This window comes from Rissa tridactyla, chromosome 7 (assembly GCF_028500815.1).
Source record: "Rissa tridactyla isolate bRisTri1 chromosome 7, bRisTri1.patW.cur.20221130, whole genome shotgun sequence".
Taxonomy (NCBI): Eukaryota; Metazoa; Chordata; class Aves; order Charadriiformes; family Laridae; genus Rissa; species Rissa tridactyla.
The window spans coordinates 31,543,540-31,654,480 of record NC_071472.1 but is presented as its reverse complement, the minus strand read 5'-3'; the positions used below and the strand labels follow the sequence as shown (position 1 = coordinate 31,654,480).

At 46.9% G+C, this 110,941-nt stretch overlaps 1 protein-coding gene across 2 annotated transcripts; it reads left to right on the top strand.

Annotated features, from left to right (window-relative positions):
* The first annotated feature begins 44,248 nt into the window (after positions 1-44,248).
* On the top strand, positions 44,249-110,423 carry KLF7 (KLF transcription factor 7). 2 transcript variants are annotated; one of them, XM_054209200.1, is made up of 5 exons: positions 44,249-44,259; positions 44,504-44,762; positions 76,920-77,532; positions 95,241-95,364; positions 102,278-110,423. In XM_054209200.1, exons 2-5 carry the CDS (start codon positions 44,661-44,663, stop codon positions 102,327-102,329), a joined length of 891 nt encoding a protein of 296 aa, XP_054065175.1. In that variant the 5' UTR covers positions 44,249-44,259; positions 44,504-44,660; the 3' UTR covers positions 102,330-110,423. The 2 variants fall into 2 exon arrangements, with proteins under 2 accessions (XP_054065175.1, XP_054065176.1); XM_054209201.1 differs by lacking the exons at positions 44,249-44,259; positions 95,241-95,364 and having other exon boundaries at positions 44,346-44,762.
* The last annotated feature ends 518 nt before the right edge of the window (positions 110,424-110,941 follow it).

Sequence of the window (110,941 nt, the reverse complement as noted above, 5' to 3'; positions counted from 1 at the left end):
GCTTGTGGAAATTTGCTGAGGATCTGTGGTGTTTGGCGTGGAGCTGCTCCTTCAGAGCTCTCTGTCAGCTCTCCTGGGGTGTGGGGGTAGGTGGGAACCCAGGCAGTGCCTGATCTCGGCAAAAAGAGGGTGCAAATGCTGGACCTCCTCTAGGATGGGTTATGGCTTCATCTCAACTCTATTTCACTCCTGCTCCTACAGGGAGCGGACACCTCCTGCCTCCTGGCTGCCCCCATCTTCTCAGAGAGATGAAGTTTTAGGTCAAAAGAAGGCAACTCTTGAAATTCACGTGTGCTTTTTTTGACCATTGCAACTTTTTCTAGCAGTAGATGCAGTGCTGGGGCACTCGCTTCTGCCAGATTTTCTCTCCCTGTGCCTCAGAGGAAGGCACCAGTTTTAAATCCTGACTTTATGTGATGCAAGGCAGCAACAGCCTTTTTCGGCAGAGCTCGTCTCTGCCACCCTCAGCCCTCTCCTCATTTTGGGGGGAGGACGCGGCTGCACGTAAGGGGATGCTCCCATCCGAACCCCTGTGCTCCTCGCTGCCTGGGGGAGCTGCAGACCCTCAGCTGCCTCTCCGCTTCGGATTACCGCCAGAAAGAAGGGAAAAGTGTAATTTGGCATCCTCACGCATTTTATTGGTGAGCCAAGATAATTTCACCCTGGTAAAACACGTCCATCCATCAGTCCCTGGGCCTCGGTGGGGCATTCTCGCTGAAAGACGCGACGTGGAGAGATGCCTCCATCAGTCCGGGATGTGTTCATGGTGGCGCGTGAGCCGACACAGCCTGTCAGGTACACGACAGGGCGCAGAAGAGCCTGAGAAATGATTTCATATAGACCACTTGGAAAACAGTCCCCGGAGCAGCCTGGATGAGAAGGGATCCCTCGGGAGCGCTGGGAAATGAGCCTTCATCTGTCAGGGACATCTTTAGGAGAAGGTGGAGACGGCCGTGGGCTGCCTCCTGCACTCCCCGGCTCTGACGGGGGGACCTGTGGATGGGGACGGGTCCCTGTGTTTGGGATGCTGCCTGCACTGGGAACCTCCTAAATTGAAGAGGAGGTAGAGAGGGGATTTATTTCCAAGGAAATTGTGTCCAGAAGGTGCAGGGCCACCCAGAGAGTCAGCCCTCCTCCCTCAGCCCTTCTCCCCATGGCCCCCAACCCAAAAGCTGTCAAGATGAGGGGGGGATGTCTTTTGATTAAGCCAGCATGGGAGCACTCGCTAGCTCTGGGGTCACCACCTGCTTTTGGAGAAAAGTTAAGTGTTATTGGGAAATAAAGAAGGAAAATGCTAGATGATTATCAGGGAGGAGAAAAAGGTTACAGTAAAAAAGGGAATTAAGAGAAAAATAACAAGTGGACCATTATTAGGGAGGGAGATGCAAAGAGATAAGGGGCGGGGGGGACACACAAACAGCTAGTACAGTATATTAGACTTTGGTGCGGATGTAAGTATAAAATGCTCCACAAGTCCTGTAATTGAGAAAATCCATCAAATGTCCTGACAGCTGTTCCAGCATTTCCAGGAGCGATAAAACTTGAATTTATTTCACTTCTGGAAAAGGGGCAGTATCACCTTCTGGCGGCTTTAATGAAATGCCATAAAATTCGAGGAAAAACTGTGCTGTAAAGTAATAAAAAAGGGCAGTCAGCAGCAGGTTGTTTGCTGAAACACTGTCGGAGGGGACGGGCAGACCTGCTCCTGATGGCCACGGCACCTAACCCGCTGGCCCTGGGGGATGCTGCGTGCCCTGGACCCACTCCCTGCAGCTGGCATATCTGCAAGCGGCCGGAACGGAGCCGAGCACGGATGGGTCTTGGCCCTGGCTGGGATGTGCTGAGGTCACGGAATAACCAGCGTGTCCAAGGCTCAGGCAGGGCTGCAGAGGACCCGGGACAGGCGTGTGTGGCTTCCACCTGCTGCCGGACGGTCTGGCACCTGGGCCAGCTGGGAGCAGAGGAGGGCTGCCAGTGCAAGCACCGAGGAAATTGTTGTAATTTTGCTTTTTTGTGTGTTTTTTTTTTTTTTTTTAACTGTGTCATTTGGTGACAGGAGAAAATGTCGTTGCTGCAAAACACCTCCCCTTGTGTGATACCTGCTAGGCAGTGTTCTTGTTTTCCTATTTAATTTGTTAATTGAAACTAAATTTGTAATACAACATTTAACTTATTTGAAGACTCCCAGACTCTGTAATTTAGCCCTAATTTTTTGGCAGGAAAGCACACCTTTTGCATACATCTTTCTTTTTGGCTCCCCATCATCTCTCACATAATTGCTGAGACGGTTTCCTTCCATTGCCTAATTTTGTGTAAATGCCGCAGGCACCTTGGGAGCCAGCGTTACTACCCCCAGCTGGCAAATATTATGGATCTAGGTAATATGTTTAAACAAGAGTGGGAGGAGACGTCTAAAAATAGAAGAGAGGGAAGGAGGGGTGCTGGCCGTGCGGAGGGAGCCCTCTCCTCCTCTCGCCGCTGGCAGGGGTCAGGAGCAGGGGCTGCTGGTCACACCTTGCCTTCCCCAGGTGACACAAGACGAAAGTGGCCAGGAAAGCAGAGCGAGAGTCACTGTTTTGCTCCCAATGAGGGCTTAGCAATGTAAAATCCTCCATGCCAAACAAAAAGCTCAGGGTAAGGCCATAAGAACAACCTGGCTAACGCGTGCCCCAGTTGTCACGAGCAGTAAAACACTCTGTGTGACGCTGGTTTCTGCTCCGGGACCCCCCATGGCCATGGCCACTGCTGTGCTTCTGTCCGCATCTCTCACTCCCAGACACCTCCTCTGGCTGGTGAACCTATGGGGAGTAACTGGGACAGCTGTACGGGGTGAGAGGTCTGCACTTTGGTCAGGCTGTGGTTTCCAGTAGCTTGGGTGGAGGATGGACCGCAGGAATCATGTGGGAGTGGGAGTCTGCCGGAGGGGGATCAAATCGCGAGGGGCATCTCATTGCCGGGGTGCACGAGGTGGGGCTGCTCGTGCGCTGCAGCACGGCAAGCGCTTCCCACCACACACCAGAAAACAAAGACAGACACAAAAAGGTGTTTCTGTGAAAGGGCTACAGAATTCCTAAGTGGGCTTGTCTTTTCCCATGCACCGGTGTATATTGGTCAAATCGGAGAGGCTGAGCCCTGCTGACAAATGCCCGTGCTGTTCGCTCTGCGTTCCCAGCCGAGTCCCCGCTGCTCGCAAGGGTGTTGAAATGAGCAAGGGAATGATTGCCTTCAGCTGGCGATGGGAATTCGGAGCCTTTTTTCCCCGATAGGTGAAATGCAGGTTGTGGCTTTGGCTCTCTTTCCGCACGCTAAAATCCTGTCAGCGTGTGTGGGGGGAGGCAGGGCCAGCCTGTGGTGTCCGACTGGGAGTCACAGCCTTTCCTAGACTGCTCCTGGAAAAGAGCTTTTCCCACAATAAGTACTCTGAGACATCCCATGACTTCCAGTAGGAATTATTTGAGTGTCAGGGAGGGGATTTCCCAAGACTTCGGTGACAGCGTATTAGGGGCTGATAGTAAAATCCCCCCAGGCACGAGCAGGGCAGAGCTAACCCCCTCAGCGAGGATCAGTGCCAAGCTGGCATGGCACCGGCAGAAAATCCGGCTCCTGCCCAGCCGTGGGAAGGATCCTTCTGATTAACGCAAAGTCCAGTTTTCTGCGTGAAGGTTCCCATGGCAACCAGGCTGCGAAGATTAAATATTTAAAAATATGGAAGCGACGCCGGCATGCGAGGTGAATGCAAGAACTTTGGGGCAAGCGGCGTCTCCGTGCTCCATCCACGCAGCCGGGTTGTGGTCCACACCGGTGTCCTGCAGCCCTGACACTGCCACTGCCCTGCCCATCGCCCTGCCCATCGCCCTGCCCATCGCCCTGCCTGCCAGCAGCGCTGCCCACAGCCTCCGTGGGGCACGTCCCCCCTCTTCACACGATTTCCCACAACAGAAACTGCAGGGCACGAGGCCACCCCCTTTCGGGAATTGCTCCCCTTGCTACCAGTGGTCCTTAGCAAAGGAAGGGGGAAAATGCAATTTAAACCAAGACCAAACCTTCCCCAGGCCTCTGCCCAGGGAAACATCATTTGTGGAGAACTTCAAAGCGGTTCCTGATAATTTGGGGTGGGGAGAGCAGACCAAAGAGCGCTCCTGATTTGCCTTCATTTTACAGCGCTGCTGTTGGAAAGCGCTGTTAAGTGAAATGCAAATACTCTGTGGGAAGTGATCAGTTTAGTGATATTTTGATGGAAGGTTTCTAATCCACTAGAAATGAGAAATCTGTTCTGACCTCCTTGTTTTGTTTCTGACATCCTGCTTTACCCGAAGTGCATCGCGCGGGTGGCACTGGCACTGCTCACCGCGCCAAGACCATTCTTCCAACTGGAACGGTACCCATCCCACAGTAAACCACAAAATACCGCTTACAGCAATGCAGGATCTTCACTGGGAGTCGCACATTTCAAGCTTAAGGTAGTCACCTCTCTTCCCACCAGTCAACATTAATTTATGGATACAGCGATTGAATAATAGTGGTAAAACTAAAGGAAAGCAGTGCCAGCATCCGGGCGTCCGCAGAGAGGTACAGATGGCCTCTCCAGACACGGTGGAGCTTTAATGGCACCACAGGTTCAGCTCCCATCTCTGGAAAAGAGATACCTCATTTCTGAAATCACTGGAAAGTTAGGGAAGTTGCGTTTTTAACGGCACCCGCCACACCTATATCCACGTTTAACGTTTCAGCCTTGTCTCTAAGGTAAGGAAAAGTGAGGCTCATTAGAGGCTCTTTTTCTAATTAGCTGCTGCAAACAGATTTTCTTTTATAAATGCCTGAATGTAAAGTTATTTGTGTACCTAATTTCTTTTTTATGTTACATTTATTTTTAAGTGTAATTCACTAAGGCTTAACATTTGTAATTCTTGCAGGGGCATTACAACCAACGATGCACATTTATTACAACCCCTTAAATTGCCGCATTTTATTTCCATATGCTTTTGAATTGCTATTGAGCTTGTTTTGTGCTCTTCCCATCGTTAAAGTGTATTATTTTATTGTACATAAATGGTAAATAATTGATACCTGCCATCTGGTGCTAATCATCCTGCCAGCCCTATGTCTCCACCCTGTCCTTCCATCCCTTGCTAGCTCTCCCCCATCAGCTCTTCCCCTTTCTTTCCCAGTTTTCTCCATGTCTTCACCCCTTTGCTCCCCAGAGGTGCTTGCAGTGATGTGCTGCTGAGAAATGCGCTGCCCTTCATCTCTGCTGAGCCCAAACCCTCCTCTTCCTCCCCTACCCCTCTCAGGGGAGGTGATTCCTCTGGGGATGCTCATCCCACCCTCTCTGCCCAAGCTCCCATCATCCCCATGGTCCGGCCAGTCCCATCACCCAGGGACCACTGGTGACCCCTGGCTGGAGCCGCTCTGCCCTGACACCGCTGGGCTCTGCTGCGTGACTCCTGCGGCACCCACGTGCCTCTTTACTCTTCCAGAGGAGGCCTCCTTGCCTGTATTTTCTCCTGCGTTAGCAGCCATGTGTACAAACCCGCAGGATACACCAACACCTGATTGCGGCCCTGGGTTTCTATCGGTATAGGCTGTGCTGGAAAAAGCAACTGGGCATTACGGTGGTTAATGGCAGCAAACGTCAAGTGCTGGTGGCTCCAGAGAGAAGCAACAAGCCAGAAGCCATGGTGACAAGGTGCAGTGACCACCTCCTAAGGGAACAACACGAAGTCCCTCCAAACCCTGAGGTTGCTCAGTGGTGAGGTACAATGGGCTACCTACACCAAAAAACACATTTGCAAAGCATCCAGTTGCCGAAGGCAAAGAAGGAAAAGCCCAGAGCTGCCTACAACCAGAGTGCACTTTCCATAAGTGAAGCAATTTTGTCTCTTAGCCTGAATGAAATCTTTCCAGACATAAACCTCTCCCTTGGAGGCAGGTTGTGAGGATGGAGAATTTCTGTCTAAATGGATAAAAGTTTGTCAACGCTGTGAGTGACCAAAAGCAAGGTTTTATAATGGGAAGAGCTGGGGAAAATTAGTAGCCAGCATTATTACCAGCCCAGCTGATAATAACAGCTTGCGCTGTGCAGATACGCGACCATCCGTGCTGAGCTAATTGTTGATAAAATCCTAGGGGTTATAATTAGCCCCGGTGGGACTCCTCGTGCTGCTGAGCCGAAGTGCGTACCTCCCTCTCTGCAGGGGGGAGCCGCAGGGCAGGGCGGTGGCCCCGCGCCCTGGGGGGCAGGATGCAACCTGGTGGAGCAGCCGCCGCCAGGCAGCACCGGCCCTGGAAGAGGGAAGGACAGGGGCGCTTGGGAATAGACGAGCCAGTGCTTCACCCCGTCCCCTCTTTCCCACCTTTCCACGTGGTGGCCGAAATGGGCTGTTAATGACAATTTTCCATTCCGTCCTTGCCAGAGCACGAGCCCTCCTGCTGCCTTTACTGCCTGAGGGACAAGGAGGTGTCAGGATGCTGTACCTGTCCATCTGTCCGTCTGTCCGCCCTGGGCACTGTATGCCGGGCACAGATGCGCAACTGCTCCTCTCTGCTCTGGGCAGCATCGCGGGTGCAGGCGTGAAGCTGCACGTGGTGCCCGACCCCTCCCGCAGCCGCTGGCACAGCCCTGGCAGTGTCCCTGGGGATGGAGCAGAGGTGGCCTTGGTCCCCTGGCAGAGCAGGTACCAATGGCACCTCGGCGGGTGGTGGGCTTTCTGCGTCTCCCTCAGTGCATATGTGTGGGCAAGTCAGGCCAATCCTCCGGTGAAACCAAAGTCTCTGCGTGGCCGCAGTGGGTGCCAGCCTGCAGGGACCGCCGGGGGATGGGGCTCTGTGGGCTTCTGAGGTGGCAGAAGAAGGGGAGAGAGGTGGGGAAGGTCTGTGTGCCAGCGCTGGGGCTCAGGTAGCCCCAGCTCTGTGAAGGGGAGGTCACTGCTGGCCGTGGGTCAGAGGCAGCAATCTGCCTCTGAATATTGATGACCGACGGTCCTCGGAGATGGGAAATACGCTGAAGGCTAAAGGCATCCCTCCTGATGGACTGATGCCTGCAGTGTGTTCAGTAATGAACCGAGCTCCTTTCCATACCGCCTGTATTTTAGTGCACAGGGAACAGCCCTACCAAATGTGCCTCGAGCAACCGACTCCCGGAGAGATGCAGATGGGCTTTACTCTGCCCTGAACACCCTTTTTGGCAATCTTGTTTCACTGGGGGACCAATCGATCAATAATTAAAACATGGGATCATTAAAATCTCATGGAAACCTTCTCTGAGTCCTCACAGTGAAATATATCAGCTTCTCTACTAACTACACCGCTTGTCCTGGTTTTGTGATGTCCCCCAAGCACGGTGATCCGACCACAGCATCTTGCTGCTGTGGACAGACGGTGACGACAGCCTCCAGGAGCACCAGTTGCTGGGGGCTCCCTCCGGGGCCCTGATGCATTTCCAGCATTGGTTGCATCATTTGCAGAGCGGCTGCGTGCGGGGATGTGCTCAGATAACGTGCATGCCGGCTTTTGTTTGGAAAACAGGGCGGTTTTAGTTACTTACATCCACCAGAAACTGGAAGTCCCAGGTCCCCTCACAGCTGAGCAATGCACCCACTGCAAGCCACCCAATGAGCAAGAGCCACCGTGACAGCCCGAAGTCCAGTGAAATCCCACCACGGCGGAGGAGAATTAAAGGCATTTTACCTGTTTGCTGCCAGGTAAAAGATGGCCTTGTAAGAGTTGAACCTGTAAGCTGGGCCCTTTTTTCTGTATTCAATAAATCTAGTGTTGACAGTAAGATGGCAGTTTTCCTACAGAAAACACAGACTTTTCCCAGGCGTCTAAATGTCAAAACACACCACACAGACTTTGAACCCAGAGTGCCCCCCCCAGCTCCCTCTGGCAGAGCAGAGCCCCTCTGCCCACGGACACTTTCCTGGGCGCACTCAGGCCTCTGAAACACTCTAGCTAAATGGCATTCATTAGTTCAGGGGAATTTCTTTAGAGGAAAAAACCCTGTACTGGAGCCAGGCGCCACCAACGTGTGATTAATAGCAAGTGGTGGGGTCTGCACTCGCCAGTGGGGGGGGGCCAAAATGCTCTTTCACTCCCAAATGTCTTTGGCACGAGCCTTGGCAGCTCTTTCTAAGCTTTTCCTGAAAACTAGCTGTCTTGCGGGATTAAAAGATGCTGCTGCGTCAACAGCTGTGCTTACGGGAGCAGGTGAGACGCAGCCCTGACGTTCCCAGGTTGTCCGAGCAAGACAGTTCCTGACCGTAGCTTTGCCTGGATGCTAATATTGGCTGTCGTACCACATCCTCTCCATCCCCTGGGAATGCAGGGGAGCAAGCTGCAGGGCAGGGAATACCACCCTCCTCCAGCCACACGGCCACAAGCCCACCCCTGCAGGTCCCCGCCGTGAGAGCCCGTGTCCCCGGGTCCCCGTCTGCGCCGCCCTGCAGCCTCTGCATCCCTGTGGGCCACGAGCATCCGAAGAAACGGCAGCCGCTGCCAAGGCTGCCGGTGCCCAGAGCTGGCACCGAGGCCGTGGACGCGTCCAAACCCTCCCACGCCCCCGGCGAGGCATCGATGCTGGCAGCGGTACCCGCCGGCATCGCAGCGCGCCGCGGCGACGTTGGCAGGGGCTAGTGTGGCAGCTCCCGGACCTGAATTTTCTCACTTGTGTCTGATGGGCTAATTATTATTGATTGACATTTTTGGAGTTTTTGGGGCACTTTGGGGGGGAAGAGCAGAGTGTGGGAAGAGGAATATGTTGACAACTTTTTCACATAATCCTTTCCAGCCCCCTCATTTTTCAGTCAGCCATGGAACGTGTCCAAATATCTGGGATTTTAATAAAATAAAAAGCAAGCGCATACTAACTCCTTTGAAAAATACAAGAAAGCTCACAAACAGCCGTTTCCCTCCTCTCCGGCTCCCGTGCCGCGTGGCTGGGATGGGTGTCCAGGGGGGTCTGGTGGTGATGTGGGGAGGCTGCCACGCCAGGGCAGCTCTCCTGGCCCTGTGGCCACCCTGCTTGGGTGCTCAGGTGGTGTTTGGTGTGAGCACCTTCCCCTCCCTCCACAGCCACCGGGCCCCACGACAAGGAGTATTTATACAACCGTCCTCTGCCCACACCAGGAGCTGCATGGCATCCTTGGTCCTTTTACGAGGGAGGGAACTGGTGGTTTTGGAGCAGCACCCCTGCGTGCCCAGCTGCCTAAAGCAACGTTTTGAGAGCCATAGCTGCTGGCGTGTATTTATCCTCAGCCCTGAGTGGAACCCCGCCAGGAGCTGCACCTCAGCACACACCATTCAGGATCCCCAACGGGCTTCAAGCAGGTTTGTCACAGGAGAAAAAAAAATAAAATAGCTCTTTGTATTAATAAGCAACAACCTACTTCAGCTTAACTGAACCGAAGCAAGCAATTGGTATTGCACGTGCTATAAAGATGTAGTTAAAGGTGGTTACAAGGGACAAATGATTGTGTAGTGGATACACGAGCATCGGCATACGCGATATCTACCTCAGCTGCTTTAAATGCATTTGCCCATGTTAAACCACTGCTGCTGGAGATTTTATTTCATTATTATTAATTACTACTATTCTATTACTAGTAATTATAACTGTCATATTACCTTTTCTAGGATGCAAACTTGTGTACGGTAAATACCTAACTAGACAGCTGGATTTTAAACTGGCATCAAATTTTCCTTGGAAATGGCAACCCGAACTGCCTGCGTGGCTGGGAGGCATCGCTGCGTCCTCCCTGCCACGGCTGCTGGCACGGCAACGTCTCCCAAAGATGCTCCCTTTGCGTGCTAATACCGCGAAGGTACAATCCAGACACAGCTGGAGCCCTGGCTCCTACGAGATATTCAAACCTCAGCCTGCAAACACACACTCTTTGTATTTCCCCCGGGCAGCTTGCTTAGCCTTTAGGCTCCCTGGGTTTTGAATTGACTCTGCCTTTTGAGTGGGAGTTTTAAGAAAAAGAAAAAAACCCCGGCAGGTTGAAAGCAAAGGAGCCGGCTGTGCTGACTAACCATTTTGATTTAAGGCGAAAGTGGGAAATACGGAGAGAAGAAGTGAAGCCCCTGCTTTGTGAGCAGCGCATCGGCAGTCAGCGGCAGCACGTGCTTAAAATGGATCCCGAAACCCGCTGTCCTCAGTTAAAGATTATTAATGTTACTTAACCTAAACAAGACCGGATGGGAAGATTTTCCCCCAGCATGGATTAGTCAGTCAGGAGAAAAACGAAATTCAGCAGAAATCCTCTTAGTCATTTTTATCACGGGTAGATTTTCACATCTGAATCTCAGCTGCCAATTTGCATGGATAATCTCAGATTAGCTTCAGTCCGTGGTTTATTTTTTCCCCCCTTCCTAAATAAACGCACTTTTGCAGTGACAAAGGAGACGAACAATTCTGTAGGAGAACGGCTGTGACATCTAAATAACAATGATAACAAAAGTCCATCTAAAAGCGAGCGGCCAGGGGCTTTTGGCTCCCCCCCCCCACTATGCATTATTCATAGTAGACAACAGGACCAAATGTGTACGCTCCCTGCGCAATTACCAGGAGAACATATTCAAAGACATATGCTGGTGCCTCTTAGTGAAAGGAGATGTGCAAGTACCCATTATTTACTAGGCACTGTTATAAAATCTGCAAGTTTGACTCCAAGGTTGCCGCTTAATTGACTCCCCCTGGTAGCTCTTGTCATCCATCTAATTCAAGCCATGCGAAAGCCTGGTTGTTGTTTTGTGTGTGTACAATACGCTGGCTGCTTTGGCACACGCTGCTGGAAAGAAATGTGGTTTGCATCAATTAGCCTTTTTTATAGCAAGGCAAGTGGCTGAATGACAGGGCATCTGAGAAGTAAGTAAAACTTCAGCGCTTCACTCAAAGCAAATCATGGCTGGGGTCGTCCGTGTTATCATCACAGCTGCCTTTGGCCCTGCTCCTCCTGAGTACAGAAGCCTCGATAAGGATCATCTGCTCAGCTTACTGCCTTCTTGATCCACTAAATATATTTCCTGTGAGAAAAGCCTTCTGTGGGATTTATTAAAATCAGCCTCCTCAAATTCATCTCTGCAAACTTCCTTCCTCTTCCTCCCGCACTGGTTCTCTCTGTGTGCCGTAAGCTGCAAGGATCTCTGCACTGATTCCTTTCCGTATCCCCTTTCTGGGCAGGCAGTAACCTCTGCGCACGTGGAAATAATCTTCCTCCAGTCATCCAGACCAGTCCAGCTGTTTTTCTCCCAAAGCGCATCCCCTGGCAATGCACGCCTCTTCAGAAACGACGTACCGATGGGTGGTGGCATAGAAGCACCACCAAAAGCACCAGAGGAGGATACTTTCCTCCATCCCCCTTCACAGTTGACATGAAGAAATCTGGGGTTAAATGACACCTCGGTGTAATTTATCCGTGTCTCCTCTCAGCCTTGCCCTCCCATTCAGCCTTGCACCAAACGGTGTTTCCCCCGGGCTGCCGTCTGTCGGGAGCGCTGACCTCCAGCCACGCTGGTGCGGCAGAGGCCAGGTAGCCCACAGCACCCGGCTCTCCCCGGAGGGACCCTACAAAAAATCAGCAGCAGACACGCTGAGGATGCGCAGGTATGGAAAGGTGGCACCTCTTTCCTTTTAAAGTGGGAATGCCCTAAAAAAGGAAGGTCAACAGTTAAACCAAGTTTTGTGATGACAGTATAGTACTGTTCCTTAGCTGGTCAAATAAATATAAAAATCTCTACGGAAGCGCTCATCCTCACTTTGAATAAGAAGAAATTCAATTAAATCAGCATATTTTTGAGAATTCATGTGAAATACACGTGCTTTTTTTTAAGCAGCCCTGCTCTCTGCAATGCTTTGGGAGGTAAAGCATCACTCCCGGCTTGCCTAGGCTGGGAGGAGCGACAGAAGCGGCGATCTGGTGTGCTTTCCACGCGAATCCTTAATGTAGACATGCTGCAGCACCGCAAAAGGGAATTGACTTCACTGCAAATGAAGCAAAGCCTTAAGTGCTTTGTTGAACAGCAGCCGAGCTCTTTGGTAATGAACAACAGTGACAAAAGAAATAAAGAAGCAAGCCGTGATAGCCTGATGTGGTTGCAGTGGAGAACCTGTTGTGGTGGTTGCTGGCGTGCGGGGTGACATGTGAATACAGTCTATCGCCACACGTTGCTGCAGTCTTTCACCAGAGGCTATTTTAAAAACCTTGAAGACTTGGCAATTAAGAGGACCTCTAATTGAAACAGAACAACAGTAGCATTTTAATTGCCATGCAGCCCCCCCTTCAGAGCATCGTGGTCTAGCAGAAACCCAAGGTTTCTACAAGCAGGTTTTTTAAATCATACAGAAGCCGTGTCATGCATGTGCTTTGCCTCAAGAGCAGTTTGTGTCTGCGGGGGAGGGACGAGTTACTCCACAACACCAGGGCCACACATAGGGGTAGAAAAGACACACTGCTTCAATGGGTGACACTCGCCCTGGAAACCACCGCGTTGGAGGACAGGGAAACCAACTGCAACCGCTGGGCGATTTAAAATGCGTTAAGACATGTTCTGGAGCCCAGAGTTGAGCCTCCTTAAAACAGACCATTGGCTGCTAATGATTAGCAGCCGGACAGGGTTAGGGAAAACCCACCGGTGTTGCACAAACTGGGACGGTGGTTGCACAAACTGGGACGGTGGTGTTCTGATGTGCCCTATGGTGGTGCTGCACAAGTTGAAGTCGCACCAGAGAGATGAACAGAACCAGAGGTCAGGATATTCCTTCCCACTACCCGGGTTATCCTTCGGCTTGGTGACACCGACACAGAGCTCTTCAAGGAAGGGGGGACGTTCATTCCTCCTATGGCTAGGAAGAGGAACACCCCAGGTAACATGCAGAGTGATAATAAGTGGGGTTCTTTACTTCGGGGGTGGCAGAGCACTGGAAGAGGCTGCCCAGAGAGGTGGCGGAGTCTCCATCTCTGGAGACATTCATGGACACGTTCCTGTGCAGCCTGCTCTAGGTGACCCTGCTCTGGCAGGGGGCTTGGACTAGATGATCTCCAGAGGTCCCTTCCAACCCTACCATTCTGTGATTCTGTGATTCTGTTTCGGCAGCAGTCTCACCCCAGCACAGAGACATGGCAACGCTGCGAGGACGGGGACCCTTCAGGGGAGGAGGGCGATGCTGGAGGCACCGGGAGCAGTGCCAGTGTCCCCTGTGGCGCGTGCCAGGGCCTGCCCTGGGCAGGAGCTGCTGGCAAATATATGTTGTAATATATTAATATACTTTTATAATTCCTTTCATTTCCGGGAGCCCCAAGACATGCCGCAGCAGATAATCCTGCTGATTAGCCGAATCAAAGCTTTGTGAGCAAAAACTGCACGCTATTTAGGGAGCTGCGCAATACGAAATCGATGTATTGAAAGAGCGCTCTCCCCAGCTGCTGTTCCACAGCCCCCCTCTGCTACCCATTTCAAGGTACAGTGACATCCAAAGAACGGTCGCGGTGGTGTTTTCCATTGCTAATTATCTGCTGGTTCTGGGCTGGATGGCGCTCAAGACATAAAAGACACTGTCCCTTCCCCGAGGAGATGAAGACCCAACGCATGGAGGGAAAACAAGGGCCAGGAGAGGAGGTTTCTGCTGCAAGACACCACACCTGGGCTGAAGCCGCAAATGCTTTTTAGGAACAAGTTTGCAAAAAACGGCGAGCAGGTGCCTGGCACGAGGGGGGAGAGAAAACACAGAACAGCGGATGAAGAATAGAGATGTTTTCCTCTACCCAAAAGCTGTATCAGGAGTCTTAATCTAAAACCAGCCGAAGCCAAACCCCTTGCTGCGACCTTGGGATTCGCCCCTTGTTTCTGCAGAAAAATCCCAACGTTGGGTGCTCCCATCTGCAGGTGGTTTCCCCTGCGCGTTTCAAAACTAGGTCCTGGTCCTCCTCAAGGGGAAGCAGATGGCAACAGTGGTGTCGGGGGGAGCAGCACCCTGCAGGACCCCCGACACAGCCTTTGCAGCACCCATGGGGGGGCACCCCCAGCACCCTTGTTTTCATCCCCTCTCGCCCCGGCAGCACCGCGGGAGCCTGATGCTCCGCTGCGGGAAGGACCTATTAGATAATTGACTGTATCCCCTGCCAAGGCAGGAGGCAGTCTCCTGACAGAGGCTGTAACAGATATTAAACATACTGCTCTTGATCGCAGCAAAAAAAAGGCCACTGGAGTAATTTTTTTTTTTAACCCACTAAGTAAAAGCTTTCTAGCTAATATTAATAGGTTTTATCTGATGAAAACGGTACATTCATGAGGGAAGGGCTTTTCTTTTTTTTCTCCTCCATTAAACTTTCGAAGAAATGTTTTAATTTTTTTAAGCTGTCATTGATTTTTTTTGTAAGCAAAAACGGACATGTTCAAGCAGAAAAAAAATCCATTTCATTGTAAACCAATTTTCATTTAGGAAAACATTTCAACATACAATTTCCAATTTGGTCTTGTCGCATCCTCCTTGTCCCGCTGTTACACAGGTCAAAGCGTTACTGCAGATTGATAAAGGTGCAAAAAAGTGAGCTTCTTTTAGTGATAATCGGAACATTTATATTTGTTTCCAGACAGTTTTATCTTCCTGCTTTCCTCTTTTTCCGTCAGCCCAAGAGACTAACGCCCTCATGTAGCTGCACAGTGGCGCCAAACCCATCACGGGGATGTTTGTCCCTCTCCCTCTGCCCATTTCTAAATGACCTCCTCAAGCAGACACGGAGCAAGACCTGTATTTGGGTGAGCAGGCACCAGCACCACCACTGCGGGTGATGACCAGCAAATAATTCCCCTGGTGAAACCAATCCCCTTGCTGAAACGCTGCCTGTCCCATGGTCACAAAAGCCACGGTCTCCTCAGCCTTGCCTGGCGGGGGGCATGCGGGATGTGGAGCCGGACAGGGGGACAGTGGGGGGCAGAATCCCGGCAGGGTCTTGCTCTCTCCAGCCCAGAAACATGGGATCACCAGCATGGCAAGTCACTCTATTCACCTGGATAACGTGACCTGCTGGGCTTTCAGACATGGCAATAAATAATAACAAATAAATTAATAATTATTATCAATAATAACAATAATTTTAAAGTAATAAAGTAAATACCAGCATTGCCGGCGGTGCCAGCACTGCACCTTTTAGCCCTGTGCACCTTGTGGCCTCATTAGCCCCAAATTATGTACAGCCAGGGCCATGTACGATTCAGTCTCCAGCAGCCAGGGCTTCCCGCAGCCTGCAGCCTTGGATGTATTTTGCAGTTATCTCCATTTGGTACCAACTGAAGGAAAAGAGGGAAAAGGTGAAAAGCAAGGAAGCGGGCTCCCGCATTGTTCGTCTCCAAAGGCGGGAGGGAAGCTGCAGCTACAGCCCGCAGGGGCACCGTCTGCCGTGAGTCAGCAACCAGCCAGATTTACTGCCGATTGATTAAATTAACATTTGTTATAAGCCAGGGAAGGGAGGAAGGGCGGGGGGAGAAATCCTCTTCACGGCTCTTGAATTATTTATGCCCTGGAAGCCTCCACACCTTGCTCTGGGCAGGCGGCAGCGACACAAGCTGCAAGTCCCCACGCGTGGGACAGGCTGGGCTCCCGCAGGACCTCCCGTCCCCTGACGAATTACAGCAACATGGGCTGGTATGGGGTGTGCAAGATGTGCTGCTCCAGAGGGCATTTTCCTCCCGTTATTTTGGCTAGGAGCTCTGTTTTCCCAACCATGGCGTGAAGGGTGATGGTAAAGCACCTCTGGGTTTCTAACCCAGTCTTCGCTGAGTGGCGCAAGAGGGAGGGCAGGTTTGTGTGGGCAGGGGCAGGCATGGGGGAAAAACCCAAGCTGAATTCCCACCAATTTGATGTGATGTTTTTTTCCCAGGTGCCAATAGCGAATCTGGATGGAGTCAGCTGGATGCTCTCAGATGTCAGCGACAGCTGCCTCCCTGTGCAGCGTGTGCCCCGCGAGGTGCTGATTTCGGGACTGGGCTCCTGTCGCTCTGTGGGGGCTGTCCGGGCTCAGCACATGCCTGGCGGGGAGGGGGAGAGAACGTGGCGGCACTGGCGAGAGACGTGTTACACAGGCAGTGCCTGAGCGGGATGGCCCTGCCGGGAGAGAACGTCCATGCAAATCTGGGCGCTCCAGCCACCAAGCCAGCCAGGAGCGGGGACCGCAGGTCTTTTGTTCTCGTGGCTCACGCCGGGTTTCAGAGCCAGCCCCGACGCAAGACCATAGCCCTGATCACAGTGGCCATCTATCTGCAGGGTTGGTGGCCGGCCTGAGTGAGAATCACAGAATCATAGAATGGTTTGGGTTGGACGGGACCTTAAAGATCATCCAGTTCCAACTCCCTGCCCTGGGCAGGGACACCTCCCACTAGACCAGGTTGCTCAAAGCCCCATCCAGCCTGGCCTTGAACACTTCCAGGGATGGGGCACCCACAGCTTCTCTGGGCAACCTGTTCCAGTGCCTCACCACCCTCACGGTAAAGAATTTCTTCCTAATATCCAATCTAAATCTCCCCTCTTTCAGTTTGAAACTGTTACTCCTCATCCTATCTTTGCACCCCCTGATAAAGAGTCCCTCCCCATCTCTCCTGTAGGCCCCCTTTAGGTACTGGAAGGCTGTTGTAAGGTCTCCCCAGAGCCTTCTCTTCTCCAGGCTGAACCACCCCAACTCTCTCAGCCTGTCCTCACAGTGAGGTGCTCCAGCCCTCTGACCATCTTCATGGCCCTCCACTGGACCCGTTCCAACAGAGAAATAAGGCAACTCTTCCCTTTCTGCTACAGACTAACATCCTCCGTGCAAACACCATCAGGATGCGTTTCCTTTCCGCCGTCTGACCCGCCCAACGGGGAGGATGCCATAAGTCCCTCATCCCCTGCAGGGTGACAGGCAAGAAGCACGCTCCCCACAGGGATGGGGACACATGGGGGGGACAGGAGAGCAGAGGAAGGAAAGGAAGAGCCACCAAGGTGGGAAGGCAGCAGCAAAGGTGACCCCGGGAGCAGTGCCACCTCCTGTCCTCATCAAGCCTTCCCGAAGCCCAGCCACTGTCTGTGCCTTTGCGTGGTCTCACCCCACAGCCCACATTGGCATGTGGGGGCTCCCTGGCCCCCCGTAGCCCCGGACAGCCCCCCCAGCTCTCCAGAGCCCCAGGCTGCCACGCAGCTCCCCAGCATCAGCAGGGCATCCAGCGCACCTGTACCGGCGAATAAATTTAGGTATTTAAACTCCTCGTTACGGTCAGCCATCAAATATTCATAGTAACAGATAAACGAGGAGAGGAGGGGTGAGCCTATTGCACAAGGGCTGAAAAGGGAAATAACTTTTTACAACCAGCCAATTAAGTTATAAATCTGGATACGTCCAGGATTTATTTAACGTGCTCTCTAGATGTAAGCACGCCACAGTTGCTGGGGGAAGCCACAGCTGCAAGCGAGGGCAGGAGGCGTGCGGTTTGTCCAGCCCTGGGCGAGAGCTGGAGTGGACAGTAAGAGGAGGGGGGGGTCAAGGAGGAGAGGAGCCTGGTGTGGGGTATGGGCAGAAGTCAGCGAGGAAACTGAGGAAAGCCCCCTCCACAGCCTGCAAGGGGACATGGGGGTGCATGGTGGGGGGATGGCAGCAGGGCTGATGCCTGCTGAGCCGGGGCACCAGGCAGGTCTCTCCTCTCCCACTGCCCAGCTTCATCCAACCTGCAGGACGCTATAATCCTACCTGCTGGGATTTAAGTTGAGGGGTCTATTTGCTACTGCGGCACAAGATGAAGAAGGTAGCAAAAGCAGAGAGATTAGCTCAGGCCACCTGGCCCCTTCCCACAGATGCCCAAAGGGCCATTGCCCAAGGACTGGTCTCTCTCCCCAACAGCCCTGCCATCCTGGTTTGCAGTGGTGTGGCTTGAAATACTGCAGGGAAAAAGCCACATCCTTGACGTGAAGGGATGAGACGTGGCACTAGGAAGGGACCACATCTGCTGGCACCAGCCAGAGGATGCCCGGGCAGCCCCTTCGGCCCTGACTGCACCGCGGGGGCGGTTTGGGATTCCCTTCTCCTCTGAGCAGCTGCTCTGCCTGAGCTCAACCTCCAGTGCCTGGAAAGACACCAGCAAGAAGCTGTTTCAGATTTTCAGTTACCAGAGACAGGGCGGCGCACGGAGGGAGGTGCCGCTGCCCTGCTCCCTGAACGGCTGGCAGGCACCGGCACCCGGCAGGTACGCAGCAGCCCCGGAGGTCATCAGCAGATTTTCCTCCATCACTGATAGGAGAAGGGGTGGACGGGGTGGGAAGGCTGTTCTCTCGCTGCACACCCCTTCCCCGGAGCCCTCTCCCCATCCCCGCTTTCCCCAGGTGGCTGTGCCCACTTTTCCCACCGGCCGGTGCAGAAGCCCCGCAGCGAGGGGGAGCCTTGGCGAAGCTCATTTCTGTGCAAGAATTTTCCCTCAGCCAGGCCAGGATTTTCCTAACCCCCAAAGGCCCAGCATTGTAAAGGTCAAGGCGTATCTCAGCAGCGCAGCGCATCCGGCAGGACGAGCGGATGCCTGGACCCCTCTCCAGTGGCCGGCACAGATTCCCAGACAATATCGCTTCGTGAAGCTCCAGGTTTTCTGCATCCCAGGGAGCAGAGCTGGCAGGGAGGGTCAGAGGCACACCAAGGGGAGTTCAGTCAGTGATGAAGTTTCCAGTCATATTCTATTTTAATGTTGAGATCCTCCATTTGTTCAATTCTTAAAGGTGACCCACAAAGGAAAGTACAATTTGGGCTCATGCCCAGTGTTCGCTTCCCTGTGCTGAATAAAAAGACCTGGAAGTAAGTATTTTTATAAAGCTACTTTTTGGCATTAGAAATGTGGATCCTTGCTTTACCTCAAGACTCTGGGGAGGCAAAAGGACTCGCATATGGTGCAGTTACAGAAACGATAACGATGTGAGCTGAGTGGCTGAGAGGTGACCAGAGCAGGCTGTTTGCTGCCCGGTGTTTCTGTTTGTTTTGTTATTAACATCACTTAATTTCAATGGCCAACTGACATTTTGGATAAAAAGCCTTTGTTAAAGCTGTAGCATCCTTCCCGCTACTATGGTAGGCTTTCCACAGCCTCGTCCTCCATCTGCTTCAGCAAAACATATTGACTATCACTTCCATCAGCTGAAAAAGCAAACAGGAAAAATTTTTAATAGCTTTTCCCCTCCACGACTTTCATCATACAGAAAAGATACCTATGAGACAGCAACACACAGAAGAAAAACCCCATTCCAGGCCCCAGGTGACCCCAGGGCCGCCCCGGCTGTGCCGGGCTCTTTGTTCTTCCATGAGCCACGGGCGAAGGCGAGTGCGGTCCTCCCATGAACACATCCCTTCCACAGCACAGGCACCCCCTGAACCCTGTTTTGGGGCAGGATTTGTGGGTATCATCCCATCAGAGGCCACTGGCATGAAGCCTGTACTTCTCTGTGCAGGCTTTTGTCTTGATCTGCATGCGTGTCCTTGGAGCCACATCCCCACCACCCCTGCAGGGACACCCCCACCCCCCTCCTCTCGCCTTTCTCTTATTTCCAGAGCCACTGTTAAGAGCCGGTGTAATTTCTGACCCCGGGTGTATGCCTATACAGTTGGCAGTAAAAACTCTCAGAGAATTTAATCACTAATAGAAATCCACTCCCTGTGGGGCTGACACCGCTCTTTGGTGCATTAAGGTTTTTCTTGTGCTGCCCCCACCTTTTCCAGTCCCTGCTGCTGGGCCAAGGCTACTGCCAGCCCTGAAGTGCTTGCCCCGGGTGTAGTGTGCCAGGCGCGCGGGCAGGCAGGGGGAGGGCAGCGGCGCAGGGCTGGGGACGCTGCTGCAGCTCTGCCTGTGCTGACTCACGCCCGCCGGACGCTCCTGCAAATCCCTCTGTTTCCTATGCCGCTGGAAAGGTACCAAGAGCATTAGCATTGCCAGACCAATCTCTGCAAAATAAGACAGCCTGATCCTTCCAGTAGCTCCTGTTACAGCCCACGACTCCCTTCCCCGTGTCCTCCAGCCACCCGTCTCACCCGGGCCAGGCAGCCTCCCTTCAGTGTGTGCTGTGCGCCCGATGTTCAAAGCAATATCCTTGGACCTTCTCCAAAAAAAGGCTTCCAGACCTGGTAAGCCGCTGCCATAGCTTCTTTACAGCCTGCTGTTGCCCCTCCCATGCTCCTGTCCTCCAGTGAGTGATGGCTCCTGCCTGTTTGACCCATCCCATGGCACTGCCTGGCCATGGGCATCACTATGTCCATGCAAGGACCAGACAGACAGCAAAGTGGCCTTCAGCAACACCAGAGACTCGGACGTTGGCCTTTTGTTGACACTTGCAAGCATAGGGAAGGCGAAGGCTGGCCTGTCCTGCACCCCGGGAGGCTCACATCCCACGAGCTCCCCTTCCCTTCAGCTGCAGGCAAGTGATTTATGGCCTCTGTGCCTCCGTTTCCCTGCCTGGGACCCAGACACGCATCCCTCCCTCTCCAGGCTGCTGTGACGGTGGCTGTGTTTAAAGTCTGAAGTTCCTGGACACTATGGCAACGGGTTCATACAAATACTTAGGGCTGAGCCACCCTTTGTTTGGGGTTTCTGGAGCTCTGGTGTGACTGATGAGCTCTCACCAGACCAAAACCATCTCGAGCAGACACTGCCGGGGCCAGGCTCCTCTTGACGTCAGTAGGATTTGGACCAGGGCCCATCTTTCAGAGGAGGCGAAGCCAAAGCTGCTTTTAAACCGCACTGCTTCTACTGACGGCAGTGAGGACAGAGCGGGGTGCAGGTCCACAGTGGCCCTGGTGGGGTCCTCCAGGGATGGAGCTTGACCAGATCCACTCACTTTAGTTCACTCCAGCATGACAGATGGCTGCTGGGACCACCACCTTTCCCCAGGTCTACTGGCTTGGGCAGAGCATCCAGCACTCTCCCTGGCCTGAGAGCCTCAACTCTTGCTTGGGAAGATGGGGCTTCCTCTGCCCAGCTCCTCAAGCATCGCCCATCATCCTTGCATGACTTCTGTTCCACCAAGGTTTCCTGAGGGGACAAGGTTACTGCCACCAGGGTCTGCTGACACCTGGGGACTGAGGGGGACTGAGAGTCTACAGAACCAGCTCTGGTTGGCATTTGCACTGTGGGAGACACCAGAGAGACCAACCACAAGACCCCATGGTCCCAGAGGTCTCTGAGTCAATACTGCAAATGCCAAATAACCAGCAGTTTGGGCTCTCCCAGGGTGTCTCCCCTTCCTGTTGGGCATCCAAGCATCTCCCTCCCAGTCTCAGTCCATGCTACAGCGTCAGAGACACGGTGAAGGTCTGTGGACAGAAAACAATTCCTTCATTGCCTCTTGTGTCTCCTCCGCAGCCTGCCCTCCCCATGCCCCAGGGCTGAGCTGCTCCTGGCTCTGGCTCCTGCTCTCCAGTGTTTGGTTTATACAGCGGCCTCCCTGTGGTCTCCCTCATCCAGAGGCTCCTGGGGCCTCCAAGCCACCAGCCCATCCCTCAGGCTGCCAGAGGGGCAGTGGGTGTCCAGGAAGGGCCCCGACCTGCAGCAGGAAGCCCAGTATCAGTGTGTCATGGGAAGGGAGCGCTCCTCTCCCAGCAAGGCAGCGTTCCCAAAGAAGCACACGTCCATATGCCTGGTGCTCACTTTTGCTGTCCCCCAGCAGCAGGACCCCTGTCCTGGAGGCGCTGGGGCTCAGCGCACCTCGGTCCCCTGCCGCCTGGGCAGAGACCACGCCAGCCGCAGTGTCCAGCAGTCAGGATCCAGCCAGGACAGGCGCGCAGAGCCGGGCTTTGGGCACGCTCCCCCTGCCCTGGGACAGGCAGAGCCTTTGCTGATGCTCCAGCCCCACCGCTCCAGGTGCTGGCCATGGACTGGTGGTGGTGTTGCTCTGGGCATGGCTTCCCAGCACCCGCTGCACGGGCTGATGGCTTTGGCTCCGGGCTTGCCATGTGCCTGGGGTACTGCTCCAGGCTGGAGGTTCCCGGGCAGGATGGCAGCGTAATTAACTGCTAATCTTCCTCCTCCCTGGATTTGTTCAGCTCCGCTAGGTCTCCCTGCTGCTGCTTCCAGGCATTTCATTGTCTCCCGGCTCCTTCCTGCTCACCCTCTTCTGTCCCAGGGCTGCTCTCCAAATCCACCAAAGCTGCTCCTTGGGTCTTACACTAATTTTAACAAAGGCTCTTCCTTACCCTGGGGATTTTGCTAGTGTCTCTGTCAAAGCTGCCTTTGAAAGCCTCGCTACTCACGCTCACTAATAATTTAGTGTTTGGCTTCTGCATGGCTTCCTACTGTTCTCCTGGCTCCACCGGTCTCCCTCCTGCTTCACTCGTCTTCTTCCTCACGCAGGTTGGGAGCAGGAACCAGTTAATATTTGATTTCCCCCATGACTGCTGTGTCTGGGAGGCATCGGGGGATCAGCGACAGCCGCCCAAGGAGGGAGCGTGAGCCCCCCTAGAGCTATTCGCAGCCCTCCCAGATGTCTCACTTCACCTCCTTTGTGCCTCGTGATGTCCTGTCCCCCCGTCCCTCCCCACACCCACCCCCCCAAGGTCTGTTCTCCCTGTTGGTAATTCATTATCTACATTTAATGCCTTGCTGACGTCCTCCCCTTTGTCTGATGGTGAAACCCCGACCAGATGTGAAGCTTCTTCTGTTACTAATGGCAAATCCTTTTGCAATAGCTGGTTGGAAAATGGGGAAACCATTTTCCTGAAATAAAAACTGAAACGCTGGACTCATTTTCATTCTGCGGGTCTCACAAAGGAACAGGTTTTGTTTGGCATTATCTCTACCTTTTTTCAGAAAATCACTCTTTGGAACTGTGGTTCAGAAGATGGGTTTGTATTGTCAGTACTTGTGTTGCAAAACGTTTCTCTTGCTGTCCCGGTCTAGTTACTATTGCTCTCATGGTCCACTTTGCCTCTGAAAAAAAAAGAAAAGGGGGCGATAGAGAGGGAAGAAAAAAGTGCAAATGCTCTGTTATGTGTTCAGACCTCAGAAAACTGAGGTCACTGGTAACATTCCCCAAAACACCATTTCCCTCTGTGCTGAGCACGCCTGGGGGGATGCGTCGATGGGCTCCAGGAAGGGGGTGAAGCGCGGCTGAGAGGAAGGTTTCTGGTTAGGCCTCAAATTGTGTTTTTATCATTTGGCATCATTTCCAGAGTGCTTCTGCAAGCTTCCTTGCTACCATATCCTTGCTTTGGGTGCTGCACCTGGGGAGGAATAACCCCATGCACCAGAACAGGTTGGGGGCTGACCTGCTGGAGAGGAGCTCGGTGGAAAGAGACCTGAGAGTCCTGGTGGACAACAGGATGACCATGAGCCAGCAATGTGCCCTTGTGGCCAAAAAGACCAATGGCATCCTGGGCTGCATCAAGAAGAGTGTGGCCAGCAGGTCGAGGGAGGTCATCCTCCCCCTCTGCTCTGCCTTGGTGAGGCCACACCTGGAGTACTGTGTCCAGTTCTGGGCTCCCCGGTTCAAGAAGGACAGGGAACTGCTGGAGAGGGTGCAGCAAAGGGCTACCAAGATGATTAGGGGACTGGAACACCTCTCTTAGGAAGAAAGGCTGAGGAACTTGGGTCTCTTCAGACTGGAAAAAAAGATGGCTGAGGGGGGATCTTATCAACACTTATAAATACTTAAAGGGTGGGTCTCAGGAGGATGGGGCCAGGCTCTTTTCAGTGGTGACCAGCGACAGGACAAGAGGTAATGGGCACAAACTTGAGCATAGGAAGTTCCACCTAAACATGAGGAGGAACTTCTTTACCCTGAGGGTGGCAGACCACTGGAAGAGGCTGCCCAGAGAGGTGGTGGAGTCTCCGTCTCTGGAGACATTCAAAACCTGCCTGGACACGTTCCTGTGCAACTTGCTCTAGGTGAGCCTGCTCTGGCAGGGGGGTTGGACTAGATGATCTCCAGAGGTCCCTTCCAACCCTATGGTTCTATAATTCTATAATAAGGTGTTAGGTTGTCCCATAGTGCCACCCCCACTCAAAGTCACCCTCAGCCAAATTATTGTCAAAATACAGCAGCACCGGACGCTACTCAGTGGCAGAGCTTTACAGCAGCAGCAGCAGAGCTGCGGTACCCAAGCAAAGGCCTTGAGAGCCTGCAGCCGGAGCCACGCCACACTGGGCCAGCATCTGAACGGCGACTCTGGAGCTGGAGGGATGCAGATAAGGTGTCAGCATGTGCCCCTTTCTGGTGAGCCAGCACAGACTGCACTTTCGTCTTGCATTTGGGCCGTGTGTGCTGGGATCTGCACCATCCTTTTCACTGAGACAGGTGGTAAGAGGAGATCCTGGACGGCAGGAATCCTGAGCACTGCCAGCAAGCTGGGAGAGAACCGTCCTCCCGACCAAATGCTTATTCTCGTCACTACAGATGTGCCTATCTATGTTTTTCCTTCAGATGCAAGCATTCATTTTTGCAGCTAGTCAGAAATACACTGACAAATGCCAGCCTGAAATGTTTAATCTCCTGTTCAATGAACTGTCACTGAACCAAAAAAAAAGATCTGCAAGGACATGCCTGGGCTCCTGGTGGATCTGCTCAGAGCCAGGATTTGAGGAGCCTCCCAGACTTGGTCGTGATATTCTTCCAGTTGACAGGAAATCTAGCTAGTTTTTAATTTTCAGTCTAATTCAGAAGGATTTTTGCTTTTAATTTCTGGATATGATTGCATATCCTGTGAACTGGAAAGCCTGTGCACCAGCAAAGCTGTGCATTAGGCCAGGGGAGGTTCTTCTGTCCTGTCACTTGGGATGAAAAAGTCAAGGAACTTATTCGATACCCCAAAGAGCTGAAACAATAAACAGAATATGCAAACCGCAGCCACGCAAGGCGGGATGAACACCTATGCTGCCCGAGAGATGCCATGGGAGCGGGTGCAGCAAGGACACTGGGTCACCACCATGAGATGGTGTGGGGTGGGAAGAGCAGGCAGACAGAAAAGCTGCGAGGGACGGCTGTGGAGAAGCGCGAGAGGAAGTGTCTGACAGGGGCTGAGAAGAAGGGAAGAGAGGGAGAGATGCGGGACCATGCACCAGCAAAAACAACCCTGCAGTCATGAGCAAAGACATTTTTCCTCACATGATTTTTTCCATGTGCAAGGAAATGTTTCTTTGTGAAGGCAGAGATTGTCAGCAAAGGTACTTCCCATTTTTTTTTCCCTTTGCCATCACTGTCTCTTTTGAAGGTCTGGAGCCTGCCAGGCAACGCCTTTTCTGCTCACCACCACCACCAAGGAGAGGTGGCCATACAAGGAGCGACTGACCGCAATGAAGCCGTGGTTCATTGAACTGCCCGACTCAAGACTTTTGACCTGGGAGGAAAAAAGCCCTGGAAACAGTGACAGCATCTTTACCTAGCTTTTACCCTGAAGCTGAAGGCAACAGCAAGGAGCACAGTGACAGGAACAACCAGGGCAGCCTCTCCTGGGCCTTCCGTCCCCTCACCTTGGCTCACAGATGTATTTTGCTCTTAAGAGCAGGGCTGGTGGGTCTCATGGGGTGAGATGGGCACTGCTGAGTGGACGGTGGCAGCAGGAGATGCTCTCTGCTCCCCTCTTTTTTTTCCTTCCCATTCTTTTTTTTTTCCTGGAAGCCTTTGCTGCTGAAGTGCCATCCTGGTCAGCAGGGGCAGAGCCGTCCTGTGTGCAGAGGTGCCACCGGCACGGGGCATGTGCCAGGCATTGCTCCTCCACTGTGCAGTGAAATAAAAGTAGGTCAGGAAACTAGGTTTGGCAGAGCTGAGGACTGGACTGTCACCTCACTTGCCATGGCTGTGGGAAGGGAAAACTGCCAGCGCCAGCCACCAAGCAGTCAGAGCGGGCAGCCCCTGCCCTCCCGAAGCCACGGCACCATGTACAGCCCTGCTGCTGCACCCGCCTCTGGCAAAGGATGAAGATCTCTGCAGGGACGCTTCAGGTCTTGCAGGTTCCCCAGCCACCAGCTGCATTTGCCTTATTGATAATTGAAGCAAACTCCCAAGCCCAGGGTGAAGGCACTAATTGCAAATGCCCACTGCCTCCCCCAGAGTGGCAGGGCAGTGCCCCGCAAGCCAGCACCACGCTCCTCTTCATCGGAGGGGTCTGCCACTGGCCACAGATAGGGGAACAGAAATCACCGCATGGGGCCCCCAAATATTCGACTTTGCCCTGTTAGTGAGGCAGAAAATCACCCATGAGGCTGCTGCCTCCCACAGCCGAAGGAGCACTCCTTTGTTTAAGACACTTTGTGCAGAGCCACCACGTGTGTTTCTGTGATGCCCACTCCAAAAGTCCCCTGAACATTTGGGGGCCTCAGGACGCTGGGCTCCGGGATGGGACTGGACTTTGCAGGTCAGGGCAGCAGAGAGGATTTCTAACTGAGGAGGATTTTCATCCGGGGACTGCAGGCAGAAGGGCTGGTGTTGGCACATGGTGAGTTTCTGGGAAGAGAAGTTATCTGTGATAAACCCCTCGTAAGGGAGGGAAGATTCAGACCTTGTCACCTGCAAAGCAACTCAACCTATGGAGACTGTGGCTGCATTTTGGCAAGCGAGGCCCTTCTGCGTCAGGTGGGGGTGGCAGTGGCTGGGGTTGGGCAGGGAGGAGCGGGACAAAGCCCCCGCTCCCCACAGCAGCTGGGGCAGGCAGCCAGAGAAACATGGACATGGCCGGCGCCTATTGAAACCCCCATCCCCAGCTGCCCCCCGATCCGTGGCTCCCCCTGTGCAGTCGCCCATGGAACTTTTCAAGGGGCTAAAACCGGTGCCGCTCCCTCCTTGCCCCCGGCTAATTGCTTTAATGCATCCCGAGGTGGCCGCCCTGCCTCCCTCCCACCAGCGGCTCATCATTTATTCACAGGGCTGAAACCCCCCGAGCAGCATCCCGCTGGCCGTCACGCTGTGGGGGGCTGATGCGGGGCGGCTGGCCGGCCATGGAGAAGGATGACATCATTTTTGTGCCGGGAGCGAGGCGCGCGGGGCCCCAGGAAAGGCTTAGCCCACTTATCTTCCGACGTACACCTACAATTTTCCCTTTCAATCTCCTTCCAATCTGGCTACTCCCACGTGAGTTACTAATATAGGACACGCAACGGGGCTTCTCCCCGCCTGGTCTATCCTCATCTATTTGACTAATTAGCTCAGTTTCGCTTGGGGGGGCGTGGGGGTAGAGGAGGGGAGAGGGGAAGGAAAAGGAGGGGGGGATCTTGTCCAAAATCCACCCTTCTGCTGCATCTTCCCTAAGCCTAGGCTGGTGGAGCCGAGCATGGTTCTGCAGGACCCGCTGCGGGGCTGGTGCTCGGTGGCTCTAATGCCACATCCAATGCCCTGCAAAACGGAGGGACACGTTGGCCCCTTCCCACCCACCCTGCCAAAACACCTGCCCACAGCAGCAGCCCTGCAGGTGCTGGGGCAATACTGTCCTTGCCCTGGGGACATTACAGACCCTGGCTGGTTGGTGAGGCAGGGCAGGAGGGGAGCAAACAGCAGAGGGGTACTAATTTGTTTTCCTCCTGCCCTCTCCTGCAGCCTGTCCCCATGGCAGGTCAGGGACAGACAGAGGGTTTTGGGGGATGTCCCCTGCCCTGGGAGGGAGTCCCTGACCTGCCAGTGCCAGGACCCACCAGCACCAAAACTACCTGCAGCCAGACCCGTGGCACGTGAGAAGCTTTATGAGTCGTTTGTCGGGGAACGAGTGGTTAATTACCATGTGCCACCGCTGTTAACCTCTGCAAATAAGTCTAATTATCACAGATTAATGAACAGAGCACAGGCACATCCGAGGAGCCGTCGCTGAGGGTCTTTCCAGGGCCATATTTCATTATCTTTCTGAGCACTGCTGTCCTGCCTCCCCCGCTGTCCCCCCCCAGCCATGCGCCCTACTGATGCTTCAGCTGGTCCCTGAGAAATGTGGCCCCACGGCTCCCGCGCTGCCACAGCAGTGGAGAGACCCCCAGGGGGGTACCAGGGAAGGCACAAAATCAGAGGCCCTGACGGCTCCCAGAGCTTGTCCCACGGATGTCAGCATGGACCTGCAAGGATGCTCGCATATCAGGGCCGTCTCCTCACACCGAGTTATGGGGAGCACCGTGACGTTTGGGTTATGCCTACCCCAGAGGCCCCAGCTCTTGCGGGTAAATAATCAGACGAGATCCTCCTATCTCATCTGGGAAAGAAAAAAAAACAAACAAAAAACCTTAAGTGTGTCATTAGCTCTCGTGGTTGCAGGGAAAAGCTCAAGCGAATCTCACGAGCTGAGAAAGCAGACAAAGGAAAAAGAGACCAGGGTTATTGACTTGTTTTTTTTTAAAAGCCCACTCCTTCCCCACCACCACCTTACGAGAGCCCGTGGCCAGGCAGAGGGGAGTCCTGGCACCCGCCGAGGGACAGGCAGCGGCGCAGGCAGACACCTCGCAGGGCACAGCTGCAGGACCAGGCTCAAGGCGGCAGGAACGGCAGAAGGCTGGGGATGGGTTGGGATGCAGCCTCGAAGAGAGGGGCATTAATAAATGATCAGATTTTACGATCATGTCAGGAAAGCTTACACTTCCAGCATTAAAATAAATAATGAAACATATTTTTTTTAGCTATTCTGGCTTATTTTCAGCACTTGCTGAATGGCTGATGCTTTGTTATGGTTGCTTACCCAGCACTCAAGAGCATCCTTTCAGATTTGAACCAATTAGCCCACGCTCACCTCCACGAGCGCTGCTACAACACACGCACACAACTGCCGTACTGAGGCTCCTGCACCAGCAAATCAATGGAGCCTTTTCTTGTTACCCTGCCTGAATTTAAGACGTCTCTAGCCCCATCTTCACGTGGTCTGACACTGGGGGGGTTTGCCAGCGGAGAAAGGAATTCTGCGCATGGGGATGTGCTGCCTTTGCAACCAGCATCTTACTGCCCCGCAGAAGAGCCCTGCTGGCCTCGTCCACGTCGGGATTGAACGTGTCCCATCACCTCCCTCTTGGTGGTTTTGCTGCCGAGCAGCGCAAATGCGTCCCCGGCTTCGACACGCTGTCACGGGGAGGAAACCAGCAGATGCAGAGGAAGCTGAATGGGCAAATGAATGTTAAAATAATTGGAACCACCATTTCAGACTTGATGAATATGTTGCTCAAATTACAGCTCTGCCTTGAAAACAAAACAAAACAAAAGCCCCGATGAATGTAACATTAATTTAATAATAGTGAAATTTGTAAATAATGTAACACTCATTTAAATGGTTGCTCATGCAAGATCTCTCGAGAGGAGAGTAAGGGACTTTATAATTTTGGGGCTGGGATGACACATGTTCTGTAAAACGTGATGTTTTATTCATCAGGTCCCCCAGGAGTTGGCAGGGCAGTGGGGCCGGTGGGGCTGGGACTGAGACACTCACAGGCAGCCCCCAGCCCTGCCACCGGCCCCACGTGAGCCCCCTCCTCCTCGCTTGTCCCTTGGGTTTACCAGGCACCGTCCCTGCCCGTGTCCGGGCGCTGCCGACTCCTCTGGGGCTCCCCCATCCCCAGTCCCGTCTCCCCCATCCCGTGGGCAGCTACAACACCCACACATCTCAGACGTCTCTCCTCCCTTCGCTACAGCATTTATTTAAATGTTTTTCTTATCCTTCACCCTCCACCACGAGGTGGAATTAAATTCACAGAAAAACAAGAAATGCAGTCCAGGGCCAAGCTAGTAATTACTATCAAACCCAGAGAAAACCAGAGCAAAGATACTCACTTCGACTCTTTGTCCCTTCCATTTTTTTAAGTTGCCCTTTATCCTTTTACTGCTGTGAGAGCCTATTACCAGCATCTACAACTTCCTTTCACCAAGGACCTCTGGGTTTTTCCCTGCCTGCTTCCTCTGCTTTATTTATTGACATATTCAATAATTCAGAGAAATCTTATTTTAAATGCAGAGGGCAGAACTCGCCCCCAGGTTTAAAAAACAAATCCTGTCACGTTTGGCAAACAGCTGCACACATAAGGCAGACATCAAACATATATATCCAAATATGTAAATTCAAAGAATCAATAGATACAGCATATTCTTTATTTTCATTTTTTATCCAGAAATAAAAGCTCACGCGTAACATTATCATAATATTGCCGTATTGATTTCCTTGCGGTAAGGAGCATCCTATGAGATGTGCCCCCGGCATAAGCTTTCTTCCCAGAGTGAAGGTCAGCCTGCAGCCACGGGGACTATTCTTATGCGACCGAAAATGCTTGACAGAGAGCTGATTTGCAGGGCTGGGCTCTAACCTAGCGCAACCAGCCTTCCTCCTCCTCCTCAACCCAGGAGGCACCTAAGTGCCAGCTCAGGGAAGCCCTTATGCACGGGGTTTTCAGTGCGATCCCATGGCACCCAGGTGCTTCCCCAGCGGAGACCTGAGGTCTGAGGTGGTGACACGAGGGCTGAAGCCTGCAGATCGGCACCCACCGTTCATTTGCCCCCCAGTCTATATTGATCCTGTGCACTAAATTTATTCTGCCCCAATATGCTATTCAGAACCTCTCCTCTTTTATAGCCTGTAGTATACTTATTTTTCACTTCCCTGGTGCCCACCACATTACACAAACTCACAGTTGACCAGCGCTCTCCAGCCATCACCTGCCATGTAACTGCCCAGGGCTGTTTGTAGATAATTGAGAAAGAAATGTAAAAGCACTGAGACGATTAAGATATACACAGCTGGTGTCACCAGGAACAGGAAAAAGGAGCAAGCACTGAGTACGTAGGAGAGAGCAGCCCGTGCTGTTTCATACTGACTCATCCAGGACCGTTTGCCTCCAGATGATGCCAAAGGCAAAGAGGCTGCACTGCAAAACCACCGGGCTGTGCCTCTGGGATTTCTTCATGCATTATCATTTTCATCTTGCTGCTGTCGGTTATAAAATAAACGTGTACATCGATACAGTAGTGGCAAGCAAGCGTCTGTTTTGAAGAGATGTTGGCATTGTCTTATAAATGTCAGCAGCTGAACAGCAGCAGGCTCCGTCACCTGCTACCACTTCTATCGCTTCCCTTTTATTAAAAATACATATTGACAATAAAAGCTCCAGCTAAAAAAAAAAAAAAAAGCCCCTCCCTCCCCAGAAAAAAGACCTTGCGCTGCTCTTCTTGGAAAATCTTTAAACATGTGCCCTGCAAAATGACCTTACACATCTTCTCCCCTCCTATGAATGCCATTGAAGTACGCTTTTAAAACCAGGCAGTAAAAAGTGGGGCTGCTGTAAGCAGTTTAATAGCGGTGCTTCTCACAGCCGCTGCCGCAGCAAATGTTTGAGCTTTCTAAAATATTGCACTTTGTCCAAGCCGCCATGGTCCTGGCCATGCCGTGCTGTGCTGTGCCATGCTGTGCTGTGCCATGCTCTGCCATGCCGTGCCGTGCTGTGCCATACCATTCCGTGCTGTACCATACCATGCTTGTGCTCTGCCATGCCGTGCCGTGCTGTGCCATACCATGCCGTGCTGTGCCGTGCATGCACATGCGGTCAGTCCCTGCCCCATCCCTGCAAGCGCTGCAGTGGTACTGGGCACGCACGGGGCTTGTGCCAGAGGCGGCAGGGATGGACACGGCCTGACACCAACGCCTGATGCTTCTTGCTGAAATTCAGGGGCGCTGAGCGCGGAGAGCGATGCTACCCCTGGCAGATGGGAGCCGGGCTGGAGCTGCTCCTGCAAGGCTGTCGCTCACTTCTCTGGGTGCCGGTGGCAAGGAGAGGTTGGAAGCTGACCAAAGCACTGTGGATGGCACTGTTATATTTTTACTACTGTATGGGTTTAAATTATTTTTTCCTTTTTGGTAGGTGAATTAATTTTTAATTGAAAATTATTTTTAAAAGTGGGAATCCCTCTCCTTTCTAGGTAATACAGGAGAGAGATTTTAGAGTAGAATCCCATGAAAGTAAATGGGCTTTATTTCAACAGTCCCTGCCTAAAGCCTCACTGTTTGAGTTTCTGTCTCTTTACTGCTTTCCTTCACCAGGTGTCTTGAGGAAAGAAGGCCAGCAATGTTTTAGGAGGGCAGCTTACTGTACACAGCCCACTGGGCGCTTCAGGCTCTCACGCATATCTCAAGTTTCCAGTGGAGATGCTGTTAAACAATGGTCATGCCTGCAGTTTGCATCCCTTTACACCTCTGTAAAGTCCCAAAGCCTTCACAAAAACCCTAAAGAAAATACATTGTTCAGGAACATGAGCACGTGAACACCGCCACATAAATGTCAATCACCACGAATCCTAAACATCGGCCATTTATAAACTATCCAACTGCAAGTCAAATTGTTTTATGGTTAGAGGAGCATTTAATATCCTATGAACAGTTTAAAGTTAGCATTTCGTATTCAGTGATTAATGGCACCATATTGTATTTCAATTACTATGAGATACTTCCCCGTAATAAACGATGACAATAATATTCACATTAAGTCAATAAAAAGCATCTTGAAAGTGTGATGTATAAGTGCCATTATCACAGCTCAATGTGAAAGCATCACACAACAAGTTAGCAACACTGATAACAGAAACCCCAGCACCCAAAGGTAGATGTTTGTGTGAAGCAGAGGTATTGCCCTCTAGCTCGGGAAGCCCTACCAGCTTCCTCACTTCATAACACTTCATGAACTCCAGCCTGGTACAACTTCATAAACTCCAGCCTGGGAGCTGATGAGATGGGCATGGCAAGCACAGACATCCTACAGTCATTTCCTAGGCACTTACGGCTGACAAGAGCTACACAACAGGTCACTCCAAAGCCTTTCATTCTCTCCTTCCACGTGAAACCTCAATAACTGAAAAGAGAAATTATTTTTGCTCATATTGTTTTAACCTGCTTGCTTGCTTTTTAATTGCTAACACTGATTTAACTTGAGTACCCAAGAGCACACCGACAGGAAACAGCTGCTTTGCACAGCCTCACACCTAGAATATAGTTGCATTCCCCATCAAGGAGTGGAAAACTGAAAAAAATAAATAAATGAAAAGCCAAGAAAACATTCAATTTCAATAAACAATGAATTGTTTTTGTCTTGGCATCTTAATTTGTTTCATTTGACTAAAATAAAAAGACACTTGGCTTAGATGTCAAAACACAACAGCATATATCAAAAATTAGATACAACATTAAATGCAATCTAGAAAAAGATAATGATAAATTAATAACTGTTATGAACCATGTATTTATAGCTAGCAGAAAATGTAGTAAAATGAGAAGGTGGAAGTAAAACATTTTTGCATCATGGAAATGACAATTCTGTCTCTGTCAAAAAAAGACATTTCACCATTATCAAAACAAAACAGAAAAGCCCAAATTATTCACTTTGACTTTCCTGTTGAAAACTACATCCAGATTGGCACATTCTCATGAAATGCCTGAATTTCAAATAAAGCTGCATGTTCTTCAGATGAAAATTCACTTCCGCTGGAAACCTTTGCAGCCACCCCTGCTGAAGGGCATGGGAGAGCAGGCGCCTCTGGTCACACTTGGCACCTCTGTCCCTCCGGTTAAGGATTCGGACACCCTGACTGAGACCCACACACTCCCTCTGCTCAGTGGAGGCTGGACTCAACAGTCCCCCTGTTTCTAAGGTACAATATAAGCAAATTTGTCTCCCCATTCCACAAAAAAGCAAGGCTCACCCATTGGTGCTACCACTAAGAAGCAAAGAGCAACGCACCAGTAACAGTGATATTTCATAAAACTTTACATGGACTTTTTCTTTAAAAAAAGAAAAAAGAAAAGAGAGAGAGAAAATAAAACATTTTTCTTTGCAGGTCAGCTTTAATGTACCTGGTGCGGGGATTGCAGGAGAGCGCAGAAATCTCGGAGGGAGCCATTATCCGTAGATCACCGCCGGGGCAGACCATAACGGCCTCTCCCGAGCTATTAGAGGCAATTGTTTCAATAAGCATTCATCCTGCAATCAATGGTAAGACAAATGGTGATGCCCCTCCAGACTCCCGCCAGTCTAGTGGGGAGGACACAGCCCTCGGGCGGCGGGTCCCCAGCGTATGGGAGTGCCTGGCCTCACCATGGTGGCCTGGCTGGTGAGGACCATGGCAGTGCTTGCCACGCAGGTGGGAGCTCGCCTAGCAGTGCTTCCCCACGCAGGTGGACCTGCAGTGGCTGGTGCCCTTCTGAGGCTGGGCAGCTGTAGCTGCCCACCATGGCCATGGGCGTGCTGCTTCTGCATGGAGGCGCCTCCACCAACGTGCTCTGCAAAAGCACTGCTGAGCTATGCGGTACCCTGCACCATGACCACGCAGCTGCAGCCCTGCATACAGACTGCCTCAGTGCTGTTTTATAAATCCCTGACGTTATGACCAGTGGCTTTTATTAAAACAAATACTTAGACAACTTAGACCTGGCTAGAGACCGCAGCACTGCCTCCTGGTGCCGCAGCAACCAAGGTCTGCGTTGGTCCTGCACAGACACATGTGGTGACCACGTGGGCTAAGCTGAGGACCCCATTGTGTTGAAACCCTCCCATGGTGCCTGCTCATTCTGGGACTCGGGGATCTTCACCCAGTTTCCTGCAGCCAGCAAGCACTATGCCTGGGGACATGCACTGTGTCAGCCATAAGGATCAACTCACCACAGTAACACCAATGTAACTTTATTAACTGCCTACTCTGCTTTGAACGGGAAAATACCAGCTGCTTCAACAAGCCTGTATTTAAGCTTTTCCTTCCAAAGACGGCTCTATTTTGTATTCCTACACTTCTCTACCAGCCTGTCCAAAGCAGTAACAAAACATGCACGACAAATACAGGGGCCGTGTGCCCTGACACACACTCTGTCCAAGCCCAATTTAAAGTGGAAATTACCCGTAGAAAACAAAGAAACCTCCATAGTTTATCAGTCCTAATCCAATCAATGCTGATAATGTAGATTACTAATAATAGTACGTAGCTCCCTTCAACACAAATCAAACTTGTACTGCTTACTGTACAGATGAGAGATGGAGGCCAACGTAGCAGTGAAATACAAATTGAGTCTCCAGGTCAAACCAGGCCATGTCCTGATCATACTGCTCCTTGCTTTTCAAGTTTCGTATTATTTATTTCTTGAAACACATGCTCCTACTTAAGCCAATGGGAAATTTGCCATTGACTTCAAAGGGACCCGGAGCGAACTCCTGCAGCAGTCACTCTCCTTAAGGAGAAGGACTGTGCATCCCCAGTTTTGGCACTGCACAAGCAATCCCGCTGGCTTATAAAGCCATGGTCAGACTTAACACCAAAAGTGCTGGGTGAAAGTTTTTGCAGGATTACTCTGCTAACCTTCATCATGGCAACTTACAAAAAACACACCCAAATTTGTGCAGAATTCAGTGAACAGATTCATAAAAATGATTAAAAAAAAATATGCATGCTGTAGTGGCTCTGCCCAGAAAGGGATGAGTCACAGTTTCTCAGGGCACTCTCTGCAGCAGGACTACATGCTTGAAAAACGCAAGAGGGCAGAGGTTCAGCCCCCACAGTCAGTCTCCCCAGCAGCCCCTGGTGAACTGAGGTCTACCCAGGGTGGAGGAGATGAAGGGTGGGGAGTTTGTGGCCAGGGCTTTTCCTTCTCATACAAACAGGGGAGGGCTCATTCCCCAGCAGAGCTGTACTGGCAGCAGGGGCAAGGCAGCACTGTATGTCACCCGTCCAGCCCATGCAAGCCCTTGTGATTCCCCTGTCAAAAACCCAGTGATGTCTTTGTGTACTGCCATGGAGAAAAAGTGATGTCAGAGAGTGAGGAGGCCGCTGAGCCTGCTCGCCTGCTTCCAAGAATCTGCAAGAGTTTCTGGAGAGACATATGTCTCCCTCTTCCTTTGCTCCTCCAAGGCTCTGCCTCTCTGTCTCTCAATTCCTGGTTTCAGAAATCAGCATGGATCTACCAGGCACGGTGGGCATCTGCCTTCTGCTTGGCAAAGCTCTGGCAGGAATGATGACATCCAGCACCTCTACCCTCGGCCACCCACAAACCAGGTCCCAAGGCAGGGGGTTGCAGACCAAGACTCTGATGTCCTCACCTACCACTTATCACACATGTGACCTTTTCATTTCCTTCCTCGGAAAGAACAACCTCCCAGCTTGCCTTCTGCAGGTATTTACCTCCCATTAAAAAGGAGAAGGGAGGTTGTGTTGGTGACTTCCTCTTTATAAAATGATTTCTCCCACCCCTTATAAAATAATCTCATAATATTCCCTGTGGCTTTAATAGTAACAGCCAATTACTCACTGGTGGCAGGCATTGCTACAGGTAGAAAGGACAGGGATGACAAACTGCTGGCTACCCTGCTGAGCACTGCCCCAGAGGAAAGGACAGTTCAGCCAAACTCCTCGAATTCCCAAATCAAGGTGGGCAGCCAGGGGTCTTCTCCAGCCATAGAGGGCTCTGAGGGAGCAGGTACAATAGCTACAGGCCAGTCCCTGAGCATTAATCTGCAATTTGAGAGGATACCGGGTTTATTCTGTGTTCTGACTTGCTTTGTGACTTTGGGCTAAGCTTTGTCTCTCTCACATTTAACCTGTGAGCTCATTTTGTGCAACCAACACCCCTGGATGAATGGAGCACTCTTGGTGTACTGCTTTTCTACCAGCAGCCAGGTATCCATCTGACCCAGTGATGCAGCGTGCAACATGGACTGAACAGGTATGAGATGCTCCACTGAGTGCTGCTCAGGCTACAGATAGAGCCATGCAGACCCTCAAGGGAAATCAAAGCCAAGGAACAAAGACTGTGGTGGGAGAGAGACCCAAAGATAACTCTCCCTCTTGAACAACATCCATTTTCCTTTCAGCAGGCCAGAGTTGCCCAGCAGAAGAGGGCTAAGCCCCCAAGACAGCTCAGTTGTGAGCAATTTTTTTTACAGAGTATGTCTGCAGGACCTTGTTCAAAGGTCTGTCTTTAAGCAGGGTGAAGGCTGAGAGAGGGAGAAGCTCTGGAAGCACAGCTGGTGTTGGGACAGGATGGGGCTGCCCAAGGGAAAAGCTGTTTCCACCTTTTTTTGTACAACAGCAGTCCCTGAAGAGATGCTCTTTATAGGGGGAAATGCTGCAATACCCAGGTGATGCCCCTGGGTCACACCAGCAGAGCCCAGATAAACCAGAGCAGGGACCCTGGCCCAGGGCTGAGTTTGGCTCCAGTCTCTTTGTATGAAGCCTGGCCACTGCTGTGGGGTTTGTGTATGCTTGTGCCAAGCTAGGTATTTTATTCTTCATGCACCTCTGTTGGGGAACACGAAAAGCAGCAGGCAAGCACCACCAGCATACCTGCATGCACCCAGCACAACTCGCTCTGGCAGGCGAGCTCGGAGCCTCAGCTTGCTTCCCTGCACTCCAGCATTTCCTTACTAATTCCCACACCCGTGTTTGCCTGAGAGTGCCACATCTTCAGCAGCTTCTCATAAGGAACACCACTAAGAGAGAAACCGCAAAAGGATGTGCAAACAGCACACTAAGAGAGTCTTGCAGCTTTCAGCTGAAGACAGGCTTTGCTTTCAATGCACTGCATTTCCCTCATCTGTGAAAAAGTTAAGGGAACAAAACCCAGCGATGCTGCTCTAACTCCTGCTTTCTGGAGAGCCCTCTCCTTCCTGCAGGCACCAAGTGCCACAGGTGTTTGCTGCAGCACTGGAGGAGAGCCATGCACAATAAGCCACCGATGCTGCACGTGCTACCTGTGCTGCAATGCCAGCTCTTCTTAAAAGGGTTCTTGCTGGCTAAAGCCAAGACAAACCAACGCTTTATCCAGAGTAATGTGTGTAATAACACAAGCCATTCCCTGCTCACTATCTGCTGAACCATGCCACCGGTATCTTCCTACTCTATTGTAAGGTCTCCTACAAATTACCTGAGCACAATCCAACTCGGTCATTAAAAGGCCACCAACCCAGAGATACAACACAGAAACATATCTTTCTCATGTCTGCTGACAGCCACACAGCATCTCCCAAGGCTGCTGGGACACCATTCCCAGGCCACTCTCTTCAGCAGCATTACTTCACTGCCAGCAGGAGTGTCTACAAAGTGGACGCCTTGGGTGGAAGCTGCAAGAGTCCAGCCTGAGACTCAGAAGTCTTCCTTGCAGCTCATTATTATTTATTATTTGTACTGTAGAAGTACCTGAGAGCCTACTAATATGATCAGAGACTGTTTATGTCAGATACTGAACACTGACAGAATAGCAATGGTAACTGCCCTTGCCAAGAAGTTCAGAAACATACAGATCACTTTGGGCAGAAGCAAGGGACTCAAAAGACAGCAGAGGGACAATTAGATCCAGATGGGTTCAGACCTCTCGGCAGGACCCAAAGGAGATCACATTTCCCACCAGTAACACCGGAGTTGTACCTATCTGTCTCTGGGAGCTTTGACCCATCACCATACCACTGTGAGCATAGCTGCAGTGCTCTCCTGGACAGCGCTGCTTTGCATTTAGGCTTTGAAAACTGGGAGACAGAGACCAATCCTAATGCTAACAGCCACAGCCATAAGATAAAAATGATTACAAGAAATACGAACACCCTACAGCACATGAACAAACCACAGAAGATGAAAACTCCTTCCCCCAAGTGGAAATTCAATCCTGTTACATGCTGTATGTGCTCGGTGCCTTTTCAGATCGAGGGGTCAAAAGCCTCCAGGACAGATCCAGATCAGGCCCTTCAACTATGATTTCTAACTTTCCCTTGAAGAATCAGGCTTTGTTTTTTGTTCCAGTCCAGAGGATTTAGCTGAATAGTTTCTGCTGCAGGATGGCACATTCTGCTTTCCCACCAAACACCTTCTGTGTCTGGCTGCACAGTCAGCCTGCACAGTCCACTGAGACTTTTTGATGCCCTGAACTATGATTATGGGTTAAACACATTCATCCCTAATCCAGGAGGGTGCTCGTTAGCTGCTCTGCAATTAAACTCATTGCAATGTCCGCAGAGCACTGATTTGAAAGGGAAGGGGAGCCAAATGGTGCCTGTTTTTAGGAAGGAGGGGAGGCATGGGAACCTGCTGTGTCACACTCTGGTCCCCCCTTCCATTGCCACAGATCTGAGGAGCGGCTGGTGGCTCACTGGAGGCCAGGAGGCACCTCCACCCAGGCAGGCCCAGCATCGATATCCCCCAGCCAGCTTCACAGCAAGTCCCCTCCAGGCAGAGGCAAGTGCCATCAAGGCTGATGGCTGCAAGCTATGGCAGGATGCTAGCAGCCATGCTGCTTCCCAAGATGGAGACGGGAAGGGAAATCATCTCCACACCCTGTGCCCTTGGGATGCTGTTTCTGGGCTCCACCTGCCAGAAGGAGGCGTAAAATGCTGAACTACCCTCCAGGTCACTGAAATGCTCCTGTGCAGGGACAGGAGAAGGATGTGGGGCCAACAGCAGAGGCCTTTCTCCAGGAAACTGAGGTCTGAGGAGGCGGCGAGAGGCTGGGAGGACGGGAGGTATTCAACTGCAGGAGGAACAGGGGATGTCTGGGGCCTGCAGAGGGATGCTTCATGCTGGGAAAGGAAGTTGTCTCTCTTTAGGCTGCTTGATGTTGATTGGGATTTTGGTTCTCATCAGCAGTGGACATGGACACAGATGCACAGACACATTTGGGTATCAGAAAGCAGCAACTCTGAACAGCAGGGTGGCTTCTGAGCTTTCCCGCTGTGCTTCTGGCAGCCTTTTTCCAGCCACACCACCTGGCCATAAACCACCACCACAAGTCCTTCACTCTCCCACCAATAGCTTTCTGCATCCACTCCTGGAGAGGGTGCAGCTGCAAATCCAGGCACACTCCAGTGGGCTTCTCAGTGCTCTTCCTGCCCTTTGCAAGGCTTTACAACCAGTGGCAACCCCAACCCTACCAACCTGCAGACACAGCCTCTTCCTCTCCAGGAGCGACACTGACTGAAGAACCAACACCTTTGAACACCCCTGTCACAGGTTTCAAGCACAAGGAAAGTTGTATTTGTTCACAATTTGAGATGGGGAAAGGAAGAGATGCAGCTGGCAACGTAACATGCAGAAGTGATGGTAGAAGAAACTGGTAGCCTAGACACCCGGAGAAAGTGCTTTAGCACTTTTGTTGACTACGGAGAAGACCACGGGCTTTAAGATGAGCTGCATACAGGGGATCTCACTGTAGCTATTTCATTGGTACCAAACGGAGTGTATCCAGTGAAATATTTAAACTATAAATTGATATACTACCTGATTGCTTTACGGCACCTTGTCACTACCCAAACCAGAGCAATGAAACACAAACCCAACACCCTAAAGTCCCCAGCAAATCAGCCTTCCCTGTTGGGTCCCCACTATCCACCCCTGGCCATTGCTCCTGGGGGCAGCAGGGCTGGAAATATCACAAGGGCAAGCAACCAGTGTGACAAAATTGTGATTCTGTGCACACCAGCAGCTTGCAGATACCCAGCCAAGCACAGGGGGTGATTCTGTGCTCCCAACTTGGAGAGGGCAGAAGAGGTTGTTGCCAGAGGTCCTGGGGCAGACAATGAGAAATTGAAGCTCTTCCCAGAAAACAGTGAAGTTACCTCTTCTCCTTCTCTAAAAGAGCAGAAGGAACAAGGAAACGTTTTCTTTCCTTTCACTAGGACTAACCACTCCCATTGCCCCCTGATGCCAGAAAAACAACGCCTTTTTCTCAGGTGCCAAGACACATTGGCGCTATTGCACAACCAGCTGTACTACCTGCCTGCATCTTCCCGACCTTACAGCAAGTCACAGGGACGATGAAGTTTGGGGTTGCCTAAAAAATCCTCTCCCTGTCCAGGCTATGCTCTTTACCCATTACGGGATGAATCTCTGCTACGGCCAAAATGCCTGTCTTTACTCCCTGCAGGTCCAGCCTGCACCCTTTGCCTGAATTTTTATGTAGTCCTCTGTGCCCTTGAGCCCAGCTGTGCAGCAGTGGGGAGGTATTGCTCCTCCTCCACCTCTGATTGTGTTGCTCTCCGTGATGGGTGGTGTGGTTGGTCTGGAGCAGGGAAAGTGGCTATCTGCCAAGAGTAAGGTCAGCACAGCCTGGGAAACGAAAGAGAGCTGGATAGAAAGTGCCTTCCATCACCTCTGGGTCAGAACAGGTAGATGCTACCTCAGGTGCTGGACCGATAGCATTACACCCAGCATATCACCACATTCATTTTTTGTCTAGACTTTTCTACTTCTGCCAAGTGACAACCCCGTTCTGCTTTCTCGACTGACCTCCAAAGCAGAATATCCAAGGCAATAAAAATGCAATGTCTGCCTGGAAACCACCCAGGCAAGCAGCCAGATCTGTAGCCCAGCTCTTCACCTCAAGGCTCACAGCCAAAATCCTGCCCTTAAACACGAGTCCCCCTGAAGCCAGCCAGAGCAGCAGACCAGTATCTGCTCACTGGATCCAGCCACCAGTTACAGTGCAACCTGGGCACAGGCTGGGAACTTAGCTGGTGTAAAGCAGCTGAGCTCCACAACTGAGAACAACCTTCACCCTGAGGGTGAAAGAGTGGCTGTTCCGATAGGACATGCATTCAGCAGAAAATTCAAGATAAGACAGACACGTAGAAAGATTTTAATTGACTCAAATGAGAGTTACTCAATAGCAAGCAGAGGTGACTATCAAGGCAGAGGGGACTCCTGGACTGACTGCGTACACCGAGCTTTGCAATAAACTAGAGCATGAGCAACCCACATGTTGCACAGACCAGGTCTCCCCTCACACCAGTGTTAGAGGGGAGCTTGGGCATCATAGCACTAAGCTTTCTACACATTAAAATGGTAGTTATGCTAAACAAGGCCAGAAGTATAGCACCAAAATGTTTTTTCAGCCACAGGAATTACAGAATTTGTAGGGGAAAAAAAAGTATGTTTAGGTAGCTCGCACCACAAACCTTCACTGCTTTTGTCCTCTATTTCCTTGCCTAGGTCAGAAAACGCCTCTGCATATGCATATGGCCTTGTTCTGACAAGCTCTTCAGGATAAATGCTTATCAAAAGCTTTTTCTAAAACAGATCTTTCAGAACTTGCTCAGTAAAGGAGCTGTGTTATACCCAAGTGCTGCTTCTTTCCAGATCCACCTACCTTAGTCCAGCTTTCTCCTCTCCTGTCTTTACGTTTTCCCTTCCCAAGGTGCTCAGGAAAGGCACTGCTTTCCCAGATCAAGGCACGCTTGGAATTGGTAACGACGATCTGTAAGGCTTCTTCAGCAGTGCTCACTGCACTAACCTTCCCTCTCATCTCCCCACTAACACAAACATTTACACATTTATGGGTATATTTACGAGAAAGAGCAGTTTATTATTCACATCCAGTCTCACACCTGGCTTTTCTGCTAAGCTAAAGGTGCCAGAGACGGTCCTGTTTGAGACAGCCTGCAATTCCCTAGGTGAAAGGTGGGAAACAGGCATCGTTTTCACAAGCAGCCCACAGGAGACATCCACCTTCCAGTGAGCTGCCCCCAGACCATCCAGACCTGCAGCCTCAGGGTTAAACCCTAAGCAACAGCTCCCACGAGCCATCTCACTGCTTCTGCAATGCAAGCACACAAACTATAAGTGTTCTTGCAGAGGTGAGACCATTTATTTGAGAAAATTGCCTAAGTCCAGTCTCTCTCATTTACTGCAGTCCCTTCAGCTACAACTTCATTTCCCCCTTTCCCTCTAGATTTTGACTCAAACTGGAATGCAATGTTTACTCTGCATTATTCTAAAGTTCTGACAGTGTTGCTTGTGCCAGCACCTACAAGAATTTGTGGTTGGTGCAGCCATGATCTGAGCTTTCTTTAGAGGTTTATTCTGAGAAGCTTTCTTCAAAATGGCTTTCAAAATCATTATCATGGAAGAGGGAATTTGTCTTCATCACCCAGAAAGAAAACATACCATGAACTAATTAACACTGATGAGTTTTGCTGCCTCATACTTTCACATCAATCTGAGTGGGACACCCGGGATGAGACATGTGTGTACTAGTGGCATTGCACCAATTTACACCAGCTGAGGCCTGGGCCAGGCACTCTTCTGGTTGCAGAAGGAAGACAATAGCAAGTGGAGACATCTTAGTCACTTAGGGCAAGAGAAGTGTGATGCAACTGCTCTAAAAGCAGATAGCTTAACAACCCCTGGCAGCATCTGCTTGCCCCGATACCCAATCCAACTCACACAGCTGACAGCCCACCACAAAAGGGCCCCAGAAGGATGTCTGTCCAGCACACTGGTGGCTAGACATGGCCCTGGCAATGCAACTGATGGGACTACAGGGCCTTCCAAATTTGAGAACAAAAAGAACACATTTCTTCTACTACTGGACAGCCACCCTCCCACCCCCAATCATCTTTAAATGAGCACACTCAGTTCTGCAATCCTTCTAAAAGCAGAAATGCAACTGTGCCCAGTGCCAGAGTAATTTTGCGGAAGCCCTGCACCACACTAACCATTTAAGGTCAAACAGCTCATTAGCCAAGCCAAACTAGCACTCAAACAGGGCTCAGCTCACAGTTAAGCCTGGTTAAATGACACAATAGATGTCTTATTAAACACACAAGCATTTTTGGATAGCCTGGCCAGATTAACACTCAGCACTGCCTCACAGGCCAGGCTGCTGCCATCTCCACACAGGCACCATGTGCTCCTCACACCGCCTGCTCCTGCTCAGGGTATATTCCCACTCTGCCTCCTTCCAACACCCTCATCAGCTGCGCATTTTCTCCTAGCCATCTGTGACTGAGAAGGAAAACAGTGCTTTTCCCTGTGTGGCCACCCTCGGCCCCTAGGGACTCAAGCGCTAGTGGCTGCTCCGTAGGCACGACTGCTCGGCCCTTTCCCCTTCCATCCCCTCCGGTGCCGGCGGCGGGGAGAGGGGCAGCCCCCAACCGCCACCCAGCCTGTCGCCGGCAGCGGTTTAACGGCCGACACGGGCAACAGCGGCCAAGCCAGTGCGCAGCACCACCCCTCACCGCGCCGCACTCTACCGCTGCCGCGCGCCCCGACGCCCTCTTATATAGCGCCCTAAAAATAGCTCGCCGCGCACCGCCCCACGGGCCGCGGGGAGGAAGGCGGGAGCCGCCCCGCCGGCCAATCGGACGCCGTCGCCGGCACCCCGGCACCGCCCCCCGCGCCGCGAGCGGCGCCGCCATTGGGTGACAGTGACTTCAGGCGCGCCGCGGGCCCGCCCTCCCCGCCCCGCTGTTTACCCTACATGGTCACGCGCTGCCTGAGTGGGCCGCGCGGCTGCGTGAGGGGAGGGGGGCCGGCCGTGAGGCGGTGGCGGCGGCGGCGGCAGCGGCAGCGGGGGGGGGCCGGGCCGGGTTTGCCGAGGGAGGGTGAGAGGAAAACCGGGGGGTGGGGGATGTGGTCTCCCGAAAATAAAGAGGGGAGGGGGCGGGGAGGGCGGGCGCGAACGCGCATAGCCGCGGCGCGGTGCGCGGCGGCGGGGACGTGCCCCGGTGCGGCGGCCGCGGGGTGCTCGGTGCGCGCCGGCGCCGCTTGTCCTCCTCGGCCCGGCCCCCGGCCCTCGCCGTCCCTCCGCGCTGATCTCTCTCTCTCTTCTCTCTCTTTTTTTTAAAGTGTGACTGAAACAAAACAAAGCCAAAGGGACGCTGGATCTATCATTGGTTGATTTTCCTCCTTCTTTTTTTTTTTTTTTTATGATCAAAAACAACCCCCCACCCGATCAAACAAACACACACAAAAGCAGAAAGAAAGGGTCTTGCTCAGCAGCAGCATGGATGTCTTGGCTAGTTATAGTATATTCCAGGAACTCCAGCTTGTCCACGACACCGGCTACTTCTCAGCTTTGCCATCCTTGGAGGAAAACTGGCAGCAGGTGAATCATTTAAATTACTCCTGTAAATCTCTTAAGTGCAGACAGTTGATGCATTGGGGCTGCGTTTCTGACTTTATTTTATTTTTGTTCTTTAATTCAGGGTTGGGGTTTTTTTGGTGTGTTTTTTTTATTTTTTTTTTTTCCGCATGGGTAGACTATTAAATCTCTATATTTTTTACCATGACAAACTGAGCAGTCCATTCAAATCTGTCTGCCTTCAGTCCTTTCTGAGCACGCCTGGCAGCACCTGAGATCCGGTGGCATTCTTTAGGGTTTTGTTTTTGTGATGACTACTATTTTTATTTTATTTTTGAGTTTAGATATTTTTTTTTTGTTCCTTTAAACAAGGCTGATCACTTCCAGCCAGTGCTGACAACTGGCAGCTGGTGGAAACAGTATAGATCATTCTTATTTTCAGGTAATTAGTGTATGTCAATAAAAATCGTAGCTTAAATCTGAGATGGGGGGTGGGCAGGTGTGTGGAAGCACTAGCAAAAGCTTTTAAGCTAAATTTTGTAACTAGGGAGGTGACTTATTTTTCATTCTTTTTTTTCTTTCTTTCTTTTTTTTTTTTTAGAAGATCGGGAGAAGCACATACTTCTTGCTGTATCTTAAAACAATGACGCCGTAGGCTGGTTCCAGTAAACCAGTGTGTTTTGAGGCACTGTGGGGTTAATATGCAGACAGAATTAGGATACTTTTAAAGATGGAAATCAAGTATTATGAATACATTAAAATGATGACTGGTGGCGTGAATAAATAAGACCAAGGAGAAGAGTAGGTTACAGAGAAAAGAGTTGTATAAAATGAACTATGAGCCCAAATGCCTAGATCTATAAATAGTTATTGGCTGGGATACTGAGGGAAAAGGAAAGACAGGACATTGTGAGACAATCCTGTTTCTTGATGTGATTTTCTGGCAGAGGTGATACACCAGGCAAAATTCTGGAAACTAGTGTCTCTTTAAATGAAAAAAAAATCTGCTGGTGAGTAGGAATAGTGAAGTGTGGCTGGGATGACATGTGGTGCTAATGCAGCGCATGGACCCGTGGCACTATTGGTGTAAGAATAACAAGCTGCTGGATTTCATCTTGCCAGCATTCACCTTAGTCTTGGATAGCGCAAGGATAGCATGTGTTAGGTCTCCAGTAAGTGACAGCTTGGGATGTTCATTTAATTTTTCCTTAGAAGTGCGTATAGGGAGAAATGTGGACAGTAAGGCTTCAGGGGAGCACTCGGGCTGTAGCTTTGTCATCCATCTGGACCAGGTCTGGATCTTTAAAGGTTTACCCTAGTAAAATTGTTTTGGCTTCAGCTGTGTGTGCATATGTGCACACACACGAGAGGTTTATTGTCAGCTACAGTGTGAACACATTCAGGGTTTAATTTGCAAAATGACCGATCCAACTTTGCTTTATCCTCTGAGGGGGAGGGGATGGTTTTTGTTATTAATATTCAGCTCGCACGTCCATGATGGTCACATCTGCTTTCCTTTTATATTTTTTAACATGCTAATTAAACTGAAGAGGTTAATATAATTTGATTAAAAAAATTAATTTCATAGCACCGTTGTTGTTGGATCACTTGCATATTCAGTTGCATATTAGTAACAGTCAGACAGTCCAAAGCGAGATAATCTGTTGACATAGCCAGCATGCTTTAGGCAGTACTGTGTGTGATACTCTGTCTCCTGCTGCTGCCTTTTATGCGTGGAAGAGCAGCAGTTTCTTTTATACAGTACAATGTACCTACCCAAGCCCGCTGCTACTATTGTGAAATTTAAACTCACACTTTCTTGGTTAAACCCCACAGATTCTCCACATATGTTTGAAAAGAGAAGTTGAAAATAATTTATTACATTTTCCTTTATTTCCCCTCAAATCCTCCAACCAATGCCTGATGTTTCATAAGACATCCTGTATTTACAGTTTGTTTTTATTCCACTGTTGCTGCCTGGACTCTCCTTGCAAACAACGGGGAGGAAAACTGATGTATCAGTGGTGGGAGCAGCTGAAGCTGGCTTTACGGAGCATGCTGTCACGCAGGCTTGGCAGACCCACTGACACAGAGACCCCAGTTTCATTCTTCTGAATCACTTGCAAATGTAGCCAGGTCTTCGGGATTTATTTATTTTAGGGAAACTGTAGCAACTTTGGGACATGGGATGTGTGTGCCTGTGTATGTGTTTCTAAAGGTATCCCTTAGAACTGTCAGGCTGCAGTCTGAGACCCCAGGGAAGACAGCTGACAGGGCAGTTACTGATCCCTGCAGGAAGCGTCGGGATTGGGAAGCAGCAGCTTTAATTTTGAGTGAAAACAGTTGAATGGTTTTGCCTCTGCTCTCATGAAGAGCTCCAGTGCCATACCCGAGCTCCACAGAGCTGTGCTTCTCCCAGCAGCAAAGCAGCACCCTGGGAGATTACTGCAGTCTCTTAAAGGGGGGGAAATAGTTGTGTGGGTCAACAGCAGGCTTCCTTACCGTGTCATGAGCTCCATTTGTTTTGTGATTAGCAGCTACTTGTGCTTGATGTGGAGAAGTTAGTCCAAGCCAGTTCCTGCTCCTAGAAACGGTGTCTACTGTGGTAACCTGAAAGATGCACTTGGAGCATGCCTTGGGGTGAAAGTGTTGACACAAGTCCTCTCTTCCTTTTCTCCTGAGTCTGGACCGCACTTTTGTAGCTGCTGGCTGAGGACTACATAGCTGGGGCAGTTGCTTGTGTTTCAGATTGTGAAACACCCATCACTCACGGAGGGCACTGACAGCACAGGCAGGTTGCTAAATGCTTGCACACAGTCACCTGATCTTCTCTTCCTTTTTTCCTTCCCACTGCAAGAGAAATGTGAGCAAGTTTAGTATCTGTGCTTTTGAAAATTAGCATTGGAGTTGAATGAGAGCAACCCAGCAATATGTACAAAACAAGCAGATTTTGTGTAGGAAGAGATTGTCATCTCATGTGTAGGTTTCTTTTGTAGGAGGAAAAAATACAAACAAAAAAAAACCCCACTTCGCCCTGAACATAGTTTACGTTGTAAAAGTGGAAATACCTGAAGTGGAAGCTGGAGCCAAATCCAAGATGTGTTTTGCGTTATTTTAAAATACATGTTCGGAAGGGAAGGCTTGGTTCTTAGGAGCAAAAGCTTAGCTTCAGTATGTCAGCTTTGGGTATACTACTTCAGGCAAAACCACTTTTGAGGTCAGGAAGGTTTTTTCTTGGAGTGGGGAGGTCAGGATCTAGCGAGTAATTCATAGCACAACTTCATCAGGAGAGCGAAGACTTTGTTTAGTCTTTGTTTAGCTTTTCTAGCAGCCGTGAGCCACCATGGCACTGAGGGAGATTAAAGGAAGAGGTGGTCTCTGTGCATTGGAAAACGAGGCATTTGCTGTACTCAGCTGGCTGTTATCTCAGCATCTGTATGTTTCTGCCTGGTGCATCCTCCTGGCTCTGATTGAACTGTCCTAGTTGCTCTCTGTCCCTGTGAGCTGACTCTGCAATTCAGGACCAGAGTGGGGGGAGATTTCAGCACCTGCGTGGCTGCTGTGATGCAGTGGGAGGACCTCTGGCCACATATGCCGTTGCTCCGGGGTAGCTGTCTGATGTGGCATCCCCGAGATTGGAACCAGACTTCTAGGAGAGATAGCACGAGGCCGAAGAGTGCCTCGTTACTCTGCAGAGGAAGGAAGTGGGTAGGAGGCTGTTTTTGAGGGAGGCGACTGTGAGGAGCTTAGCCCGTGCAGCTGCCTGTGGCCACACTCTCATTCAGTGTGTCAGGCTGCAAAGACGGGGAGAGCAGTGCTGAGAGTTGGGAAGGGCTGGACATGGGGCTTCAGTCTGTTCTTCCTGCTGGGCCTTTACAATGTCATTTAGGGGGTCATTAAAAGATCAGTGTGCAGAAGACATCTTTTGTAGTCAGATACGTCTCTTTGTAGGGGTACCATTTCAAACCACCCCTGTTATCCTTCTCCGTGGGCCCCTTGGGGGACTCAACTCACCATCCTTGTGTGGAGAAGGAGTCTGATCAGGAGACATTTTGGGGCTCTCTTCATATTCTATGTGGGCCATAGGGCAGCCTCTAGCATGGCAATTCCCGTAATATCAGAGCACAGGAGCACAAAGAGCAGGTAGATGCACAGGGTCACTGTGCGTGTAGCTGACGCAAGTATATAAAATCAGCATGACTTAGGGGCCAAACCCTGGTTTATTCTAAAAAAGCCAGCCTTTCCCACGTATGTCATCGGGCAGAATAGGTCTAATTGGCTGGCAGAAGTGGAAATAGCATTATATCATTTGCCTGATAACCATTGCCCGATAACATTTCCTTTTGCCTTGGCTGACCCTGTTGCTCTCAGCTGCAGCAAACAATGATCATTCCAAGGGAGATGCACGTTTCTGGTAAAGCATAGGATAAAGGAAGCCTTTGTTTCACTCTTGACTCTCATAGAGCCTTCTTTGCATATTTTTAATCAAGTTTTCAAGCCTCAGTTTCCCACTTTCTGAAGTGACTGATGACAACAATGCTGAGGCATGGTCTTTGTGGGGCTGGGAGGCTGAGTTTTGACCCGGTCTGGCAAAGCGCTTTGAGATCCCTGTGCTGTGTGAGAGCAGAGAATCCCGAGGTGACTAATCTAGCAGAACTCTTACATCTTAATGCTGACTTCTGTTTGGCAGACAGGGTCATTTTCAGGCCTATAGGAAAAATTTCCACTGCTACTGGAAAGGAATAAATCACACTGGAGAACATTCCTACCTCCCCATTGTCTCCATTGTTCTAGTTTAATGGCGTAGTTGGCCACTACATAAACTAAACCATCTCTTTTAATATTGCTATTTCATCTTGGTTCCAGTCACAGTGTAACACATTTCTTAAGTGCTTATAGTACATCATGCCTCTTGAGAATAACTTGCAGAAATGGTTGACTTCCAAGAACGGTCACATGTGTAATGCAGTGTATTTCAGACTCTGAGCACTGGTCCATTTATACCTTCAGGCTCTCTGCTTGCTCCATGTGCTGAAACCATGCTCGGAGAAAGAGAGGAAAGACAAACTCGAAATTGCTGTCTCTATTGTTTCATGATTCCTTAATTACAGAATCTGTTGCTATAAGTGATTATTTCTTGGCATTATGAAGGTGTAGAGCCCCACAATCCACATTACGGGTCTTAAACATCTGATTATGTGTGTGACTTGTGTCAAGTGATTTTGAAATGAGGTAAATACCTTTAAGCAATGCTCACTCATAATGTGGGTACTCAACTAGAAAATATTTTCTCTTATTTGTTTGGGATGCTTTAACCTCCCCTCCCCCAAACTCACACTTTTCTGTATGTCCTATTGACTTGGCAATGCATAGGTTAGAGTAGGCTACATAAAAATCATGATATACAGCTAGCCTGCAATATGATACTTCCATGTGGAAATGGCAGAATGTCTTCAATTCCAGGCAGTAATTTCACACTTAAGCTCTCCAGGATGTAGCCAAGGGATATCTTCTGGATATTGTCGTATTTTTTGAGACTTTGTCAAATGATTCTCCGCTGAGAAACATCCAGGGTGTTGCTTTTTCATTCTGCATTAGGGAACATGTTATAGGGAAGTGAGAAGGAAGCTGCTTCTGTTTGACTCTGTAGCTGCATATGAACAACCTTGATTGCAGTTGTCCTTATAAAACAAAGGGGGTTTACTCACTGTCTGAGCAGCATTGGTGTTCAGTACATTAAGCAATGGGGTGATAGTATACCTCATCTCCTATGAAGTTTGTGACATTCTGCAGAGGGGAAGAAAAATTGTAGGCTTTTGATCACCATGCTCAAAACCTCATAAAAAGTTATTCACAGGTATATTGGTGGCAGTTTTCATGTTTGATGGTAAACCTGAATTCTGGAGAGTTAATAAAGGTGTTTTCAAGAATGGTGCTGAGTCCCTCTTACTTTCCCTTCTGTTTCCCTGGACTCTCAAGTGCCTCCTGCACATTGCCGTACATATTCCTCTACAAAGTCCCCACCACTTCCAAACTCCCAGCAACACTCAGGGGCTGGGAGTGCCATTTTTGTGGTGTCTTTCAGGCTCAAGTTGCAGGAACCCACCTGAATTGCTGAATTTCTTTTCCACGCAGGTTCTCTTTGTGTTATTGGGTGCTTCTGCCTTGGTTCAAATGAATCTGGATTCACTTGAACTGTGGGATTCAGCTGATTCTGTAGCAAACAAGCAAAAAAAACCTGCCAGGGAAAGAGCCTGCCCCCCTCCCAAATTTTCCTGAGTAGGAAACAGGTTTGGAGTAGAGATGTTACACAGGTATATTCCCCAGCCTGATGCTGTTGTATTTGAGCGTGTCCTAGTTTTCTTTCATTGGCTTCAGTCTGTGACAAGCACTATGTGTGTTTTGAGTGTCTGAGTTTGGTGCTCTTTTGGCTTTGTCTCCTTCCCAGCATTGCCACTTTGAGTTAAAAAATCATGTGCCTGATTCCCAAGACACTGAGATTGTCTTCAAAGTCACAGACTTTTTATTTTTTAATTTTATGTTCTTTTTACTTTCTTCTGAGCCGCTGAAGATTTGTTTTATTGTCTTTGATTCTCAAAAATAAAAAAAGCTGGAATTTCCAACAGTTACTTAATTCCATCAGCATTAAGAAAATGCCACTGTTGTGGCATTTTGAGAGCTGTCAGTACAGAGATAGGTGTGTATGTCAGGAATAGCTTGTGTATCACTGTGTTCACCAGGAAGTATTTGCCATCCCTGCTCTGGCAGCAGCTGGCAAGGAAGTCTGCCTGGCTATTGAGGTGGTTAGGCTGCCTGTGAGAGCAGGGTTCATGTCTTATTTCCCATCTTAGACGAAATCATTTCAGCCTTTACGCTTAAAGATAGTTAGACATCTTGGATTTCATCAGGACACCAAACCTTTGCCTCTCAGTTCTTCAGCTACAAGATGAGTTGGCAGCTCTTTTGTTCTCATAGGGCAGCAGCGAGGATTCCTATTAGGATTTTGTGGTGCTTGGACACAGGGACTGGGGCAGGAGGGGGCTGTGCCAGGCTATGGGGAGAGGGGCAGCCAGCCCCTCTGAAGCTGCTGGCCCAAATCCTGCCACACTGGCCAGCGGGTGCTGAAAGCGCAGGACAGCTCCTGCACAGGGAGCCCTCAGTGGGGTGCGGCATTGCCTCTCTGAAAAAACTGAAAATAAGGATGCGAAAGGTAAGCTTAAATCCCCCTTCCCAGAGGTCTGTGTTGTCTTTGAGGCAACCTTTGCGCATCACTAATTTGACCTCTAGGTTTTTAAAAGTGTTAGGTGTAGGAAGCTTGGACAGGAAGGTATGATTTTTTTTTGTTTAAAAGGTTTAACATATCAGCTCTGCTGTATTAAGCTGCTATGATGCTCTTAATCCTTTAAAGCAGGTACCCGTCCTCTCCCTGTTTTTACACATGAAGGATACTTCCCCATTTCTGCTTAGTGCAACTGTGTATTCATTACGTGTCTTACTGTTTGGAGAACTATTAAGACGCATGTGGTATACTTTACAACGTACACTAAAGAATCTGAGTCATTTATGCACAGATTGTGTATTAATGCTTGCTGAAGGTCCAGCAGGCATACTCATTTAAGTGTCATAACAGTTTTGAACATGGTGCTTATAGACCATGTCTCACATGTCTTAATCCTCTTGATTATTTCCCAGCATTGTGGGAATGGGGAAGTACAAAGCTGGCTTTTAAATCATGTGGGGGTCAGCAGTGCCTACTCTGCAAGGGATAGAGAAGTAGGCAGTGACACAGGCAAGCTTAGGAGACAGTGTGATTGATGGGGAGGGTTGCAAAGGAGAAGGACACTGGCTTGTGAGAGGCTCTTCTGAGACATTCCAATTAGTGTCCTGATTTACAAATCCTGCCCTTAAACCTGCAGCCTCCCAAGGTTGGTTTTAAAGGGACAATGGCATAGGGCTGATGTTTGACCATGATGGACCTTTGTAAACCAACGTGTTCGGACAGAAACTGTGTTCAATGGAATTATCTCCATCTACATAATTTAAAAAACCTTGGAAGCAGGGTTTGTGGTTTTTGGACAGGATTGTCTTGCCCACCTGCTGCCTTTGCAGCTCTCACGCTGCAGCGTTCTTCCTGTGTAACTGAAGTGAAGTGACTGGAAATCAAAGTGAAAATGACTGTTTGTTTGGATTGTGCGGTGGGGAAAAATGCATGCAGCATGACAAGTAAATTAGATTTTAAAAATGCTTTCACTACTAACAGGCTACTATGCCGTTAGGCATTTGGTTTTAATCCTGACTCTGGAGTGGCCAAAGTTCATTTTCAAGCATAAGGAAAGTTCTTGGGTTTGTAAACATTTGCAGTTTCTGCTGACTTGTCTTCACTCCAGCCCAGGAGGGGAATCAGCATTGCGCTGAATTGCTTTGTGCTGTTGGGGGTGAAGTAAGGGACTGCCTTTAATTGCCTGTCTGTATTCTCCATCAGGGCTGCATGGAAAACAAAGATTCCAGTGAGCAAAGGCTGTAGTGAAAAATGGTCAGTGGGTGGAAGAGTAGAAGGGGGTGAGAGTTGCTCCTCTCTGCTTGCTTTGTACACCCGAAATGGACATTGGCTACATCACAGCACTTAGCTGTGATGTTAGAGACCAGATTTGAGTTGCTGCTTTACTTGATGCAGGTCTGCCCTTCCAGATTACATCTTGGATGTGAAATTTCATTGGATGATGTGGTGGCTCCAAAATGAATATATTCCAATAAAACACTTTAGATTGGACAAAAATGTAATTTTTTTTTTTAGAATATTTGGTTGAAATGTTTTAACCAGTTCTACTTTCTAGAAGTTTTCCTGAGGGCCTGGACCTGTTTTTGGTGTGGGAGACTTGGTTTGGCTAGCATCTTCAGCTTTGTTGCCAATTTTAGCCTTCCATTTCAGGGCTTGCTCCCCTGATGCTTGATTCATTTTTCCCAGCTATTAGCTATTTGGCTAGTAAAAGTTATCTATCCTGTGACTCTCTTGCATCTTTGGAGAACTGCAGCCACAACGCTACATGATGCTGTAAGCAATGTCAGGTTACTTCCGGTCTCTGACCTGGGCTCTTGCTCTCTCTCCCTCTGGGCAAGGGTCTGGCAAGGTGTGTTGATGCACAAGATGCACAAGGGCAGTGCAGTCATATGTTTTCCTCAGCTCCTTGCAACTGCTGGTCACTTCTCTGCTCGGCTGCTGCTGCTGGCAAGGTGCTGTGCCGGTTTGTTGGCGAGGAATCAGTGCACTCACCCTCCCTTGGCACCTCTGGCTCACCGCTGGGGCTGAGGTGCCCTACATCCCAGGGTGCAGCGTGAGGTGAGCAGCTCAGGCGCTTTGTTCTTTTCCTATGTCTGCACAGTGGTTTTAAGGGTGCCAGCCCTGCAGAGCTTGCTGCCTGCTTCAAACTGGTGAAAAGTACTAAACAATCCTGGTTTGGGGTTTGTTTTTTTCTTTTCTTTCTTTTGGCTTCCCCTGTCAGCCTAGAAAATTTATGCTGCTCCGAAGAAAACGTTTCACTCATCTGCAACCTACTACAGCTGCCGTGTGAGTAATAAAGTATGGAAAAGAGGAAGGGAAAAGGGAGAAGAAAGATGGGAGCTGGTGTTTCATATGGAAAGCATCAGCCCAGAAGTGGCTTTGTTTCTTACACGTGGACAGTGGAGAGGCTGCGATTGCTGCTCAATGGAAAATCTGTGCCGGTTAAAAGAAACCTCCCTCATTAGTGACTAGATCAGATAGGGAGGGACTTTGGTGTCTCTTGCTTTTATTATTAAATTTGTCTGCATTTTAAAATAATAAGATAGAAGCAAAGGACACTGGACTGACTTGATTTGAGAATACAGACAGTTTAGGCAAAATATCTCTTTTCTGTTTCCATCTGACACTGCTGTCCCAGTTCACTCTGGTGGTGTCACAGCCCTCCTTCAGCTGTTCATAAGCTGTGCTGACACCTCAGAGTGTATGTGAACATCTGAAGGTTGTTCTACATCAGGTTCTTAGCAAGGTGCATGTTCCTTCTGTTTGTTTTTGGTTTCTGATCTTTCAGGATAGTGTAGAGTCATGTTTGTAGCCTTTCCTGCACAGTCAAGGAAACCAGGATCTTGGTGTTGGTCCTGAGAAAGGTGGTTCTGATATAACCAGAAGGCTCTGAGAGTTGTGCCTGTAAGAAACGTGGGGATTGCAGTCAAATAGTGAGAGTAAGGGGTATTTCTGTCTGATCAGACCATGCACAGGTGAAGGAAGCACGCACAGGTGAAGGAAGCACGCACAGTTTCAGAGGTCTCCAGTAACTTGAAGGAAGAGACAGACTGCTGTAAGGGCTGACATGACCCAGTGGAAGAGCTTGTAAGGTGCTTCTCTAGCAGGTTTGAGAATTTCAGGGTAAATGGATGTCATGTGTGGTAGTTTGCTACTGTCTACTGCAGGAAAACAGCGTAGTTTTCTCTTATCAGCGCATCCTTTAGCTCTCCTGTGATTTTAAAATAAAGATTGTTGTATACAACATTTGAAAATGGTAGGGCCTGGTTTAATCTGTGAGTTTTTTTCCAGAGCGAATAAGTCTTTTGGTGTTTGATTGTATAGTTAAGGTCAGGAGGAGCTTTGCTGTTTCCTCCATTGATTACAGGATGAAACTTTCCAGACACAGGCTGAAATGTCTTCCTCCAGTGCTTCCCTAGATGAAGATGTTTGCTTCAATCAGTGCCTCAGGAGCTGGGGTGATTTTGGGGTTAAAGAAGGTAATGTGGGGGCCTTGGTCTGCTCAGTTTGCGTGCCTCCATGACAGCCTGGTCCCATAGCACCACACTGTACTTCTGAGTTGGCTGCAAAGCTCATGTTCTCTCTTCAGGCAGCCCTGATTTTCTGCTCTCTCAAGACAGTTTTGTGTTTTCCGAGAGTGACTCCTTTATTAAGCTTTCTTGGATGGTGGCAAACGAGTTTCAGGGTACACAGTTTAAATACTCTTTATTGAGTATGCCTAGCTTGTCTTGGGCTTTCTGAGCTTCAGTGGTTTATTTAAAACATGAATAAGCCCCAGTTGTTTGATACAGAACAGAAGTATGCCAGTGCAGTGTTACTGTCTGGTGTGAAGGACTTGGTAAATGGGTGACTTCCCAACATAGTTTCTCAGTGCTGAGAAGAATACCAGAAGGTGCACAGAGCCCTGCAAAGGCTGCATTGGGATTTCTTTTTCTGACATGAGAAAATCATGTTACATTTCTTTGAAGAACACATTTGAGGAAGAGCAAGGGAAGCAAGGCGTGGGTGGCTTCTTACTCCCAAATACCTCCAGAGCATGTGACTTTCAGAAAATGTTGAATGCTTATCTTCCAAGTCTTGAGTGCCTGTCAAGCTGGACACTGAGTGGATATCCGAGGTTGAAGACTCCTCCTCACTGGGACTGTCTCACATGGATTATCTTCATGCAGTGAAAGCTATACCAGCTGCAAGGCCTGGTAATTCAGTCAGTATTTTGTTTCAGCAAGCTGTATCTCTGGTCAGGTGTTATTGCACTGTGGTATAAAATGGGAATTTCTGTCTCCTTTCCATTTCTTTATGTTTAAGTAGGAAAGGTTAAGGAAACCTTTGACATTCAGTTCTGAATGCTTTTTGTTTTTGTAAATGGGAAGAATAGTACCCACGTCACGTTGGGGATTTCAGATCAGTCAGTGAGTCAGATCCTGGGCTGATGCAAACTGATGCAGATCTACCAAAGTCACAGTGGCGATATGTGGATTTACACTGACGCAGTGTCCACTAAGTCACTTGACACCTTACAGGAGAATGGTCTCTACAAACCCCGGGTCTTGTCAGGATGTGGAATAAATATCAGGATGTGAGCAAAAAAAAGCACACCCATTTTAATGATTTGATTAAAACAACATTGCTGCTCTATGGCTCTCATAAATGTATTTCCACTGGTGTCAGGGGGAGGAGATATTCTCAAGTGCTGTAATGAGAGATTACATTTTTTAAAATGTTGCACAATAGGCCACTAAGTTGTGCTCTCGCTGTATTGGTTTATTTCAGTTTTATAGTGAGCATGGCCTTAGGCATCCTATAAATACCATTTCTCCCCCCACCTTCAGCTAATAAATAATGGAAACTCTACTGGAAAGAAATTTTCTTTCCATGAAAGAGTGGGAGGTCCCGAGCTGCCCTCTATAAAACAAAGAATGTAGCATGATTTGTTTTCTTTGGTTTTTCAAATGAAGAAAATGTGGAGGTGGGAGGGAAAGAGAAGATGTTTCTAAGCGCTAAATGTGTTCCCCCCCCAATACTGCAAGGTAGGACGATGTCTGGTGTGGGCATTTCTTCCCCCAGGACAGTAATACCCATCTGTGAAATGAAGACAGATGTCAGAGGTTTCCGAACACTCAGTGCAGAGTAAGAAAGAAGGATCCCATTCTCATTTACCCTCGGGCTTTCATATCCAGCAGTGGAAACCAACCTGAAAGTGGGTGTAAATGAGTGTCTAAAGGAGCCCTTTCTGTAATTCAGTTGGCTGTGTGGTCCAGGGGTCAGACTAAATTATCAGAATGGCCCTTTTTGACCTTAAAATCCACTCTGTAAGTCTATCTTCTTCTAGACTTTTTTGCTCTGTTTTAATGATGTCAAAAGCTGTAGTGTAAATGTGAGTCATGAAGGGTCCCTGCATGTGCACATACGGGTGGCCAGACATGTTTGATTTTGAGAATCCATCACACGCGTACTGTGTGTCAGGTTGAAAATGTTTCTGTCTCAGAGGAGAGACCAGGTTTGTGGAGGTGGGGGCTTCCTCCTGTGCTGACTAGAATCAAAAGCGAGACCATGTCATGTCATGTCATGTCATGTCATGTCATTCACGTCATGTCACAGAGAGGGTGTGAGGCCACATTCTGACTGCAGCTTGGCCTCTAAGGTTAGAGAAAGGTCGTGGAAGACCTTGTGTTCAGCAAGGGGGTCTTGCTGGCTAATTTTGAAGGTAAATGAGATTCAAGAGCAGAGTGCACGTGACGGAAAGGCATTTTCAGTCACTGCCTTCATCCAGCAGCAATAAACTGTGCATATAAGCAGATATGGTCCAGAAACAAATAAGCTCAGAAATCAGCACTGTTAGATCATGAAATTCTTCTGCCCAGGTGCTATTTCTTATTGTATGCCTCAGTGGTGCTTTCCAGTCTCATTTGAAATCCACCTTGCCTGAGGCCCTGCCTTCCTTGGAAGCATGTGCTAAAACCTAGTTTAGGGGAGGAATGTCTAACAGCCTGTTCTCTCTCCTGCCTGGGTCTAATTCTTCCCCCTCCCATATTATCTCTTTTCTCCATGAGCAAGTCCATTGCTTTGTTTGGGTTCACCCTGTTTATAGCTGCACGGTCTGTGACGCTTTCCCCATCTTTATTAACTCTTTCAAGGATTTTTATCTAAATGTGAAGTGAGACCCCTGCCCATTGACTGGAGATTATAACACTGACTGTGGAACAGACATGATAAATAGTAATAAATGTGCATGTCCTTTTCAATTTTGTCATACTTTCCATCTCTGTGTTCCTTCCAATTTTTCTGTCTATCAGATGCTAAGAATGTGTCCTCGAAGCTATATTGGTCTTCTCTGTTTCTTATCTATTCTAGGTCTCTTTTCAGCCTTACTGGATCTCTGCTTTGTATTGAGCGTGCATGTTGTGTTGCTGTTTCTTCCATAAATGCATTAATTTGTCTTTTTCCAAATTCAGTCTCAAGGATTTATTTCCTGCCCCTGCGTGAGTTTCTTTATATACTGCCTCTCTCTGCTGGCATCACAAAAAATTTCCTCCTTAAGTCCTTTTCCCTGCTTTTCTTCACAATGAAAGCTTTTTATCAGCTTCCTTAGTTTTTTTATTTGTTTTTATTAAGCATGTTTTTATAGTGAGGGCTGCGATCCATCAAAGTAAACGGAAACAAAAAAAATTGATGCCAAATTTTTGTTTGTTTAATGAAACAGATCAGACTTTAAATGAGATAAAGTCAAATTGATGCTGATGACGACTTGATGGTAGCTGGTTCCAACTTGTAGTTATTGACAGCAAGTCGTGGAAGATCTCAGCATTTTGAAGAGCCTAAAAACACAAATACAACCGTGGGGTTGAAAATCACGTGGCAGGGTTGCTGTGAGTTTGCTGCCCTTTGTTTGGGAAATAGTAGGCTGGTTAGCTGGTTAGTTGAAGACCACCGGTTTTGTTGTTGATGGGTGTGAGGTGGGTGTTAAATCTGGATCATGGTTAAAGGATAAAGTCCCCTTGAATTTCGGTGCCCACCCAGCATATCTGCCCTTCTCTTCAGCAAAGGGAGCTGTTCCGATGCGGACAGGGACCAGGCCTGCCCGAAACGCAGTGAGTTCAGCAGCGGGGTCCCACCACTGTCCCTCTGGAGGGCCCCCCCCTCTGCAACCACCCACTGGGGTGGGTGGCTGTGGTGGCTTCGAGCAGGGTGGCTCCCTGCCACCCTGGCCCCGCCACCTTAAAGGAGGATTTGCCAAAGCAGCTCGTGTAAGGCAAAGAAGCTTACCTGAGCTGAGGGGAGCGTTAGCCACTCTGGACTGCAAGGCACTCTTTGGTTGGCTTGGTGGGTAACCCCGGACTCTGCACCTTCCTGCTATGCTCGTCCACTGTGCTGCTTTTAACCATCTCTGCTCCTTTGAGTCAGCTTGGGCCACTCGCACAGCAAAGAAATACTTTCCTGGTGTTTCAGAAGATGGGCGATTCCCTTTCCTTCCTGTGGAGGAAAGCTGCTCACGCCATACAGGGTCTGATAGGGTTATAACAAAACAGTGGGGCCTTGCCAGATAGCAATGAGGTGCACAGCTGGCTGTGGGCAGCAGGGCTGTGCTGGGTTTTGCTTGGTTCTGCCTCTGTGAAAACTTCTCACAGGAACTGTCATCTTTCTGCCCTTTTTTCAGCATGCTCTTAGGCTGTGGGTATCCCTGAGGGGTTTTTGTGTGGAACGCGAGGACTGTGAAGAAACAGGTCCTAAACCATGTGCTATTCCTAATGCAGTCCAGCATCCAAAAGGCCAAATGTTTTAACAGAAATTAAGGAGTGAAAACAAAGAAGGGACCTGCTACAATGAGCACCACGTGTCACCATCCTTATGACTTGATGGTGTGATTGCACTGGTCTACATCCTGGGTGTGTTCTTCCATCTAATGACTTCCTGGAAGAGTTGAAAACAGAGGGGGATGCAGAAAATCCACTGTCTACCTGGATGTTAATCAGTACAAAAGTCGAAGTTCAGAAATAAAATATGAATGAGAAAATTGTGGGAAAGCTGTACTCTCATTGCCTGCCTCTATTTCAGTACCGGGGACTGTGCCACCAAATTTGTATAGTCTGGAGCAGCAAAATTCCTTAGCAGTACCCCATTGTATCAGAGGACCTGACACCTACAGTCCTGGAGGCAAAACTTGCAAGTTGCCTGTTTGAGGCTCAAATTTTCCAAGAGTAATGGCAGAGTGGTTTCAGCAGAGAAAAATACACACTCTTTCATCCAAGACCCAGAAGTTTAGAGCATTCAGATTTGATGTTTGATTTGATGGTTGGGCTTTGAATAGATAAGATGCTTCACAGCCATTGCCCTTAGAGAGCAGGGAAGCTGTAGCATGCCCATTTTACAGGCCGGGAAACTGGGACACCCAAGCATTTTGTTGTTGGAGAGAGGAAGTCAAAAACGGAGCTTGAAAAGGATACCAGCTCCCTGATCTCCATTTTAATTAAATTCTTTCTGCAATTGTCTTCCCTGGCAGTTTAACTGGTGGAATGTGGTCTAGCGGAGGAATTTTTGGCTGCAAACTTGACAGGAATATTTTTCTGGGCCAGATCCTTGCTTAGTGTAAATTAAGATGACTCCACTAGCTACAGTTAACGGCACTAGCGATTTACTCCTCCCTCTGAGAATCTGGCCCTGGTTTGCAGACAGTGGGCAGTGTCATATAATTTGTTCTTTTTAATTTTAGTCTGTCTAGACACTTTTGCAGCACCCCTTTCTGGGAGGACTTTGTGCCAGCAGCTCTGGAGCAGCACGACACTCCTCTGGTGCGAAACGCTTAGCAGACACAGTGTGGAGGTGGCCTGGTGTGCTCAAACTCAGCATTTCACCTCCCTGGTGCAGGGTTTGGCTTTGATAGTCTCTGTGTTTTTTGGTGGAGAGAGAGGTGGCAGAGGGGGTTCATGGCAGGATTTCTTTTCTGTGGAGTGAGAGCAAGTCTGTTGTTTTCCTCATTTTTGACAATGTTGTCCCAGCTGAATGCTGGAGAAAGATGGCTGGTGCTGATGCAGCATTTCTGTGGTAGTTTTTCTTTCCAGCAATGGATGACACACCTCTCTTTGTGGGTAAGAAGGTCTTTCTCCTGGTTTTAAAGGTCAATTGCTGGTCTTGTGTTTATTATTACAGTCAGTCCTTCCTCCCATGCGATCAGTATTTACCACTCAGCCTTTAGCTTCTCTGCTGTTTTCTTCCACACTAAGTCACCTGGCATAGGGGTCGTACCTCTCTAGCGTTCTTCAAACTCATCAGGAGGTGCACACAGGACCTAGTTTTCATAAAATCCTCAGATTTGCTGTCTGTGGTTAAGTAGGTGATTAGCTAGGACTGTTTTTCTTCCCCTTCCATTCTTTTGCCAATTCACAAGTTACTGACAAGGATTGCCTATAACTGTGTTTGTCAAGAGCCAAATACAGAAAGGCCATGACTCTGGCTGGGGCTCAGGATCCGCAGTGATACATACCCTTTTACTACAATTCTGCTTGAACCCAAATGCACTTAACCCCTAATCCTCATAATCATTTTACAAAATTTTCTAATCATAAACCTTCTGGTAACAACCTTCTCTTGTTAACCACCTACATTTATGTGTCTGTATCCAGTCCCCAAAAGGAAGGGTCTTCATGGTTGCAGAAAAAAGCCTGGAGACAGGGATCCTAAAGTCACTAAAAACAAAATTTCTTTTTGAAAAAACCATAAAGCACACACTATTTCTGGAATTCCACCTGAGCTTGATCAATACTAATGAAGCAGAGCTCTCCCAAAAAGGCAGCTTGCATGGAAATGGCTAAGAGATTCTTTGTGCAATCTTAATGATTTTGAGAGAGACATTTCCCCTGTGAATTGCTGTAGGAGTTTGCACCCCTTCCCCCATGCTCAGCAGAGGCAAGAACATATGACTATCCTCATGTAAGGTAGCGCAGTGTTAATAACGCTGCTGTATTGATCAAATTGGGCTGCTTTGTCACCAGGGACATCTGAGAGGATTTATTCTGACTCCTAAGGCTGTGTGCATTTTCCAGTCCTTTCAGTAGGCGAAGGGTGTGTTGTGCTTTTTGTCTTAGCTTGCAGGAGCGATGCTTTCAAAAGATTGCATGGTGTCCCACCATACACTGCCTCTATCATTTCAGCTCTCAGGGCTCCCACCTCACTCCCACTCAGAGCTGGACGTGTTTCAAGTTCAAAAATGCGTTGCAGCGACATCCAGTTGTTTGCCCTTGGAGAGCGCCTGGAGGAGCGGCCGCTGGCTGCTGGAATGTGGATAAACACAGGGTGACGGGAACAGGAGAGGCTTCCTCTTTGCTTAGAAAGTGACCAAAACATCAGTAAGAAAGCAGCATAGAAGGAAAAACATGTGCAGGGTGGTTTTGTTCCCTTCCCCCCCCACCACCCAGGCTGATATTCATGACCTTGTTAAAAAGATCAGTCTGCATTAGAGACAGCACGTGGTCATTTTTAAGTGTAGGGAGAACCGAATGTGGCTTTTATTTTTCCATCTGATAAAATGACAATTGCAGGTTTTACTTACAGAAAGCTCTGAGTAGTCTGAGGAGAACACGTTCACCTTGATATTATATTTATGAGTAAAAATGGTACAAGGCAAAGAAAGCTCTTAGCTCAGATGTAAAGAAGACTTTTAATGCAGTTTTTGCTTCCAGAAATGCACCATTACTCTTGGGGCAGGGTCACATTAGCAGGCTTGACAGGGAGGACTGAAATGCCTAGGATCACGCAGGGGCTTGCAGAGGCAATTTGACATGATGCTTCTTTGATAGGTGTCGCGATCTCGCTGCTGGGTGGTGATGGGACATTTGCAGAGCAGGGAAGGGGTAGAGACATTTGAAACGGAGGAAAACCCCTGAGCCTTGCTCTGGTGATGATGGGAGCACCATGGACGGGACTCGTGTTCAGAAGTGCTGCGTTGTTTTCTGCAAGGGCTCAGGATGGTGAACCAAGTCATGAGTTGTGCCTGGAAAATTGTGTCCTGAATGAGTAGGCCGGCATAGTGCTGGCTATAGCTAAAGCAGCACACTTTGAGTGCGTTTCTCTCCCTTTCTGAGTCCCAGTTTGTGGACTGCTGGGACTGAAGCAGATTCCTCCAGCAGCTCTGGCCACCACAAGGCATTTTGGCTCTTGCTTCAGCTCTGATATCATGCAACCACTTTTGAAGCACAACTGCTTGGAAAGCACAACCACTTGGGAAACAGAGCCGGCTGGAGGCAAAGCAGCAAAGTGCTCCCAGGAATGTTCTGTGCAGAGCGGAGGCTCAGCCTGTGGTCTCTTGTGTGGCTCCTCCTCTCCTGGCATAAAGGTTACCTTTGTATGTTTATAACTAAAATAAAATTGCAGCTCCTGAAAGCTATAATTTGTACTTGAGGGAACATAATGTTTGTGTTTAGCTATTGCAGGGATTGTACCAAAGCATGGTGACAGAGGTCTGGAAGTGTTTGGGATGATGATAGCTGGCAACAGGCTCCACCTTTGGGGGCTACTAAAACCAGCTTTAGTTAAGCATATCAATGATAAACAAAATGCCACGGAGCACTGGTTGTACCATGAGGAAGAGGACCCCCCTCCTGCAGTGGGAGAGGCTGTCCTTCCTCAGTTGCTGCTCTTCCCCTTCCCACAAACTGAGCCAAGAGAGCCTGGCTGCGGTCTTCCAAGCCGTGACATTGGAGACTTCCATCACATCTCAGAAAAGACAATAGAGGGAAGGAATGGCATACAGCCAACCCACAAAAGCAGGCTTATCTTGTGAGATGCTACATAGGCTTAAATAGATGTCAAAAAGGGAAATCGGGGAAAATAGGACACTTAAGGTAAACTAACTACATTTTTTAAATGTCTGAGTTGGAAATATGCCAGGTAACATGTCCACTGTTGGGATTATAATGACTACAAATGTTTCCTCTTTTCCTTGTTGGTAAGTGGGGTTTTGTTTCCTTTCCGGAGGGTGGTGAGGGACTGCAGTTCCCTGCACTGCATGTTCAGTAGTGAGCTGGAACAGTCTATGGCAGTTTAATGGGTAAGGCTGCAGTGCTGTCAATGTGACATCTTCCAATTCCTGGCATTATTATTTGGGTCTTTTCATCTCAGGAAAAGATGCATTTTTGAGTTTCATTTGGTTTACTCAAAGGGATACTTAGGGATGGGGCCGGGAAGCTGAAGGCCTCACAGCAATGTAGGTTCAGGCAGACAGGATGCTAAAAGCCTTGCCAGCAGAGAGATACCTTCATCTGGTATCATCTCCGCATGCTGGTGCTGAGCGTCGTGTTTGGTGTTGTACCTGGAACTAATTTGGGAACCCTCCCGGTTAATTTTGGGGGGAAAAATGCCAACATAAACTTGAGGCAGGGTCTGGCAGTTTTGCACAGTATTCTCCAATACGTTTCCAAGGATATTTTGCCAGGAGAAAAGAAGGTTTAAGAGAGAGCATGAAAAGGGACAGTGTCTTGCCTTGACTGTGAGGCTCCTGCCCAAGTAAAGAGTATTGCTAAGGAGATGCAGCGTGAAGAAACAAGGGATGGAGAGGGTGCTCGTAGGGAAGAGAAGCTGGAGAGAAGAGTCTCTTTGAGGTCCTGGAGCCAGACGGATTTCTGAGCAGGGCTTAAACAGCTCCTATCGCATCGTCCACCTTCAGGAAGAGTAGAGGTTCTCCTGGCCTCTGTTTCTGCTGATGCTTCACCACAGTGGTCAGCCTCTGCTTTTCACCAGCGTGCTTAAAGTAAGAGAGTACCATTCTTTGGGCCTTTCTGCATTATAGTCTCTGCAGACCTGGAGTCTGCAGGTACCCATACAGGGCATTTCTATGAAGGCACATCATAACGGTTTATCATATAGTTAGCTACTCTAACAAAAGAGAGTCTTGTGTACAGAAGCATCTTGAATTAACCATGGTGGCTGCTTAGATGCTGGGAAGTCACTGTATCTTCCAGGAATACCAAAACATCGCATTCCTTCTAGGCTATTTTCTGGCTGCTGTGCTATTAATAACTTTGTCCTGAAATAGCACTTTCATATTGCAGCATATTAAAATCCATAACAACTGGGTGGGTGTCCACAGTCAACAGACCGAAGAAGGCGAGCCAGCACGAGAGCCGTGGTTGTGTAAATTGGCTCACAGAGGTGTGCTGACTCTGAGCAGCTGGTGATCTGACCTGCCGAGCTTTCTCAAGTCAATAAATGGCAGGGCTCTTAATGGGATCTCTCAGTTTCCCATGCCGTGCTGCAGCCGGTAGCCGTACGGCCTGCTGGAAACCACGCTGACATGAGACTGATCTCGTGATCCTTTCATGAGGAGTGAGCAGTGCCTCGACCAGTTCTGACAGCGCACCTTGAGTTACTAATGATATCCACAAAAGGCGCTGCCAGATCAAACATAGATGTTTGATCTAATGCATTTTGGGGATACAGGTCTCCTCAGATGCCTGTGGGCAGCTGCCTGGGTTGCTGCTGAACAGTTGGGGCAATACCAATTGGCACTTCACCAATGTCCTCTGGCAGATTGCTTTTAAAGAAGACCATGCTGCTTTTATCACGGTGCGTAGCAGCCCAAGTGTACTGCCTGTGAGATTTGAGGCTGATCAAAATCGCTGGTGGCCAGAGTTTTGGAACAAGCGCCTTGGCAGAGCAGTGTAGAAAAGAAAAGCAATGGAAAAACACCCTTGGCTGTAAGGGAGCATCCTTTAGAGGGCATCTGGCTTTTGAGTAAGAGGCAAGTTTATCTGCAGTGGGAAGTTCAAGGGTGAAGGCTGTTGTTCCTGTGCATAAATGATGAAAACTGGCCTAAAAGTGGCAGAAACCAGTTTGTGAATACCTCTATATAGACTGCACAAATTAAAAAAAAAAAAAAAAAAGAAAAGAAACAAATCCAAGTATCAGGATGTCTGAAGTTGCTGTTGTTTTTAAATTTTTCCTATTTTTCCATTTGGGTCACATTGTTCCTAATAAAGTAGACAGGATTTGTAATATAAAATAACCATCTCCAGCCGTCAAAGAACATGTCAAATTCTGCTTCACGTAAGCCACAAAGTTAAATGGCGCTAATCAAGAGCAGAATTTTCATGGAGTTTGAGTGTTGGCAAGGTCCTCAGCTGATGTAAACAGGAACCATGAAATCAGGGCTGCTCTGTGCTGATTTACCCCAGCTGAGAATCCGGTTGTGCTTCCCATCGCTTTGTTTCTAGTCTGAGTTTTTTTTCCTCAGTGTGATGGTGAAACTCAAGTCTGTTGTCTTCTCTTTTCCTTGCCCAGACTGGCATATTTATCGTGGTGGCACATACATGTTGTTCTTGTAAGATAACAAATTGCCCAAATGATTTTAAAAAAAAAAAAATCAAAGAAAAAAGCAGCAAATGGATTTTTGTAAATGTGCTTGAACAGTTGCTGTGCTCACAGTAAAGTTTAAACTTCAGCCAAACAGCCTACTGCTCCCTGCATGGCTGGAGGCAAGCTTTGGTCCTATATGTTTATTATCATTTAGAAATGGTATAAATGCTCTTTTATTCTTTTTTGTTCTGACCTTATTCTACAACACATTCCCCTCCTTCCTCCTGCTTCCTGTTTCTCAGACGGGTCCCCACCTCTTCCTCCCCACAGCCAAAAATAATACAAAAGGGAACATACAAAAGGTTTTTTGAGCCATGAGATGTGATAATGAATGGGCATCGTGTACAGGGTAGATACAGTAGTCCCACTGCAAAAATATTGAACACGCACAGTCTAGATGAGGAATTGCATGTTTTGGGGTTAGAAATTCAGTGTTATGCATCCTGTTGTTTAATATGTTTTTAGGTCAGAGCAGAAGAGGTGACTCGCAACCCAGGACTCTTATGAAATGTAGCATATATTGAGTGTATTGATCACATCTCTTCTCCAGGTTTGATTTAATAAGCTAATAGTGAAGAATTGTCCTTATGAATATGCTGTTGCCTGAAAGTGTGAGAACACAACTGGTGTATACGTCTGTGTCAGCTCCTGAGAAGGAAATGTTAAGCTATCTCTGGATGTTAGTGGAACATCTCTAAAGAGTACATTTTTTCATTCATGATCCTATCCAGAGTAATTGCAAGGAATCCAATTCTGCTGTGTAACCCCACTGCAATACTTTGTAAGGATGAATCTTAATTGAGGATTGAGACTTAAAATATTGCTTGTAGGTTCCACAGCCGTCAGCATTTGCTCTTGCATATCCATTTCCTGTGAGAAGTTTACCACACTCTGGGACATGCTTTGAACCTGATCCTTTGATTTCAGCAGGAGTTAGGGCTGGCAATTCAAGGAGCTAATTGTGCCTTTTTGCTATTTATAATGCTAAATTAAAGCTGCTTCCAAACCGGACGGCAACAGGTTAAATACACACTTGATGAAGTTTGGAGAAAAGTTTGCAGTGAGGGCTACTAGCCAGCTCACTCAAAGCCATCCAGCGTTGTTATATAAATAAATGTTCTCTTCAGAAAGATTTTGAAACACACTTACATTGCATATATATAATTTCTCAAACGGTCATTGTATGTCACTCTGCTGTCCGGATTGCATGGCAGCACGCAGGGCATGCGCTGGTGTACAAGCACACATGAGTTTTATCATATTTCGATACTAGCACAGTGGGCTGCCTGCACTTTTGAATTCTTGATTTGGCTATCCTTAATCCTTTGCTGACACTGATGCTATTTTTTGTTGTTGTGACTGGTTGCAGATATTTTTTCTGTCTTTATTAAACAGTCAAAAAACAACAAAAGGCCTCCAAAGCCCTGGTTCAGTGTTTGCAGATTTCTTTCATCCTTTTTTTTTTTTTTATCTAGATGCCTATCAAATTCAGCACGCTTAGCTGCAGTCCTTTGTTCAATGTCTCACAACTAGTGCACTGAAATTATCTGTGCTTAGAGCCCAAATACCACAGATTTTTAGTGAACAAATTTGGCTTGTCCATTTAAAAGAATACTTGTTAGATAAGATATATTTCATTATCACTAAATTTGGGAACAAATCTTGATTTTGACTCCTTGGTTAGAGAATGGGTTCAGACTTTTTTTCTGTTTGAGTAATTTGTTTTACCACCTATTTCTGCTGGTGAAAATTGCTAATTTATGGCAAAAATGGTTTTGATCCTTTGAGCTTTAGAGGCTGATCAAAGTCTTTGATAACCCTGGTTACATCATGTCCCAGAGCAACAGGAAAATGGCTTGTGATTCTGTCCGTTAAGTAAATCCGCAGTATTTTTTACATTAAAATGTATCTTTGCTGAATGTGGTTGAGGCTTCTGATTTCAACATCTTTTATGCTCTGAAGAAAAATGCTGTGGAGAACATCCAGGGAGAAAGCTGTCCGGGTCGTGGTAGGAGAGTGTTTGTTGAGAGTGATGGGCGTGAATAACAGTGGATGGGCTGGTTTGGCTAAATACATTTCCTTAAAAGGTTCAGTCTTTGGGCTGAGAGCAAGGGGGAAAATGGGCACAGGCCATTATTATATTGAAGAAATTTGCAACCAGAATCTTGAGTCCTGTGTAGTGTATTCAAGAGTTAATAGACTTGTCCATTGCAGACTGTGGTGGCTAGTGAGAACCATTCAGCTGGTGTTAAGAGAGGACTAGCCTGATGGCTCAGGCATATGGTGAAGTTACCACAGGAAAGCAAGTCTTTGCATATGAAGTGATCTTTGCTGACTATGTGTGTGCCTGCTTTTTGCTCTTGGCAAAAGCCTGTTTCTTGAGCGTACAGTTAACTTGATTTCCTTCATATGTACAAGGGATTAAGAACATGCATGCAGATATTTACTATGAGTTAGCTGTCATTACATGTCTTATTGTTGTACTTGAAAAGTGGTTTTAGCTGTCTTTTTTTTCAATGAACTATATAATACGTGGGCGAGATGTGCTGGCACATACATAGCACCCATTTTTAAAAAGGGCAGAAAGGAGGATCCTGGCAACTGCTGACCTGTCAGCCTCACGTCTGTGCCTGGGAAGATCATGGAACAGATCCTCCTAGAAGCTAAGCTAAGGCACATGGAGGACAGGGAGGTGATTCAAGACAACCAGCCTGGCTTCACCAGGGGCAAGTTCCGCCTGACCAACTGTCCTGGTTTGCGTGACACAGGATTAATTTCTCTTTCAGTAATTTGTCTTTTCAGTAAGGTCTCTTCTAATGCTTGGGAAAACTGCATTTCTAGAAGACTCTAGTGTCTGAATTTGTGAAAATATTTACTTTATAGCTAGCTATGGTATGCAGGTTTCAAAGTCTCAGTGTTTCTGAGCTAGCCAGGTGCGGGGACAAGGAGGAACGAGACCTGGGCATTTGACCCAAGCTGGCCAATAGTATTATTTCATACCATGAATGTCACATTCAATATAAATTAGAAAATTTGATGAGGAGTTCTTCTCTTTGGCTGCAATCCTGAGAACTTCGTGCCCTGGCCTGGACCCCTGAGGCCTTCCCTTCCTCCCGAAGCTGTAGCGCTCACGGTGTCCGACGTTTGCTGTCCGCTGCCAGGAGTGCACAGCCTCCTGCTGATAGAATTGGCTGAGCATAATCCTCATATATCTTATATTAGTATCATGATCAATATTGATTCTTTAGTATTATTAATGTTAATTATTTAGTATTATTCTATTAAATCTGTTTATATTTCAACCCTTGGGTTTCCTTGTTTTTCCAATTCCCCTTCTTGGGCAGGGAGGCCTCATCAGGTCATAGAATAATTGTCTAAACAACAACAAATTGTTGTGGGTTCTTCAAACCATAACACCAACCTAGTGGCCTTCTGTGATGGGGTGGCTACATCAGTGGACAAAGGAAGAGCTACAGATGTCGTATATCTGGACTTCTCTAAGGTCTTTGACACGGTCCCCCACAACATCCAGCTCTCTAAATTAGATAGGTATGGATTTGATGGGTGGACTGTTCAGAGGAATTGGTTGCATCTAGAGGGTTGGTCAATGGCTCAGTGTCTAGATGGAGATTGGTGACAAGTGGTGTCCCTCAGGGGTCCGTATTGGGACCAGTACTAATATCTTCATCAATGACTTAGACAGTGGAATAAAGTGCACCCTCAGCAAGTTTGCCTATGACACCAAGCTGGGTGCTGCAGCTGACATGCCTGAGGGATGAGATGCCGTCCAGAGGGACCTGGACAGGGTCGAGAAGTGGGACCCTGTGAACCTCATGAGGTTCAAGGCCAAGTGCAGGGTCCTGCAGCTGGGTTGGGGCAAACCCTGGTATCAGTACAGTCTTGGGGAGAAAGGGATAGAGAGTAGCCCTGACGAGAAGGACTTGGGGGTACTGATGGGTGAAAAGCTGGACATGAGTTGACAACGTGTGCTCGCAGCCCAGAAGGCCAAGTGTATCCTGGGCTGCATCAAAAGAAGCGTGGCCAGCAGGTTGAGGGAGGTGATTCTGCCCCTCTACTCTGCTCTGGTGAGACATCCCCTGGAGTACTGCATCCAGCTCTGGAGCCCTCAGCACAGGAAAGACATGGACCTGTTGGAGCAGGTCCAGAGGAGGGCCACAAAAATAATCAGAGGGCTGGAGCACCTCTCCTGTGAGGACAGGCTGAGAGAGTTGGGGTTGTTCAGCCTGGAGAAGAGAAGACCCTGGGGAGACCTCAGTACTTAAAGGGGGCTTATAAGAAACATGGGAACAGACTTTTTAGTAGGGGCTGTTGTGATAGGAGAAGGGGTAATTGTTTTAAACTGAAAAAAGGAAGATTTAGGCTAGATATAAGGAAGAATTTTTTTACAATGAGGGTGGTGAAACACTGGCACAGGTTTCCCAGAGAGGTGGTAGATGCCCCATCCCTGGTTCAAGCTCAGGTTGGATGGGGCTCTGAGCAACCCTGTTGAAGATGTCCCTGCTCATTGCAGAGAGTTTGGACTAGATGACCTTTAAAGGTCCCTTCCAACCAAGACTATTCTATGATTCTGTGACTAGGAGTTTTATCTTAAACTCTTTGCAATAGAAATGATTTTGTATTGCCTGAAACTTGTTCTTACTTTTCGTTCATTTCAGGCTGTGGTTTTCCCATTTTCCCAAGTGTATTTTGCAAAACTACTTATTTTAATACTAAAATTCTGTTTATTTTATGCTGTCCCAAATGTTAAGCTTCTGATGTGCTGCAGCTTTTTGACAACTAGCAACTGCCCAGTAGAGGTTGCCAAGAGGAAAAGCTGGAGGTTTTGGCAGCTGGCTGGGAACAGATGACAATCTTGGAATAGATGGGCAAGAGTATTGGGTTTTGTTGTTGTTCAGGAAGTAATGAAGGCTTTTGGCAGTGGAAAGAAGATGCACCTTTGAAACCTTGTTTTAGTGTTACGGACAAAAATAGCATGGCGTTTCAGGGAAGGCAGGTGAGTTTTGAATTTCTTATTCCTCTTAACTTCAGGGCTGCTCCATAACATCCAGTTCAATATTTGCCGCTGGCATCAGCAACACAAGTGCCACCACAGTTCAAAGCTTTTGCTGTTCTGCTGGAGAATGAAATACTGGCACCGGGCACTGGACCTGGTGCTGCTGTTTCTTCTGAGCTTGAGTGAACTGTGGTGGCACTGGCCTTACAGTTACTGTTTTGGGTTGCCTTCAGGTTGAGGATGCTTTCCGTTCCTTTGCAGTCTTGAGACTTTCACAATTATTTAAAGTTAGAGATGAGGCCCCTTTTTTGTGTGCCAGTGGGAAGCAACGGGTTCACGATGGAGGTTGGAATTTGACCTTGACTACTACATATATAATTCTGCTTTGCTCGTATAAATTATTCTGCAAAGAGAATCCTTTCAAGTATTGTAAACAGAGCTAGTAGATCAGACCTGCTTGTCAACCACATTCAACGTTTTCATTCTCCGTCACAGCCTGATCTAAGTATCCAACTTCTTAATTAGGTTTTGGATCACTTCCAAGATTAGTGCTTGATGTCCAATTATATCTGCAGTAAAATGGTATTTAGAAATAACTAGCACTTCCAGAAAAGAACTTCCCATGATTTGCTAGAAATTTTCAAAATCAAGATGTTATAAAATACTTCAGCATCAATAAAACAAAGGAACCTCGTGAACGTGTTGATAAGTTGTCTTCCCAGACTTCTTGTCCTCAAATAATTTTAGGTGTTTGGGCTTTGTTTTACCCCTGACAGAACTTTACTGTTGCCACATTGTTCTGTCTCTACGTGTGCAAAATGCCCAGGAGTTTGAGTGCTTTAAAGATTTCACAGCATAGGCAGGTGCTTCTGAAGTGACCTGTGATTTTTCAAGAGCTTGTATGTGTGGGTCAAATTCTGATAAACAACATGGCTGACAATCGAAACCAGTTGTTTGCAATTCATTGGAGCAAGTTTAGATTTATACCCTGTGAACTGAGAGTTAGTTTTGGGTCATGATTTGGAATTGGTTTTCCAGAGCTGTCTGGACCTGAACCCAGATGCCAAACTTGTGTCCCTGCAGAGGCCCCTAGCCAATGTGCATGTCTTTCCCCCATCATTCTCTAAAGAGGAGACAGACACATCAGGTAGCTATGCTGCCGTGAGGCTTGGCACATTGATGATGGCGGTCGTCCCAGCTAGAGCCTTCCTGCTGGTTGCTCTCTGGGGTAGAGTGATGAAGTCAAACATCAGCATCGTGAGTGATGACTCCAGCTCCTTCATATCTGGATTTTGAATGTTCTGGGTTGCACTTTAACCTGCACAGCTGACAAGCACCCTGAAACTTAGTCTGTCTGAGCCAAACCGAGTATCTGCAAGTCGGGGAGGGATTGGAAAGTCTGTGGTTTGTCTTGTTGTTGCAGTTAGTAGCAAACTGTCTTGATTTCTGCTGTCTGCAGAATTAGGTGAGTGCTGATCTCTACTGAAAATTGTACACATGTATCACACCTCTACTATGAGAGGCACATGCTGGGTTTCTCTTGTGTTTTATTTCATAGTGGTGAGCATACTCAATGTGTTTGATAAATAATCTTTAGCAGTAGATGAGCTTTAGGTGAGCTCCAGAGGTAAGAATACAGGTAGATTAGAGGTCATACCTTTCTGAATTGATGGACGTACTGAACACGGAATTTTCCTGGATCAGTGCTACTACAAATTCTGAAAGGACAAACAAAAAGTAGGTCCTTACCAGCCACAGGACAGCACAACAGTGGCTGTCTTGTACAGTCTGAAGGATCTGGTATCACATGTGGAAGTGTCATGGTGTGCAGTTTTCGTGTACTCTGCTGCTATACATGCCCCAGAGGTTGAGGTCATAGTATAATGTGTGGAGCAAAGACATGAGTTACTGGTGTGTAGTCAGGAAAGACAGAGTTTCTTGCAGGTGATGGAAATGTGCCTCTGATGGGAAAGTGAGCCTTTTTGCAATTGTATACAAAATTGAAAAATCAGACTGAGGCCTTGTTAGGGTTGTCTGCATGCCAGGCTGCCATCCTGTTCTAGCTGGCTTCCTGCAAGTACGTGGGGTCTCGTGAAGTCACATCCTATTATTTGTCAGCCATGAATCATCATTTGTTTTAACTCGCTAAATTGAGGAGCAAGGTGCAAGGAGAATGACCCTTGTTAATCAGGGCAGATGCATTGAAATAGTGGGTCACTTTTTATCCCTAGCCTGCAAAACCAGCTTGACAGCAAACAGCAGTGTTACGGATCTTCTTCTTGTGTTCCTGAAGGGAGCCATCTTCCTCTTCCCATTGCAATTTTTGAAGTCTTAATTGCTGTAAATCCTACAGGCACCGCCTAAGAAAGTTCAATACCCACCAAGTTGCCTGCAATGTAGCAACCAAAGGATAGTCGCGTGTGACGTGTATTAAATCCATTACACAAAGCTCCCTCTCTCTTGCGTAAGTGGTTAAGGAGAAGCTGGACATCCATGTCAAGCGCGCGACAAGTGCAACTCACTCCTGTCTCAGGTATCTTTGGACCATTTTCCTACCAGGCTGGTAGTGGATGTAGGAGATCTACAGGGAGTCCATCAGTTTGGGTTCATACCTCTGTGGATAGTGGTAAATAACCTGCTGCTCCCACACAAAATTGGTAGGTTTTGATGCACTCGTTGGCAAATAACTGTGTGGGAATGGAGATAAAAGAACTCTCCTGCCCCTCCTGGTGGCCCACTGGGCTGAGTGGGGACCTTGGTAGTCTCAGACTGGTTTCTCCAGGTCAGATCTCAAGATGAGGGGGTGGGCTTAGTTGGCCTAAAAATTGTCTTGCCAGGGCAGGAGTGAAGAAAGCAGGCTGTTTTCAAAACCCTGGCTCACCACCCTCTGGGTGATTTTGGGCCAGGAGGAGGAAGGTCGCATAAGGTACTTGGCAGAAGCTGGGGAGTGCATATGGGGGAAGACGCTTTGTTTCTGCCGGCAATTGACCGCTCTGGCAAATGCAGCAGCAGGTAGGGCCCTGGCAGGGGGTAAAGGAAGGGCTGTGGCCGTAACTCCTCGACAGGCTTTGTCTGCCATGCAGATTAGGTGGAGGGCTTTTCTGGCTCAGCGTTGCTAGGCTCTTCCCCCCTATTGACTTAGTGGAGAGGCTGAGGGGGGCAGGAGGGAGGGACTGCATTATATTCTTTCTTTGAGTTGTTTTTTTCCCCCCTCTATGGGGAGATGGGCTTGATCCACTGGTTTTGGATTTCAGAGGCAGAAGGCAAGACATGACCAGCTGGTGTCTTGAAATGGCACAGGTGCAATGGCTGCGGGAGGGGGGAGCCAGGAATAATTACAGGTTTCTGAAGCATCAGGCTTTGCCTGAAAAGGGCTCATCGAGAAACTGCTCTTTATGGAAAATTAATGGTGAAGCTGGAAAAAACTGTCAGGCCCACTATTGTTGTCATGGGGTAGTGATGCCTTAAAGGAGCAGCACCTCCTGCTTGCCTCCCCTCTACGGGCAGCCCGGAGCCGGCGTGCAGCTTTCTGATCCTGCAGCAATTGAAATTTCATGTCACTGTCATTAGATTTAATGGCCTTGAGTCCCTGTCTCTTTATTTTCTTTTTTTTTTTTTTTCCCTTTCCATCCCTAATTTGTGATTACACTTGCTCTTTCCCTTGGAAGCCTTTTATTTATTTGTCCACTAAACCTGTTTCTGCCCCACTGGGTAAAGGCTAAGTGGGCCAGAAAGCCCAAATTACACAATGTGGGGAATTCAAAAGCATCGCCTCTTTTGGTGAGGATGGTTATTCCTGAAAGACTGTGAAGCACGTTTGGAAAGCAGCCCCCCAAACCTGTTAGGATTCATCTGGGGAGAGACCAGATCCCCAGTGCAAGCCGTTTCTCACGGTCCCAGAAAGGCACTTTAAAAAGAAAATTGAAAGGTTGCTTAAGGCAAGAGTACTAACTGGTAAGTGTCTCACCTCCAGGTCTGTGTGCAGACACATCATATGTACAGTGTCATACCTCTGAAAATAACCTACACGCTAAAGTATAGCTTGTTTCTGTTGCCATTTCATTGCTTTTTGTCCAAGTCCATCTCTGTGGGTCAGGTCTATAGTCAGCTATTATTTTAAAAAGAAACAACAGATAACAGTCTGACAAATTCAGTTCTGAACTCTGGAAGTCATCCCAGCAAATTGTATCTGCAACCAGCAGTGCTACATTGAAAGTAGTAATTTTGAGTTATGCAGTAGCTCCTAGAGAGCTGCGAGTGGCCTCTTTACACTCCTGTTGATGGGACCTTTCTACTCAGAAGGCAGGATTCTCTGTCTCTCCTCTGGTCATATGAAGCTTTTGTTTCTTGATCAGATGCTGGACTCTCCAGGTTGAGATGTAGTTGGGTCGTTAGCTCTCATAGCCTGAAAATTTTTGCCTAAAATCCCTTTCTTAATATCTCTATTGAGGAGTAGTTTTTAGAGGTTTCTAAAATGTATTAGTTAGAATGTCTCTTTGTCCAAGTCCTGTAAAATCACAGTGGTGGTATTAAACCAGCTAGCCTTTCAGGCAGCAAGAAATGAAAAACAGGACTAATAAACTCCATTAAAAGCTCCTCACACTAGAGCAAACAGTTTTCTATAAACAATAAAAGTTTATAATGTTGGTTATGGAGAACACTGGGCAGCGTGATTGTGCCTGGAGACTTTATTTGGGCTAGCTCACGGCACCTCAGAATAAGGTACATTCAAGTAGGAGGCGCACCCCATCCTTGTGCTGATGATCACTGCTGTGGACATCCAGGAACACAATTTTATGTGCCAGCCTCTTTGATTGCATCTTCACCTGCTTTTTAATAAGGTGCGCGTGTGTGTTTGTGTGCAAGTCTGGTGTCTTCTACAGAGGAAGCCCCATTTGACCAGATGTGCCAAAACCCCTCTAAAACTGACAGTAAGTCCTTGTTTTCTGTCTGTCAGGCCCTTTAAACAAGTTGTGGTGTCACTGGAGGTTTTTCTCTGTCTCCTGTCTTAAAATGCTATGTTTCAGAATTGTGCTGGTTTAGGAACAGATTGGGCCCCAGCTAACTACGCTGAGTTAAATTTGGAGTGAAAGTTAGTGTTTGTGAAGGAAGAGCAAGCAGTTCTTTGGAAAGGTGACTTTTTGTTTGTACATGGCCAGGCGATGGGGCCATTAGGATAGTTTATGCGGAAGTGACTGTTGGCCAGATTACACTTAAAATTGAGAAGGACCTGCTATCCATGGGACAATGTGCAGATTTTTTATGAATATGTAGTGGATGCTTTTGGTTGTTGTATCTTCACTTCTACAATAATATCTGCTACCATACATGGATATTCCCACACTGTCTTGGAGCAGCATCAAACAAGTGCCAAATCCTCATGTCTCCCAGAATGTGACCACCTCACAAGAAGGTGCTGGTGTGCATGAGTGCTCTCTCTGAATGGCTCTGGACCACATTGTTCTCCTGCCCTAGGTGGCAGCTATGTGGCAACCTCTCTCTAACAGTTGTTTCTCTCCCTCCCCTCTCCCTTCCCCTTCTGCAGACATGCCTGGAGTTGGAGCGATACCTTCAGACTGAACCACGGAAGATCTCTGAGACCTTTGGTGAGGATTTAGACTGCTTCCTTCATGCCTCCTCAGCCCCAGATGCAGAGGACAGTATCCGACGGCTGGACCCCATCCTTTTACCAGTGGAGACGAGTACGTGTGACAAAAGCGCCAACATGGACATTATCCTCTCACGGGACAAGCTGCTGTCTGAGACGTGCCTCAGCTTGCAGTCCACCAGCTCTTCCACAGAAGGCTACACAGCCGTCAACCAGGCCCAACTCAATGCAGTAACCTCATTAACGCCCCCTTCCTCTCCGGAGCTCAGCCGCCACCTTGTAAAAACCTCACAAACTCTCTCAGCGGTGGATGGCACTGTGACGTTGAAATTGGTTGCCAAGAAAACTTCACTCAGCTCTGTGAAAGTGGGTGTAGCAACAGCAACCGCGGGGACAATAAAGAGCGGGCAAAGTGACAGTGAACAAGGAGGTACAGGGGCAGAAGCATCCCCAGAAAACAAGAAGAGGGTTCATCGCTGTCAATTCAATGGGTGCCGGAAGGTTTATACAAAGAGCTCCCACTTAAAGGCTCACCAGAGGACTCATACAGGTACTTGTGTAGGATGCTTCTCTCATCTTGTCCCCCTGCCACCTAACCGTAACCATCTCCTTTTATTCTCATTTAGAAAAGAAAAAAAAACTCTTCTGAAAGTCCAAGCTTCTATCTATGAAACAGGGAAATGGAAAAGATATGGTGGGCCAGCAAATGTACCCATTATTTGATAGAATGGAGGAGTTACCGTCTACCATTAACCTGTAGGGGTTTCATACATCTTATGGGGCTTGATGCAGAATAATTTTAGGATACCTAAGGGATGTAGATGTATCATTCGTGTTAAAACTGTGGGCTTGACAGTTTGGGTTTTCAGCACTCGCTTCCTCAAGACAACTTCAAAAATGTTAATTTTAGTCAAGTGTTAATTGCTTTAAATAGAAAATAGGATAGGTAGGTTTTTGTTGCCTTTTGTATGGGTGAAAGAGAAAAATGTATTTCAGATCTGAGATATGTAGTTTAGGAATAATGTGTGCATGAGAAAGCATGTGTATAGATGCAGACATGTAGGTACATAGATGCACATACCCTTGAGATGCTCATGATCTTGGACTTCTCTGGTGGTAAAATACAGTGAGAACAATTGAAAGAATAGAGTTTGAATGGAGTATTCTATGTAGAGAGGGAATAGAATGTATGGGAAGATGTCAGGTTGTTATTGTGGGTAATATTTACTAAAATTGCATAAAAGCTCCACTGCATAAGCTTCTTGAAGCATACCAAATTGGCTTAGGTTTGGCTGTTCAGGATCCCCACTCTCCTGTCAGTTGTTCATAGTCCCCAGTAGCGTTTCGGCTGGTATTCAGTGGCGGTAATAGCTGTGCAGTTTGCTTGGGTTGCTGCTTTGTTCTGAGCTTCGCATGTGATGAGAGATGATAAATTCCCATTAGCACTCTCTTATCATGTGATTATTCTTGTTTCCAGAGGGATTGCTGTAATCAGTTTTCTCAATTTTACTGTAAAATGTGTGGTCTCTTACGATAACTGCACATTTAATTCACAATCTTATCATGCAGGCAGATTCCTAGAAGCGAGGTTGTTCTTGCAAGGTAGAAAATAACATGTTGGACCAGTGCAGTAAATCAAACAAATGTGTGGATTGTTAAGAGAGCTGCATCCATCAACTACTAGGCAGCCCTGTAAAAGTTACATGGTCTGAAGTATAAATCATATTAAGACATAAAAGGCTTTGGTTTTGATTGTTTTATGTGGGCTTTCTAGTGCTTTTACTGGGGATAGCCGCCTTGCCAGGAGTGACCTCACTTGTGATCCAGTGATTTGAAAGCCAGTGAAAGTAGTGCAGTCATTTTGAAATTCACATCATCGTGGTCAGGAGGCTCCTTGCAGCGCTGGTGCTGCTGTGCAGCTGGCCCCTGCCAGGGCTGTGCAGGGGGATGTCCCAGCCAAGGCCTTAGCAGGTGTCAGGGCTCCCATGAAGGCACAAATGCAGAGTGTGAGCGCTGTTGACATGGCAGTCTCGTCTGTTCAGATGTGACCCCTGCGTTCCTCACTGACCTGGAAGTGGTGGATCTTATACAGCTCTTCCTGAAGTTAGTCAGGGATGTGACACCATCACCTAGAAAGGGTGAACTTTTGGAGTTTTTCCGGTTCTGTCACCCAATAGGTGGGGTTGTGGGCAAGGAGTCCTGAGGGTGCACTTGCAAAAACCACTACTCTTTCAACACCTCCACTCTTTGGAGTCAAAATCTTGCAAGATTTTGCATGCTTTTTAACCCAGCCTTAGGCCTGGTTGAATTTTGTATCTGAGATCAAAACCTTTCCCTTGATAACATCAGTATGTGAAATCTTACGTTTTACAATTAATCCACAATGAGAAATATAGTCCATAGGACAAAGTCATTCAGACCTCTTCATCCTGCTTAAGTGCTCTGTTCCCTTAAAAATCACTGACTGTTGGATGTCTTAAATCAGAGCTGGTACAATCAAGACATGAAATCTGTTTATGTGGACCTCTGAAGGGGGATTTCCCCGGAGGGAGCTCCTGCCACTGGTAAAAGAGAGGGATGGAGAGGAGTAACTATGGAAATTTGGGACTGAATTATAAATGGCAGGGCTGCCTCCTTTCCCGTGCACGCCTTCAGGTCTAGGGACAAGGAGTCCTTTTCTCCATCAGTGCTTTGTTTTTTTCATGCCGTGAGCTGAGTGTGCTGTGGGTTGCAAATGCACCCAGCAGTGCCAATGGCTACTAGCCACTTGGCTTAGTCAGTGGCTGAGCCAGAGGGTCTGAAATGATTGCGAGATATTTTCCTTTGGCTGGTAGCTTGTTAGTATGTCATGCAAGAACAGTCTGCCAGTGCGGGCTCTGTGTAAAAGGGTGTGAGCGCCCTGACAGACAAAGAGCTCTCAGTGTGGGGTTCACAGGCAGGGAGGCAGATGCGGGCTGGTCACCCAACTTGCACATGCAAAGTCCACTTGCTGGATCAAAGGGATTTACTGCAGTGCGTGAAAACAAGAAAACCATGGGCTGGGGAGCTGGGGGGTGGAAGGCGGCGGAAGGAGGTTGCATTCCTTTCGTTCGTATGTAAGGCTGACCAGACAGACACTGGCTGGCGTTCCTCATTGCTGTGTGATGAGCCAGGCTGGGCTGGAGGCAATACAGACCGATAGCAGCTTGCTAGGTTGGAGCCGATCTTCTCTTAGGGCTTTACTTTGCTGGGAGAGCCCAGAGACAGTCAGCCCCCACACTGCACTTGGTGCTGTACAAGCCTCTCTTGTTACTCTCCCGCATCTCATCTGTAAGAGAATCAGGGCAGCGCTGTAAGGCCCATCAATGGTTGAACTGGTTATGAAACCACCTTCTGGATGACCTTTGGAGAGGGAAAAACAATCATCTGTGTGGGAGAGAATTTAATCTGGAAGTGAAAGGGAAAAACATTGGATGGAAAGGGAAATGAAAATATTTGACTGAATTCAGAGCAAGCTGGGGCATCTGAAGCAAAGGGTGTGTAAAGGAGCTAAGAGCAGTGGTGGGACTGACTGTCAGAGGGCGGCAAAGAAGCCACTCAGGGGAGAAATAGCGTCTGGGACTGTAAACAGGAGGAAAAGGTGAGCTGTAGGCTTGGAAAGACCATGCTGCCAATGTGACGGTGAGGTAAAAACATCTAAAGAAGGAGCCACCAGGACTGGCATGGGAATCCAGCCCTAGCACATTCTCACATTCTTATTCATGGAGCCGACATCAGTGCAAACAATGACATTTTGTCTCTTTTGAGAGACAGAAATTTTCATCCAGCCTTCACACATGTATGGAGATGAATCGCCGATGTAATGGAGGGTGGAGAGGGAAGGAATTAGAATGAGCCACAATCCGGGTGTAGTCATTAGTACTTCCTAAATTAGAAAACAGGATATTGCTGGTGAGTGTCTGGATGCAAATAAGTCTAAGGGTGAGCTGGCTTGTGACCTATGGAAAGATTAATCATGGAACGTCACTGTGTCTCCCAGATCAAAGACCTCTGGAGGAGATTTCTATCTCCTGACAAAGCCATTCATATCAGGCTTCCTTGCAGTAATGTACAAGGGAAGGTATGAGATGGCATGGGTGCTTTCTGGCCAGAGATAAAGCATCACATATAAACTGACCAGGAAATCCTTAAGATTGTGATAGCGATAAAAAATGACCTCTAGGGGTTTCTGCTGGGGTTTGCATTTTATGAGTATCAGAAGGTTTTGGGTTTTTTCTTTATCCGTCTAAAACCAGGATCTGATACAACTTAAGCTCATGTCTGAGAAACAGCAGTTGGGCACCTCATGTCTATATTTAGGTTTCTAAAGCCTAAAACAAGTGGGAAATACCCATGTAAATAGATGTTACAAGTCTACATGCGATCTTAAGATAGCACTTATTTAAGTGGAGTTTGTTTCACATTGTCAGGACATCTTATTTTAAATTATACAGTTCTTTGATCCAAAGTGCTGAGTGAGAGTAACTAAAACAAACAAATCCACCCTGCAGGAAAACAAATTACTACATTTGCAAGAAAAAGACGAGAGACACAAGAGTATTAGAAAGAGCATTAATGAACAGGAAGGTTTTTAAAACAACAGAGAAGAGCTTTCCCAAAGTGTTGGAGATAAAAGAGGAAACATCCAGAATTTGGAAACGATTGGAAAAGACCAAACTGAGGAGAGTAGGCCGGATGATAGATAAAGAAGATTAATACAAAGTAAAGGAATAATAGAGAAAATAAGACTATCTGTGTCAGTGGTACCACATGAACGGGAATCCGCATTGCTGTGTTGTGTTAGTGTGGTAGGACCCGTGAACAGAAAGCCAATGAAGAGAAAGAAAAAGCAAATGGCCAAGCACAGCACCAATTCTGCAGGACGCAAGGTATTGAATAATGACTTAGGGAAAAGCATTTGGGAGGACAGTATAGGCAGCATAGGATAAATGAAAGCCAAAGCCCAAGATTTTTTGTTGTACAGAAACTCATGGCTTTGTAGCGAGTCCCCAGCTCTGTGTGCAGGGCTGCACGCCAGCAAGGGGACACAGAAGATGGAGGATGCTGAAGTTCCCATGGCAGCAGCAGAAGCAACGGGTGAATTTGCCACTGGAAACGAGAGCAAGGGAATTGAGGGAGGAGGGGTGTGTGAGGAAGACCTTCACTCAGGGCTGGATTTGTTTTGGGGTACAGTTGCATTGACAAATTGGAAAGATGTGTTTCGTTGTGGGGCTGGGGTTTTTTTGAAGTTTTTTGGGTAAAAACATAACAAGAGTTTATCAAAGCTGATTAAAATAAGCTCTTTAAAACTTTCTGGTTTTGAAGCCTTTTAGCCATTTGGCAAGTTTGGAGGAGAGTGTTGTGATTTCACTGTGGATGGCCAGAGCGTCACTTCAGTATTACAGTGAGAGCTTAGGCTGAGGAAATGAGCTTTGTGAACCTCCCGGGCGGCAGGAGGACAAGCCTTGCCAAAAGCAGCCCTTGCCATTTAAAACACCAGTGGTGTTCATCTATTGCTTAGTAGCCAATACGTGAATCCTCAGTCCTGTTTCTGCTCCATCATTTGCCAAATCAATAGCACAGGACAGCCTTACTGTTTGGGTTTGAAAATATAAATAGGTATTGTTTGTTTGTTTGCCATGTGAGAGGATTTTTGGCACAAGGGAGGCCTAGAAAGTGATGTTTGCTGTCTGCTCAGCAGCTGCAGGAGGGAGAGTGCAGATGCCTCCAAGTGTTATGGCAGGCTGTCTTGGTAAGGCACGGAGGAGCCATCTCTAGCTTGTCATCTAGTGTTTTCTTTATAACCATCCACCCTGAACCCCCATGAGGCACCTAGCAAGGGGGTGAATGATAGGGATCACAGAGAAAGACTCAAAGTAAAAACCCTCAACTTGTCTTCTGCCGATTTCCCTTTGTGTTGCTGCTGTCCCACAGTGTATACAAATGGCAGGTTAATGACAAGAAGCTATGATTTTCTTGCCCATTTGTCCAAAGCACTGGCACTTTTGAACTGTTTGAGGTCACACCAGGCCTGAATCAGAGATGTGTGCTCAGAGACCTTGGTTTAGGCTAAGGTGGGCTTGCTGGACGAGAAGGGCCTGAGCAGGCTGGGAGAGCTGAGGCACTCTGGGCAGGAAAAGCCAAGTGCGCTACTTCTTGTCTCAAAAGCAGGTGCCAAGTTAGGCTTTTCCTAAGCACAGAGTGAGTATTTGAGTCTGGGTCATATCTGGGCAAACAGCCACGAGCCTGGATGGACCTCTCCTAATCCAGAACCTGCCTTTCACACCCCATGCAGACATGGACCCACACACCTACATAGCAGCAAGCAGGAGCAGCTGAACTGCAAAGCTTCGTGGAAGTTGACCTAAATACAGCGGACCTAAATACAGCGTCCATGCTTCTGCCAAGGGTGGTGGTGTCCCAAACAAAACCATGGGCACCATGGCGTAGATGGTGCCCACGTATAGCAGAGACCAACTGCAGGTAGGGGGACCAGCTAGGCCTGCATTAGCACTAGGAATAATGGCTGAAAAAATGTATTTAAAGATAGTTAAAGGGCAAGTTTATGATGAAGAGAATGCAAGGTGGATTTAAAGAATAAAATTGCTCTTTCTGTATTGCTGGAGTTTAGGAGAACATGTATTTGTGTCTTCAGAAAACTTCTGTCTAACCAGTTATTTACCACACGCCAAGAGTGAGTGGTGACGTGCTGCAGTAGATTGAAATGAATGAGAGACAAGGACATCAAGTCAGGGCAGTTTAAAGACTAGTGTAGCCATTTTGGAAAGGGGAAGAAAAAATACTGCATGGGACGTGCTTTATCCACAGGTCTCTGAGAGAGTCCAAAACCTTTGTGTCACTGCAGAACCGAAATCTTTCCATAGGTCAGCTTTATACATGATAAGAAGACTTACTAAGAATGAAAAGCCTTTAAAACATTGCAGGCCAGTTCACAATCCCAGCAGTCCCCATTTGTAGATAGGCACCCAAATGTTGCGTTGGGTAGATTCGCTCCTGGAGGTGTCTGGCCTTTGAAACCTGGGACTGAGAGCTGGGTCTGCAAAAACTGAATGCTGAAAAAACATTTGCAGGCGTGCTAGCTAAGCTGACGATGACAAGCATGTGTTTCAAGATAAAAGCTGATCCCCAGCTGAGTTCTGAAAGAAAGGTGTCCTCGCTGTATGGCAGTGTGCATTCAGAGGCTTAGAGGGGATTTATTCCTTCCTCCTGTACGTCTGGACTCTTACCACCAACAGAGAGATCTTAATAGATTAGTTTAGTTGGACAATTTTGCAGTGTCATTCTAGCTTTTTATGATGACCATAAGCGATCATCAGTGCACTAGAAGCTTATATTATTTCTTGGAAATGAATGTTATAAAAATACAGGCATGCACATCTTTTGTTCAATATGTAACTGCATGGAACTGTATTATGGTTGATTTTGCATAGACTTCCATTTGGACCTCTTCTTGTTGGTCACCTGTAACTTTGCAAAGCTTTTCCTTCTTCAGAGTGAAATTTTCCACATTTGGTCTTTTTCCAGTGTGGTTACTGTTTGTTATTTTAGAAGTTGGAGGAAAAATATTTGGTTTTGAGGAGAATGTGGCATGTGTGTTGGGGAGGGGCAGGGAGAAAAGAGCTGTCCTCAGTGTAACAAGTTTAGCTAAAAACTTGGCCTGTGTAATGGAAAATAGTCTTTGAGTATAAGACTTCTATCTGTGAATATCCGGGTAAAAATTAACTCAAATGTACTAAGCTATGATCTGTTGTAAACTGACTTTCATATGAGTGTGGTACATGTGATACAATTTTTTCATTAATTCTTTGCAAAACCCATAGAATCCCAAAGGCAATTCTTTTCCTGGGCTTTGTTTGGCTTTGAATATGTTTTAGGAAATATGTTTCATACAGAACACCTCTTTATTTTTTAAAATTTTCTCCCTGAAGATGCAGCATCACACAACAATGGAATTTCATAGTACATTTGTGTCCTCCTTTATTTACACTCACCTGGCAGCATGAGTGACCTGGGTGATTTCCAGCTGGGTGCTTGTACCTCCCTTAGACCTAAGGACAGGTAATCATCTGTGCCTTTTTCAAATTCCAGATGAGGAGACTTCCTAGCCGGTAAAATTAATTTTTACTCACTGCCTTATGCTCTTGAGACCAGGCTGCTTGGTTCACCAAGGTTTGCCCACCAGTGTTGCCAAGACGTTTTTACTGAGCCTTGCTCAGCGTGAAGCACCAAGGAGCTCCCGCACCGCTGGGCACAGCCTGCAACCTCCAGCCCCAGGAGAGGGAGAACGCACCAGAGAGGATGGGATCTCGTTCAGGAACATCCCGTGCCTGCCACCGTGTAGGTAGCCCTGCCCTGACACCAGTACAGCCTTCACTGCGAGAACTTGGCAGTGTGTTTTTTAAGCCCAAGCACAGTCCAAGCCACCTCCACCCCCAAATCAAATCCAATATCTGAATGAATGAAAGCATCCTGGGACTTCTTCCATTTTTTAATTTTTGTGGTTGACAAAACTGGGAAACAGAAAGGAATGTATTTTATTTTCGCCTTGTGTTTTATTCCTGTGCTGTCTCTGCCAGTATGCATCTTTTTTTTTGGTTCGTCTTTCTCCAGTTTTTCAGTGCTGAAAGGGAGAAAGTGAAGTGATATGTAAGTGGTGAAAAACATCAGCACTGTAATAGTTTGAATAAGCAAAAAACCCACGTTCATTAGCAAAAATATGGAGCAAAATGATTTAAAATCATAGCATTTGGAAAAGGGGGTGTCCATTCCTCTTTTTCATCGGTTCGAGTCCCTGAAACACACTTCTTATATTTTGCCTGGAATATTTGCCTTTATATTCTGCCTTGAATTTCTCATAAACGCTTGGCCTAAAACGCAGGTGTCCAAAGAGCACATCCTTGGTGCACTGCGCTGGATTATGTAAATATGTGCCATGTCCCATAAAGGGCTCTCTTCATTGTTCACCCTCCAGGGTAACTTAGAAAAAACAAAGAGAAAAAATATATTTCAGGGTCCTGGAAAAATCTGACCCAGTGAACTGCTGAATTTTTCTCCTATTTCATCTGTTACTTTTGCCGCTGCTGCCTTGCCTTGCATCTTTGAGCTCACAGAGCTCCACTGAATCTGAAACTAAAAGCCCTTATTAGAGGAGATTTTTTTTAAAGTTCTTGCCTCTCCTCTGGGGACCGAAGTAATGGCAGCTTGAAGCAGCGGAGAATGTGTAATTAGGGCAAACAGCAATGCCTCGCATGATGGGGAGAAACAGGAGGAGAGGAGGGGAAGTGCGCAACAGCCCGCGTGCACAGGCTGTTACTAGGAGACCCCGGCATGAAATGCATGAGATGCGGGGTGCTAATGGGCCAGCCCGGCCGCCTGGGTACCAGCCCGACCTGCTGCACAGCTGCTTCTGCCCTCCCGTTGCCAAGCAACTCCATCCTTATTTTTTTTCCTTTTTTTTTCTTCTTCTTTTTTTTTTTTTAAATTTTCCTCCCCTCCTCACTCACTCATTCTGGAGGCTTAATTGGGTAGTTTTGCTGCTGGTGTTGCTGCCGGGCCCCCGCCTGGGCCTGCTGCTCAGCTGCTGTCCCCAGGGCCTGGGGCTGGGGGAGGATGTGCCGGCAATTAGTGGGGCAGAAGCAGGGGTTGTGCGCCCAGGCTGGCGCCGGCATCCGTCCCTCGGCCCCGCTCCCTGACAGCCAGGAGCTTCCTTCGGAGGGGAGCTGCGGAGAAGGGGTTTGAAAGGGGAGCGGTGTTTCGAAGGCTTTATCACTCTCAATGGGAGTCTTGCGTAGACCCGGGGAGATAAAGCGTGGCGTTCCTCCCCGCCTTCAGTGCTCTGCATGTATGGCAATGGGCGTTCATTAAATGCGTCCTCTCAAGTAGAGTAGAAAATGGGAAATTTCCATTTCTTTGAATGTTGCTACATGCTTTGCTTTTCTCTGCTTTTCAGCTAGGCAAGTGGGCTTTGTGGGGGTGTGTTAGGTGCTTGTGTGTGTGTAAGACATAATGCTGCAAAAATTCATTTCTTTTCTCGTCCTGAATGGCTACATACTGAGGACTGCTGCTGACTCGGTAGACAAGCTTTGGCAAGGCCCTTAGGGACTAATCTGGTGCTTTGAAGTTTGTAGAAAGACTGATTGGACATTGGGTCTGGTTCTTAACCTCCTTTCCCCCATCTCTAATATAGACATAATCAGAGCCATCTCTCTGTAAGGGCACTGCTGACCTTTTTGTATGAAAGGAGCTGTGCATTGTTCATGGAAATGTATTGCTTTTACACTTGATCATCCCTGCCCATCTAAAAATAGGTACAACCTTCTCACATTGTGTATTTCACAATCCTGTCACATTCCTCTTCTGCCCTGTACTGTCTCCTGCCAGCTTTTCTCTTGTGCTTTGTCACCCTTTCAAAGCCTTTTCCATCTTTCCAGCAGGTGGCAAAACTGTGAATAAAATGCCTTTTTTATTTTTCCTTTTTTCTCTTTTGGGTAGAAAGCATTGGTGAGCCACTTACGCACCGACCACTGCCCCGCCCCCCCCCATTCCTTTGTAATAATAAAAATAATAATTAGGCTTTCCATTCTCCAACAAAAATCAATTAGGAGTATATTGAGGAATGAAAGGCTCAGAAAAGTATCTGAAATTGATTTTTGTAATTAGTTTTACTGGTTGATGGGTTGCACGCACATATGCTTAGATGTTCGCATTGATCTCCAGAGGATGTGTGTATTAAATAGCCTGCTCTTCCTTTTTGCTGAAGAAATGAACTTATTAATCTTAGAAAGAGGGTGATGTGGTTGTGTGCTGAACTGCAGCTGCTCACTAGCTTTTCTGTAACCTCACCAGCACAGCAGCTGCCTGAGCCATGTGATGATAACTTGCTGCATCTAGTGTGAAAGTGGGGGTATTTAACAAGCAGCAGGTCTTGGGCTACTCCTCTTCTGTGTCTCGTATTTGACAAAGTGTGCGTATGTAATGAGGGTGGACAGGCATGGGTGTTAAGGAGACCTGTCTGGTTAGATTCCATTTTTTCAGGAGTCCTTAAAACTGAATGTCCTTCAGCTTCTATTAAATATAACATAGCTCTTTCCGTAAGAAGAGTGACCAGTAACGTTTTCTGTTGTGCCATGTGCTGTGTGCTGATGTTCAGCTAATTAGAAGAATTATGGCTCGGCTTCATTGGTATGCCATGTATGTAGCTTGTAAAGCTCTCAGGGACCCTTGGAGATGAAGAGTGCTACATAAATATAAAATATTGTTAATGTGATGTTCCACATTAGGCATCCCATTGTGCTGTGGCAGACTTTCGTAATAAAATGCAAAGCAAATACAATTGCCTGCCTAGTGTTTCTGTGCAAAGCAATCTGGGGGGCCGCTTCTCACCAAAAACCGCACTGGCTTCTGGCATTTCTGAGTGACTTGTGTCTGCACTGACGACACCCCTGTGGGCAACAGCCTCTGAAAGATGCCTTGGGTCATCCCGCAGTGACACCACTGCTCGCTGCAATGCCATGGTCCCAGTCACTAGCCCGGGAACAGCAAAAAGTCCCAAAAGGATTTTTCAGAAAGGGTGGCAAGCAAAATTAGTAAAACACTCTCTTAAAAGCCAGTGGGACTACTTGATTCTTCACACATTTCTTTGTGTGGCTCAGGCCCCCAGAGCTTTCTTATAGGAGAAACCCAGGCGAGAAATCTTGCATTTAATTCCTTTTTCAGTTGTAATTTGCAGTTTGTCTGGTTCTCCAGGAGCACCAGTCTTGGAGCAAGCATACTTAAAGCTGTCTTTCAATACATATTTTTAGACATTGAAGCTTTTAGAACTAGTTTCATTTTGAATAGTTTTTAAATCACAGATTTTAAAAAGGAAGGAAATGTTTTGTGTTTCTTTCATAGAACTTTTTTTTGGATCCTGAAACTGTATGTAAATAATTCATGGTGGATTAGAACACATGGTGATTTTTCAGGGGATGTTTCTGTTGTTTTCTTAAAGACACATTTGCTTGCTAGTTTTGTGTAGTTATGTAACATGATATTAAGGAGCTCTTAAAATATAGTACAACAAATGTCTTATTTGAGTGACCTTCAAAATGTGCATACAGACAGGTTTGGGGTTTTTTTCCCTCGGTTTCTTTGAGCATTTTCGTCTAAATCGCTCATACTGACAAAAGGAGTCCCATGACTGTACCACATTTTAGCACAGAGAGATACCAGCAAGGATTTTGACTGTGATTCTCCTCTTTCTAGGGTTGCTCTGTCTTACTGAAGTTTATTAGAGGACTGGAGTCTTAAACGACTTGATTGTTTTACTAAGTGTACTGTAATCAACATATGTTTGTGCTGTGGTGTTTAAGGTGGGGTGCAGGGGAGGGATAAGGAAATAGATACAGATGGATAATCATAATATCTTTGTTTACTTTTAATTCTGTAAAGATACAGAGTGAAACTCAAGCCTTAGTGGGCATTTTTCCAATGACTTTGATGGAGCCAGGATTTCACCCCACAGCGTTGCCAACTTGTGCGATCTTATCATGCACAGCGTTTTCTTCTTAAAGTCCCTGCTTTTGAAATCCAAGGAGTAGAGAGCAAACTCCTTTCCCTGTATTTCATAATCAATGTTTCCAGCCTGCAGGGCTGCAAAGAGAAGTTTAAAATCATGACCCTAGGTTACCTACAAAGCAGAAGGCAAATGATCTCTAAATATTGTTGTTTTCTTCTTTAAAATCTCATTATTTCTGTGGGAGACTGGACTCATGACTTTTTAACCCTTGGGGGTGGCAATAAATAATGCAATATAAGATGTATAATATTCCCAGTGTCCGCTGTGTGCTGTAGTTCTGTGATCATGACAGTGTCCTCAGATGATCTCAGTTATGTACCTCTGCATCCTGGAACCTGATGTTTCTACTAATCACTCTGTTGAAACAGGCACTATGACATGTTTGTAGTGAAGCTTCTTTACTCCCCATACAAAAGAAGTATCCTTGGGACCTTGAGGGTGCCTGTGGGATGTAGGTGGCAAGGACAGGGGGTGTCTGGATTTTGAGAAGAGACAACATCCCCACTGCTGTGTTTTGTGAGGGAATATTTATTGTGAAGGCTTGTATAGGGTTTGCAATCTAAGTATGCATTGGAGAGACCTGACATTCTCTGTTTTGTGCCTGGAGAGCAAAGACAGAGCTGCCTGCAGCTGAGCTGCTTGCCTAGCCCCCTGTACCATCAAAGGAGAGAAATTCACTTCCAGTTGAAGTCTGACTGGGGTCCGATGTGTCACACTCTGCACTTGCCTTTGCCTCTCTATTAGCTTGATAAAGAGCCATAGGTGGCTATTCCAGACAGTGGCTTTCGAGTTGCATGAGATGAAGCCCACCAAGACGGCCCAAGGCTGGAAAATGGAGGGAGACGTCCCAAAGCCCAATGTGGTGAGACACCGCCGTCACAGAACCAGGCAAGCTCTATCAATCATGTTTTGCTGAGAACCTGGTATGTGTTTACCGTGGTAGTGTTGCTGGGATTGTGTGCTTGGCTCTTCCATATTTTCAAATGATAAATTTTTGGCATTCAAGAGAAAGCTATACCAATAATTTGTTTATTTTTATAACTACGTGCCTAATATTTAGAGTCTTGTATTTGTCTTAGTCACCGAAAGAATAGCGACCTGATTTTAGGACTGCCAAAGTCTGATGGATTTTTATTATGACTTATAAATTCTAGCTTCATTATTGCATGTTTCCCATAAATTTGCAAAGGTTTGTGTCCCCCAGTTACCAGATTGGACCAGGCTAGATGAAATAAAGAGGATGGAGGGCCAGACTGTACTGAAGTGTGCTTGGGAGGTACTTTTAGGTTGTGTGAGGTGCCATAAACAGAAGTGGAACAGAGAGCCTATTCCCCAAGCATCCCAGTCTCAGGGTATGAAAATACGCTCCAGGAAGATGAAAAGATTAAAATGGGCTATGGACTGCAGGACAGAGCCACAGTGAAGAGAGGCTGCTTCACAGAAGTACGCAGTCACGGTGGACTGAAACCCTAAAGCATATCTGAAGGGCTAATAGCGTTTCTGTACCACTAACTTTTCTGATGATAAGGTCCTTCTAGATCAGTAGGTTTCAGCACTTGCAGGCGTGCGCAGGCTGCTTCTCGGGGATCCTCAGCAGGCAGCTAAGGATGTGTCTGTGTGAGTGTTCTCTGGTGATCCAGAGTCCCCTTTTGAGGTGGGTCTTCTGGTTGCCCCCGTTCACTGTGCTTTGGTTCAGCCTGGCTGGAGCGCACACATGGTTTTGGATGGCCTGTCCCGGGAGGTGCTCTGCAAGTGCACAGCTGGCACACTTCACCTACGGATGGGTTCAGGCCACAGGACCAGGCTGTGGCTAGCCAGAAATAACACCCTTCAAATGCACGCGGTGATGATATTGGGTCCTGCATACCCACTGTTTCACAAATCAGCTTGCCTTCACTGCTCTGCAGTCCTCTCTGATGCACATGCTGCCCAAGGAAAGGAGTGTGGTTAGTAAGCTTGAAATCACTAGGTAGCAGTCTCCACCTTCCAGGGAAAAAATTAGAAAAAGCTGAAAGCCACTGTTTTGGGTCAGTTCTAGAAGATTTTCCATAAGTAAATGGTACATTGTTTTAGCACTAGTGCTCATCTCAGAAAATTGCGTAATTCATTGCTTGGATGTATGTCTGCATTGCTGGCTGCCTGCCCTTCCAGGTGCATTTGTGGATGTGTGAAAGCTGAACATACCACACGGTGTGGAGCACGTTCTGAACTGAAACAGCTGAGTATTTAACAGCTGCATATCTGGGTATCGGCTTCTTTTCGGATGGGCATTGGCTCCTCTCTTGAGTGCATTTGTATAAATGTGGGTTTATGGATTTGTTTAAGCACTGCACAGATCCTTGTGTTGAATAAAGGTGACTTAAGGAGTAGAGCTTCCTTCCTTGGGAGTGGTTCACAGGCACGAGTTTTAAGTGTGGTTATTAATTTTGAGGAATTAGAGCCTGAAAAAAGTCAGTGTGGCAGAGCTCTGTGATGTTCTTACTTTTAATTGGATTTTGAAGCTCATAATTAATTTGTTAAAAAGGGGGAGATCCTGGCCCTGTAGAAATGAGTGGGAGTTTTGCCATTGCCTTCAGCAGAGGAGGATTTCACCATCTATCTTTTTATTCTCACTAATCCTCTGCAACAACAGAAGAGCAGCCTGGCACGTGGAAAGAATCCTTCCCATTTCTTCTCCCTGCCATTGCCAGTAGTGAGGTAGGAGGACCGTCTCCCCTTCTCCATGCCCGTGCTTCCTACATATGTGCACCTCGGCAAGATAAGCTTCCATTTCATCTTCGGGTAAGGTGAAAGCAGCCATTAAAGAAGCAGTTTGTTCTTAGTCTTCACGTGCAGAGATACGGAGGTCTCTCTCCTCCTGCCCTCTCATGTTTTTGAGTAGCTGCAGGAGGGCAGGAAGTCTGACCTCTTTGAGGTCTCTGGGTCAAGGAGCCATCTGACATGGCTTTAAAGGTCATTGTGCTCCTTTGCATTTATCTTGTGCCATGCGGAGCACTGTATGCCAGCGTGCTGTCTGGAGCACAAAGAGGTACTGTCTGACATTTTGTGGAACAGGTCTTGGGTTACAGAGGAAAAGCATCTGAAAACCAAACTCAGCTCAGGGCTGTGCAAGGCCAGACCAGGAACATTTGAGAGAGGAGCCCCTGCAGCAAGTAACGGAGATATGTGGCATCCCATGGCTTTACCAGTAATCATGCTTGGCATTTCTGCCTCTCATAACCTATATATAGCACTATACATTTTCAAAGCTCTTGACAAATGTTAACAAACCAAACTCAGCTTCAGTCCTAATAGCCCTTGTTTCACAGAAAGCCCAGGATGTTTTTCTTTCACCCTTCTGCTCCGTAGGCGACTGTATCCTTCAAACGGGCTGTACCTGCCAGATTTAGCTGAGCAGAAGACTGTCAGTCTTCTGCATTTGCTTTGCAGTGTGTGTAGCAAACGTACACTGCAAGGCAGTTTGTCTGCCTTGCTGTCTCCACTCTAAGGTAGGCACTAGAGAGCGTCAGAGAACTGAGGAAGCTGAATTATCATCGACGCTTGTTTACTGACAGCTTTTAAAAATAACGCACGAACTGTTCAGACAAAACCGGTCTGCCACCATAGACATGACCAGGGCTGGGGAAATCCCTTTTCTCTGAGAGGGGAGAGCAGATGCAGTATGCCAGGTAGGATGTCAAGGGCTGGGAGGGGGAGAGCACTGCAGCAACTGCAACTCCAGCATCTAGAGTCAGCACTGGTGGTGGTGCTTGAATTACAGTTGAGTAACCGGCACAGAAACAGGACACCAGCACTTGGCTCACTAACAAGAAGTTTCTTGCTTTTTTCTTTTCCCCCTGAAAAAATCCTATTAAAAGAAAAAAAGAACAAAAGGCAAGTCTGCAGAGATGACCAGGCAGACACAATCTGAGTGGGGTGGTGTTATTGTTGGCTCAGTCCATTGCCCTGTTGGGCATTTTCCTGTGGTGTACTGTGGCATACAACAGAGACATCCAGGCTGCCCTTTCTGCATTCAGGGACAGAGGGACAAATGGGTATTTTGGCGAGGTCTTGCCAGCTGCTGCCCCCTCTTCATTGCTTCACCCCAATGAATCCTTTAATCGTGCTACTGAGCCAAAGAAACTTTTCGGAGGCCAATAAAATGGTTCGACTACAGTTAACGTCTCAGCCCACTTTGCTGTTCTCTCTGGGGTGGATGACCACCATGCAGCAGAGCTGCCTGCGCAATAAGAAGTACACAGGAACTCACTCATGAAAGAACAAGTGTTCTCTGTATTTCAATGCAATTCTCTTGCCCTCTTCACTTTTCTTGCTCTTGTGGCCTCTCCAGTTTGTCACCTTGAAATACATAGGTCTCCCATAATCACATCTCACTCCTTTACTTGCTGAATAGAAATGCTAAATATAGAAATCTGCGTCTCTGCACTGAGAAATTTCTCTGCTGTGGCCAAGTGATTGTTTCACGTGACTGGCATAGAGAGGTCATACAGCCTGAAATTTCTCTTTGGTCAGTGGTAGGATTTTTAAGATCATCTTCTTAGCAATTTTATGAAAAAATAAATAAGTAATAATCCCTTCTCTGTTTATAATTCCCAGTTTAGAAGCTCGGTAGTGAAAGTGATTTCTTGTCTGTGTTTTATCTTAACTCCCTCCTCTTCTAATGCATCCATACAGTGCTAACTGCGTGGGGAATAGTGACATGCTGTTTATATTGGAGGAGATGCACTGGAGCATTTGTTCTGGGGGAGATGGTAAATTTGCATGCACTTGAATACACGTGCACTGCATAAGTAAAGGGGAGGCATGAGACCTTGGAGTTCTCCATCAGAATGTGTTAATGGCCCCACGGATGTTGCACCGTGGCAGACTTTGATCCACAGAAACTGGTTTGCATTAGAAGATAGGTAAATGTGAACACAGCAGACTAGAATCTTTCCTGTCTTATCAGTGCACTGTTTCACTGCCTTCAGTGGTATGGTTAATATTTTGGGGCAGAATAAGAGCTGATAAAGGTGTAGTGCAAAAAGCCTGAAGGACCAGCTGATTTAAAGAAGACAACATTTCACGTCTCACGCTCACTGTCCTGATGCATAATTTCTTGAACCAAGAAACAAGGAATAGTTTTTCTTGTGAGAAGCAACTAAAGAATGTGCAGTCCTACAGGGAACAGATGTGAGTCTGGCCATGTGAGGGGTAAATGGCAGCCGGGATAAAGCATGCGATGCAGTGGTGGTGGTCACTCTGGACTGATGCACACCTGCAGTGTGTTAAAGTGTTTGTACAGCCACTCACAGCTACCGCAGTAATTCTTCTGGCAAGAGCAGAGTGAGCTGAAAAGCTGCCTGAAAATCAGGCTCCAGACACACAGCAGGACAGGCATTTGGGGATGTTCTGAGGGCTTCTTTGAAGAGTAGTTGATTGGTTTAGTTAGAAATGGGAAATAAGGTTGTGCAAGAATTTTAGCAGTAAAATTTGGGCTGGATCCATCCTCAGTACAATGCATCATAAGCCTTAAATTGTCTCCATGCCACACTGGCCGTGAATTGTGTGAAGGGCTAACCGGCGCGAGTGGGACAGAGGTGAGGTGGGAGGACACAGGGCTTGCAAGTTGAGTGCTCAGTAATCCTGCTGCCACGCTGACTGTTCTCTCCTCCCCTCTGCAGGTGAGAAGCCTTACAAGTGCTCGTGGGAAGGGTGCGAGTGGCGTTTTGCACGGAGTGACGAGCTCACGAGGCATTACAGAAAGCACACGGGTGCAAAGCCCTTTAAATGCAACCATTGTGACAGGTAATGCAGCCTCCTAACACGGTGTTCAAGCAACATGTGGACTTTGAAAGTGGCATGGGGCCGCCAGCTCCCTGAGACAAGAGACCTGGCTCCCAGCAGAGGGGCCTCTTCTGGCCTCCTCTCCCACTGCCTCAATCCCCAAGCCAAAGACAGACCCTCCACTCCGCCCCTGTCCTCTCTGCCTCAGTGACCAGGCAGGCTGGCAGAGGGGGAATACTTCCTAACAGCCTAAGCTGTTTCCATGCCACAGCACAGGGAAAAATATGGGACCAGATGTAGGTCTGACTGAAAGCTGCCATGTCTGCTGTAGGCACAGAATTTGGTCCATAGAGCAGCTGTTCTTAATACTCCCGAAGCAGAGAACTCCGGAGGGCCCTAGACCACTTCACTGATGAACCTCTCAACAAAGCATCTCCAGAGCTTTCCATCTCCTAGTTCTATGAGCCTAGTGCCCTCACAGAGGCAGAGCTCCCTCTATGTGCGCTGCTTCAGGGACTACCCCAGGCACCACCGCTGGCTCCCCCTATTTCAGCAGGGTGGTTAGCAGAAGCTGATGTGCCCCACAAATACATGGGTATATGACTGGGGGGATGGGGAGTGTGTGTGGCTGTTGTGCCACAAATCTATAGGAAATGTCTAGGAGAAAAGCACTTAATTTCTGTATGGTCATTGTCTTCTCTCAACCACTGAGTCCAGGGCTCCATTCTTCCCCAGATGAAACGGGGAGAGTCAATGGAAGACAGCAAAGGACTTGATTTTCAAAAGCACAGGAGTGATTTAGGCACATCTGACAATACAAGTTCATGGGGTTGTTTTGTGTAGCATCAGTGATCTCTGCACATTCCTGCTAATTAGTGAATCTTTTCCTACAGTTTTAAATCTCACCCTTGACATCTATTTGGTGTGGGAAATACTCTGCACTTTCATTCTGTGTGGGCCCCAGATTTAAAAGCCTGACAGATGCCCAGAGCCTGGGTTCCTGAAGAGCCGGTCATGCAGCAGTCCTCCTCTGGGCACTCAGAAATGAGGGGCCAGTTTTGCCTGGTGAGCTGAGCACCCAGCAGCTCCCAGTGAGAGCCGTGGTTGCTGCCGTTCTCTGCTGATTCCTTTTTGCAGTCCTCACTGTTTTAGCTGCTTGAATGAATGATGAACTTGTCTGAAAAATCTGGTCATCCTTGCTTGGTGCTAGGCAATTTTGAAAGCTGGGTTCTTTGAATTTAGAAACAAAACCAAAAGAAAATCCTCCTCCCCATCCCCAGTCCCAACTGATAGGAAATTAGGGTGGAGCAAAAGCAATTACCCCTGTAATGACTCTTGACAGCACTGACAGGATCGAACAATAAGCACTTCTCCCCCTCGCACCCCCCCAGCTGGAGATTGGCAGTGCCCTGGGTGAAACCTGGATCCACTATTGAGTAATCAAATAATGTGCTTGCATCTGAACATGTTATCCAGCTAATCCTATTTATATGTATTTTTAAAAGAGGCTTAAGAAAATTACCCATCTTTTTAATGCAGCAGTAAGGTTCTCTGCTCTGATAAGGAAACGTTTTGTAATACAATAAAGGCTCTAGGAAGCCTCTGGGTACACCAGACCAGCAGAGAACATGCGTGGAGAGAGGATGTGTGGGACATAAACAAGGGACCCCATCCTTTTATGGGAAGGAAATTCGATCATTTTCACATCCTGCCGTTCCAAGAGCTTCATCTTCTTGAGTGCTCTTCTCCCCTTGTCTCCCCTCTTTCCGTCCCCTTCCCCCACAGAGGGCTTCCTCTTGGATTATCTTTTGTTTTATCCCTGGATTATCTTTTGTTTGCTCAGAATGAGGGACAGGATAAGCTAAGTAGGGACCTCTGGAGTTCTGCTTTTGTATAAGCACCTCTGTGAAGGCGAACGGTTATGTTCCCTGTTTTAAATGTAAGGCATTGCCTTTCTCTTTTCTTGCCTCTGAAGAACAAACTAACCATCCTGGCCTCACAAACACATGCGCACACACATACACACAAAGCCCCAGGGTTTCTGTGTCAGGACAGACAATATTTTTAGCAGACATCTAAAGAAATACAGTCAGTATTTTGAACTTCTCAGTCTCTTTCAGCCCTTTGTTAAGTATTCATTCTTCTCCCTCTACATATTATCCCTTATTACCTAGGTTTTTTCTTTGGCAGCCAACTCAAGTCACTGAAGTTGAGCGATATACTCCTGCAATCATCTAATGCATTTTCTGCTCTTCAGCTGAATCTGTAGATGAAGGAAAAATATTTATAAGGAGGATTCTTCTGAGGACTGTGCACTGTTGAACTCCATGCACGTACCATCTGTGTGTGGTGGTAGGAAACAGATACGTCTTTAGTCTTCCAGTCACTTGTTGCAAGCTCGTAGAGTGATGGTGCCTGTTCTTCTTTTGGCCCACTCTGCCATACCACTATTTTTCCTTCTTTTCTCATTCGCAGATCTCTCTACTGCCATCTATTGCAGATGTCACCTCAAGCAAGCACTAAAGCACATGCCTAAATCTGTCCTTAGCTATTTAGGCAGATTTTTAATGTTAAAAATGCTCCTTCCTGAGCCCAGGTTCCCAGCTGGGGAACAGTTTCTCCATATTTGAGCTGCTACTCTTTATTGCATCCACCATTACTGTCAGAAGTTTTGGTCACTCACTCAAGACATCCTGGCTGCTATACTTTAAGGAGCATTTTGGAGCTACTTTAACAACAGTGACACAGCACAAAATGTATGTCTGCTGCTGTTCAGAGGTGGGGGCCGTACCTTGGCAATCAGAGTATGAAAGCGGTGATTCAAATAGCAAAGAAGGGGAATGTTGTGCATACAGCCTGGCTGCAATTCTCTTTCCAGGCTGTTTTCAGATGTGTTTGTGTCTGTGACCTCCTGGCAGACGTCAAAGGGGTGTTAATGTTCTCTGTGTACAGGTCAATTTTAAAACAAAAGAGATAAGAAGGCGTGATTCTCTTCTCCTGCTGTCCCAGCCCTATCCCAATACCATGCAGCCCACAGATCACATTGCTACTTATAGCTGGCAAACTACCACTGGTTTGAGTGGCACCATATGTACTGCAAATGGTGTGTGGTTTGGTGGCAGCAGGGGAGAAAGGAGAATCAGCTAAAGCGGTGAGGAAAGCAGTGTACAAGTCCCTGGTGCCTTCCAGACACCAGGGCTATGCTGGTTATTAGCATTCCCCAGGAATTATGCTCTTCAGAAACACAGGCTAAGGTTATGTTCTTCAGACAGTGCAAGCCCTCAGCACTCCAAGGGGAAGAGGATGACAGGGTAGTGGTGCTCGCTTGTTCTGCGTAAATATGTGTTTAGGAGATAGCAGCTTAGTGCCAGACTATTGGAGTATATATTCCTTTGTGTGTGTGTGTGTGCGCGCACGCATGTGGTTTCCTTTTTGACAGCAAGCTAAGAACACACTTAGCTGGAATGAACACATCCCACAGTGGAGAATCTACAGCTGTTAAGAAAGATGGCTGAGCAATATATTCTGTTCTCATCATAGTTACCTTCCCTTTTTCTCCTGCAGAGGCTTCAGTGCCGAGCGGTGCTGTGTTGCTAAGGAGATAGAGCAAAAAGAGAAAGTAAAGAATCATGTTTGGGAGGAGGGAATTTATGCATCACGCATCACTGTATGACTTTCAGAATTAGAGTATCTTACTCTGGCATAAACTGTCCTTTCTAGGAAGAGCTAGACTGGGAGAGGGATGACGGGGAGGACTGTGATGGACTCACCTACAATGTGCAGAGCTGGTCTGGAACTGGAAGAGGTGTCAAGCCAGAGGAGTGGAGCAAGGTCTTGTCTCATGGGCAGGACTAGAGACCAGCAAGCTGCTGTTTGTTCCTTAATTTGTGAATAAAGGAGTTTTCCTTGACAGTTTATCCTGTGGAGCTTTTTCCACTGTTGCCTCTAGTTCCAGAAGGAAAAAAAATGCGTCCACTATCAATAGCTTTTTTTGTCAGTGTGATTTAGCTGCAGAATTTTATAGGGACTGTTTTACTGTTGAAAATAAATGTCTGCATCCACCAGTCTTACCAAGAGATAGAACTAACCAAATTAGTCAGCAGAAGAATGTGAAGAATTAGTATTGTACCATTTTCTTAGCTATAAATTAGCAATTATGGTAGCATTTTCTTAGCTATAAAAATATTCTAGGGCTGAAAAATATACTAGATGCTAATACTGTGGTTATTGATGTGAAACAATGTATTGAATCCATATTTTTAACAGATCTTGCTGTGCTGTGACTCAGCATACTTTTTGCTGGGTTGCATCTCTAATAGAGACAATCGGAGAGGAAAAGCCGTGCTTGGGTGGTGGTCTTATGATTAGTCCTAGACTGAAGTGCCAGCTGGTGCATGTCTTTTTGGCAGCCACTCAAGCTGTTGTTTTGTTTTGGCAGCCCTTGTAGCCAGAGCATGCTGCTTTCTCAGTTTAGACTGACGAGAGAGATGTTGGTCCAAGGGTGTATTTTGGCACCCTAGGGCTAGAAAATTCTAGTTGTGCTGAGCCTGCTGTGTTGAAAGCCAAGCGTCCATTGTCAGATTCGCGTCTGTCTCACTGTGCTTCATGTAGGAGGTTGGAGGAATGCAGCCTCCATCCTATTTTGAAGTCTTTCTTCTTAATTTTTGCCACTCTGAAGGTATTAACCCCCTTGAAAGCTGCTACAAATCAGTAGAGAACAGCTGACTTGATCAGAGCTATGCTTATCCACAGAAGATGAGTATCTAACTTTTCTTGCGAAAGTCGTCTTCTTATGAAATTTCTTTGCCTTAAAAATGCACCTCTCGATCGCTCACCTCTGCATGTAGATGCAGATAGATCGCTTATGCAGGAGAATACTGCCAGCGGGACAGAAAAGATCCCCTAACTATTTAAAATATCTTAATTTTTATAGTTCGTCTCTTTCTCAGCCTTTCTCTGCTTAGGGTGTTTGTCCTCTGGCAGTTTGCCTTTAGATTGAGTGTTCTTTTTTTTATCTTTGGTTTTTGGCTTTTTTTACGAAGTAGTTCAATTCATTTCTTTCTGAAAAATATGAAATACTCAACTACTGCTTTTTTGGAAATACATTCATTGCCCATGTATGAGCTATCCAGATTCTCACAATAAGCCATTTGGATATTCTTCAGACCGGTATCGGTGGCTCTTTTATACTCTAAATCTGTGGGGCAGGCAAGTCAGTTCTGGAAGTAGCTTTTCATGGTGCCCTTGGAGCCTACAAAAACAGTTTACTCGAAAGCCACAGGTATGTGGGGCTTTGTGAGATATTTATAATAGATGGGTTTGCTGTTAGTAAAAATAAATAAGCCAGTGTCTTATGGCTTAGGGTGGAAAGAAGGCAAGCCAAAATTTACAGGGTACTTGGAAACCTCCCGTTTTTTAGTGCTTGATTTGAAGTATCTAGTAGAAGTTTAATTTTTGAGGGTGTCTGAGTCCTGCTGCTCTGACAGTCAGGTTCCATTTTAGGGCTTTGGGGTAAGCAGACGGAGCCACTGCCCGCTTGTCCTGCGGTTTGCTTGCTGGTGCCATACATAACTTTAATGACACTGTGATGGCGGGTGTGAAATGGGTTGGTGCTTTCAATCCCATTTCTAATGGGTATGAAGTAAAAAAAAATATTCTTGCTTCCTGACAGTCTCGACAAAATGGGGTCTATATTGAATGACAGGGAAGAAAAGCTCTTGTCCTCCTGAGAACTTATTCCCCTGATCACTCTGACAATATCTTGGTGGTGTAAAGTGCCTGAGTTTGGGCTGCTGTTCCTGCTGCTGAGAGTGCCCTGCAGCATGTCTACTACAAGGCAACTGTTCTGGAATAGTAATTCCTGATTAACTCTTTGTGGGGTCGCTCTTCTCCTGGAGTGTGTTTTATTCTGAGTATCTTAACCCACTTCCCAAGTGGATTAAGTCATTTCAGAAGGCGGCAGTAATAAGCCTTTAGAGAGGGAGTTAATCAAGAATAGATGCTTCATTTCAAATTCATGCCCTACCTTATTCTCTGTTATCTGCATGTTTAGACTAGCCCTTAGACTCACCTAGTTCTCTAGGGTTGCAGCTCTAAGTCCGTCCTATCAGCATCCATCTACATGTTCAGAATGTCAAAACGTTATGTTTTCTTATGAGATGGAGAAAAATGGCTTTGTCATTAAAGAAGTTGAAAGCTGAAGTTCTGGCATTTTTTTCTGGTTTTACCACACTTCTTGTGTGATTTACAATTTTCTTGCCTTTTCTGTCTCTCAGTTTTCACTCTTACAAAATAGGCATAATACCTTATCTTCTCTCAGCATCCTTCAGGGAGATAGCGTTCATCAACATCCACATATTACCACACAGATTCCCAGCAGAGAGAAAGGGAGAGATATGTAGCCTGACGGATTGTCAGCCTCCAAACTCTGAGCCAGCTTTCCTTCCAGTTTGGAGTTATAAATGAGAATTCAGCTTTCAAAACCAGCATCATACTTCGGAGCTTGTTGGAGGTACTGGGCACTTGAGAAAGCTGGTGTTTTTTTAAACAGGTGTTGCTGAGTACTTGAGCAAAACTGACTTGTTTTATTTCTTTTTTTTATATGTGCACACACATTTATACTAAATATTTGATTTTATACTATGGGTGCATAGATGAGCACTCTTCCCTGATGTTTGACTGTGTGAAACAAGGGGGAGGGAGAGGAACAGAGAAAGGAGAAGAGTAGTGTATTTAGCTGCCAAAGAGCCAGGATAGTTGGCCATCTGTAGACACAGAGGTCAATCACACAAGGTTTGGTTGTGAACCGTGGATAATCAAAGGTATGTCTCTAAACCTGGATATATATTTCCTCCTATACATAAGGAGGAAGGAGCAATAATCATGTCTTCCCAAATCCGATATCTATTTCATTCCCAATTGCTTTATTTTGCAGGTGTTTTTCCAGGTCTGATCACCTCGCCCTCCACATGAAGAGACACATCTAAATATCAGTCAGATTGGCATGGATGTTGTCTGAGCTAAGTGTTGTGAGATGAAAGTGGAACTCAAGTTACAACGCGCTGCCTTGCAGGAGAAGAGAACTTGATCACGTGTAAACCTCTGTACAGAGACCACACGCTCACACTGTCATGCACCCAATTATACTTCAATACGTACGTCGGTTCTTTATGCCTTGCCCCAGCTGGATGGGAGAAGATGCAGGCGAGGAAATGGTATAGAGGTGAAGTCAATGAGAAGGAACAATTGCTTACAGTACTTCGTCCCTCTTGGATTTGTTTCCTGTTTTTGCCAGTGGAAATCAAAGAAAAAGGAGGAGGCTTCCCTGCAGGTGGACGGCAGTCGGAGGGGCTTATTTAACTTGCTTCTCAGTGCAACTCAATAGGATAATATGTTGTCTTGAAGTTGCATATTTGTAGCACTAACTTTCTTTTTAAATAGATGGGGGGAAACAATGACCTAGAAAACCAAATCCCAGTTTGGTAGCCAAAATTAACCTCTTGGTTCATTTGTTCTTTGTCTGAGAATTCCTAATGTTCAGTGCGTCAGACTTCTCACAGACACTTTGACCTGTCTTGATTTTGGTTCTTCTTCCTAGAACTGAGCTCTTCAGATCCTTTTAAGTCAATACCAGTGGCCTTAATGGCAGTAGACTGTGGAGTGACACTTGTGACACAGATATCCTCTTTTTGGCCTGAGTTTATGTAGACTTCACGGAGGACTATATTTTTGTTGGTTGTTTTTATTTTAATTTTTGTTTTGGCTATTGCACAACATATGCACTAGGGACTCTGGAAGCTGCTGCCATGATGGCTAAGTGGCCAAGGGATAGACCCCTGAGAAACAGCACCTAATATCTCTGTAGGCCTCACCGTATTGCCATAGCTAGGACTTCTTGTTTATTTGTTGAACAAAAAACTTTAAAAGTTTACTTGGAAGCTTAAATATTTTTTTCTCTTTTCTCCACGAACAAGTGATCTTCAGAACTCCTTGTCTTCACCTGGATATCGGTCTGGGACTGGCCACACAGGCATGACTACAAGATTCCTTCCACATCATGTGAGCACGTTAGCCACAACCCACAGTGACTTAGTGATGAATTATGTTGCTTTTTCTTGCTGTTCTTCTATTAACCAATTTAAAACATTAGACTTTTGTTTGTGTAAAGAGCACCTGCAGACATTTTAATTTAAAGCCAATGTTTGTTGAGCATCTTTCACACAAAAAAAAAAACAAGCCAAAAATCCTACTCCAGTCTCTGAGTGGGAGATCAAGAACCTCTTCCAAGTACAATGGCTTCATTCAGCATTAGCCTTTTAAAGAAATTATCAAAGTCCTCCTTTTCCATTCATCAAGTTGATGCTGTAGCCCACTCCTGTACGAAAAAATGTAACAGTGTGAACGGTGAAGGAAGGGTTGGATTTTACATACAGCAGTGAGGCTTTTCCAAATGATTGGTCTAAAATATTACTAACCTAGAGGTCCATTTTGGCGTACTGTGTGAAACGTCAAGGAGAAGTGGAGATCTCATGCCCACCCTTCAGTCCTTTTGATAATTGGATTTCGTTGGCTCAAAGTGGATTAAAGTCTTCATTAGAAAATAGAAAAGAAAAACAAAAAAATGTCTCTTATCATAACTTGCATTTGAAACTATTTGGCAGTGGCCCTGACTCCAAAGACTGCATTTAGGACCATAAGAATGGCCTATGCAAGCAGGCAGGGGGTCATTAGTTTGTATATTTTGTATATTCTGGGACCATCCCTACAAGATGTGTCTAGAAATGAAACAAAATGGCGTGTGGTCCACAAATGGTTGCTGCTCTTTTATACTGTATTAGCCAACTGCCCTTCTTTGACTGTTTTGACTCATTGACTGTTAAGTATTTCCCTTAGTTTATGTTTCAAGAGGTAAAACTGTACTCTTAGGGGAAAAAAGAACAAACAAGAAACTCAATAGATATTTAAGAGCCGTCACCGGGATCCTTGGCACTTGAATTCTCAGCCTTTTGCAACCTTTGGTTCCAGTGAGAGAGTGAATTTACTCAAAAGATGCTGGTTTTCCTCACAGTTTTCACAAAACACTGTGACTGTCAACCGAACACTTTGGGGACAGGGGGGAAATACGATGTCTGGCCCATATGGCATGAAATATGGACCAAAATCCAACCGTCTTTTAGGGACAATGATGTAACATTCGTGGTAAAAGCATGAGAGAGAGCAAGAGAGAGAGTGGAAGAAAGAAAAGAAAGAAAGAGAGGAAGAGAGAGAGAAGGAAAATTGAGTTTATTCCAAAGATTTAAAACTAACCGTACTCTATATGTGTATATATATATGAATATATATATATATGTATACATTTAAAAATTGCGGAGCACTGCTTGCTGACAATCTCGTATTTCTCTACTTCTGTATTTGCGTACTTTTTATGGCCATTCCACCCAGCTGTTCCACTGGGACTGAGGGCCCTAGAATCCAATTTGTGTTGGAATATATAGAGCATCCTGCCAGATGTCTAATGGGAACTGAAACCTCAGCTGTGTGAAACTGTAGAGCATCCAGTCAGTGCATTAGGTTAAAAAAAGGAAAAGAGAATCCTAGAATTTCCTTATTGTAGTGTCCTAAAGTGTGTGCTCTCAAACCCACCACTATGATATTCATTGGCTGTGAACCTACATAAATATCCTCCTTTGACCTCTGAACACACCTGCCTTTAGACATGCTATCAGTAGTCTGCAAACCTTAATCATTGACAGTTTACGTACCAGATTCTAGTTAAAATGGAAAAAATCAAGCAAGACTCTTTATTTACTTCCAGTTGTCATTTATGGTTTTGTTGACATCTTATTTAAATTTGGCAGAACAAGGGCCCCATGGAAAAAACCCATGCTGAAATGTCTGATTATTTTGTTCTAGAGGCAGGCCTACAATCTAAATCATGGATCCAAATAGCCTAAAAAACATAGAGAAAAGGGGGATAAGAGACAGCCAGATTCCATGTTTCTCAGGCTCTCTCTGTAGCGAGTCTTGAACTCTGAAGTAAAATTTTGGGCTTTGGGACCATCTCTTCTGTTTGTAAAGGGAGATATTTTTCACCTGTATACATGGTGTATTCAGTCAAGCTCTGGACTTCAGTTTTTGGGTGCTCATATGCAAGTGTCTTAGTCATTACTACAATTGTGAACCATAGCTCGTATTTTGTGGAAGTCTCCATTTTGGAAATGAATAATTAGCGACACATTCCAGGATACGTTTTTTACGATGACAAGTTTTGTTTCTTTGCAGATATTTTAAGCTGTACACTTCCAACTTGTGTAATCTGTTATAGCTAGATCCTTTTTAGGCCCGTGTCTCCTTGCTAAAGTTGTACAGTTGTCCTCTATTTGTAAACCATGAGTAGAAACAGACTAATGAGGAAAGGCTAATACTCTCTGTAAGGCTTCTTGGAAGCAAACGCATAGATAGATGATTTGGTAACAGTTGAGGACCAAGTTATCCAGCTGCAGAAAGGAGACACTTAATCTCGTTTCCTTCATGCTAGATTTATGTCTACTTGCAAAAGAGAAGCCATTATAAGAAAGGCAGATTGTGGTTTCCAAGGCCGTGGAACAGTAGGATGAGAACAAATTGAGACAAAAGTCTCAAAAAATAGTGTACATAGAGGAAGCAACTAAAGCAAATGTGAGTTTTTGTGAATAGCTAAAGGTCCCTTCCAACCTGAACCATTTTGTGATTCTGTGAATATTTTGGAGCAGAGCAGTCAATCATAGAATCATGCAGGTGGGAAGGGGCCTCCAGAGGCCGTCTTGGTCAACCTCCAACTAGAGCTGGTTGCTCAGGGCCATATCCAGCTGAGTTTTAAATATCCCCAAGGATGGAAATTCTACAGCCTCTGTGCAAGCTGGTCCAATATTTGACCACCTTTATGGTAAAAAAAAAAAGAAAAAAAAAATTAAAAAATCCGTGTGTCGAGTAGGAATTTTCCATGTTCCAACTTGTTTTCTTTGCCTCTTCCACTGTGCATCTCCAAGAAGAGTCTGGCTTCTCTGTACCCTCTCTTAGGTATTTGTAGACAGCAATAAGATCTACCCTTACCCTTCTCTTCCTAATGTTGAACCATGTCTCTCAGCCTCTCTTCATCCATCATGTGTTCCAGAACTTGATCTCCATGGTGGCTCTCTGCTAGACTCGCTCCAATATGTCAATAATGTTCTTGTAATGGAGAGACCAAAACCAGAGAGAATATTCTAAATCAAGACGCACCTCATATGTGATAATGTGGATATAGTTTATTTATTCTGGGTTTTTCCATTATCTAATTGAGACAAGCTATACTCTATGTTGAGATTCTATTTTGAAAACTGACTTACGAAAAATCATTTAGGAAGCACCAGTATAAGGATTTTTCTAATCAGATTTGCTGAATCCATGTATTAAAATATGCTTATAGAAGTATGCTTTCTATACTGCCAGCTCAAGGCCTGGCAAGCAAAATTCTGTTTTTCCAACATAATCCTTGCTGGTTTACCTTAAACTAAAAAAATGTATTGTTTCACTCATACTACATCAAATATGATACTGTATTTTAGTCACTCTTTAGACAAAACCAACACTTTTTTCTGTTTGTTTTTCCCCTTAGCAGATAAAGAGCAACCTAAAACATCACATGGATTTTATAAAGATTGGTCTAACAGAAAAGGGGATTCTAGAGTATTTTTCATTTTCCTGGAGTTGTTCTTTTTCAATAGCCAGGACTCAGTCTAGAAAACTATATTACCTGGATAAACTGGCAAATGAAGAAAAGAAAGGACTGAAATCCTAGATTCTTTCAATGTCTTGGACAGTCCGATCTAACTAAACTGGTTTTTAAACAGAGGGTTGAATTAGGTGACCTCCAGAGGTACCTTCCAACATTGATTTTCCTGTGTTTCTATGACTGATTTATTTCAAAGCTCTCACTGATTAAGTGTGTATGGCTTCTAGTTCTTCCCAGCCTTGTGCTGGCAGAACAGACTGTTCGACAGGTCTGTAGGGTTTCGCTCAAACTCTGATAGTTTCATCTTTATTAAACTTTTAGTGCTTCTTCATGAGGGAGACTTAGAGAGGAGGAAATCTAAAAAAACCACAAAACCTTTAGCAAGACAGTTTGAAGCAATATCATACCATGAAATGTGTCACAGCTGCAGGGACCAACCAAATATTATAGAAACAAGTTTGCTAGCCTGGAAGACCCATATGATGTCTCAAAAATGGTTTCCAGGACATGAAATCTAAGCCAACATATATTTCTACAAAGGTAAACATTAAATTTTTCTTTTTTTTTTTCTTTTTTTCATTCATTCTTGTTTTCCTCATACTTTTTGGAAATGGATTTACTGTTTTTTTAGGCTAGCACTTTTTCACTTAATATGTGGAAAGCACTAACCAAACACAGATGGGGAAGAAGAACGTGAATGCAAGAGCCCCCAGGTCCTTGCTTTTGGAACCGTTTTAACTTCAGGAATAAAAACATAACTAATCACTAGGGTGTGTGGCTAAAATGGAGTTGATCAATATGATAGTTGTAGTGATTGAGTGCAACTTACATGTGACCTTTCTGATATTTACCGAATCAGGCCGTCTCCCTCGTTTTTACTTGGCCCTAGAAAATTTGGGCTTTTTAGCTGTCTCCAACACAAAGGTCGCTCCTCCTATTTTACATAGTCTGTTTACCTGTGTACAAAAGAGGTCATAATTGGTGCTTTTGACAAAACCAATGAAAATCCAACTTATTAAGTGTTTCCTTTTCTCCGCCTGTTCCCTTAATGTGTGTCAAAATCTTTACATTTAAAAAAAAAATACAAAGAGGAAAATTTTGTAAATAATTTCATGTTACTAGGCCAGCACCCAGTGGATCAAGGGCTTTTATTCTTGATTTCATTCAGGACTTGGCACCTCCTGGCATTCCATGCAGTAAGACTGTTTTTAAGCTTTCATATCTGGGTGACGCCTCTAACCTAACACTCTTTTAAAGTACTTTTTGCTGATTCCAGATAGAATTGCACTTGCAAACATCCCCACATACCAAGAACAACAAAAAAATGCTTGACAATAGCTCTATTTAACTCTGTCTTGAAAAATGAAAATTATTTCCTCCCAAGATATTACAACTACTTATTGGCAAGTCTTGCCTGTCTTTTATTAGCATTAAATCTATGCCTTCTTGAATGATCATTTCCAGATCAAGCTTGGATATTCTTCTTCCTTTTGTCACATTTGTATCTCTTTTTATTAATAGTTTAGGGATGACTACTGCAGTCTTTCTCCTCCACAGCTCTACGCTGGCTTCAGTGGCAAGATTTAGCATTGTAAGAACTGTAAGATCTGGCCGACCAGGTACTAAGCTCTGTCTTGTAAAGCTGAGACTTTCCTCCTCCCTTAGAGGAAGAAGTCCAAGACATACTTGTGCTATATAAGTTACATAAATAATGATATAGTTGTATATATAGATTATATACATAAAAATGTGGAGATGGAGGGGCAGGCTGCCTTTAGCACTTGAAAAATGGATTTCCCTACCTGAAAACTTTCAAATGCAGGTGTCATTTTTCAAACAGGGTTTTATAGTTTTCCTTAATGCTTGTTAATGGCATTTTTGCTGTAATAATTAAAGTTGGAACTCTTCGCAATTTTCAAAATGAAAGCTTTGATGATTTTTTTTAAGTGCTTTGGTCCTAACTTCTATATACTGCCAGAAAACAGGTTCTCCACCCTGTCTCTGTGTGGATGTGGATGTACAACAGTATCCTGTATATACCTACACAGAAGAGGAATCTGAGCTACTGACTTACAGTTTGTAGTAGCCAACTGTGCCTATTGCTTTGATTTAGGGAGGGCACTTGCTGTTGCCATTGCATTTTAGGAATCACGTCAGCTTCTGTAGGAAAGTTTTCAACAACGCTGGGGAATATATGTTGCTGTGTACTGTGAATGAGTAGGCTGCAAACTTGGGGATTGGGAGGGGAGGTGGGAAGGGAGGGGGACGAGGGCTTAGCATGTACACACTAAAAGTGAACTGGAATGGACAGAAAGGTGACATTTTTAGCCTTTATTGTTGGGCTCTCGGGGAAATGAAAAGCTAATACGCAGCTCCTGGAAGGCCTGATGGCTGAAGGGCTGATCTTTACTTTATATTTTGCAACATACATTTTACCCATCACTCTGTATTTTAAACCCCAGGCCTGTCAGATTCTGGAAGTAGATCAAAACACTGGTTTAAACACTACTTTGTTACCAAGGCCATGTCTCTACCAGGGAAGTTGCCCTACCTTAAAATATCGATCTAGTTAAAATCACTTTGTAGCTGCACCTATTACTTGATTGCCTGGATGGAGTTTGCATTGGCATCCTATGCAGTTAAGCTAAAGTGTAAGAAACACTTCAGCCTAAGATACCTCTACAGGAAGGTTCTTGCACCAACTTAAGTACCTGGTTTTGAAATCACTGCGTATAAACCATGACAGCTTTTCTCTTAGAAACAAGGCCTTAGTCTAGCGTGTCTACTTATCTAGTTGAAAAAATAATAATGCAGGCTGAGTTGTTTTTTTTTTTCTTGATTTGCAAAACGGTCTGTTTTCTTTCTTGTCCTTTGAAAACTTTCTTGCTCTCTACTACACATTAGATTTTTGTTTGGGGGATTTTTTTTAGCAACAACAACAAAAAGTATGAATGCTCCCTATTTAAGAGAAAAAAAAAAAGAACAACAAACAACATTGCTTGAAGGACTTTCATTTTGCACTATAATTTTTCTTTTACCAGATGTGTCTGACAAGTGCATTTTGGAGATGCCCTCGGTCACATTCTCTCAGGCCTACTCTGGTATTTCTAATATATCACAGAAGTACCCAGTCTTGTAGCCCTCAGTTCTGCCTTTTTTTGACATTTTATTTTTTTTAAGCTTTTTATATATATATATATATAAATATATTACTTTGTCAGTTTTTTTGCTGTACAAAAAGTCTTAAGATTTAAAAATATTATTTGTATTATATGATGGTGGTATGTTAATGTTACAAAATTATTAATGAAGAAAAAATTTATTTTTGTTACTGGTCTGTTTCATAATTCTTTTTTAAATTGGTATATTGTAAGATATCTATGCAAAAATGTTATGTGACGCATTTTTATTTAAGAATGTAATATGTGTAATAAACAGTAGAATGTGTTTGGCCTGACAGTGTTTAGTGTGCCTTGTATATTATTTCTTCATGAAAGCTTTTGTGAACAGTGAAATGGCTTTTGAATATCAGTTAACACTATGGTTCTGTAAACAGTTATTGACATAAAATATGTAACTTCCAAGTATGCTTTAGCTTATCAGAATCACATTTTTGGATTTAAATAATTTCTTTTCTTTTTTTTTTAATGTATTTTATAACAGTTCAAGTGTTGCTTATATTCATGCTGTATCACATGTTGCTTTTGGAAAAGATGCTCAAGAAGGAAATTCTTATTCTTAAAAGCTGACCAGATTGCCATCTGGCTTGTAATACTCCTTCTGTTGGAGTCAGTGACTTCTGTTATTTGACATTTTACACTGGTTGAAGATTTCAGCCAGTATTAT

What these genes read in the sequence shown, in the direction of transcription:
- KLF7 (XM_054209200.1), top strand. Translation starts at nt 44,661, where the DNA reads ATGGATGTCTTGGCTAGTTATAGTATATTCCAGGAACTCCAGCTTGTC. An exon ending in TGGAGGAAAACTGGCAGCAG is followed by an intron (nt 44,763 to 76,919) that starts GTGAATCATTTA and finishes CCCCTTCTGCAG; the next exon opens with ACATGCCTGGAGTTGGAGCG. An exon ending in AAATGCAACCATTGTGACAG is followed by an intron (nt 95,365 to 102,277) that starts GTAATGCAGCCT and finishes TTTATTTTGCAG; the next exon opens with GTGTTTTTCCAGGTCTGATC.